The 144,179-nt window shown below is 36.8% G+C and overlaps 2 protein-coding genes across 4 annotated transcripts; one reads left to right on the forward strand and one right to left on the reverse strand.

Moving 5' to 3' along the window:
• Positions 1 to 293: 293 nt before the first annotated feature.
• On the reverse strand, positions 294 to 62,538 carry RABL3 (RAB, member of RAS oncogene family like 3). 3 transcript variants are annotated; one of them, XM_074214604.1, is made up of 9 exons: positions 61,852 to 62,534; positions 60,682 to 60,801; positions 35,542 to 35,633; positions 25,458 to 25,587; positions 20,114 to 20,228; positions 10,953 to 11,103; positions 5,169 to 5,240; positions 1,183 to 1,221; positions 294 to 530 (listed from the first exon to the last, which is right to left on the reverse strand). In XM_074214604.1, exons 2-9 carry the CDS (start codon positions 60,746 to 60,748, stop codon positions 465 to 467), a joined length of 732 nt encoding a protein of 243 aa, XP_074070705.1. In that variant the 5' UTR covers positions 60,749 to 60,801; positions 61,852 to 62,534; the 3' UTR covers positions 294 to 464. The 3 variants fall into 3 exon arrangements, with proteins under 3 accessions (XP_074070705.1, XP_074070706.1, XP_074070707.1); XM_074214605.1 differs by lacking the exon at positions 60,682 to 60,801 and having other exon boundaries at positions 61,852 to 62,531; XM_074214606.1 differs by lacking the exons at positions 294 to 530; positions 1,183 to 1,221 and adding an exon at positions 10,360 to 10,427 and having other exon boundaries at positions 61,852 to 62,538.
• On the forward strand, positions 62,203 to 91,918 carry GTF2E1 (general transcription factor IIE subunit 1). Its single transcript, XM_074214603.1, has 5 exons — positions 62,203 to 62,292; positions 66,328 to 66,807; positions 80,857 to 81,058; positions 86,071 to 86,312; positions 88,584 to 91,918. The coding sequence occupies exons 2-5, from the start codon at positions 66,333 to 66,335 to the stop codon at positions 89,006 to 89,008; spliced, it is 1,344 nt and encodes a 447-aa protein (XP_074070704.1). The 5' UTR covers positions 62,203 to 62,292; positions 66,328 to 66,332; the 3' UTR covers positions 89,009 to 91,918.
• The last annotated feature ends 52,261 nt before the right edge of the window (positions 91,919 to 144,179 follow it).

Raw genomic sequence — 144,179 nt, forward strand, 5'->3', positions numbered from 1 at the left:
TTTTTAGGTTTTTTTGGGGTTTTTTTGCAAGGCATTGGGGTTAAGTGGCTCGCCCAAGGACACACAGCTAGGTAATTATTAAGTGTCTGAGGCCGAATTGGAATTCAGGTACTCCTGACTCCAGGGCTGGCGCTCTATCCACTGCACCACCTAGCCGCCCCCAAGAGTAAATTTTTAATGCCTTCCTAAATTGCTGTTTGGTGCTTAAACTTGATAGCATATTCCATTTCCATTATATTAACCACAGAAGCCAAGCACAGAGAAGGAAGAAAGGACTCCATACTCACAAATGGTCCATATTATCATATGCATTTATTTTTCCATTAGTTGGGGGGAGTATGAAGAACAGAATTTTTAAGAGATGCAGAAAAGGCTAGACATTCCAGCCAATACATTGCCCCTGGAGTCCATCAAGAAGAGATAATCTATTTTTTCCGGTTCATCCTTTACAAGGATGAATATATTTAGTCATAATGAAGATTCTTTAGAAGTCCTCCACCAAATCTTTTTCGGTCAGGAAAACCAGGCATCTATAGGGTAGGAAGAGGAAAAAGTTATGTTTAAAGCAGATGTAGCACATCCCTATCCCTAATAACATGTCTGTCTTTCTCTCTTATTTCTCATTTTCTCTAGTGAAACAACCCAGTGAGATCACACATTTATATTGTGGAATTAGTTTTTAGGAAAGAGTTTTCTAAGAAATTCAAACTGTAAGAATAAGGTAGGGTAAAAACGCTGCCCAAGTATAGGTACCAAACAGGTAAAGGTAAACTCCTTAAACAGTAGTATAACCTAAATTAAAAAAGGAGAAATTCAATGCGAAGATTGAACATCAGATACTTAATATATGAGTTTAAAATGTATTGTTTCCATTACAATAATCTGTTATTTAATGACAGGAATAGAAGAAAACAGGACATGTGGTTCCTTTTGGTCAAGAGGAATCTCTGTCACTTCATATTTTTTTAATTTCCCTAAAGAGTTTTAGAAATCAAACTATTCCAAATGTAAGGGTTAGGTGTAATGATACCAATCTACTGAGAATCATTATGGTCTTTATCATTTAATACCTAAGATCAGGAAAACATTTCTAGAGCCAATGTACCTCATAAAAGGCAAAACTTGGCACCTAAACTCTAGCTATAGGCTTTGTTTTTCTGAAAGAAAAAGATGGTCACTGACCTGGTTACCATCTCGAATAAAGTATCTTTTCTCTATAACCTATTAGAAATAGAAAGAAGAATTTAGCAAATGCAAAAAAACACATATCTGGAAAATGTGGTTAACAGTGATAGCTACCCAGGGGACTGAAAAGCTTATCCACAATTAATAGACCTTAATTAATCTATAATTAAGAGGCTTCATACAATTTACAACAAAATCTGTTTCCTGTTCATTTAGAGCACAGAGCTAATCAGGTCAAGGTTGTGAATTTGATCTCCATTTGTATAGTTAGCTATGCTCTTTTTCATTACCATAGATTGAACCCTTAATTCAAATATTTCATTAACAACTGCATGTCCTTATTCTTAGTCACAAAGAAGGTCTTTAAGAGAATGAATGGAGTTATGTAAAGCAATTAGTGAAAACACAACTGAAAATAGCAGTTAAAATGTTAGTATTATCTTATTATATGATGGAGAACATCTGAAAAATAATTAATATCAATCTTTGCTGTTGCAGGGGCTGGAGCTAGGATAAATTTCACTGTAACAAGAGGGCACAGGTAGGGAGCAAATGTGTCTCCATGGGAATAACAACTTAATAAAAATCCTTCTGGGAAAATTTACGTTCAAAATCTAAGGGCAGAAATTCTATACTTTTCCTTACATGGAACTGTGTGGGTACTGTCTACATGGTGGTAAGGAGCACACGCCACTCTCTTCCCTTTTGATTATGTGTATGTTTCCCCATAAGTCCTACTTGTTCCTTCAGTGACTCAAGGATGTCAATGTATCTACCACCTGGACTTCGTCTTTGCTTTATGATCAGCCCACTTCTTTTCCAGGGCTAAAAGTAACACCCTTATGCAACTTCTCAAGCAAACACTGCTGGTAATATGTCTGTCATGCATCTTTCTATTTCCAGCTCTCTTTTTAATTCTTCTGAGATGATAATTCATCAGTGAACAGCATTACTCTGAGAATAATGTTATTCACTGGTTTCATTCATTCAATGGTAATTCAATAGTTTCTCAGTAGAGATCAATTTGAGACCTCTATGCAATTTCCCAAATACAATCCATCCCGAGAGCCCCTTCCAACTCCATCCTTGGCCCAAAGCCTTATCCACTGGCAGCATTTATCCAAGCATATTTAAGGGCTAAGTCAATAGGCTACCTGTCCAACTACATGAGTTTTTCATCCATTTTTTGTCTCTCTAGAGAGGAATATGGGAGTGATTAATCGTACATTGTTATGGATTTCTCTAAGGCAGTTTTATAGTGCTCTATCAAGACAAAAAAGGGACATGTGGAAACTTCACTAACGAAAGTAAAACTTTCTTTCATTTGGACTTTATGAAGAACATTTGCCATGACACCAGATGACATCTCTGTTGAACATACATTGATCAGCTTGTTTGAATACCTTCTTTGATTTAAGTGCTCATCAGACTGCTGAGCAAAGCTACCTTTGTGGTCCCATCAGTCATGGATTTTTCTATGATTCTGAGGTGTGTGTGTGTGTGTGTGTGTGTGTGTGTGTGAGAGAGAGAGAGAGGGACCGTAACTGAGGAGAACTGTCAAAGTTATTCAAAGTCAAGTGCTTTTTTCAAATTAGCAAACAAAATGAGAACTTAACACAACTTACAGTTGTATGGTTATATTGATATGAAAATCTACAGAAAAGCATCTTCTAAATCCTGCCTGTTCCTTTCTCATGGCACTCATCAAGAATTCCTTTAATATGGGAATATTTTGCTCTCAAAGATTTTATAGAGATGAGAAAGCAAGCAATATGAGTTCATATTCCATAGTTACAATTATCTTCTTGGCTGTCTTTATGTGTAAAACTAATATTTGTGATTTTTCTCATTCTTTTGCAATCACTCTTTTTTAAAGACACCTTGAGAATTCTTCTTTTAATAACTTGAGGGTTAAAGTATACCCTAGAACACAAATATTTTCTGGGTATACTTGGTCAAGTCTAGCCATTCTTTCCTATATCTTTTAAGCATAATTACCAGTTTTCTCCAGGCATACTGGGTACTATGTACTACATGTGTGGTACCTCATTAGTGGTGCTACATTAGTAATCTATGAAAGATGTCAATGAAAATAAATAGGAATTCTAGCAGATCTACTCTATTTTGTACCTCTTGTTTTCCTACTTTTAGTTCTGTTTCCAAATGCTCTGGGAATAAGTCATTTCTTCCTGAACTGTATTTTGCTATCACATGACAATATTACTTAAAATATATCTAGTTCTTTTGTTCATAATGTTTTACTAATAAGTACTAGGTGAGATCACCCAAGGATCTGATCCATATGACAATTCTTAAGTACAAAAGCAAAGATATTTGCTAATCTAATACCAAACCCTAAATTTTCTGGGGTAAAGAAAGCCTTGAAGCTCAGGCTTTTTCAGTCTTATTTTTCTTATGTGCTAGAGAGCACAGAATCTAGAATTATATCCGTTAGGACACAGGTAATTCCTTCTGATCATGCGGGGGGGGGGGGCGAGAAGACAATAGAATACTCCTTTTCCAGAAATCTCTCTGCAGAAAACATGTTTGTGTATGTGTGTGTATGTCTATGTGTGCTTGTGTATGTATTTCTATGTGCATTTGTGTCTGTGTCTGCCTCACTCAAATATATGATGATTTTCACTGATCATCTGGTTGTTATTCTAATCCTATAAATGTCAATTCTTGCTCACCTTCTTTTCCTAGAAACTTCCAAACCAAGCCAAAAACCAATCCGATCTAATCCAAAAGCTACAGATAAAATGTTGGATATGTGCAAGACATATAAGGTACTGGAGATACAAGGGCAAAAGGGCATCCCAAGAAAAGAAACTTATAGGGAAGGAGAGATTACTAGTCTTGACTCTCCTACCCAGTATTCCACTTCTTTTTCTCTCCCCCACTTCTCCCATGAATTGCTACCAAATAAAAGACAACCCAGGCTCTGCTGGGCCTGCCAGCAGAACAGTTTGAACAGGTTGGGGTAGAGAAGTGGGTACTATGGTGAGAAAAGGTAAAAAATAATTTAAGGAACATTTAATAAGTACAGTCTGAGAGCTAGGAACTGAAGACATGAATATGAAAAAAGGCAGTCCCTGCACTCCAGCAGTTTATAATCTGATACAGAGATAAGACATGAACACAAATAAGCAGGAGACCATGACCAAAGAAGAGATCCAAATAAAATGTCCCATTAAAGTTTGATGAAGGAAAACCTCTTTCACTTGTGAGGACAAGAGAAGTCTTGGTAAAAGAAAGGTCCCAAGGCTGAAAGGAAGATGTCAGTTCTGGGAAGTAAAGAATTCTTTCTGCTTTCCAGTTTTGTTTTGTTTTTTTTACTATGCAATATGAACACAGAGTTTACAGTACTGATTTGAGCAGGACTACAGATACGTGACTTTGCCAAGGCAAAGACAAACAGTGCCCTCATTTGTGAGCATGCTGAGTCATCCTACATTTTAATCCCATTTCAGCACTCCAAGAATAGGTCAATAGCTGGAATTCAAAAGGCTTTGAAAGGGAATTATCAGGAGGTCAACTTCAAGTGGAGCAACAACTTTAGAAATTACATGTATGTCTGGGATTAATAAGTATTTAGAATTAGCCTAGCAAATCAAACAATTCTTTGGACTTGTATTAGCATCAGGTAAGTAGCTTTTTTTTAGAAATGTGTATACAAAGTTGGAAAAATAAACCCTATTTAAAGTCAGACGTGTGATCCATTGCCTTAAAATGACAAAAATGAAAAATTTAAACTCTGGTAGTCATTAGTTATCCTTTGTGGATAAAGTGATGTTGCTGATGGTACAAATCCTTCAGCAAGCAGTAAGGAATTAACCCAACAGATAAGGACACATTAGATGTTCCCTAGGTGGCTAAGTTCAGCCTGAAGGAAGAAAGGGACACTGAGAACTAGGTCCTTAACTATCATAATACACAGGATCCTAGTTATATTAGAAAAGAAAGCACAAGTGAGCATTTACCTTATCAAAAAATCTGCTCAGCTTGACAGCATTGGAAGATCCTGCAGCAAAGTAGCGGGGATTTGTGCAGTCCTTGAAAAGGAAAGAAAAATCTATGATGAGCAGGAATATATATTTTTCAACAAAGCACTTTATTAGTTATATTATTATTAATCTATAGAGAACTAAATAGTTTCTATAGGTGGTTTTCAAATTGCAACTGATAACTGAGAAAGCAATGAATTATAAAAAGTCTAAGAGAAAGGTAGAGTTGCCTATTTTTTGGTGAACAATCAATCATTTCTATGGTCTACTTTGAATCAGTTGATTCAGAAAATAACACAGAGAGATAGGTTTATAATGTTAACACTTTATGAATGAAGAATCAATCAGTCCACAAGCATTCATTAAAATACCTACCATTTGATAGAGACACAGAGAATGTTGAAGGCACTAAGAACCTAATTAATTTAAGGCCACATTGGGAATTAGAAATAGAATCATCACTAAAAAAGAAGTCTTCAATTCTAATGTGCTAATCTTCCCAGAACATTCACTCATAACCAAATGTGACATGAAAAATCATTTCAAACTCTTGGGTCAAATGTAATATTAGACACAAACATAATTACTACCTCCAGAGACTCAAAATGCCATGCTTAGGACTCATGGTATAGCGGATACAGGGTCCCAGAGAAGATGTACTTGTTAAAAAAGAAAGAAAAAGAAAAGGCTGAAGGCAGTTGGTTAAGAAATTCCCTCTTGGTGTATTAAATATTTTTATCTATTTTATCAATTTATCTATTTTCTGAGATACCTAATAAGTACTCTATAAATAAAACTATAGAATACTGTTTATAGAAATTAAGATAGATCTAAATAATTAGAGAAATATCAATTTCTCAAAAGTAGTTCGAACCTATGTGACTTTTTATTTGACAAAAAAAAAAACTGAGAAAACTGGACATTATTTCAGGAATTAGGTTCAGCTAAACCACTACTAAGTTTATGCTCCAGAGAAAACAAACAAAGAAAAAAATACCTAAATGTACAAAAACTTTTATAGCAGCTTTGTTTGCAGTGGCAAAGAACTAGAAATTAAGGGGGTCTCGTTTAATTGGGAAATGACTGACTAAATTATGGTATGTAATTGTGATAGAATACTATTGTGCTGTAAGAAATTATAGCGATGGTTTCAAGAAAACCTGGGAAGACTTGTATGAACTGATGAAGAGCAAAGTGAATAGAATTAAAAGTCCAATTTATTTACCAACAGCAGTGTAAAAAGGAACAACTATGAATGATTTAAAGAACATAACCATTGCAATGATTGATTATGATACCAGAGATACTAGAGTAAATATGCAGAATGAGGCCAAAAGCCTGCTTGAGTATGCATACTTTTTATAATAGTTTTGTTTTTCTTTTGTCTTTTCAGTAGAGTGGGGAGAGAAAAGGGAAAAATGCTTGATAATTGAAAAAAATAAAATTACTATTTTTTTTGTTTTTTAAAAAATATTTACCTGTTGGATATAAGCAGCATGAACATATATAGAAGTTAAGTCTCTATAGAATCATCACCTATCTGGAAGTGGGGTACATGGGCAGAATTTTTAGTCATTCAGTACTATGTAAATCAAATGAGCCTGCCCCAATCTACCTTTCTAATCTCATTTCCCTCTACACTCATTCATGTACCTTATGGTTCCACCAAACCGGGCCACATCATAGTTCCTTTGCTTGTACTATTCCCCCTACCTAGAATAAAACTTCTTCCTCTCTATGACTCTATGACCCTGCCCATCCTTCAAGATCTAGCTCTCATGACATTTCCTCCATGAAATCTTTCCACAAATGGGAGTAATCACTTTCTCTTCTGAAAAAAAAAACACTTTAGATTTCATTTATTGTTCTTTCACATTACACTGTGTATTTTAATTATCTGTATAAATCTCTTTTCTTCCCTACTATAGGAGAAAAAAAAGCCTGAAACAAGGAGGATGGTTTAAGAGAACTATTATTGACAGGTGGCAAAAATGAAGAGGGTCCTGTGGAAAGGGATCAAACAGGAGGTCCTGACAGTGACATGAAAAGATAAAGGTTATGTCTACTCTTCTTGGATGTACATATCAAAGTGTTTAAATTCCCATTTCCCACACCTTGCAAGAGAGAGAGATGCTAACAATTGTAGTGGCTTCAAGAATAAGCCCCATTTTTATGAGCACACAAAATATGTGAAGTGAGAAAGGGAGAGGTGTGGGACAAGAGGAAGTTTTTCATTGTTTTCTTTAAATTTTATTGATTTATTTTGAACATTTATTTGAAATTTTTTTTGAGTTCTGAATTATCTCCCTCCTTTTGACCCTTTCCCCAACACACTGAGAAGGTAAAAAATGTGATACCAATTATACATGTTAAATCTTGTAAACACATTTCCATATCAGTCATATTGCAAAAAAAAAAGGCAAGAGAAAGAAAGTGAAAAAATTATGCTTCAATATGCATTCAGACTCTATCAGTTCTTTCTCTGGAGGCCGGATTTTTTTTTTTAATCCTAGGTCCTTTGGAATTATTCTAGATTATTTCAGTATTCTTGAGAGTCATATCATGAGAATATAAATTCTATCAGATACTTTAATTGAATGAGTTTTACAAGTTTGAACCTTAAAATATGCTATGTTTGTTGCCCCAAGAATAGGTGAGATCAATGGATAATGTGGTTAAGTTTGAGAAAGTTCATCCGGGGATTTGTTACCATGTAATTATTTTTTTTAGCTACAATAATTCATTAAGCTATGCCTTGAGGCAGGGAGACATTGAATGCTCACAGAGGAAATTATAAATCTTTGATTACCGAAGGAAGTATTTCACATACTTTGATTAGATATTCATGTACAAACTGTACTCTGATCTCTTCCATTGTTCATTATATAAACAATGCTTTGAATGATGTACTATAATACATTTTTGTTTAAACTATATAATTGTATTGCCAGACTTTTTTTTTTGGCTAGATTTAAGAAGAATCATCACTCAATAAATTTGTGATCAACAAAAATATAATGGCATTCAAATGGCTAGACTGTCCTCTTTTTGGTGAATAAACTTGCTCATTGCACTCCAATTTCTGTGACTATTATTTCTAATTAGGGTGGGGTTTTTTTGGTGTTAACTTCTCTCAATTTCATTTCCCTGGTCCTCAGTGCTCTTTCCTATTTTTAATTATTATTAGTCAGCTTCATAGGCTGGTCACTGTCAAAAATCCAAAGTTATTTATCAAAAGAGTGAACTCTTTGGAGGTACTCAAACTCTATCAGATGTTTTCCAGATCCTAAAAATATGTTAAACTAGTCCCATTCTTGTTAGAGGATGATGAATGACATACTCTAGACTAATCAGGGAAACCTATAGACACTGTTAACACAAAAAAATTTTTGATTGAAATCAAAATGGAATAAAATAAATTCTGATTTCAATTTAGTCCATTTTTCTTCTGGGCACTGTAAAAATTGAGTAATCTCAGAACTGCTAGTACCAGGACATGGTGTACTCTTCATTGGAGCTGCCCTTCAATATTTCAAAGTCCAGTGCTGATTCTCCAGGCATTTCTACTAAATTCTCTCTGGTAACAAATGAAGGAGATATGGAGACTAAGAAGTCAGCTTTGCCTTAAGGTACTGTTATTATTAAAGTGAAGAGCCCACATTCCACTGCAAAACAGAATGTAAACAATTCAAGAGAATGGACTAAGGGGAAGGTGATCTGGTGTTAGGATCCTGATAAAGGGTAGAAACTATTCGCCCACTTGTAGAGGGGCATGAACTGGAGGTAAATGATTTGCAAAGAGCTGCCATTATCATTTATATCTATAACCCTTACAATGCATCTGCAACAGAAATGTTGACCAAGGTTACGGAGTAGCCTATGTGCATTCTTCCCCATTTGACACAGCTTGACCTACAAGGGAATACTATCATATGGTATTGTTAGCAATAAGCCCTAACTGTGCTAACTGGCTCAGAATGGGGTTTAGTAATCTGCAGTATATTGCAGTATGGAAAGAACTAATAACTTTCAGCTTATCTAGTAATCCCACTGTGTGATATTCAGTCCTCAAAGCCTATGTAAGCATTCCAATGTTTATAGAGGAATTTAAGTGATTAGGATAGATTCAATTCCTTCATATGCCTGACTGCCCTTCACTGTAGATTTTGAAGCAGACATAATTAATTGACTCACTTAAGAAAGGAGCAACTGAGGCACAGAAATAATGATATTGTCCATTTCATCATCCCCCATTCAAACTTAGCTTTTGTTTTTCCTCTTCATAACAGTATAAACCAATCATGTTCATCATGTACAAGTAAATTATCAAAATGCACAGTGTCAGAATCTGTGAAAGATAACTTTATATCAGGTATATTTGAGAGAATAAGTGCTTCTTAAGTGCTTACTACCAGACTAGGTGCCAAAAATAGGCAGTGTCTAATAAATTGTCACAGAGAGAACTTGTTCAGATAAATGACATATACTTTTAAGTGATCAAAAGGTCAAAACATATAGGTTATTGAGAAAAGAACAATAGCCACGAAACTCTCAACTAAACCTAGAATATAGCCATGTCTCTACCAATAACTGGGTCTCAGTTTCCTCATTTGTAAAGTGAGAGAGGTAGATCAGACACTAATTTAAGCTTCATGTAATATTCTGCATCAAACAGAAAGGAAAAGTTAGAAAGAAACTTCAAGGGATAGAATATGCTATTAGGGAAATTATAATAGAAGAAAATATGGACTGGACATGAAACAAAGGGAAGGGAAGAGAGGCAGACAGAATACTCGAGAAAATATGGACTGGACATGAAACAAAGGGAAGGGAAGAGAGGCAGACAATCAGAATACTCTCCTGGTATACTGCCAAGGTTAGGAGAAATCAAGGAAGTCCTCCAGTATTTGGGCAGACCCTCTGTGATGGACTTAGGAGAGGTCATGGAAAAGAATTGGACTGAATGATTAGGAAGGAACACACTGTGATCTGTATCACTGAAGACAGAATCTAAACTGACAAAGTCACTGATCTGTCTGAGAATTTTTAAAGTTAAAATGACATTTATCCTTCATTTTCGAAGAAGACCATGACATCAGGGAGGTGATGCCATGACAAGCACATGAATGTGGATTTGAGTGAGGGGCTGCTATGCTAAGTCACCAACCTCACTTTCTCTTCCAGAACCATCTGGGTCCAGTGGCCAGACAGGAATCAGGATGACTGGAGATGGCCCTAGATGTGAGACAATCAGGATTAAATGACTTGTCCAAGGTCACATAGCTAGTAAGTGGCAAGTGTCTCAGGTTGGAATCGAACTCCCATCTTTCTGAATCCAAGACCAGTGCTGTATCCATTGTGCCACCTAGCTGCTAGAGCACATTTAAGTATCCATTATATGAAATGACCTATAATATCTCAGGGTCCCTTAACTCAATGAAGATAGGCTTTTCTAATAATACAAGCATCTGCTGATGAAATACCCAGGCTGTTTGTGGTCAGGAGGCACAGTGGGTAGTGGGTTAGGCCTCGGGTCAGTTCCAATCCTGATTCGAACACTTACTAGCTGTGTTTGAAGCTGAGCAAGTCAATTAAACTCTGTTGGCCTCAGCTTTCTCATTTATAAGATGGTTATAATAATAGTACCTACCTCCCAGGGATGTTGCCATTTGGGAGGAATTATAAAACCTATAGCACAGTGTCTGACTATACTTAGTAAACACTATATAAATGTTTGCTATAACTATTATTATTACCCACCAAATTAATCTCTTCTGCATTGAAATCTTCAGCCAAGAAAGCAATTCTAGTTAGAACTTCATTGCGTTTAGCTTCATGAATTTGGTCCAGTTTGGTTCCTATTACCAACAGGGGGATTTGGTTATCAGCAAATTGTTCTCGGTCATAATCCCTGTTAAAAATAATAACAAAAAAGTGAAAATTTTAGATTTTTAATAGAAAAAATCTGTATTTATTTTACTGATAACACACATCCCATAATTGTTTACCATTTACACATTCATTTAAAAATAATAAGTACATCAATAAGTACAAATATTCAAAAGCATAACAAGAATGAAACCTTTCATTTCAAATAAAACAGGAAGAATTGCCACAACAAACTCTTTTTAGAATGTCTTTTAAACCTTATTACAAAAAGCACCAAATAACATAGGGATGATTAAAATACACATTTTCAAATATATTTAAATCTCAATCTAAACAAATCAAATAATATCATGATATCACAATGAATCACAATTCAATGCCATTCAATTCAATAAGAACTTTTTTTTAGGTTTTGTTGTTGTTGTTGTTTTGCAAGGCAATGGGGTTAAGTGGCTTGTCCAAAGCCACACAGCTAGGTAATTATTAAGTGTCTGAGGCTGGATTTGAACTCAGATCCTCCTGACTCCAGGGCCAGTGCTCTATCCACTGTGCCACCTAGCTGCCCCAAGAACTTTTTTGAGTACCTACTTTATAGCAAGCTGGGGCAACTAGATGGCGCAGTGAATACAGCATTGGCCTTGGAATCAGGAGGGTAGGAGTTTGAATCCAGCCTCTGACACTTACTAGCTATGTGACCTTGTGCAAGTTATTTAACACTGATTGGTCCACACCCAGGGTCATCTCAAGTCATCCTGATTCATATCTGATCACTGGATCCAGATAGTTCTGAAGGAGAGTGAGGCTGGTGACTTAGCACAGCCCCCTTCACTCAAATCCAATTCATATGTTTGTCATGGCATCACCTTCTTGATGTCATGGTCTTCTTCAAGAAGGAAGAACAAAACATTATATAGCAGGCACTGTTAGGCACTGGATTATAAGGACCAGGAATGAAACAGTGCCTAACCTCAGTTTACTGATTACTAAGAAAAAACAAGATGACTACAAAAAAGAAAATGCAAAATACATACAAAGACAATGAAATGTAATAGGGGAGAGAACTCACAACTTGTAGGATCAAGAAAGGTTTCTGTCTTAAAAAAAATTCAGAATTCTAAGAGATGATGGTGGGGTCAGGAACAAGTCCTCATCACTGATCAATGTGGTTCCCTCAACACGAAGTAGTTGAGATGCACCATATTTCTTTGGTCTATAAATAGCTTTCTGGGCAACATAAAAATGATACCTTCTTAGAGGTTGGAAGAACTATCCTGCTGGTAAACCCTATGGGGTATATGGGAAGCTCAAAAGGAAAGCATGGGAGAAAAGAGGTTTTAGGTTGCTTTCCAAACTGAAGATTTTCAGAACAGCTGTGTTAACATCATTCTTGTATGCCTGTGAAACCTAGTCTATCAGCTACATGTCAGAAAACTAAATAGCTTCCATTTGAAATGTCTTAGGAAGATTCTGAAGATCATCTGGCAGGAGAAGGTACCAGACACTGAGGTCTTTTCTTAAGCTAAACTGCCAAGCATACAACATTACTACAGAGAGTGCAACTACAATGGCCTGGTCATGTAGTTTGAATGTCAAATATACACTTACTAAAACACTATTTTATAGAGAACTTATTCAAAGAAGATGCTCATAAGGTGGTCAGAAGAAGCAATGCAAGGTCACTCGCAAGGTCTCTCTGAAGAGCTTTGGAACTGATTACATTATATGGTAGATGCTGGCAAAGCAACACTGAGCATGATATGCCTTTATCAAAGAAGATGCTGTTTTCTATGAGCAAAGTAAAACTGCAGTAGCTCAAAAGAAATGTGATATGTTCAAATTTAGAGACATCTCCATTCAAATGTTCACATTGGACTATTTGAGCCCAACCTGTGGTAGAGCAGTCCAAGCTTATATTGGTCTAATCAGTCACAATCAGTCAAATAAACTGTAACTTGACCCCAACATAGTGACGTCATTTTTGGTTCTCTTCAAGAATGAAGGAAACACCCAACTGCCAAGTGTTCTTTTTAGCACTGGAAATAATTTTTGTGCTAGACAGCTTGGCTCCAATAGATTGTTCACAATTGTAGTACCATTATAGTACCATTTCAAGAATTTAAATTTTAAATTTTAAATTTTCATACATTTCATACATTTTCAAGAGTCATGAAATTATTTTAAGATATTAGTATCATAAAACACAGTGCAAACTAGGATCTCATAAAGAAAATACACAGGAGATCACTATTATTATCTAAGTTGCATTTCTTCTAGAATTTAATATTTGAACTAGGTTCATATTTTATTTCATCAGCAGCATCTTGATTATGAACACTTGTCTCTTTATAATCTACTGATTTTATCTATTTGTCTAGAATCAAAGTTGGAAAAATCAAAGTTCAAAAAAAAACCCTTTAATATTTTGCCCACCCTCTCCCTCAACATGATTTTGCTGGGCTGCCCATAAATATTCAAGTCATTATGTAGCACATTCAATGATATAAATTAGTTCAATAAGTAACCAACATTTTGGCACTATGATTTAAACCAAACACATCTAAAGAAGCTAGAATAAAATTTGAGAAATGCAGACCTACTAGACTTCTGTGGGTCCAAGAGCTTGAGCCAAAGAAAAGAGGATTACTGACAAGCATCCTAATATTTTCCTATTGTTGGGCTGCTAGGTGGTGCAGAAGATAAAGTGCCCTGGACTTGGAGTCAGGAAGACTTGAGTTCAAATCCAATCATGGATAGTTACTAGGTTGTATGACCCTGGGCGAGTAACTTAATCTCTATTTGCCTCTGTTTCATCATGTGTAAAATGAGTCTAAAAATAGTACCTATCTCCTAGGACTGTTGTGAGGATCAAATGAGAGCTTAACTTAGTTCCTGAGACATGATTAGTATTATATAAGTGTTAATAATTACTATTACTACTACTACTACTACTACTCCCGAATGTTGACTCAGAAGAAGATTCATCCAGTAATTATGCCCAGAATTTTGGCTATGGAGTATTTTCACAGCTTCTTGGAGATATCCTAGTATTTGAGAATGTAAGCTAAGGGATTCTGCAGCAGAGCTGCAAGATGGGCAATTCATATTATGCTGCTGAGAACATCCAGGAGCCTCTATGGTCACCCTATGTGGAATGTGACAAGCTCCCAGGTATCCCTTTGGGAATGCACAATGGACAGATCACAAAGAGAAGATGTGTCTCCATGTCATTATGTATGTGTACCTATTAAAATGGAAATTATATTAATAAAACAGAGATGACAAAGAATAGAAAATCAAATATAGATGACCTATGTTTACTTATACAGCTGAGTAAGGAGAAAAAAATAGATCTAGTATGAGGAAAATAGGGGTGCAAAGGAACTGAATTTGGAATAAAAGAACCAGTATTCAAATTATGGTCATTTCTGTCATTTGTTTTGTGGCCCAGGAAAAGCCACTAAGTGTATTTGAGTCTTAGTCTCAGTTTCTTCATTTAGAAAATGAAAGGAGAAGGATTAGATTATTTTTAAGGTAACTTCTAGCTCAAAAGCTATGATCCTATAAAACTTAGACATAAATTGAATAGAAAAACGGGGTAATTTGCAACTAAAAAGCAAACTTATTATTGACATTCAAATCCCAAGAAAACGATCAGAAAATATCAGCGTTCTTTAAGTCTGCAAAAGGGTTATTTACTGAACTCATTCCAGGGCAAAGGAATGATATAAAGGTTGCTTCTTTGTACTGGAAAGGAAGATGGAGCACCATATTATCTTAGTTCTTTCTATATATGAAAGATAAACCAAGGTGTAGAAATTTTAAAAATATATTACAAGAGGGGTGACTAGGTGGCGCAGTGGATAAAGCACCGGCCCTGGAGTCAGGAGTACCTGGGTTCAAATCCAGTCTCAGACACTTAATAATTACCTAGCTGTGTGGCCTTGGGCAAGCCACTTAACCCCATTTGCCTTGCAAAAACCTAAAATATATATATATATATATATATATATATATATATATATATATATATATATAACTAAGTCAGCAGAAATGGAGTTTCAAGACAAAACAGATTGGCTTGTGTCAGTAAATCAATAAATCAGTCAATACAGAAAAATTTGGTAGTTTCCCCTTTTCTTCAGTTCTTTCTTTTTTTCTCATTTTTCTCTTCTTTCCTTCTTTTTGAAATATTTAAACTAAGGATAGCCAAACTTATTGAAACATTATGCCAAATAATAATTTCAGAAATGTGAAAGCCTAATGAGTGGCCAATCTTTTATACATAAACGAGTTCACTGTCTGTAATTTAACTTCTAAAAACATTTATATCCTTCTTATCACTTCATAGGTAATTACTGCTACAGACCTTTGACTCTCACTTTCAACATCAGCACTGATTTGAAAAACAAGGTGTGAAACTGTGATAGGCCTTATTAATCACTGAAGTGTTGCATTTGTCCTCAATTTCCCCCTTTTCCTTTTTTTAGTCCATGACACATATTCCCCCAATATGACATACACATTCTCCTTACATATGCCCTACCAAAAATTCCATCCATGAAAGTCATCTTAGCCCATCTCCTTGTTATACATTCTCTGGACACTGACAATTAATTGTAGGAATGGACTCAAAGAGACTAGGTTCTATTCGTTGACATCTGAAAAATTCCTACTAGTCCTTTGCTCATTTGATAGAATTCTGCTGTGACTCCACCAGGATCAGGAAATGTTTTCTTCTGCAGCTCCTTTACAGTCAGCTCTTATTTTTCTTTCCTCAGAGTAGATTTTTTTTCTCTTTTCAGTCTTATCTTAGGTTGTATATTTTACTTTTTGAAGAAATTTCTCAATTTGTATTGTGCAATTTCAGTTTTTTTAGCATTTCATTGTGCATACTAGTTGTGTTATGCTTTTCATTTTTTTCCTGCTTTTACTATTCTGTTCATTTACTATTCTGTTGATTTAATTTTCTCATCTTTAATCAAATTGGCTTAAGTTTTATCAATTTTATTAGGGTTTTCAAAAAACTAGCTTTCAGTTTTATCATTTCTGAAGGGTTTTTTGTTTCCAATTCTATTTTTCTTCTAATTTTTAAAATAGCCACTTATGCTTATTTTAATTTTGTTAGCTAATTTTTATATGTATTTTCAGTTCATTAAACTTCTCTTTTTCTATTTTGTTAATATATTTTGGAGGGTTATGATTTTATTCCCCTGAGGATTGTTTAAGCTATATCTCAGAAATTTTGGTATGTTTAATCATTCTCATTTTTTTTCATATGTTTGTATGATTTGTTCTCTGATCTATTCTTTAGGATTTCATTGCTAAGTCTCCATTTGAGTGTCTGACTTTTGTGTGTGGTCTGTAAAAGGATACTTTTCCCATTTTACATTTCATTAGTATTATCTTTGTTGCCTTAACACACAGTTAATTTTTGTGAAAGCTCCCTGCAGTATTGAGGATATGTATATTCTCCAGCAGACCTATTTAGAAGACACTTTTGGTCTTTTAGCTCTTATTTCTCCAGAAATTTATTCAATTTTATGTTTTCTCTTTATTTTACTTTTTTTAAATCCACCCAAAACTGAGAGCAAAACTCTCTAGTGTATCATAAACTATGCCTTCTTGTGGTTCAAGTAATTTCCTTTTGTGAATTTAGTTAATTGGAGCTGATACATTTAATAGCAATACTGATTTGTTGACTGTAGTTCCTTCCAGGATAAAATTGTTTCTTTCTTTATCCCTTTTAAAGTTCTGAATATTTGCTTTTGCCAAGGATGGTACAATAAGTACAATTTATGCTTTTTTGGATTCAACTTTCATTTTTATTGTTATGTCTGTTTTTAAATGTTTGCTATGGTGTTTTCTTATCCAAACTGTCACTTTTTCATTTTATTGAATTTTTAAAATCTATCATTTGAGGTTATAAGATGCATTTTCCTCTTTTTGCCTCTACTATTTAGATGTTCCCTCCTCAAATTAGGATTTTTTTCCCTCCACTTCCTCTGTAAATAAAATAGCATCCAGCAACTCTATTCTACCCTTACTACTCCTTGTTTCCTTTTGTAACCTTCCCCCATTTCTGGAGTTTCACTTGATTTATTGGTTCCTTTTTTTCTTTCTTCTCTTATTTAGCTATTTTATTCTTCACCTTTTTTCTTTTTTCAGAAATGTAGTAGCCAAGTAAAATTCCCTTTCCTTTCCTTCCCATCAACTTATTTTCTTATTTAGGTTTTTGTTAATTAATCTTTAAAAAAAAAGCATGAAAAAAAGCAGATCTTTCCTTATTTTCTTTATTAGTAATCTTCCCTTTTGTCTCTTTTAATCTTTGACTCATGGCTCTTATACTTATTTAGTCATTCTTTAATCTTTGTACTCTTCAGGGAGTTAAATTTTCTACAGTACATATTTTTGATTCCCTCTTTTAAAGAATTTCCATGCACATTTTTCCCCAGTGTACTTTTAGAAAAACCAATACCTACAAGTAATAGAGCTGCTATTGCCCAATGGTAGAAATAGTTCAGATCATGCAGTTAATTATTAACCTTTGATCTCCATGGCAATTTATCATGAACTCTCCCCTAGGTACACTCGTGAGGGCTGCTGCCTCTAGGAGCTCTGAATCCCCTTGTCCTGAGGCAGGCTGAGTAATCTCTCTAAGCATCATATTCCTAGATATTATATCCATGTACCCAAATTATTGCCAAAGGTCCCCCTCTTCCTTTATAGAATATCTATCTTTCTCCATGAGAATATTCTTCAGTGAGATCACCTTTCACCACTGAAACAAGATCTCCCCCTTTACAATCCCTTTTATTGCTTCCTCACTTATTTTCTTTTAGGTTCTCTCCTTCCTTTTCTCTTGACTATTAATGTTTATGTAGATTAAGCCTCATCATATTTTCTTCAGTCTTTTTCCTCTCTTCTTCTCTTTTATATATCCTCTCATTCTATAATTCAAAAAAATTGCTGATTAGTGGCTGGGGTGGTGATTAATCCATGACATTTCAGTTCTATGTCTCTATCATCACTTCTGTTTGCTTTCACTGTTATCTCCTTGTGCACTTTTAAAAAGAAATCTCTTAATGGTTTTTTTGTTGTTTTGCCACTGTGCTTCATTATGGTATTTGTTTGCCTTTCTTGCATATCTGTCATCTGGGGTATTTGCAAAGCAAATAATCTGATCAGTTTTGGCTAATTTCTAGGAAGGCTCTGATGCTTCCTTTTTTTTTCTAAGTTTTTTTTTTTTTTTTGCAAGGCAATGGGGTTAAATAGCTTGCCCAAGGTCACACAGCTAGGTAATCATTAAGTGTCTGAGGCCGGATCTGAACTTAGGTACTCCTGACTCCAGGCCTGGTGCTCTATTCACTGCACCACCTAGCCGCCCCTTGATGCTTCCTTTTAATTGAATATCCATTTCTTTTCATTACTGGTTAAGTTTCAGTTGGCAGAGTACATCATGTACAGTATCTCGAGCTCTTTTGCTTTGTGGAACAAAGTTAACTGCTTCCTAAAGTTTGTGATGTGTGCAAAATAGTCATATTATTCAAATTTCCTTTCTTTTCTCTTTGAAGGCATTTGTTCTGTTGCTTGCAGAATTTGTTATTGGAATTGTTAAATTTCAATACCATTTGTCTTGGAGTTTGCAGCATAGGACTTTTTTAGTTATCTGTGGATTCTTTTGATTAGCACTCTCCCTCTCTGTTTAGAAGTTCTAGGAAGTTTTCTCATAATATTTCTTGCATTATAGTATTGAATTTTTTGACTTAGTCATGATAATCTATAATCCTTAAGTTATATATTTCCTGTTCTGCTTGTGAGGAGGTCATGTTTTCTTTTAACTCTTGCTTTTTGCTTTTCTCTTCCAGGTTGTTCATTTCTATGCATTTGTTTTCCCATTCAGTTATTCCCTCTTTTGTGACTTTGGTGAGACTTGCCACCTTAGATTCAAAATTTTGCCAATTATTTTGCCAATTCTGCCAATTATTTCTGCTGCAAGTCTTAAATTCTCCTTTTACTATTCAAATTTCTCTTTTAAATAATTCAAGAACCTTCTGCTATGGTTCTATACTCTCTGAGAATCTACAGTTTCTCCTGTTATTATCAGGAATTGATTCATTTTCCTTTTCCTAGCAACATTCATTCAAAGATTTCTGGACTTTCCTCAAGGGCTTTAAACTGAGGTTTTCTTCCTCCTGAGATTGCTGTTAACTTCAGGGGTTTCCCCCCCTTATTTTCCTCTATTGCTCATTTTCTGACTATTTCCCCTTTGATAGACTCTAGAGGTTGGATTTCAAAGCCATCCCAATTTCTTCCCACGTTGCAAAATTCATGTTTTAGCAGCCTCCATGACTGCCTTCTGGAGTGACAGAACACACTTCAGTTGGATGTTGGGCTTTTTCCCTTATTAAAATGTGACACAGTCACACACACACACATACACATGTCCTCTATTTCTCAGTTCTCCAGTTGTATTAATTGTAGCACAGTGTGCTGTCACAATGTAGTCCCAAGGACAAGCTCCTACCTTTGGGTTTTCTGTGGCACTGGGAGGAGAGGACAGAAAAGAGTTCTGTTGCAAGCTGGTGGGTTAGCTTCTGTAACTCTACTAGAGCATGAGCAGTGGGGCAGAAAGTGACAAGTGAGTATTTTAGTTCTGTGCTATTATTTTATCGGATTGCTACCTTGTTATGGTTCCTGGTATCCTAGACCATGGAGACATAAAATTGATTTATTATTTCTTGTACCTAATTCCTATTTTAGAAAAGTTTGATCGATTGTGAAGATCTAGTCCTCCTCATTGGCGACATGACCAATCAATGTCTATGCCCATCTTGCTGGTCATGTGACAATTCTTATTTTCATACAAAACTTCATATATTAAAAAAACAAGGCCTGAAAAATTAGCCTTGTTCTCCAAACAAATATATAAGTGTTTTTGCAGAGGATAAGCTAGAGTAACTTTAATATACAAATGCAATAAAAGATAACAATTTGAAGTTCAAATAATACCTTGCTAAAAACTACAAACTTACCCATTGGTAACTAAGACTCCAGTTGGGACCAAATCCCTGTTGACAACTTCCAATGACCAACGATACAAATTCTGAGATGACTTCTTATTTGTTAAGTCATGGACTAGAATAATGCCTAAAATGCAATAGGAAAAAATGCCAGTAATGTCATGGTTCCTTTTGTTCTTAAATTTCACTAATTCCAATATGAAGTTGCCTCTTGTATTAAGAATTCTAGTCTATGATTCGACATGTTAAACTAAGAAAAGTTTCCTTCATAAAATAGTGCTTTAAACTCATTTAAACACTCTTCCTTAAGTAACTGGATTAGATCATTTTTATAATTTCATTGATCTGCGAGGGCTGAGGCAATGCCATTCTGTAGGTGTAGTGGTCACCTCATCATTAAAGAGAACCAGAAAAGGCTGAAACCAGAATTTATACACTAAGGATATTTACTGAGTACCTACCATGTACTTAAAGCATTATGTTATACCTAAGTCCTATTAATAATACAATGATTTTTTTAAAAAGTGAGATCATAAAACAAAACCTTATTAATCTGATACTGGTTTCTAAGAACAATAATAGTTCACATTTACATGGTTTTCAGGGCATGTTCCTCACAACAGCCCTGTGTAGGGGCTTAGAATAAGTATTATTATTATGCTCACTTATCAGATAGGGAAACTAAAGCTCAGGGAGCCTAAGTGATTTGGCCATGGTCAGAGTTAGTGAAGCAGTGGGGCAGAGAATAGAGCCAAAGTCTTCTGACACTAACTGCTAAGCTCTTTGCTAGCTGCCAAGAGGAAAAGAGGCAGAAGGGATAGAAATGGAAAAGAGATTGTTATTCTTTAGTAAACAGGATATTGTACATTTAATTTGAATCGAGTTAGTTTAAAAATTCCATTCGTTTCCATTTAGAACTGATTTTCTATAGTAATACTATATTTCAGAGTTGATATAATGAGCAAATGGTATATATAAAGGTGAAAGAAAAAATTTATGAGAAAAAATCTGAAAAACCTGGAATGTAAGATCAATGAAGTTAGGAAATAAGCAAAAGTAGAATTAGTCAAAAAGTAGAACCAGTCAAGGTCCTTAAAAACTATCAAAGACTTCTTGTTTTTTTATTCTTTTCCCAGTAAGACAGGAAAGGAAAAAAAAAGATCACTGATAACTTGTGGTTATAGGTGAGATGATAATTTATTGTAAAGTACCATTGTGTTCATTATAAATTTGACAATCTGACCCAACTTTTTTTGAGGAGTTGAAAAATCATCTTGGAGATATAAGAAGATACAGTAAGTTGGTGGCTGCCAAAAGTCACATTTCAAATCTCAGTTTAACCCAACTATGTCCATAATCCAGAAATGGACAAGAAACTGAAAAATCTCTTAACCCTCTGGACACAATGACATCAACTCCAAATGGACAAAGCACAGAGGGCAGAATTATCTGTCCCTTTCTGATCTTCAGCATCATCTGTTTACGTATTGTTTGCCTAAGGCAGGTTTGCAGATCATGGCTGAAATGTAATTACAGCAAACTCGAAATAAATGCTACTGCTTTTTTATGAATCTGGAGCTAAAAAAACAGATTGAATGAAAAGAACAAATGTATGTATTTGGGGAAATATGCCAAAAGCACAAGGAAAGAATAAGAAAAAGGTATTAAAGCACTTTCCTGATGACTAAGATTAAAGATTCAAATGAACAGAAATAACTCAATTTAATTAACTTTAAAAGCTTCATGATCAAAGACAAAAAAAAATCAAACTACTTGAACTTAGGAAACTTGCTTTGTAGTAGGGAATAAAAAGCATACAAAAATAAAAAATAAAAACAAATTCAGAAATCACTCTTTCATATGCAAAATTATAGCAAAAAATAGTCAGTTTTACACTTCCAGATCAGTTTTTTTTGTGTGTGAAATCAGACCATATTTTTGCTAATTAGAATTTTGTAAAGTTTTTTTTTAGGATTTGAAAGTGAATCTTAGCATTCAATTTAATACAAACATTTATTAAGCTCTTACTATGAGTAAGGAAAGGCAGCAACAAGGAGTAGTGTACAGAGAGTCAAGAGTCAGGAAGACCTGTGTTTGAATCTCCCCTTTGACATATACTTGTGTGGCTCTCTCAGTGCCTCAGATAACTATCTCATCTGAATGTTGAAAAAAAGGTTCTGGCATTCCTACAAGAGCTGTATCATAAATGACTGATGACAAGATAGATATCCAAGTGTCTCTATTATCAGGTCAGACTAATGGTACAGATGATGACACATTACAGCCATCTTTTCTACACTGAGACTTTCCCAACTGTAATTTCAATATATCGCAGGTCAGCAAAAGAAATTAAATGGGAATTTGGGGGAGAGTTTTGCTGAAGCTGCAGACATAAGCAAAGGCCAGCAGATAACACAGAAAATGTACAGAAATGCATAAAGTATTGTATTATTGTATAATATGATTGTATAATATAATAGCATATCATATAATTGTATATATATACATATGTGTGCGTGTGTGTGTGTGTGTGTGTGTGTGTGTGTGTGTATGTATCAACCCAAATTTTACAATAAAGTACTGTAAATATCCCATGAAAGAGAAGGAAAAAATTCAGACCTCATTTTTGGGGTGAAGAGAAGGCCAAACAATTTTACACAGAATTTCCAGATTGCAGGAGTGATACACTCCTAACCTCTGTGATGTAGAAGGGATGACTATATAACAATCTGACAAAATCCAAGTGAAGCCTGGAGTAAGATTCACTTCTTGTAAGAAAGTCATCCTTTGGTTATTACTTTACTTTTATCTTTTCTCAATAATCTATATGTCTCTATACCTTGATCACTTGCTTATATACTGCCTTATTATTTTATTGTGGATAAACCCAAGTTTAATGCTTCCAATAGACTGTGCCACTTGTCAGAGAATGGTCAAGGGGTACCCAATGTGATAATTCCTATATTTTTATGTAAGTTCCTAAAAGAACAGGGACTGTGCTTTACTCTTTTTTTTTGTACCTCATACTGTATTTTTCTCAAAGTCTATGCATGCAGTAGATGTTTAATATAATAACACCTGAATATGGGCATAGTTATAAATCTTCTGAAAAACACTTGGGTAACTACAGGTCAGTGAAGGACTCTGTGATCAGTGAACCTGTTTCAATAACTGCAATTTAGTTTCAGGGTACCCTTGACTCCTATTAGATTAAAAAGCAACAACAAAATACCTAATAACAAGTGCAGAGTACCATGCTAAGTGCTGGAGAAGGTACCAATTTTAGATAAGACAAAGTCACTGTCCTTATAGAACTGACAATATATGCAAGGAAGACATACATAAATAATTGTATTACAAAATAAACAGAGAGTAAAGTTAAGTAAAGTATGCAGAACTATGTGAAACTTCGGAAGAGATCACTAATGCCTGAATGACTCAGGGAAAGATACATGAAGTCCAGTCTCTGAGGTGGACTTTAAAGGATAGAGAGGAACTTGTTTGCCTCAGTTTCCTCATCTATGAAAAGAGCTCTCACATGAAGGCAAAGTGTGGTTGTTTAGAGAAGAAGAAGAAAAGATATTCCAAGTATGGAGAATATCATTAATCAAGGTAAGAAGTGTAGGGTATGTTCAGGTGACAGCAAGCGGTGCAATATGCCTATGGATGAAGTATGAAGTACATGAAGGGGAATGGATAAAAGTTGGAAAAGTAGAACAGGACCCATGGTGTAAAGTCTTGCATGCTAGGTTTAAACTGGACTTTATTCAGAAGATAACAGAGATCCACACAGATCCATGAAGAAGGAAAATTAATGAGACAGTGGTATTAAGGGTGAATTCAAGATTAGAAGAAAGATCACAACAATGGGAATGGAGAAGAGAGGAGAGATTCAAAGGATTCTGTAGAGTTAGAATCAATAGGACTATTGGTGAAGTCTCTCACTAAAGGAGAACCACCAAAGTAAGGTCTTTCTAAAGCTCTAGAGGGAAAAAAAATCCAGTAGGTAGGTCAACAGTGGTTAAAGTGTCAAATGCTACAGATAAGTAAAGGAAAAATAAAGCCCTTGGGGGAGAGGGGTGGGGGGTAGGGAGAAAAGCCTTCAGATCTGGCAATCAGGTATTCACTACTGACTTTTGAGAGGTCTGTGGAATTTTGAGAGTTGTGGAAACAGAAACCAAACTGAAATAGGAGGGAAACTGAAGAGGGAAAGAGTGGTGAGGATTTAGGGACATCAGATGTAAAAACAAACAAACAAAAAAAACAGTTGACAAAAAATTTTTCACATAATTTGGCAGTAAAAGGGAAGAGTGATACGAAATGGAACCTAGAAGGTTCGCAGAAAAGTTTGGTTTCTTTTTTAAGAATTAAATATTATAAAAAAATTTAAAAAAAGAATTAAATATTATGACATCTCCACCTCAATTCTCTGAGAATACAGTAGGTCTAACAGGTTTGGTACACTGTATGTGTGTTTCAAATTATTTTTGCTGATATTCCTCCCCTCTTGTTTTTTCTTTAAAAAAATTATCTCTTATATGGTAGAAGTCTCTTAGAGGAGGTAGAATTTTCTTCATGCAAAATATTAACAATAAAAATTTATTTAAAAAAAGAATTAAACCTCATTTTAATTTCAGTTAAAAGAATGAGAATGATACATATAGAAGTAGGGGTAACTAGGTGGTCCAGTGTTTACGCACTGAGCCTAGAATCAGGAGGACCTGAGTTTAAATCTGACCTCAGATACTTAACTAGTTGTATGACTCTGGATAAGTCACACAACCTTGTTTGCCTCAGTTTCCTCATCTATAAAATGAGCTGGAGAAGGAAATGGCAAACCACTCCAGTATCTTTGCCAAGAAAACTCCAAATAGGGTCCCAAAGAGTCAAACATGACTGAAACGGCTCAATAACCCCAACAAAAGATGGAAGTAGGGGTGGCTAGGTGGTATAGTGGATAAAGCACTGGCCTTGAAGTCAGGAGCACCTGGGTTCAAATCCAGTCTCAGACACTTAATAATTACCTAGCTGTGTGGCCTTGGGAAAGCCACTTAACCCCATTTGCCTTTCAAAAACCTAAAAAAAATAAAATAAAATAAAAATAAAAGATGGAAGTGCTAAGGCAAAGTAAATTGTTTTATATTATAACATATGTAGAGAAATTCAGGATCCATAAATCTGTGCTGGTCCTTGAGTTGCAAGTTCAAACCAAGTACACTAGGTATTCAGAAGTAAATATTCTTTACTGAGCAGCTATGACCCTCTAAAGTCACCATGTCTGGGGATCTCTAGTCCCAGTGTACAATGAGAGGATGTCTCATTCATACTGAGGGAGCAAGAAAAACAAATACCTTACCATTTACAGAGTTGAAGAATACTGCTCGTGTGCTTTTCACGCTGTTGGCACCGCCCACTGATCCTCCAACATCCCACAGTTCTATATAGAAGGTTTTTTCTTCTGGTGTTCCTTCTTTATAATCATGAACCTGAAAAGTCAAATAAGGAATTACAGTGACTATTAAATAATGAGCTCCATGTATAGTAATACTCTAGGGTTGACAGAACATTTTCGCATTCATTATCTCATAACAATCCTATGAGGTAGGCAGAGCAGGTGTCATCTCCCTTTTACAATTTATAAAAACTAGATAAAGACAAGATTAAGTGACTTGTCCAAGCTCCTACTACTAATAAATGGTAGAACTAAGATGGCAACCCAGATCTTATGGTTCTGCCATACCTTGCTGCCTCTCTACATAGTTCTTTGATTTATGCACCCTCCTAAGGTACTCTATAGAATCACTTAATTTTGTGAAAGTTTCCTTTTACGAAAATAAATAAATAAAAATCAGGTTTCAAACATGTATTTGAATTCAGTTCTCCCAACATGTATCTAAGAGCCAGAGATAAAGAATCAAAGAGGTGAGAGTTAAAGATATGCAAGTGAATAAAATTGCTAAGATACAGAATTTAAAGAAAGAATGGTGAAGACAGAACTTTGGAGAACACCATGGTTTATGATTTAAAACACTAAAAAGTTTTATATTCTATACTATCCTTTAGCTTTTGCTGAGATAGTCAAATTCTTCTTTCCAGAACTCAGCAACCTGGCAACTTCTATCTCTACCTCAACCTGGTACTCTTTGGGAAACTCAAACCATCAAACCTTAGAAGGGCTCAGACTTCACTGAGTCGAGGCCCTGAGCAGGAATCTCCCTTACAACATCCCTGATAAAACAGACATCCAGCCTCCAGTGACTGAGAGTCCACTGCCTCCTGAGGTAGATCACAGGCAGATAAACTATGTGACCTTTAACAAGTCATTTAACTCCTTTAATCCTCAGTTTCCTCATCTGTAAAATAGGGATTATAATAGCACCAAACTCAGAGTTGTTGTGAGAATCAAATAAATTTAAGATTTATAAATTAAATCTCTTATTAAAATGCTAGCTATCATTATTAGTGATTATTTTGTTGCAGAAGGCATTCCATTCAAATATGATTTAGATAGGGGCAGCTAGATGGCACAGTGGATAGAGCACCTGCCCTAGAGTTGGGAGAACCTGAATTTAAATCCAGCTTCAGACACTTAATAATTTACCTAGCTGTGTGATTTTGGGCAAATCACTTAGCCCCATTGCCTTGCAAAAACAAAAACAAAAAGGGATTAGATGACTGGAATGCAGCATATGACCTCCAAATCTAAAAGTCAATGATTCTATGAAATTAAATAATAAACCTAAATGAAAATCTTTTGTAAATTTATCAAAATATTACTCAAATCTAATGGATTATTATTATTACTACATTATGACAATTGATGTTCACTGTGATAACTCTGTGCTATCAATGAAATGGTAAAGCAGACATTACCCTCTGTTTAGGAAGATAGGAAAATATGCATATGAGCAGTTTACATCTCAAATGGTTACAACTTTGGAAAAGTATTGGCACGTGTTATCACTTAGTTGCCTAGATGATATTTGACCATTCAAAACTACTACTTGACTATGAGTTCTAGACAACTAATATCTTATAATATTCAAGTCAGTACTTCATTGAGCAGCACCTTATATAAGCTCTCCAAATGTTTCAAGGATTCTTCCCCTCCAAATACATGCATTCAGTAGAGGTATAAATCCTTGGAAGATAGGACCATGTCATATGCTTCCACTGAAAACCTCCACAGCATATTCTAGGTCCATAGTAGTTAGCTGCTCCACAAATACTTTCTCTCTTGAACAGACTTTAAATGGCATGACTAAGTAGTGCCTTGCAGAGCTAACTCTGAGTTGTGAGTTTACATCTGATTTCACAAGTGTGAGTAATTTCTAAGAGAAAGCCTGCTATTGGCAATAAGTGGCACCTTCTTCAAAGTCACTGCTATCTGAAAAATAAAATGTGGGACAAAGCAATGTAAAATGAAAAGAAATGTTCTTTTTATGGAGACAGATTTCAGAGGACTTGAAATTTATGGTCATTAAAGATCCTACAGAAATTTCTGGAACAACACAGTTCTTCTTCACAAGCAGCTCATCAAGGGAGAAGCAGCTCCCCAATATCTTTTTTTTTTTTAGTTTTTTGCAAGGCAAATGGGGTTAAGTGGCTTGCCCAAGGCCACACAGCTAGGTAATTCTTAAGTGTCTGAGGCCAGATTTGAACTCAGGTACTCCTGACTTCAGGGCCGGTGCTCTAATCCACTGCAACACCTAGCCACCCCAGCTCCCCAATATCTTCAGTATAAAGTTCTGCTATTATTAAGGACCTGTTCACTTGCCAAGACCCCTATATTTTTATTAAACAATAATTAGTAGTAAATGGGTGACATCCTTGTCCCATTTTTAAAAATTTAATTTTTTTTGTTATAAGTTCCAAATTGTCTCTCCCTTCCTCCTCATCTCTGCACTAGAAAAGCTCACAATTTGACAAAGACATATAGATATACATATGCAAAACCATACTGTGCATTCTTCTATTTATTAGTTCTTTCTCTGGAGGTAGATAGTATCTTTCTAGGTCTTTCATCATTTATTTTAATCTTTATAATACTCAGGATAACTTAATGGTTCAGTTATTCTTTGAATGACAGTTTTATAACTCTTTGGACATAATTCTATTATGCTCTCTATTATGTTCACAGAGTTCAAAATTCCACCAATAGTGTATTAATATCCCAAATTTTGCACTCCAACATTTGTCATCTCCCCTTTCTATTATTTCAACCAATTTAGATAGTTGTGAGATAATATTTCAAAGTTGTTTTAATTTTGCATTTCTCTAATCAATAATGATTTAGAGCATTTTTTCACATGACTAAAGATTTGATTTCTTCATCAAAAAAAAAACTGTCTAAATTTGACCATTTACCAATTGGGTAAAGACTCCTATTCTTTTTCTTTTGCATTGTTTTGCTTTGTCAGGGGTTAAGTGGTTTGCCCAAGGTCACACAGCTAAGTAATCCTTGAGTGTCTGAGTTCATATTCTGAACTCAGGTCCTCATGAATCCAGGGCCAATGCTCTGTCCACTGCCTCACCGAGTTGCCCCTATGAGTCATATTCTTACAAATTCAACAAAGTTATTTATATATATTTAGGATACAAAACTTTTTTCTGAGAAACTGCTATAAATTTTTTTCCTCAATTTTCCACTTTACTTCTTTTTTTTCCTTAGGTTTTTTTTTTTTGCAAGGCAAATGGGGTTAAGTGGCTTGCCCAAGGCCACACAGCTAGGTAATTATTAAAAGTGTCTGAGGCCGAATTTGAACTCAGATACTCCTGACTCCAGGATCTGAACTCAGATACTCCTGACTCCAGGGCCAGTGCTCTATCCACTGTGCCACCTAGCCACCCCTTCCACTTTCCTTCTAATCTTGCATACATTAGGTTCATTTGTACAAAATCTTTTTAATGTAATGTAATCAAATTTATTCAACATACAGATCTCACAATGCTATCTTTTGCTAATTCATAAATTCTTCTATCCATAAGTCTAAAGGGCAATATGCCCCACATTCTTTGAATTTCCTTGTAATATTTCTCTTTATATCTGGGTCATGTATCCATTTTAATCTCTTCTTGGTAATGGGGTAAGACATTGGTCTATGCCCAAACTCTGCTGGACTGTTTTCCAGTTTTCTCAATAATTTTTACACATGAATTCTTATCTCCAAAACTTAAATCTTTACAATTGTCAAACATATGATTACTGTAATCGTTTATCACTGTGTCTACTCTGTTCCACTGATTCACCTTTCTATTTTTTTAGCCAGTACCAGACAGTTTTGATAATTACTACTTTCTAATACAGTTTAGAATCTGGTACTGGCAAATCTCCTTCCTTTACTTTTCCTCCCCAGTAATTCCTTTGATATTCTTGACCTTTTGTTCTTCCAATTGAATTTTATTATTGTTTTTATGGCATTGAATGAGGTGATTAATTTAGGCAGAATTGTCATTTTTATTATATTGGTTCTTCCCACTGATGAACAATTTCAATTTCTCCAATTTTTTAATCTTGGATGTGTCTTGGCAAGTATACTCACAGGTATTTTATGCTCTCTATGGCTATTTTAAATGGAATATCTATTCTTCTAGAGTTCATTGGTGATATTTAGAAATATTGATGATTTATGTGGGTTCATTTTATATCCTGCTATTTTGCTAAAATTATTATGTCAACTAGTTTTTTAGTTGAATCTCTAGGATTTTCTAGGTGTATATGAAAGAAAAATCTCATTGCTCATTTTGATTCAATTTTTCTCTTTATTGCTAGCATTTCTAATAAAATATTGAATAATACTGGTAATCATGGACATCAATGTTTCACTCCTGATCTTATTGGGGAAAGCTTCTAGTTTATCTCCTTTATAAATAATGCTTGTTGATGGTTTTAGAAAGATGCTTATTATTTAAGGAAATTCTATTTATACCTATGCTTTCAAGTGTTTTAATAGGAATGAGTATTATTTTTTGTCAAGTGTTTTCTGTATCTATTGATATAATATACTTTGTTCCATTCTTTTTTTTTGTAATTTTGAAAAACTTAATTTATTAAAAGAAATTAGATACTCTACTAAAGAATACAGGATGTTGCAAGTGTTCTCCAAATACATTCAGTCTAGTAACTATGTCTGCCTGAGTCACAATGTATGTGCCCTCTTCAGGGACAGGCAATGTCAAAATCCTTCTGGGGAAGAGATGGAGAAAGGAAGCACTCTATCAATAGTGGAAGCGGATGGCTGCCATCACTACTGATGAATGTTTCCATCTTTCTCTACTACTTTCCTTACTGTGTTGTTAGGCTTTCCTGACAGTATTTCAGGACCCACTGGGGTGCACAATTCTTCTCAACTTACTCTAGTCTATTAACCCTCAGCTGGATACACTTGACTTTGTGCCCAGATTGTTTCCCTTTTTCCTTTCCACCTCTAAATTTCTCTGGTGCAAATCTTATCTTTCCTCAAAGTCTCAGGGGATGGCCTTTCCAAAGCTAATCTCTTCATGGATGTAATTATAATTATTTTTTCCAACTCTCATCCACTGACCTTTTTCCTACTCTATCTTGAATCACTGATTAAATTATTCTTATGAAAGCAGAAAAAAAAGTCACACACTTTTAATTAAACTGTTATCCTTCTAAACCAAGGGTTCTGTGTCATGGATGCCTTTGGCAAATTGATAGAACCTCTGTATCCTTCTAAGCGTGATTTTAAATGCAGAAAATAAACACATAAATTTACAAAGGAAACCAATGGTAGTAAAATAAAGATATACTTTTTTCCCATCCAAGTTCATGGTCCCTTAAAAATCTAGGAATCCCTGCTAGAAACTATCCCACATTTTCAAATCTTTTTTGGTTTTTATTTTCATTTTCTTAGTTAAGAAGCATTTTAAAAAATTAATCTGTCCCTTTTGTCCTCCTCCCTCCCACAAAGGAAAAAAGGGAAGGAAGGAAGGAAGAAAAATCTGGCCAAACAAATCCCCCAGACTAGTCATATCCATTTCAATACTTCTTATGGCCCAATACTATTGCATTACATTCATATTTTATAATTTGCTTAGCCATTCTCCAACAAGAAGATACCCCCTGAGTTTCCAGTTTTGGGTCATCAAGAAAATAACTGCTCTAAATATTTTAGTACATGAAGATACTGTTTCTTTTTCATTGATTCATTGGAGTATAGGCTTAATGGTGGTTTAATAGCTGGGTCAAGGGATATGTGCAGAGTTAGGCAACTTTCTGGGGATAGTGTTAATTTGCTTTCCTAAATGGCAAAACTAATTCACAGTTTCATTAAAAAGGCATGACTGGGGGCAGCTAGGCAGATCAGTGGATAGAGCACCAGCCTAGAGTCAGGAGGACCTGAGTTCAAAACTTACCTCAGACACTTAACCTTTACTAAGCTGTGTGACCTTGGGTAAGTTACTTATCCCCATTGACTTGCAAACAAAATAAAACAAAAAAGGGGGGCTCACTCTACCTGTTTCCCTTAAGTCTCTAACATTTGTCATTTTTTTTTTGTCATCAATGCCAATCTTACAGATATGAGATAGAACTTCAGAGTTGCTTTAATTTTCTTATCTTTAATTACTGGTGATTTATAGCATTTTACCCATACTTGATAGTTTGCTTTTCCTCCTTTGAAAACTATTTATATTTTTTGATTATTGGATAATTGAGGAATATTATGTATTGGGGAAGAGTTCTTAGTCATATATTTGAATTAGTTCCTTAAATATATATCTTAGAAATGAGAGCTTTACAAGAGAAATTTGTTATAAAGATTGTCCCCCATTCTGAGGACATTTGGATCCTTGCTCTGGTAATTAAATTATATGTTTGTTTATTTTTGGATTTTTGCAAGGCAGTGGGATTAAATGACTGAGGGTCTGAGGACTAATTTCTTGTTAATTAAATGATACTGGTTAAAGTTTTATTATAGTCAGGTTAATGTAATTTCTCTTATTTGGAATGAATAAAGTAGGATTTCAAATTTCCACTAATAAAAATTTAAATTATATGCCACATATGTTCCCAGATTATAAATTCAGTAATAAAATTCTGTATGTTTAGTTGTCATATAATTAAGGAGGCTATACTTGTATCACTTCCAAAATGAAAAAGTTCTAGAAAAGAAAATTCATATTTTCCTTTCTTTCTCTCTGAGATAAATTTGAATAATCTTATAGTCAACAGTAATATAAAGATGTCAGTAATTTTATCTTAAAAATATATATTCAACTCTTTAATCACGATACCTCTTGAAATGAACTAAGCCCCCCCCCCCCCCACCTCCCCACTTCATCATGCTGTTTTTGGGATCTCAGTAGAGCAGAATTAAACTATTTCCAAGGGAGTTTTGAAAAGTGCATTTTAATGGCTCAACCTACAGTCTAGGGGGTCCCACTCTAGAAAAGTTATTTCAAGCCATCTATAGTCAAATTCTTTTTGAATAAAGTGTTTATTTAGTTATATAATAACTCATAATTATTTAAATTTCTATAGATTTTTTTTTTCCTTGAAGAGTCCTTAAAAAAAAATCCTATTCATCCTATTCCATTTTTGTGTCCCTGGAGAATTGCAGTCTTTTTAAAGATGTAGGGAAGAAATGATCTAATCTAGATTGTGATACACAGGAATGAAGAGAGCTCAGTCCAGGTTACTAGAAGAGCTATTTTTAGCCCAATCTTCTAATCTGATAGATACAAATTGAGGCTAGAAGTGGTTAGGCAGTTAAGAGGCAGTTGAGGCAAGAACCCAGGTTTCCTGATTATTCCTAGGTGCTCTTTTCTCTGCTCCCCCTCACCCTCCCTTTTTTTTTCTTTTGGTAAATGTATTTTATTTTTTCTACTTACATGTAAAGATAGTTTCTTAAATTAATTTAAATAAGATTTTGAGTTAAAATTTTTTCTCCCTTCCTCTTTTTTCTTTCCCCTCACCAAGATAGCAAACATCTAATTTAGGTTATACATACACAATCATGTCTAATATATGTCCACATTAGTCATAGTGTGAAAGAAGAATCAAAACAAAAAGGGAAAAAAATCACAAGAAAGAATAAAACAAAAAGCAAAAAAAAAAAAAAGGAGAAAATGCTTTGGTCTGCATTCAGACTCCACATTTCTTTCTCTGGATGTGAATAGCATTTTCTTTTGGAATTGCTTGGATCATTGCACTGCAGAACAGCTCGGTCTATCATATGTTGCTGTAACTATGTAGAGTGTTCTCCTGATGGGTACCATTTTCAGTATACCAAATAATCCAAAAAACTGATATGACTTGATTTTTCAAAAAGGAACTGGTGAGCACTAAACAGACCAAAATAAAAAGTCAAACGGGTTTATTGTGGCTTTTCATTCTAGTATATGTTTTGGGATCTATAATGAAGAGAACACCTAGTTCTATGTACTTTGATACCTATTTTGGGGATTCTAGTAGAGGAGTCAAACCCTGTTTTTCAGTGCAGTGTGCTTTTTGAGCAACAGGGAGAAAGGATAGGGCAATTAGAAAGCACTAACATCCTTGGTATCTAGCTCTGAGAAGACTAAATTCTTCTTTCCATATAACATGAATTCTTAATAATTAATGGAGAATTTTCAGAACAAGAAATCAAAGCTATCTATAATCATATGAAAAAATGCTCTAAATCATTATTGGATAAGTGCAAATTAAAACAATTTTGAGGTACCTACCAGACTGATAACAGAAAAGGAAAATGTCAAATGGTGGAGAGATTGTGGAAAAATAAGAGACACTAAAACACTACTGTAAACTGATCTAACCATTCTGGAGAACCAAAAGGGCTATAAAACTGCATACCATCTGACCCAGAAATACCAGGTATCAAAGAAAAAGGAAAAGAAGCTATGTGTACAAAAAATATTTATAGCAACTCCACTTATGGTATAAAGAATTGGAAATTGTTGGTAAGTTCATCAATTGGAGTATGGTTAAACAAGTTGTTTAGGTTATACATATACATATACAATACAAGGACTATACGAGCAAGATGGTTTCAGAAAAACCCAGGACAACTTAAAAAATACTGAAACAAAGTGAAGTAAATAGAATTAGGAAAATATTGATCAACTGTAAATGAATTAGCTACTTACAACAACACAATGATCCAAGACAATTATGAACAACTTATAATGAAAAATGTTATCCACCTCCAGAGAATGAACTGTTGGAGTTAGAATGCAGATTGAAACTTTTAAAAATTTTCTTTATTATTCTTGGATTTTACAAAACAGTAACATGAAAATGTTTTATATGACTGTACATATATCATCTATGTAAAATTGTTTGCCTTCTCAAGGAGTGGAGAGAATTTAGAACTCAAAATTTAAAAAAAAGTTAAGAAATTTTTGTTTACATGTAATTGAGAAAAAAATTAAATGCAAAAAAAGTCAATTAATTCTGATGAACTAATTCCTTATAATTTAATCTTCCTTGGACCCTTCACCAGGAGGATTGTACTCCACCAACAGAATTCAAAACTTAATCAGTGAGATCTACAACTTTAATTGAATATGTCATGTCTTAACCCTCCCCAGAAGTTATTAAATTAAGACCAGTAGTGTTATCCCCCAATAAAAACTTGTCATCATCCCAGCAGGCTGCTAATTAACTTCACAATTATTTTACTCTATTAATCACCCCCTTTCTTTTTCTCAGGGAAAAAAAGACTAAGTACCTCTCTTATAAAGATTATGGGGTTGGTTGCCTATTTACCCTATAAGGCTAAAGGAAACATACGGGTCTTCTTCATCTTTCCAAAATTTTAGAGCGACTGGGATCATTCACACTGTTCTGTTCTGCTCCCTCTGGGAACTGAGTTTCAGGAACAAGCATCTGTATTCCATATTCCCTCTAATTCGTTTAAGGTTTTGGTATTGCAAACACATGAAACTTTCATTAAAACTAGTCTCAGGTATGTTTGCTAATACATAGAATTATATTCCATAATTAAGACAAAAATAGTAAGATATTAAACCACCATCCCTTCTAACTCTCTAGTCCCCTATTCCCAATCCATCCCTCAGTTCAAGGCAGGAAAGAATCAAATCAAGACAAGTGACTAATTATAAGATGATATCTTTGCTGAGGTGATCCCAGAACTATTTGTGTGGAACAAACCAAAGTTATGCTCTATCATATGAGCAACTGCATATCTCAATCTTATCAGAAACTCCAGGCATGGACCTAATGACCACAACTCCAAATCACACAACCTGGTAGGTTTGGTATTATATACTAACAGATGTGCACTGTATAGCACTATAAGTCAAACCCTTATTAAAAAGTTCTACACTTAACCTATTTGACAGTTTAATTTGATCCTATAATTTAAGAACATATAATGAATTCTAAAAGAATTCATTTTCTTAGCTTATATAAACAGAGTTTTTGGAAAAACTACAATCTAAAGACTACATACTCGGATATCCACTGAGCAGCCCACGGTCCAGGATGGATTTCCCAACACCTGATTTTGACACAAAAGATGAACAAGTGAAGATTTCCCAACACCTGAAAAAGATATAAATACTTCAATTTGTTTGTATATTGGAATTAAAGGCATCTATTTTTAACTCTTCCCCTAATAGATACCTCAAACTCTGCCTATAAATCTGTACATCCATTCTCTTCTTTCCATCATAGCTAACTTCTCCATTTGAGCCTGTTATCCTATCACAACACAACTTCTTCAAAAGCTTCCTCCAGTAAACATTCCCTCTTTGTTCAGTTTCCCCCACTCCATCTTCCTTCCTTTTGTCTCTCCTTCAATTTCTCCGTATTTCCACACTGCCTAAAAACAAAACTCAATGCTCTAACTTAAAAAATAAAATAAAATAACTGTCTTTGACATTACAGTTGCTTCAAGCTGTCTTCTTCTTTCTTTCTTTCTTTACTCTGCTTAGCCTCCAGAAAGAAGCATCAAATCACTGCCTCCACTTGCTACTCACTCACTCCTCAAGCTCGTATGATCTGTTATGTGAACCTATCATATGTTTGGAGCTGTTTTCTTAAGGTCTCCAATGTGTCTTAGTTTAGTTTTGTTGCTGTTGTTGTTGTTTTTTGCAAGGCAATGGGGTTAAGTGGCTTGCCCAAGGCCACACAGCTAGGTAATTGTGTCTGAGGCCAGATTTGAACTCAGGTACTCCTGACTCCGGGGCCGGTTCTCTATCCACTGCACCACCCAGCCACCCCTCCAATGTTGTCTTAATTGATAAATCCAAATGCTCATTTTCCTTCTTGACCTGTTTATATTCTTCAGTACTGCAGAGCACTGTACCTCCTGCACTCTCTGTCATTTCCTGGTTTCTATGACAATCACCTCTCCTAGTATTCTCCTACTTATATGATTATACTTTGTAAACTTCCTTTGATGGCCCAGCATCTTCCTGCCCCTATAAGAATGAATTCCCCAGGTTCTGTCTTAAGTTCACTTTTCTTCCCTTTCTACTCTCTCCCATATGATTGCACCTGATGGCTTGGGTTCAATTATCACAGTATGCAAATAACTGCAGAAATCTACACATCCAGTGCTAATCTCTCTGGGTCACCCCGGCCAAAAATCTCATTACCTATTAGAAAATTTACTGGTGAGAAATCTCTTTGTTATCAACTAGACTGATGCTAAGATACCAGATAATCTCTCATATTTCAAGTCTTTCAGCTTTGTAAAACCTGACAGAGCTTACATTTCTTTGGGAAACCAAGGTCATCGCTCAGCCATGAGACACCAGGATAAGACTGTTGTGGTGGAAAAGAAGAGGGTTGATCAAATCAAAGGGGTGAAGATAAATTATGGATTATTAATCATGAACTACTAGAAAAAATAGCGAAAAGCTTTCAGTAGGACTGGGTGGATTCTCTAATAGGATGGTGAAGCAGAAAGGTCACTGAATTGGAAGTCTTAAGACAGGTCTAAATTCTGGCTCTGCAGCATCCTAACTTCTGTGACTTCCAGCAAGATATTTCACTTTTTTTAATGGCCCTCAGTTTCCTCATCCAAGGGCCTCTTTAAGGTACCTTTCAGTTCTAAATTCTGTGAGGCTGTCTGAATGAATGAAAGCACTTATATGCTCCTAGTTATGTCTGAGCTGAAAGACTCAAAACAAGAATCATATATGATGAGAAGGGCAATAGGGCAGAGAGAATTTTCACTCAGACCAAAGAAACTTCAGATTCACTGACATGTTTAAGAGCACTTAGCCTGCCAACTCTATCCTATGTTCAAATCAGCCTTATTACTAGAGAAGAACTTCATCCATGAAAACATTTCCTGATTTAAATGAAATCAGAAGAAATGAAAAGTGTAGCAAAATATAGGAAATGGATTTGCCCCTGTATCTACAATCATTTTATGGGCAACTTGGTTACTTGGTTTTCTAATGCTCGTGATGACTGTAAGCTAATGGATGACTGTCTGTTAGCAGGGGATGTAGCTGAGAAATTATATGAAAACCTTGATAAGATCATCTCATTTATTTATATCCTTTTTTTAAAAAAAGTATTTGCTATTTATTTTTCCAACTACAGGCAAAGATAGTTTTCAACATTCATTTTTTTAGTAAAAATTTGAGTTCCACATTTTTCTCCCTTCCTCCCTTTCCTCCCTTCTCCCTTTGACAGTGAACAATTTCACAATGATTTCATATCTATAGCTATGTTAAACATAAAGGATCTTATATACTAATACCCAATGACTTCAATATGAAAGAGAATCTTAGCAGCAAGAGTTATTAAAAGATTAAGAGCCTCTCATCTGTATGTTGAATTTAGGGCTGAGAAATTTACTATCTCAATCCTCTTGTTTCCTAGCTGAGGAAACTGAAATTCCAAGAGGTTAAGTGGTTTGCTCAAAGTCACTTGTATAAAGAGTAGGATGAATACTAAAAGACAGGTGCAAAATATGGGCAACCACTATGTGAAATGAAACTGCATTTGATAGGAAATATCTGGTAAACAGTCACTTCATAATCAGCAATCAGTGTTCAGTCAAATCATTGCCTGGTTAGAACAAAAGGGACAAGTATTTAATAAGACTTATAGCAGAGTTTCCATCTAATTTAAACAAGCTATGAAATCTGAAAAAAATGGAAACTAGATAAAAGACAGTTCAATTCAACAGGCATTTATTGAATAGCTACCATTATAAAATACCCACTGTGTTAGATGCTGGAGAAAATAAAGATAAAAATGAAATGGACCCTGCCCTAAAGTTGCTTATAGTATATGGGGGGTGGGGAACAAGATGTACAGAGATAAAGATATACAAAATATATACAAGTAAATATAGAGTAACTGGTGGGAGCAACAACATAACCCATTTCTCCTGAAGCTACAGAAGAAAATATCACATACAATAAGATCCATGAAGACAATATAGGGATTAGATAACAAAGTAGGTTGCTTATGTTGGTTGTTTATCGGGGAAAGGGGGATAGACTGTGCAAACACACATATGATGCTGAGAGATGTTACATAATAAAATGATGATAAAGATAATAGCTGATGGATGATCATGGTGCCAGGAACTGTGCTGAAAACTTTACAAAATTGCTACCTTGAAGATGGCGGAGAGAAGACAGGCACAATTCTAAAGTCTCCTGATCTCTTCCCCATCTATCACATGAAACAAACCTCTTAAAAGAAATCTGGGGGTGGCTAGGTGGCCAGTGGATAAAGCACCAGCCTGGAGTCAGGAGTACCTGGATTCAAATCTGATCTCAGACACTTAATAATTACCTAGCTGTGTGGTCTTGGGCAAGCCACTTAACCCCATTTGCCTTGCAAAAACTTAAAAAAAATCCGACCCACAAAACCCAGAAAGAAAAGCTAGAAGAAAGAACATCTACCTTGGGATTTGTCTCTGGCAGCAGCTTTGGCCGAATTCGGGCAGGTGAGTCTGGGCTCAGAGGGAGGATCAGCCCCAGATAGCAAGATTAACAGCTGAATTGGAACCAGGAGTCTGAGGGCCCCAGAGCCAGGAGTTTGCAGACAGGGCTGTGGGAGAGTTCTGGTGCAGGAGAGCTGCAAAAGCTATCCCTGGGCTCCTCTAGTCTGAGGAACTCTGAGGCCTATTACAGCTCAGACTTCCCAGAGCAAAAAAATGCAAACTACTTCTGCCTCAGGCCCAGGTGTATGAGCAGAAGAACCAGCCCAGCTGAGGAATGACCTCAGGCCAGGGTAAAGCCCACCATTGATTGAAGGCAAAAGAACTCAATAGCTCCAACCCCTCCCTTCAAGCAAAGGGAGAAGGCCTCAATCAAGGTCACAGACACTCCAGAGAAAGCAACCAGCACCTCCTACTGCCCAGCCAGAGAAACTGCATGCAGTGAATAAAGCCTTTAGTGATCCCAAGCCCCTGTGAACCAGCCCCTCCACAACTCAGGTCTTAGCAAAATGAAGAAGGGTCAGCGGAAAGGTGGATCCATAGAAAAATTATTGGAAGGGAAAGACCCCAACTCAGAGAGACCTGGAACCTCTGAGGAGAATACAATCTGGTCTTCAGCACAGAAAGACTTCCTTGAGGAAATAAGGAAGGAGATTAAAAATTTGGGAGAGACAATTAATACCTTGCAACAAGAAAACAAAACCTTAGAAAGTACAATTGGACAAATACAAAAGGAGAATAAATCTCTCAGATCCTCAAATGAGCAAATGCAAAAAGAAATTAATACTCTCAAAACCTCAATTGGTCAAAAGAAAAGCTCTTTCAAAATTACAACTGACCAATTGGAAAAGGAGTTGCAAAAGGTTAATGAAGAAAACTCCTCCCCCAAAAAAAGAATGGAGTCTACAGAAACTAATGACTCCATGAGACAGCAAGAGTCACTTAAACAAAACCAAAAAATAGAAAAAATAGAAGCAAATGTAAAATACCTCATCAACAAAACCACTGACCTCGATAAATCCAGGAGGGGCAACCTGAAAATTATAGGACTTCCTGAAAACATTGAAGAGAAAAAAAAGCCTGGACTTAATATTACAGGATCTAGTGATGGAAAACTGCCCTGATATCATGGAATTGAAGGGCAAAGTAGTTACTGAAAGAGTACATCGATCCCCACCAGAAAAAGATCCTAAAATGAAAACACCAAGGCCAAACTCCAGAACTATCAGATAAAAGAGAAAATCCTGCAAGCAGCCAGAAAGAAACAATTTAAATTATCAAAGAGTCACAGTAAGGATCATGCAGGACCTGGTTGCATCATTAAGGGATCCAAGGGCCTGGAATGAGATATTTGGAAGAGCAAGGGAGCTTGGAATGCAGCCAAGAATCTACTTTTCTGCAAAGCTGAGCCTTCTCTTCCAGGGAAAAAGATGGACATTTAACAAAATGGAAGAATTCCAAAAATTTCTGATGAAAAGACCAGAGCTAAACAGAAAATCTGGACATCAAACAGGAGGTTCAAGAGACACATGAAAAGGTTAAAAAAAAAGGGGGGGGCTGGTAAAAGGAAAAAAAATGCAGTCCAGTAAGTTGAAAATGGCTATATCCCAGCATGGGGGGGAAAAGGATTCTCCTAAATCTTGAGAATCATAACTCTAACAGAGAGAATACACCTAGCCAGAAATGATGGACATTCATGACCTATCCATGAGACTGCTATCTAATGAGACGTAACTGGCTTTAACCCCACGTGGGAGAAAGACTCTAATAACTCTAAGGAATTTTGACTCTATTCGACAGAATATACTGAACTAGAAGGGACAGACACTCAGAATTTTCTATGACTTAGATAAAATGATCTAAAAAACACTACCTCCTTAAAAAGGGGGACAGGAAAGAGACTGGAGGAGGGAGGGGAGTGAATGGGGTAAATCTCATTACACTAAGAGGTACAAAAATCCAATGGCAATAAAGGGTAAGAAGGGAGCAGATGAGAAACACCTGAATCTTCTTCTCATCAGACTTGGCTTAAAGTCAACCTACACATACTCAGTTAACTTATAAAACATCTAACCTTTCAAGTATTCAAAGGGGAAAAGGGGAGGGGGGTATGGAGAAAGGGAAGGGGAGTGGGGGAAAAGAGGGAAATAACAAAAGGAAGGGAAGGGAAAAGGGAAAAAGGGAAAGAAAGGGTAGGGTGTGATATAGGAAGGCAAACACACTGAAGGGGGTGGTATTCAGAAACAAAATACTGGGGAATATGGATAAAGGGGGGGAAGGGGGAAATACAAACAGAGGGAAGATAGTGCAGAAGGCAATAAAGAATTAGTAATCATAAGCATGAATGTGAATAGGATGAAATATCCCTTAAAATGTAAGCAAATAGCAGCTTGGATTAAAAACCACAATCCTACAATATGCTGCTTACAAGAAACTCATTTGAAGTAGAGAGATACATATAGAGTAAAGGTAAAAGGTTGGAGCAAAATATATTTCGCTTCAGCTGAACTAAAAAAAGCAGGGGTAGCAATACTTATCTCAGACAAAGCAGCAGCAAAAATAGATAATGTTAAAAGAGATAAGGAAACTTTATCCTCCTAAAAGGTACCATAGACAATAAAGTCATTTCAATAATTGAATATATATGCACCCAGTGGGACAGCACCCAAATTCTTAGAGGAGAAGCTGAAAGAACTACAGGAAAACATAGACAGCAAAACTCTACTAGTGGGAGATCTCAACCTCCCTCTATCAGATCTAGATAAATCGAATCATAAAATAAACAAGAAAGAAGTTAAGGAGGTAAATAGATTGTTAGAAAAATTAGGTATGGTAGAATTATAGAGGAAACTGAACGGGAATAGAAAGGAATATACCTTTTTCTCTGCAGTACATGGAACTTATACAAAAATTGACCATGTACTAGGACATAAAAATCTAATGATCAGCTGCAAAAAGGCAGAAATAGTGAATACATCTTTCTCAGATCACAATGCAATAAAAGTCATATGCAATACTGGGCGAAGGAGATATAGACCCAGAACAAATTGGAAACTGAATAACCTCATTTTAAAAAATGAGTGGACAAAAAACAAATTATAGAAAGAATTAACCATTTTATCCTAGATAATGATAATAATGAAAGAACATACCAAAACCTATGGGATTCATTCAAAGTGACTCTCACAGGATATATTATAGCTCTAAATGCTTACATGAATAAATTGGAGAAAGAGGAAATCAATGAACTAAACATGCAACTAAAAAAACTAGAGAAAGAACAAATCAAAAATCCTCAATTAAACACCAAATTAGAAATTCAAAAGAATTAAAGGAGAAATAATAAAATCGAAAGCAAAAAAACTATTAAATTAATAAATAAAACCAAAAATTGGTATTATGAAAAAAACAATAAAATTGATTAAACCTCTGGTCAATTTGATTAAAAAAAAGAAAGAAGAAAACCAAATTTCTAGTATCATAAATGAAAAAGGTAAACTCACCACCAATAAGGAGGAAATTAAAGTAATAATTAGAAATTATTTTGCCCAACTCTATGCCAATAAATTTGATAATCCACTAAGTGAAATGGATGAATATTTACAAAAATATAAGTTGCCCAGGTTAAATGAAGATGAGATTAAATACCTAAACAACCCTATCTTAGAAAAATAAATTCATCAAGCCATTTTTGAACTCCCTAAAAAAAGTTCTCCAGGGCCTGATGGATTCACAAGTGAATTCCACCAAACATTTAAGGAACAATTGGTTCCAATTCTACATAAACTCTTTGGAAAAATGGGGAAAGATGGAACTCTGCCTAACTCTTTCTATGGAACCAATATGATGCTGTTACCTAAACCAGGAAGAGTTAAAATAGAGAAAGAAAATTATTGACATATTTCTCTGATGAATATAGATGCAAAAATCCTAAATAAAATCTTAGCAAAATGACTACAACAAGTTATCACTTGGAGAATACATTATGATCAAGTAGGATTTATTCCAGGAATGCAGGGTTGGTTCAATATTAGGAAAACTGTTAGTATACACAATTATATCAACAAACCACCTATCAGAAATCATATGATCATATCAATAGATGCTGAAGAAGCTTTTGACAAAATACAGCATCCATCCCTATTAAAAACACTAGAGAGTGTAGGAATAAATGGATTGTTCCTTAGAATAATTAGCAGTATCTATCTGAAACCACAAACAAGCATTATATTCAATGGGGAGAGGCTAGAGGCATTCCCAATAAGATCAGGGGTGAAACAAGGTTGCCCATTATCACCACTGCTATTCAATGTTGTATTAGAAATGTTAGCTTCAGCAATTAGAGAAGAAAAAGAAATTGAAGGATTTAGAATAGGGAAGGAAGAGACAAAACTCAATCTTTGCAGATAACATGATGGTCTACCTAGAGAATCCCAAGAAATCATCCAAAAAACTACGGGAAACAATTAGAAATTTTAGCAAAGTTGCAGGTTATAAAATAAACCCTCATAAATCCTCAACTTTTCTATATATGTCTAGCAAGATACAGCAGGAAGAGCTAGAAAGAGAAATCCCATTCAAAGTAACCTCAGACAATATAAAATACTTGGGAGTCTACTTGCCAAGACAGACTCAGAATCTTTTTGAAAACAATTATAAAACACTTTTCACAAAAATTAAATCATATTTAAATAACTGGGCAAATATCAACTGCTCATGGATAGGTAGAGCTAATATAATAAAAATGACAATTCTACCAAAACTAAACTATCCAATCAAAATTCCAAAAAATTACTTTAATGAGTTAGAAAAAATTGTAAGTAAATTCATATGGAGAAATAAAGTCAAGAATTTCCAGGAGCTTAATTAAAAAAGTACAAAAGAAGGGGGCTTAGCCCTATCTGATCTAAAATTATATTATAAAGCATCAGTCATCAAAACTGTTTGGTATTGGCTAAGAAACAGAGTGGTGGACCAGTGGAATAGACTAGGTGTAAAAGCAGGAGATGATTATAGTAATCTGCTGTTTGATAAACCCAAAGAGTCTGGCCATTGGGATAAAAATTCCCTCTTTGATAAAAATTGCTGGGATAATTGGAAGTTAGTATGGAAGAAACTTAGATTAGACCAACACCTCACACCCTTTACCAAGATAAGATCCAAATGGTTACAGGACATAGACATAAAAAACAATACTATAAGCAAATTAGAAGATCAAGGACTAGTCTACCTGTCAGATCTATGGAAAGGGGAGCAGTTTATGACTAAGGAAGAGTGGGAGAACATCACCAAAATCCAACTAGATGATTTTGATTACATTAAATTAAAAAGCTTTTGCACAGATAAAACCAATGTAATCAAGATCAAAAGAAATGTAGTAAATTGGGAAACAATCTTTACAACTAATGATTCTGACAAAGGACTCATTTCTAAAATATACAGAGAACTGAGTCATATTTTTAAAACAAAAAGCCATTCCCCAATTGACAAATGGTCAAATGACATCCAAAGGAAATTTACAGATGAGGAGATCAAAGCAACCTATAGCCATATGAAAAATGCTCTAAATCATTAATTATTAGAGAAATGCAAATTAAAGCTTCTCTGAGGTACCACCTCACACCTCTCAGATTGGCCAATATAACCAGGAAGGATAATGATCATTGTTGGAAGGGTTGTGGGAAATCTGGGACACTATTACACTGTTGGTGGAGCTATGAGCTCATCCAACCCTTCTGGAGAGCTATTTGGAACTATGCCCAAAGGGCAACAAAAATGCACATACCCTTTGACCCTTTAATACAACTACTGGGTCTATACCCTGAAGAGATGATGAAAAAGGGTAAAAACATTACTTGTACAAAAATATTTATAGCAGCCCTGTTTGTGGTGCCAAAGAATTGGAAATCAAGTAAATGTCCTTCAATTGGAGAATGGCTTAGCAAACTGTGGTATATGTATGTCATGGAACACTATTGTTCTATTAGAAACCAGGAGGGATGGGATTTCAGGGAAGCCTGGAGGGATTTGCATGAACTGATGCTGAGTGAGATGAGCAGAACCAGAAAAACACTGTACATCCTAACAGCAACATGGGAGTGATGTTCAAACTTGAGGGACTAGCTCATTCCATCTGTGGAACAATCGGGAACAATTTTGGGCTGTCTGCAAAGCAGAGTGCCATCTGTATCCAGATAAGGAGCTGTGGAGTTTGAACAAAGTGCAAAGAGTATTCCCTTTCATTGAGAAAAAAAAACATCTTATTGTCTGATCTTGTTACCTCTTAGACTTCTCTTCTTTAAGGATATGATTTCTCTCTCATGACACCCAATTTGGATCAAGGTACAACATGGAAACAAAGTAAAGACTGACAGAGTGCTTTCCGTGGGGGTGGGGGGAGGGAAGAAAGATGGGGGGGGGAATTGTAAAACTCAAATAAACATCTTTAATAAAAATAAATTAAAAAAAAGAAAAAATAAAATACCAGGAAAAACTCAAAAAAAAAATTGCTACCTCATTTGATCCTCATAATAACCCTGAGAGGTAGGTGCTATTAGTTTCCCCATTTAGCAGATGAGCAAACTGAGGCAAAGGGAAGGGAAGTTAAGTGATGTGGCCAGGGCCACACAGGAAGTATTTGTGACTGGATTTGAAGGCAAACTTCTGTGATTACAAGTCTAATAGTTGATCTGTTCTATTACCTAGCTTGACCTTGTTATTTCCAAGTTTAGTCTTTTTTTTTTTTAGGTTTTTTGCAAGACAATGGGGTTAAGTGGCTTGCCCAAGGCCATGCAGCTAGGTAATTATTAAATGTCAGAGGCCTGATTTGAACTCAGGTACTCCTGACTCCAAAGCCAGTGCTCTATCCACTGCCACCTAGTTGCCCCAAGTAGTTTTTCTACCCATGACCTTCAAACCCTCCACTGCCTCACCCAGGTCATTATTCCCACTCTGCTACATTCTGCTCCATTTACAAACTGAACCCTTGAGTTGGAACCAATCCAACTTGCCACTATACTCTAGCCTTCAATCTATGGATCCTCTGTACCATGCTTACACCCTGTAAAACCTCAACCCTGGATTCTTCCCTGCAAACATAATCTTTATTCCTCATCAAATATTCTTTTTTTATTCTTATTTTGCAGAAATAAAGTTTGGAGGTAGAGAAATTCATCACCCATGCACCCCCCCCCCCCCACTTACCTTAAAACTATATTACTTAATCTCAGTTGAACCCTTATTAGAGTAAGGCAATTTTTTTATTCTTTATTTTATTTTTATTATTCTTTATTTTATTTTTCCCCAAGTTACAAGAAAAAACAACATTCAGTTTTAAAACCTTGAGTTACAAATTCTCTCCCTTCCTCCCACCCTACTCTCCTTCATTGAGAAAGCAAATTGCTTGATATAGGTTAAAAGTATAGTGATGAAAAATGTTACTACAATAGTCATGTTGTAAAAACAAACAAAAACCCCTACCCCCCCAAAAAACCTCAACTAAAATAAAGTTTAAAAAAATATGTATGCTTCAATCTGTTTCCAGACATCATCAGTTCTGTCTTTGGGATGGGTAACATTCTTTATCCTAAGTCCTTCAGAGTTCTCTTGGGTCACAGTATTGCTGAGAGAAGGGAAGAATCACAGTTGATCATCCTGCAATATTGCTGTTACTTTGTATATAGTTTTTTGTTGAGAGTATCCTGTTCATGATTTCTTAAAACAAAATATCATTCCATTATAATCACATACCACAATTTGTTCAACCGTTTCCTGAACTGACAAGCAACCCCTCCTTCTCCAATTCCTTGTCACCAGAAAAGAACTGCTAAAAATTTCCTCATACATAGAGGTCCTTTTCCTTCCTGTTTTTCATCTCTTCTGGAATATAGACCTGGGAGTGACACTGATAGGTCAAGGGGCAGGCATGGTATTATAGCTCTTTGGGCATAGTTCTAAATTTCTTTTCAAAGTTGTTGAATCATTTCACACCTCCTCCAACAATGCATTAATATCTCATTTCCCCTACATCCCTTACAACATTTGTCATTTTCTCTTTCTGACCTCTTAATCCAATATAAGGTAGTTCCTCAGAATTGTTCAAACCCCTATTTCTTCCATCAACAGTGAGTTAGGACATTTTAAAAAAAATGACTTAAATGGATAGTATTGATAATTTTATCTGAAAACTGTTCATATCTTTTGACTATCAATTGAGGAATGGCTCATTTTTTATAAATTTGATTCAGTTCTCTATGTTTGAGAAATGAAGTTTTAAAGAGAAACTTGTTTCAATATTTTCTTCCAGTTACTATTTCTAGTTGTATTTCCCCATTCTCATTTATCCTATTCTGTCTGTCCTTTTACCCTGTCCCTCCACAAAAGTATTTTGCATTTGACTAATCCTCCCCCAGTCTTCCTTCCTTTCTATCACCTACCCCACTACCACCACTACCACCACAGCTCCCCTCCCCTTTCTTCCATCCCTGTCATCTCCTACTTTCCTCTAGAATAAGAGAGATTTCTATAACCAGTTGAGTAGGTATGTTATTCCCTGAGTCAATTCTGATGAAAGTCATGTTCACTTACACTCTCACTTTCTCCCTCTTCCCCTCCACTGCAAAAGTTTTTTCCTTGCCTCTTTTATGTGAACTTAGCCCATTCTATCTTCCCCTTTCCCTTTGTCCTAGTATATTCTTCTCTTGCCCATTAATTCCATCTTTTAAATATATTATCCCTTCAAATTCAACTCCCACCCTGTATCTTGTATATTAGAGCAGTTAAAAGGAGCATAAGGTGGGGCTCTGCATCCATGGTGAAAGACACACTATCCCAAGCTTTTGAGGGCTTTTGCAGTTGTTTTCAGAGATACTTTAAGGGATCTGCAAGTTTTCAGTTCTTTCAAGGTCTTATGAGAGGTTTATACCACTCACTTGCTCCAGTCTACAGGTGATCACTAGCACTCCCCTCTGCCTTGGAGCTGTGAGGAGGGTCCCTGCTATGGTAAGCTAAGCTAGTAAGCTCTGTAGTGCTCCTGCTCCTCCTCTGGGGCTCCAAACTGTGATCCAGATCTGAGTATGGGCAAATCTACAGAGTTCTGCCCCAGGGATAATAAGGAGTAAGCTCCTTCTGACCTACTAAGCATTCAGGGGCTGAGAGCTCCAGAATCAGCTGCCACTGTTGCTGCTCAATGGCTCCAGAGACCTGCTCCTGGTCTGCCAGGGTCTCATCTGGGTGGCTCCACTGGTGCTCCACTATCAGCAATGCTTTCCTGCTGACCCTCCATATTGTCCTTGGCAATCTCTGGGCTGGGAGGTCTGAAAACAGACCCAATGCCACTGACCCAGTTGCCCCGATGCTGGTTCCTGGATGATTGGGGCTGGTCCACTCCAGCACACCAGAGCTGCTCTGAATTCCTCTCCCTAGGCAGCAGACCCTTCCCCTGGATTGTTAAAGTTATCTTTGGCTGGAAAATTGTTTCAGTCAGTCTTTTTGTGGGTTCTGGCACTCCAGAATTTGTTTAGAGAGACATTATTTAAAGCTTTTTGGAGTGGTTGGGGGTGGTGGTGTTAGATCAGCTCTTCATAATCTCTCCTCAAGTCTTCCACAACACCTCTCCTCCTAACTTCTGGATGAGGTCCTTGCCTCAAACATTACAAATTAAAAAGGTAAAGAAAAAAGAAATTGAGGTAATTCATCAAGAACTCTCTCTTCCCCTCTCATCAGACCAGACATCATTTTTGACCATTTCATCCTTAATTAAATAAAGTGATAGCTCACTCCATCAAGGCTGACTGTTCTATGCACTCTTGATCTCAACCCCTCATCTTTCCCCCAAATTGGTCCTATTTTCATCTCTTTCTCTCCTTATCTTCAATCTTTGGTTCTTTCCCTATTGTCTACTTATACTCCCAAATCTCTCCCATGTTTACAAAACTCCAACTGGCTCTCACAATCCCTTTTAACTACCATCCACAGCATCCTTCCTCTCTATCTCAGACAAACTAGAATAAAGAATCCACACATAATATCTTCACTTCCTGTCCTCTTAATTTTCTGCAATCAAGCTTCCAGCTTTATTGCCTAATTGAAATTGCTTTCTTCAGAGTTACAAATGATTTTTTTCCTTTTTCTTTTCATGAGGCAATGGGTTTATGTGACTTGCCCAGGGTCACGCAGCTAGTAAGTATCGAGTGTCTGAGGCCACATTTGAACTCAGATTCTCCTGACTCCAGGCTGCCCCATACAAATGATTTCTTAACTGACAAAACTACAGTCATTTTTCAATTCTCATTCTTCTTCATCTCTGCAACATCTGACACTGTTAACTACCTTCTTCTCCTAGATAAGCTCTAGGTTTTTCAAACACTGTTCCCCCCCCCTTAATTCTGCTCCTACATTTCTGATTTATTTCTTCCTCTTTTGATAATCCATATCACATCCATTCACTGAGGATTTTTTCTTTTCTTACTACACTCTGATTTGGTGACTTCATATTCCCATAGGTTCTACTACCAATTCTATGCTTATGATTCAGACCTATCTGTCCAGTACTAAGCTCCAATCCTGCCTCACCAACTTTTTAATAGATATTTCAAACTGAATGTCTGAGAGATACCTTGAGCTTAACAAGTCCAAAACAGAACTCATTATCTTTCCCTCAAACCTCTTCCCCCTTCCAAACTTCCCTACAACTGTCAAGAGCACCACCATACTTTCCATCATCTAGGTTCACAACTTCAGTGTCATTTTTCACTTCATTCTCATCCCACACACCCAATCAAATCTCTAGGCATTACTAACTACAACAGCTTTTGCCTATGTCACTCATTCTCAAATCCAACCATCACTACCCAAGTTCAAGCCTTCATCACCACTCACTTGGACAATGGTCTCCCCACCTCAAGTCTCTGAATCTCTTTTAAATGTGCTTAATTTGAAATGTCTATTAAACATTCAGGAGATATCAAGCAGGCAGCTGGTGACAGAGGATGAAAGGTAAAGTGAGGGAAAAGGGCTAGGTTTGGAAGTCATCTGCAGAGAAATAACTGACTACATGTGAATTAAAAAGATCCTTAAATGTAGAAAGGGAAAAATTTTTAAAAATAGATAGCATTTCATGACTGTACATGTATAATAAATATCAGATTACTTGCTGTCATAGGGAGGGGGAGGGAAAGGAGGGTGGTAGAAAAATATGGAACTCAAATGCTTACAAAAAGACGAATGTTTGAAAACCATCTTTACATATAATTGCATAAATAAAATAAAACATTATAAAATAGCTAGCATTTATTTAGCCCTTTAGGATTTTTAAAGCACTTGACATATTTACTTCTTTTGATCCTGAAAAACAACTCTATAGATTTTGTTTTGTTTTGAAGGCAACTAGGGTTCAATGACTTGCCCAGGGTCACACAGCTACTAATTTGAATTCAGGTCCTCCTGACTCCAGGACTGATTTTCTAGCCACAGAACCACCTAGTTGCACCCCCCCCCCCACTGGGGGATTAAGTTTTACAGATGAGGAATGTGAGGCTAAGGGGGGTTTAGTGACTTGACTCGGGTTACACAACTTTTTTTGCTTGTCTTGGTTGTGTTTTCTCAAAGAGGACTAAAGACATCAAGAGAGTAATTTCTTGCAAGTGAAAGAGGGCTGTGCAAAATCACCAGTCTTACTCTCTCCTCCAAAGTCATCTGGGTCCAATGGCAAGATAGAGCTCAGGACCCAGATATAGCCTGGGTGCAGTGAGAGACCTTGGTCTTTTTAAGCTAAGATCTTTCCCAGATCAGTTGGCAACCCTATTCAGTGATTAAGGCTAGGTAAGAAATGAGGCAAAGAAATGCCCTCTTTTGCCTAGTCCAAAAAAACCCATCAATCTGGGAGGGAAAGATCCTCAGAGTGTCTGACTAGAATAGAAACAATTGCTATTTACAATCACTCTGAGCCAAGAAAAGATAATAATTAAGAAGCACAGAACTATCACCACACGCTGAAAATTTTTTACCTATTTGAAAAAAGTAGCCAGGGCAGCTAGGTGGCCCAGTGGATAGAGCACTGGCCCTGGAGTTCAAATCCGGCCTCAGACACTTAATAATTACCTAGCTGTGTGGCCTTGGGTGAGCCACTTAATCCCATTTGCCTTGCAAAAACCTTTAAAAAAAATACCCGAAATAAGTCAGGAAAATCTAGAAACTGGATGGAAACAATTTTGCCAACCAGAGAAATATGGCAGCCAAAGGCAATACAAGTTTAGATAGAAAACAAGCTCATATCCAAAATATTATGGAGAAAAAAGATGCATAGATTTTGTTGTAAAAAAAATGATTCATGATAAAATGCAAAATGACAAAGGCAACAACAATGGGGATACTTTTCAACTTTCTGCTTGGTGTGAACATTATGTTTAACAAGGTAATGTCAGATGTTTTGTACAAAGTCCAAACTAAAAGAGCCTGAATTGATAGGGAGGCTGTCCAAATGTTGCCAAAAGACAAAGTTCTATAGGCACAGAGCCTCAGAATCCCCCAACATCTCTTCAGTAAAATCCGTAACAAATCTACACAGGAAAGCCAGATAAAAAGACACATTGTCCACTGACATGTAGCTGACCAGGCAGATTATCGAGTTAAATGTACTGATAGACCACTTTGATCTAGTACTACAAATATGATAGTGGATTCAGCCCAGAATAAATAGAAAGATACTGGGCTAGATTGCATTTGGGTAACTAAACAAAAATTTGATTGACTTCAGACCATCAGCTGACACAAAAGTAAGCACCACTCAGTACCATCCAAATTCAAGCTCTCCCTACCCTGGCTCTATCAATGCAACCCATACAGATTATTGACCCTACCTACTCATCTGTGATGCCATTGGCTCCATGTGTAGATGTCCCAGGCAAACTATTCAACCAATGAGTCCCTTATTGTTAAGATCAAGCTAGAGACTTATTCTCTTTTTACTCTGAAACCAATACTTCTACCCATCCTGTATACCCTTAAACTAGGAAGGAGACCTAAGCAGCACTCTGTTCTTGTTTTCTATCCCCTGGCCATAAAGAAGACTTATGAGCCATGCCGCTGGGAGCTTTACAGCTTTCCACACTACCCCCAAATTGGAGTCATTACCCATCAGATAACAAAAGCAACTTTCCTGACTTTCCACTAAATTTAGTAACGTATTCCTTTTACTAAATGCAATAGGTTGATTTGGGGGAATTAAAAAAAAGGTTCAAAATTATATATATTTAATTACGTTTTGATATTATTTTATAATTCAATATATCTGCTGCAACAGATGTCCAAAATACAGCCGTCGGACTGACAATCTTAACTGGGGCTTATTTAGGGGGCAGGGTTTATGTTATGAGCATCCTAAAAAAATTCATGCTAGGTCTTATTTTCAGGGATATATGGTTCTAAAGCCCCAGAAAACAAAGTCCTTGGCACTGTCAAATGATTTACCATTAAATACATAATGGTCTTATATTTTTAAGAAAAGATTTTATTTTGAATTTTATGAATTTCCCCCCCATTCTTGCTCCCCGCCCCCCCCAGAAGGCATTCTGTTAGACTTTACATTGTTTCTTTGGTATACATTGATCTCAGTTGAATGTGATGACAGAGAAATCATATCGTTAAGGAAGAAAAATAAAGTATGAGATAGTAAAATTATATAATAAGATAACGGTCCCCCCCCCCCCCCCAATTTGAAGGTAATAGTCTTTGGTCTTTGTTCCAATACCATAATTCATTCTCTGGATACAGATGGTATTCTCCATTGCAGATAGACCAAAATTGTCCCTGGTTGTTCCACCGGTGGAATGAGCAAATCCATCAAGATTGATCATGTTGCTGTTGGGGTATACAATGTTTTTCTGGTTCTGCTCATCTCACTCACCATCAGTTCATGCAAATCCTTCCAGGCTTCCCTGAATTCCCATCCCTCCTGGTTTCTAATAGAACAATAGTATTCCATGACATACATGTACCACAGTTTGTTAAGCCATTCCTCAACTGAAGGACATTCACTTAATTTCCAATTCTTTGCCAACAGGAACAGGGCTGCTATAAATATTTTTATACAAGTGATGCTTTTACCCTTTTTCATAATCTTTTCATGGTATAGACCCAGTAGTGGTATTGCTGGATCAAAAGGTATGCATTTTTGTTGCCCTTTAGGCATAATTCCAGATTGCTCTCCACAAAGGTTGGATGAGTACACAGCTCCACCAACAATGTTTCAGTGTCCCAGATTTCCTGTATCCCTTCCAACATTGATTATTGTCCTTTCTGGTCATATTGGCCAGTCTAAGAGGCGTGAGGTGGTATCTCAGAGATGCTTTAATTTGCATTTCTCTAATAAGTAATGATTTGGAGCAATTTTTCATATAACTATGGATCACTTTGACTTCCTCATCTGATATTTGCCTTTGCATAGCCTTTGACCATTTTTCAATTGGGGAATGGGTTTTATTTTTTTATAAATTTGATTCAGTTCTCTATATATTTTAGAAATGAGTCTTTTGTCAGAAATACTGATTGTAAAAACTGTTTCCCAATTTACTACATTTCTTTTGATCTTGGTTACAGTGGTTTTGTCTTTTGCAAAAGCTTTTTAATGTAATCAAAATTATCTAGTTTGTTTTTAATGATGTTCTGTATCTCTTCCTTGTTCATAAACTGATTCTCTTTCCATAGAACTGACAGGTAAACTACTTCTTGATCTTCTAGTTTGCTTATAATATTGTTTTTTATGTCTAAATCCTGTATCCATTTTGAACTTATTTTGGTATAGGGTAAGTTTCTTCCATTACTAACTCCCAATTTTGCCAACAATTTTTGTAAAAAAGAGAATTTTTTTATCCCAATAACTGGACTCTTTGGATTTATCAAACAGCAGATTACTATAACCATTTCCTGCCATTGGACCTAGTCTATTCCACTAGTCCACCACTCTGTTTCTTAGCCAATACCACACAGCTTTGATGACTGATGCTTTATAATATAATTTTAGATCTGGTAAGGATAAGCCACCTTCTTTTGCAATTTTTTTCATTGAATACCGGGAAATTCTTGACTTTTTATTTCTCCATATATATTTTTACCTACAATTTTTTCTAACTCATTAAAATAATGTTTTGGAATTTTGATTGGTATGGCACTAAACAGGTAGTTTAGTTTTGGTAGAATTGTCATTTTTATTATATTAGCTCAACCTATCTATTACCAGTTTATGTTTGCCCAGGTATTTTAATCTGATTTTATTCTTGACTTTTTATTTCTCCACATATATATATTTACCTACAATTTTTTCTAACTCATTAAAGTAATGTTTTGGAATTTTGATTGGTAGGGCACTAAACAGGTAGTTTAGTTTTGGTAGAATTGTTATTTTTATTATATTAGCTTGACCTATCTATTACCAGTTGATGTTTGCCCAGGTATTTTAATCTGATTTTATTTGTATGAGAAGTGTTTTTTGCAGTTGTTTTCAAAAAGTTTTTGAGTCTGCCTTGGCAGGTAGACTCCCAGGTATTTTATATTGTTTGAGGTTACTTTGAATGGGATTTCTCTAGCTCTTTCTGCTATATCTTGCTAGTCATATATAGAAATGTTGAGGATTTATGAGGGTTTATTTTATATCCTGCTACTTTGCTAAAGTTGCTAATTATTTCTAGTTTTTTAAGATGATTTTTTGGGATTCTCTATGTATACCATCATGTCATCTGCAAAGAGTGAGAGTTTTATCTCCTCCTTCCCTATTCTAATTCATTCAATTTCTTTTTAATCTCTTATTGCAGAGGCTAACATTTCTAATACAATATTGAATAGTAGTGGTGACAATGGGCATCCTTGTTTCCCACTGATCTTATTGGGAATGCCTCAAGCCTATCCCCATTGCATATAATGCTTGTTGATGGTTTCAGATAGATACTGCTTATTATTCTGAGGAACAATTCATTTATTTCTACACTCTTGTTTTTAGTAGGAATGGGTGCTGTATTTTATCAAAAGCTTTTTCAGCATCTATTGATATGATCATATGATTTCTCATAGGTATGTTATTGATATAATTAATTATGCTGACAGTTTTCCTAATATTGAACCAACCCTGCATTCCTAGGATAAATCCTACTTGAACATAATGTATTATCCTAGTGATAACTTGTTGTAATCGTTTTGCTAAGGTTTTATTTAAGGTTTTTGCATCTATATTCATCAAGGAGATAGGTCTATAATTTTATTTCTGTTTTAATTTTTCCTGGTTTACATATCAGCACCATGTTGGTGTCATAAAAACAGTTAGGCTGAGTTCCATCTTCACCTATTTTGCCAAAGACTTTTATATAGAATTGGAATTGTTTATATAGAATTGTTCTTTAAATGTTTGATAGAATTCACTTGTGAATCCATTTGGCCCTGGAGATTTTTTTCTTAGAGAGCTCAATAATGGCTTGTTGAATTTCTTTTTCTGAGATAGGGTTATTTAGGTTTTTAATTTCCTCTTCATTTAATCTGGGCAACCTATATTTTTTATTAATATTCATCCATTTCACTTAGAATGCCAAATTTATTGGCATAGAGTTGAGCAAAATAATTCTGAATTATTACTTTAATTTCCTCCTCCATGGTGGTGAGTTCATGTTTTTCATTTATGACATTAGCAATTTAGTTTTCTATCTTTTTTTAATCAAATTAAAAAAAGAAGTTTCTCAATTTTATTGGTTTTTTCATAAAACTAGCTCTTGGTTTTATTTATTCAATAATTTTCTTGCTTTCAATTTTATTAATTTTTCCTTTAATTTTTAGAATTTCTAATTTTGGATTAAATTGAGGGTTTTTAATATGTTCTTTCTCTAAATTTTTAATTGTATATTTAGTTCATTGATGTTTTCTTTCTTGAATTAATTCCTGTAAGCATTTAAAGATATAAAATCTCCCCTGACAGTCACCTTGAGTGTATCCCATAGGATTTGATATGATGTTTCATTATTGTCATTATCTAGGATGAAATAATTAATTCTTTCTATAGTTTGTTGCTCAATCCACTCATTCTTTAAAATGAGATTACTTGACTTCCCATTAGTTATGGGTTTATATCTCCCTGGCCCAATATTGCATATGATCTTTACTGCATTATGATCAGAGAAAGATGTATTCACTATTTTTGCCTTTCTATAATTGATCATTACATTTTTATATCCTAGTACATAGTCAATTTTATAAGTGCCAGGAACTGCAGGAAAAAAGTGTATGCCTTTTCATCTCCATTCAATTTCCTCTATAAGCTTATCATATCTAGGTTTTCTAACAATCTATTTACCTCCTTAACTTCCTTCATGTTTATTTTATGATTAGATTTGAAAGCTGGAGGTTGAGGTCTCTCATGAGTAAAGTTTTGCTGTCCATGTCTTCCTGTAGTTCTTTCAACTTCTCCTCTAAGAATTTGGATGCTGCACCAATGGGTACAAACATATTTAGTATTGAAATTACTTTACTATCTATGGTAACTCTTAGGAGGATATAGTTTTCCTTCCTTATGTCTTTTAACACTATTTTTGAAGGTGCTTTGAGCTAAGGATTGCTATCCCTGCTTTTTTCACTTCAGCTGAAGCTCCAACCTTTTATTTTTACTCTACATGAATCTCTCTGCTTCAAATGAGTTTCTTGTAAGCAGGATTCTGTAGGATTCTGGTTTTTAATCGACTCTGCTATTTGCTTATGTTTTAAGGGAGAGTTCATCCCATTCACATTCAAAATTATAATTACTAACTCTTTATTGCCCTCCATGCTATCTTCCTTCTGTTTGCATTTTCCCCCTTTTTATCCCTTTATCCATATTCCCCAGTGTTTTGTTTCTGAATACTGCCACTTTCAGTGCCCCCTTATGTCAACCCCCCCTCCTCCCCTTTCCCTTTTCCCCTTTTTCCCTCCCTCCCTTTTCTTCCACTCCCTGTCCCCCCTCCCCTTTTCCCCTTTTAATGATTGAAATTTAAGATAAGTTTCTTAACTTAACTAAGTGTGTCTAAGTTAACTTTAAGCCAAGTCTGATGAGATGAATATTCAGGTGGTTATCACCTCCTGCCTTCTTCCCCTCAATCAAAATGTCTTTTGTATCTCTTGATGTAATGAGATTTACCCCATTCAGCCTCCCTCCATCCTCCCTTCTCCTTACTGTCCCCCCTTTTTAAGGAGGTGTTGTTTTTAAATCATTCTATCTGAATCACAGAAAAGTTATGAGTGTCCAACATTTCTGGATAAGTATATAGTCTCTCTAATAGAGTTACAATTCTCAAGATTTATGAGGCTCTTTCTCCCAAGTGGGTATATAGTCAATTTCATCTTATTGGATAGCAGTTTTTTTTTTCATAACTTCTCATGTGTCTCTTGAGCCTCCTGTTTCATGTCCAAATTTTCTATTTAGCTCTGGTCTTTTCATCATGAAATCTTGGAAGTCTCCCATTTCATTAAATGCCCATCTTTTCTCTTTGAAGAGAAGGCTCAGCTTTGCCAGACAGTAGATTCTTGGCTGCATTCCAAGCTTCCTTGCTCTTCAGAATATCTCATTCCAGGCCATTCAATCCCTTAATGTTGATGCAGCCAGGTCCTGCATAATCCTTACTGTGACTCCTTGGTATCTAAATTCCTTCTTTCTGACTGCTTGAAGGATTTTCCTCTTTTATCTGATAGTTCTGGAATTTGGCCACAACATTCCTTGGTCTTTTCATTTTAGGATCTCTTTCCAGAGGGGATCGATGTAGTGTTTTAAGAACTATTTTGCTTTTTGGTTCCATGATATCAGGGCAATTTTCCATCACTAAATCCTGTAATATTAAGCCCAGGCTTCCCCCCCACCCAATGTTTTCAGGAAGGTCTATATTCTTAGATTTTCCCTTCCTGATCTGTTCTTGAGGTCAGTAGTTTTGCTGATGAGGTATTTTACATTTTCTTCTAATTTTTTTGATCTCTTGGTTTTGTTTAGCACAATCTTGTTGTCTCATTAAATCATTAGTTTTCTCCAATTTCATTCTTTTTTTGAGATTTTTCTTCATTTATCTTTTGCAACTTCTTTTCCAGTTAGTCAACTCTATTTTTGAAGGAGTTTTCCACTTGCCCAAGTGTAGTTTTTGCATTTGCCCAAATGAAGATTTTAAAGAATCATTTTCTTTTTGCATTTACCCAATTGAAGATCTGAATTATTCTCATTTTTTATTTGTCCAATTGTATTTTCCAAGGATTTGTTTTCTTGTTGCGAGATGTTAATTTTTTCTTTCAAGGTGTTAATTTTCTCTTGAGTTTCTTTTCCCAATTTTTCCAACTGACTTTTAAACTCCTTCCTGATTTCTTCAAAGAAGTCTTTCTGGGCTGGAGACCAAGTCATATTCTCCTCAGCAGTGCTACATCTCTCTGGGTTAGAATCTTTTTCCTTCTAAGTATTTCTCCATGTGCCCTCCTTTACTCTAGCCTTTCTTCATCTTTCTAGGATCTTGTGTTGGGGGGGGGTGCAGCTGGCTCTCAGAGGTTTGCTTTTGAAGATCCTAGCTTTGTTCACTTGGTTTAGTAATTCCAAGGGTCTGCCAGTGGGGGGAGGGGGGCTGGTTTCTTTCTCTGGAGGGCTTGGGGCCCTCAGCAGCAGGGTCTGTGTTGACCTTGAACAATGTGCTGGGCCCTGGGGGAGGGAGTTAATCTCTTTCTCTTGAGTGAACTCTGTTGACCCAGCCTTAGTCTGAGGGGGTAGGGGATTGTTGGTTGTTTCTTCTGGGCAAAGGTCTCCACTGTAAGTACAGAGCTCAGGTTCCCAATCCAGCTGGTTGTTCTCCAGGGGTGCTCTGAAACTCTTTGCTGGAACTCAACCCCCTGCAGCTCCTCCCCACCCACCTAAAACTCCACAGCTAAAGTGGGATCTCACACCTGCTACTCAACAAAGTTGCTATGGCTGAAGCTGGCCCTCTGGCTTCCCCCAGCTGCTGTCCCTGCACTGACCCTCTACTCTCAGCTCCCGGTTCACCCACAGTCCCCTGAGACAGACCTTCTTGGTAGGTGTTTTTTCTCCTAGCTTCTCTTTCTGGGTTTTGTTAATCAAATTTCTGTTAAGAGGTTTCTCTTATGTTGTTTAGGGGAAAGAGGAGCACTTATCTCAGTGCCTGTCTTCTCTCCACCACCTTGGCCGGAAGTCCCATTTCAGTCTTATTAATGGAAATAGCATTGAAAAAGATCTATTGCCATGTCCTCAAAACCACTGGGCCATTTCATGTAACTTTGTTGACTTGCAAATGAAACCCTATCTGTGGGTGTGTTTGTAGGTGTATATAGACATATACATATGTATATGTAGGTAGGTATGTGTGGTGAGCTCCTTGACAATAAGGGCTGTCTTTTCTATCTGAATCCCCAGATTAACAGAGTGCTTTACCCATTGTAAAGCATTTAATGAATGCTTATTCATACATTCATTATAGCAAGCAGTATGAAATTTACTTACATTTACTCTTGTACTTAGAAAAATACAAAATAGTAAATACATCCTATATATCTTATAGGAGGATACTGAATTACAGACACTAGGAATCACTTTAGGAAAAGGAGTTCTGTGGACTCTTAACACAACACCCTTTCACCATTATACCCTGTATCCAGATGGAAAGACCAGCTTTTAGGTCAGTTTTCTTACTTTCCTCAACAATGAGTCAAATTTCAAAAGGGTTGCCTTTAATCCAGTTTCTCCTCCTCCCTCCTTCTCTCTCCAGGGTTAGCCCCACTTGGAAGTTATGCTGAAGAAAAGAAGAAGACATTGTAAGCCTACCACAGCTACGAACACCCCCAAACCAATTTCAACCTTCTTTTTCTGAGGGAACGTGCAGTCCATCTGACTAACCCAGCTCCTCTTGCTGACCTTTATGGGCAAAATACTTTCATCCTTAGAAAAATCCATACTCTTCTCTGACCAATATCTAGTCTCTTTCTTCCCCCTTTTCCTTTCATAATTCTCAAAAAAGGAGTGATGCTAAAAAGCCAGAACTTGATCATTGCAAGTTAAAGTGATAAAATTGTGATCAATTTAAGGAGCCAATTAAAATGGCAAGTAAAATTTATACGACTAAACCTGTCCAACTAGTAGAATTTACTTTTCACAGACCAAGTAAGAGTCAATGAACTGGGGCAATAAATAGAGCACCGGCCCTGGAGTCAGGAGTACCTGAATTCAAATCTGGGCTCAGACACTTAATAATTACCTAGCTGTGTGGCCTTGGGCAAGTCACGTAACCCCATTGCCTTACCAAAAAAAAAAAAGAGTCAATGAACTACAGGGAAGGCTTTCAAACTAGACAATCAATTTGCCCACTGGGTGGAGACCATCTCTATACATTTTCTCAATCTGCTCATTTACAATCATGAGCAAACAGGAAGAAATAGAGTTTTAAAAAACTGAGGAACTCCAAACTTCAGATTGATTTGACAATTCTCAGGAAAAGACGGCCTATAATTTTCAGATCCTTATAGTTTTTATGACTTCCAGCCTAGCCTGCAGAGATGATGCCTAAAGATCTTTGCCGCTCTAAATCTGTAGTGCATTTGGTTTCATAAAGTTACAAATTTTATTTTTGTACTTCTAAAAAGATTTCTACTAACAAACAAAAGACAAACACAAGGTAAACTAATTTTACTTGCCTCTTTCACTGCCTAGCCTGCAGAGATGACTCCTGAAGGTCTTTGCAGCTCTAAATCTGGGATGCATTTGGTTTTATAAATTTACAAATTCTGTTTTTTTTACTTCCAAAAAGCTTTCTACTAAAAAACAAAAAAGAAACACAAGGTAAACTAATTTTACTTGCCTCTCTCCCTACAATAGTAATAGGGTGTAAGAGAGGTAAGCTACATTTGTTTTTGTTGCTATAAGGTGGTTAAATTCCTTCCTCCTCCTCTCCAACTACTGAGCTCCCTGGCTTCCTGTAAGTACCTATTAAAATCCCCCACCCCTTTTATGATTAGGAAGGCTGGCCTTGAAAAGCAAGCTCCACTGCTATCCTCCCTCCCCGAGAAGCCCCCCTAACCTTAAGTGCATTTATGCCACACACAGCAAAATACCAATGAACACTGTTCAGAAAAAGAAATAAAAAATCCCTGTGCCTGCCTTCTCCCTCTTAGTTACTCACTCACATATTATATATAGTCTTATATATAATATATAAATTATGTAATATATAATTGTATATGATATATGTGTATATATGTATATTACATACATATTATATATAACATACAATATGTAATATATAATAGAACTTGCTATATGTGTGCCTATCTCTAGATGATGTAAACATGTCTGTATGCATGTGCCTGTCTACACATGTATGTTTGCATGCGGCTTCTCTCATTAGATGGTCAGCTCCCTGAGGACAGGGCACGCATAGTAGTGGGTGAATAAGTGTTGACTGGTTAAGCCTGGAGCTAAGCTCATCTGTGGCCACAGACTAGTATTTTGGTGGTTTTGCACTGTCCTGGTGTGGCTGCCGTCTCCCAGGACGCAGACCCTTCCCCCAGTAACTCCCCCAAAGTTGTTTACGCAGTTTGAGAAAAAAGGAACCAAAAACCCTGGAGAAGAAAGACACAACTGGGGGGAGGGGTCGTTCAAAAGCATGGGAGCACCGGAAGAGGAAACCCCGCCACCCAAGCAGCTTCCCAGCTAGGCCCGCTGGGAAATGTAGTTTTTCTCTCTGTACAGAGCCTGCGACTCCGGATGAAAAGCTTAAAGGCGACAAGAGGAGCCACGAGGAAGGGAGCGAGCTTCGGGAACTACGGCGTGATCGCGAGCAGAGAACAAAAACCAGGGTCACTCACCCGAGTCCCCCAGTACTAGCACCTTCACTCGATCCAGCGACGCCATTTTGAAGCTTCTAGCTACCAGCGGGCCCTTCCTGGTCTAGGGCCGGTTGAGAGAGATCTGGCTAATCAGAGCGCTTGTTCGGATGAGGCACCGCCCTCCACTCTATTTCATTGGGTAAGAGGAATGGGACGTCTTTTTTCTTACAGCATCCATTGGTTAGGTGTATCCTTCTTAGTTGTCTTTCCCGCGAGGAGACTGCTGGTCCCGCGTAGTGGGCGGGCTGGACTGGGCGCAGGGGGCGGCACTAGAGCCGGGGGGCGGGGCTAGAGGCGGAAGAAGGGCTGCGCGGCCGTGCCTGGGCGGCGCCGGCGTCGCGCCGGTGACGTGTTTTGTTGTGGACGGCGCCCGGTTGGCGCGCTGAGCGTGGTGCTCCCGGCTTCTGCCGCCTGTTTCTGGTGAGTGGGGCTCCCCGAGCCCCGGGCCCGCCTCCACCCCTGCCCTCTTCTGCGCCTCGGTTCTTTCCCCGCCGCCGGGTTTCTCCCCGGCTCCTCCTCAGCGCGCCCGGGGCCTCCGGGCCCGAGCCTGGGGAGCCGGGGGGGAAGCTCGGGGCTCCACTGGGCGAGTCCATGGCTACGTACTCCGGGCCTCCTGGGGGCCGGGAAGCTGAGGCTCGCAGAGCAGAGGGTCCCCTTGCCCAGCCCCCCCCCCGAGTTCTGGGGGCTTTCAGCCCTGACTTGGCCGCGAGGCCCTGCCTGGAGGGGTCCCTATTATGATGTGGAAAGGGAGGAGGGTCCAGGAGCCCACCTGGGGCAGGAGGCCTGGTCTGTTCCCGTAGCTCGGGAAGTTGGACCAGGTAAGGTTTCCGTGCTTCCCCCACCACACAGCGTTAAGTACGACTTCTCTCAAGAGCAGCGACTGTTGGGGTCTTTTTTTTTTAAAGTATTCAGGCACAGTTCCTGGCTCCTAATAAATACTCGTTAAGCTAACAAACACTGGAAAGAGCAGATCGATATTTTATTTATCAAACACTTGTTAATGTGCCTTTAGGGGAGAGAAAGGTAAAAGAAGGTCCTCGCCCTCGAGGAGCTCCCCATCTAATGGGGGCAGCATGCAAACAGCCATGAGCCAACGACATAGAGACAGGACAGATTTGGTGGGGGGATTGATTTTAGGGAAGGAGGAACCTGTCTTAAGGAGGCCTGGGAGGAAAGGCTGCTTTCTTGCAAAAGGTGGATCTTGAGCTGAGACCTGAAGGAAACCAGGGATAGGGAGGGGGGGTTACAGTGAAAGTGGAGTTTCCCTGGGAGGAAGAGCCGGGAGACCAGTGTCCCTTGGTAGCACAGAATGATTGAGTTCTGAGTGAACACTAGAGTTCAGTTCAAGGCTTACCACCTACACTTCTAGGCTCTGGAGATGTAATTAAAATTCTGTTTTAAAGGAGGATCCTTGGTGAGAAAGAGGGAGATTGTGGGATGAGAAATAGAGATTAGAAAGACCTTGCTTAGCTTAGGTAAAGCTTTTTTATTTTTTAAATTTATTTGATGTAGTTGGGTTTATGTGATTTGTCCAGAGTCACACAGTAAGTGTCAGCTGCCAGACCTCCTTCACTTCAGAACTGTTGCTTTCTCCTTTGTGCCATCTAGCTGCTTCTTAAGAGCTTTTTTTTAGGGTTTTTTTTCCTGCAAGGCAGTGGGGTTAAGTGGCTTGCCCAAGGCCACACAGCTAGGTAATTATTAAGTGTCTGAGGTCGGATTTGAACTCAGGTACTCCTGACTCCAGGGCCAGTGCTCTATCTGCTGTGCCACCTCGCTACCCCAGGAGCCTTTTTTTAAGTACTTACAGACCTTAGAGGATATCTAGTCCTTTATTTTACAGATGAAAAAAATTAAGGTACAAAAAAGTTAAATGACTTGCCCAGGGATGCACAACTATGAATATCTGAGGTCAGATTGAAGTCTACTCCTTCTGAACTCCAAGTCAGTGTAATGATCTATAATATACTACTTCATAGGAGTGCACTAATTCCTCCTGAATTGTCACAGAGACTAATGAAAGTAGACAAGTTTTTAATAACCCATTGGCATGAAAATCATATGCTTGAGAATCAGTTGACCTTTTTTGTAGTTTTTTTTTTGCAAGGGAAATGGGGTGAAGTGGCTTGCCCAAGGCCACACAGGTAATTATTAAGTGTCTGGGGCTGGATTTGAACTCAGGTACTCCTGACTCCAGGGCCAGTGCTGTATGCACTGCACCACCTAGCTGCCCCTCAGTTGACTTTTTAAAAAATTCTCTTACGTATCTTTGTTGCCACCTGTCTCCTGTGGGGAAAAACAGACACGAGAGCTTTCTTTTGAACTGGGCCTTGAAAAACTCTTCAGAGTTGAAGAGATAATCTAGATGAAAAGAATTTATAAGCCAAAGTAAAGTGCTCTTGCAGTTGACATAACCCAGTGTAGTTATCTACTCACACCGTTCCCCCCCCCCCCCCCCAATGATCCTTTCTCACACTGCTGAACCACATTCCTAGAAAAGACTTGACTATGAACTTCTTCCCTCAGGATTGTATGAGAAGAGTTAGGGGTGGATTTCCTAACTCCCTCCAGATGTATTCCCCAATACCATTCAAGGTTCAGCTCAAGTTGTAGCTTTTTTATAATGTTTTCCTTGAGAGTTCTAGAACTCAGTGAGCCTCCTTTGCTATACACTCCCAAATTACATATAGTTTATGCCATATGACTTAGTTCTTATCTTTTATTGTCTTGTTTTATTTTGCTATTTTTTGCTCATGGGCCCTTATTTTCATATGCTATGTTGAAATGAGTACCATAAACTTAATCAAGTTTTATTAGTGGAAAGTATCATTTGTTTGCAATGCAAAAAGAAAAACTATATTCCTTGCTGCTTGTGTAAATTGTGCTCTCAAGATTTTTGTAGATATGGAAAAGTAGATCTGAGTTGATAACATGTTCCAGTTGCCTTTTTTAATATAAGTTCCAATTTTTTCACCCCAAGACTTTGGTTTTCTCCCCTTTCCATGCTTTAAGAGTCTATTCATTATTGACTCAGAATTGTTGTTGCCTCCAACCACAAATTCCTTTGGGTATCTTCTGTTCTTCCCGTTTGTTTTTTTTTTCAGTGCCATTTCTGTTTCTTCATGAAGCACTTCAGGGACTGGGATGTTGAGTTCAAATATAAAGGTTCCATTCCCATTTGTGATGAAAAGTGTTTGTTTATGAAAATTTTTGTTTTTTTTTTCACTTTTCCTTAGTCTAATTTCATCCTTAAGTATTCTGAATAATTTTGTTTATTTGGGTCTCTCACCAATCTTTCTATAAACTTATGTTTCTGTCTACTATGCCTCACTTTTTAAAAAGTCAATATTACTTTTGTCAGGTCACCATATAAAATATTCTAAAGTGGTTTTGCTTTTGACCAGCATCTCTTACTACTTGGGAAGAAAATCAAATATTTGATAATGGCAGTTTCTAGGCTTTTTTGGTTTCTGTAATCATAGCAGTTGGTTTACATCAGTTAAACTTTCATTTAAATGCTGATAATGTGGATTGATGTTTCCAAACTTTCATCCATTTTTCATTTTTCAGTGTCAATAGCTTCTTCAAATAGGGCAGGTCATGTTGGAATTATGTTAAGTGAATAGTCTCTTATTTTTATTCTAGTTTGGTATTGATTTTTATCTTTAGGTTCTAACAAGTTAGTGTGAATGCATTGATAGTAATAGCAATCTTCTGTATAGTGCTTTTAGGTTTGTGAAATACTTTACTTATATTATCTTACTTGATTCTCAAGCAACCCCTTGAGGTAAGTACTGCTGTCCTCATTTTACAGATTCAGAAATTATTTACTCAGAGTCCCACATTTAGTCTGAAACAGGATTTGAACTCAGTTCTTTCAGACTATAAATCCAGTGCTCTATTTCATTCTGCAGCTAGACAGAAGATTCAGAAATGATCCAACATTAATAGCAAGTCATTTTCTTTCTCTTAAAACATCATGCAATTTCTTTGAGGGAAGGGTGGGAATGTAACCCCCTCCTACTTTCTTCTGTATAATTTAAAAACCTTTGGCTTCTCATTTCTCTTTTTGACTTCTACAATCCAGATTGCATTGAAGTATCTGGTTTAAAATGTAACGCTTAGTTTTATAATTGTGTACGAAAGCATATATTTTATTTAGAGACTCTTGTCAAGACCTTCATGGAATTTCTCTTGTCCTATGCAGCATGAATCACAATTATTTTAGTGGTGATCTTTTCACAAATTCTATTTATTAGTAATAAAGTTTGAGATGAGTAAAAGATTTTTTATTTAATGCCTTATTTTTAATCACCACCTTCCCTCCTTTTTATATACCAGTAGATCAGTAATAGATTATTCCTAAATTGAACCAATTAAATTTTCCTAATGTCTTGTCTTGAACCAATTAAATTCTCCTTATGCCTGGATTAATTTTTTTTTTCCTTCTTAATATAGGTTATATGAAAAGTGCTGGTTTTCTGCATAAAATGACTGACCCAGATGTCCTTACAGAAGTTCCAGCATCTTTGAAAAGACTTGCAAAATATGTGGTACGAGGCTTTTATGGCATTGAACATGCTCTTGCCTTGGATATCCTGATCCGAAACCCATGTGTAAAGGAGGAAGACATGTTGGAACTCCTGAAGTTTGATCGGAAACAGCTTCGATCAGTTCTGAATAACTTGAAGGGCGATAAGTTCATCAAATGTAGGATGAGAGTAGAGACAGCTGCAGATGGCAAGACTACTCGCCATAATTATTACTTTATTAATTATCGTCTTTTGGTTAATGTAGTAAAATATAAATTAGACCACATGAGGAGGAGGATTGAAACTGATGAAAGAGATTCCACTAATCGGGCTTCTTTTAAGTGTCCCACTTGCTATAGTACTTTTACAGACTTGGAAGCCAATCAACTCTTTGATCTTGGGACAGGTAAGGATATACTAATTACATAAATTTTCTTTTCAAGTGTTCATATTTTGTAATGGAAAAACAATGTCGTTTTTAGAAAATATACTAGATTTCCCTTTATTTTGCTCCTTTACCACCATCACCACCTCAATATGCTTTCATTTAAATTGCTGTCTCTTAACCATTCCCCAGTTTGAGCCTTTTTCACATGTACTTGAAATATAACTCAGTGTGTAATTGTATTTGAGTTGGTATGATTTAACTTTATTTCTTCACCCACTTGTTGGTCTGGTCATTTTTTTGAAACAAATATTATAGTTCATCTGAAAACTATAGAAGCTGAGTCTTCTTTTTCTCGATATATGTGCCTTCTGTTGTTTTCTAGGACACCAGGAACCCAGATAGAGGGTTTATCTGAGTTAATCTGTGCCCCTTATTGCCCTCACATTAGCAACTGAAGCCCCATTTGAGGAAGACTTTGCTAAACAATATTACAGAGGATGAGACAACTGAAGGGGGCTCTATGCTATACACCCGATCACAAGATGGGGGGAAATAATCTATGAATTGAAAAATATTTTTCTCTCATCCTAAGATAATGGAGATTCACAGTTCTTTTTCCATGTGGGGGGGGGGGGATGCCAAAATTCAGTAGGCTTCAACTTCATACTTTTTATATTATTTATAATTCTGGCAAATGAAGCTTATGATCTTTTTTTTTGATAAAAGTATTGCTTATTCATAAGTTTCTGAGTATTAACTGGTAGAATTAGATATAGAAATAAGAGTTGGGAAACTAGAGAAGATAATAAAAACTTTCTAAAACCCTTTGGATTTCAGGAACATTGTCATTCAATAAACTTCAGTAGGCCTTTACTATGGTCTCTCAGGTCCTTGTCTTGGGTCTTTTGTTTTGTTTTTTTTTTTGTCTTCAGTATAGAGCATTTCTGGTGCAGAAACTCCTTCCACTTATCAGAAATTTATAATCTTAGAAAATTGAGAAATTCAGTGACTTATCCACTATCACCCAGCTAGTAAGTCAGAGACAAGACTTCAACCAAAGTCTTTCTAACTTCAGGTCTCCCCTCACCTCCTTCCACCTACTGTGCTGCCTCTCCTTGGATCCTTAGTAAAGGTCAGTTGAACAAGTTTTGTTTTTTAGGATCTGAAAATGGAACTTCTGATCTAGAATATATATAAAAAAAAAATCTTTGAGAGAATTTATCTTTCCACAGTGAAGTTATGCAAAAATTATACTTAAAACAAATAAATTAAGGGAACTAGGATTATTTGTTTCCTTCAGAACTCCCCTAATACATTTAAAATTGATTTATTTAAAACTTGCTCAGTATCACAGCTATTGCATAAATTGAGATATGTCTGTATTTGGCATACATTTCATATAGTGATATCCAGTTGTAGTCTTAATCTCTACTTTTAAAATATACAAACTGGAAAACAGAAAAGAGCAATAAAAATATAATATATAAAATGGGTTTTGGGGATGAGAAATGAAAGGAGTTAGAATTGCTTAATCAGATAAAACTAAAGTAATTTAATGTTTTCAACTTCATATATGCATTTATTTTCATTTGTGTATATATGATTTCATATACATATATATATATACATATATATATATACTCATACACGTGAATGAAGGATTGTAATTGAGAATATTGATCAGTGTTTGTAGGGGAACCAAATAAAAGGAAATACAAATAAAAGGAAATATAATAGTGGACTGGTAGGTTTGATTGAAATTGTAGTCAGGTTTGATTTTAATTATTTTTAATTAGTTATAATTTAATCACTTTCCATTGTTTGAAATAACATGACTAGTGGATAAAGCATTGGCCTTGGACTCAGGAGTACCTGGGTTCAAATCCGATCTCATACAATAATTACCAAGCTGTGTGGCTTTGGGCAAGCCACTTAACCCCATTTGCCTTGCAAAAAAAAAAAAACAAACCCCGAAATAACATGACTATAGTGTTTAAGAAAAGAGATGTAGATTTCATTTTTAGAAAGTAATCATTTTAAAACATTGATGGGAGGCCCTTCAGATGAATTTTGCTTCTGTGCCTGAAAACAGTTATTAGTTGAAGCAGGTACTTATTAAATCATTTAGAATGAGCATATTAGAGCTTATACAGTGAGCATTTAGAGTGTCCATATTAATAAGTAAGTCAGGGATATTTGGGATTTAAACTTTTAGACAAAATTAGAAACCACGAGACTAGGGACTATATCATTTCTAGATATTTTAAATCTACAGTGCTCTCTGTACATAGTAGAAGCATAAATAAAACAATACATTATTGTTTTTTTCTTTTAATAAAGATACGTGATTTAATAGCATTACACTCTTAAACTTTTAATTGTTTTTTATCATAAATGTGAATTTCTGTTGATTTTTAAAAATTAACTAGACTTTCAACCAGGTCTATCTGAGAAATTAACTAATAGGATATGTAATACTTTGTTAATAGACAGGACAAGTGCTGTCCTCTTTCATTAGTTCTGAAATTTTTAGTCCAAATTCAGAATAATTTTGTCAGAAGGAAGGGAGGAAAAAAGCATTTCTATTTATGAAGACTTGACCACTGTTAGAAGCAGAATTGCCACCTTGTTTGGGTCTGAATCAAATTTATTTAAATGACTCAATTATTGGTATATTTGTTAAGTTAGCAAGTATTTAAAATGCCTTCTTTTGTCACAAAGAAGTGTCTGACAATGTGCCAAGCACTGGAAATACAATGAAGGGCAAAAAAGTTGTCATTCTCAAGTAGCTCACAGTCTAACTGGGGAGATAACATTCAAACAACCGTACAAGTAAATATATGCAGAGTAAATTGGAAGTAATCTCAGAGGGAAGACATTAAGGTCCAGGACTAGGAAACACTTTTTTGTAGAAAGTGAGACTTCAGCGGAGACTTGCAGGAACCTGGGGAGTAGAGATGAGAACAGAGGAAATTCTAGTCATGTGGGACAGCTAGTGAAAATGCCCAGAGTCCAAAGATGGGCAATGGAACACTGGATACAAGGGCACGTATAAGAGACATAAGAAGAGGGGTGGCTAGGTGGCGCAGTGGATAAAGCACCGGCCCTGGAGTCAGGGGTACCTGGGTTCAAATCCAGTCTCAGACACTTAATAATTACCTAGCTGTGTGGCCTTGGGCAAGCCACTTAACCCCATTTGCCTTGCAAAAACCTAAAAAAGAGAGACATAAGAAGACTAGAAAGATGGAAAGGGGCTAGATTTGAAGGGAGTTGAAAGCCAAACAGAAGCTTTTCAATTTAAAGGCGGGAGCCATAAGAAGTCTCTGAAGTTGATAGAATTTGGAAGGACAGGAAAGGGGTGGAATTGGTCAGACTTTCAATCAAGGAAGATTACTTTGACAACAGAGTAAAAAATGTACTTCAATGAGGAAAGACTGAGTAGGGGTAGGCTATTGTAGTGGCCTGGACTTGAAGTGAAGAGAACCTACCCCAGGGTAGTGGCGGCAACATGTGTGTTTATAAAACCCTATAATTGTCCTTAGAATTGTGAGGAGGATTTGAGATATTGCTATTATTGATTAGCATCCTGAGATTGGTGTACTTATTAATATTGCTCAGAGTCTTTTCAAGCTTTTTTTTGTTTTGTTTTTGGAGGATAAGAGGGGAAGTGAAGCACAGAGATGAGAGGAAAACAAAAAAAAATGTGGTTAGTATTTTGTCTTGGGGACAGCTAGATAGTACAAGTAGATACAGTGCTGAGCCTGAAGTCAGAACCGACCTCAGACATTAGCATTGTGACCCTGGGCAAGTCATTTAATCCTGTGTGTCACAGTTTTCCCCATCTATAAAACTAGCTGGAGGCCAGGTGGCACAGTGGATAATGCACCAGCCCTGGAGTCAGGACTACCTGAGTTCACATCTGGCCTCAGACAATAATTACCTAGCTGTGTGGCCTTGGGCAAGCCACTTAACTCCCTTTGCCTTGCAAAAACCTAAAAGAAAAAAGCTAGAGAAGGAAATTCCCAATAGGATCATGAGGAGTCAGATACAACTGAAATGACTCAACTGTAATTCTTTTTGAAGTTTTCATTCTTTCCAAGTTTAGTTTCTGGGATGTGAATTCAAAATCCCAGCTTAATCAGCCAGCCAACAAACATTCCTTAAATACTTTTTTATGTGCTGGACAATTTGCTAACTCCTGGTCCCCTCAAAGAACTTACACTCCATCCAAGGGTAGTTAAATCAGCAAATAAACAAAATTAAGTGTGTTTGTGTATACACAGAAATTATCTGCTTATGTCTTTGCAGTGGTAGGTCCAAAATACTTCACATACTTCTCTTTTATTGACAGTCCATCTTGTTTCATTGATGATTAGACTCAGATTTATAGGGGGGGATGTCCTTGGATTACATCTTAAACTCTTTTGCTCTTCATTACACATTATTATTCCATTCCCATGTTACTCCATTCCTGCATACAGAAGCAGCTTATGCTATTTTAAAGTCTTTTATTTGGTTATTTGTATCTTGCATTGTTTGTCATTGAAATTTTTAAATTTTACCACTATATATTTTGAAGTTTTTAGCATAGGTTATTAATTACCTTAATATTTTTCCTCTTGCTTCATTTTTCCACTTGTTCATGTATTCCTTGTAGAAAAGTCCATTTTTTTTCATTTGAGTATCTGCTTGCTACTTTTATAAAATTACTCCCTTTTGGGAGTCTAGATACAAAATAATTTTTGATATCTAGTTTCCAGTTTTAGTCTGTGCTTTTGGTTGGGGTGATTAGTCTCATTCATGGCCACCTGGTTTCCTCTCCAGTTCATTCCCTTTCAGTGTTCCCCTGGATCTTGAAGGTTAAAACCTCTCAATCTTTAGTGCCTTTTATGGTATCTCAGCATAAATGCTAGGGACTTTACCATCCCTGCATGCCAGGACTTTCCTATTCTGGGTCCTGCCACCTGCCATTAGTTATTGTCTTCCTCCCCCAGGTTTTTGCAACCTTGGCCATTGACCTGTTCTATGGCCCGGCCCAGCCCAGTGAGTGGGATATCAGGTACAGGCTTGACTTGTGTTTTTTCTTTCCTGTTGTTTATGGGCTTTTGGCTCACATTCTATGCAATTCTGGAGTAGAAGTCACTTTAGTAATGTCTTGCTGGACTTCTTAATAATTCTTTGGGCTTGTGCCATTTTTAGGCTTTTGCTGCAGTAGGTATATAGGAGCTGTATGGTCCTCTCTTTAAGTAGCTATCTTGGCTAGAACTTGTAGCACAATGTTAAGGGGCGGCTAGGTGGCGCAGTGGATAAAGCACCAGCCCAGGAGTCAGGAGTACCTGGGTTCAAATCCGGTCTCACACTTAATAATTACCTAGCTGTGTGGCCTTGGGCAAGCCACTTAACCCCATTTGCCTTGAAAAAATCTAAAATAAATTTTTTTTTAAATTGAACAAAATGTTAATTTAAGAACAGATTTACACTCTTATATACCATATCTTTTCATTTTTATTCTAATTTTTGCTAATCCTGCTCTTCTAACAAGTCAGGTATATGTAGTTATACACTAATGATTGAAAAATGATTCTAACAATAATTAGTTCTTGTTTAAAGTGTTTTTATTTTCTTTTAAAAAGATATTAAAAATGCAGTTCATGAAGTAGTTTATGGTATATTAGCCAGGACTTTGAGGTTTATTATAAACCAAAGTTTTAGCTCTTCAGTTTCTTGATCCTGAGCCATATCTTCCATCATATTTTTAACTATCCTTCCCAGTGTCCACCTTAGCATCAGATCCACCATTATCAAAGTGTACATTGATTTAATTTAGAGGATCTTATCAATTTTTTTCATAGAATTACCTCCTTGGCCTCTCCAGCAGATGTTGGCTTATGAGCCACAATTATCTTATTTACCTTTGCTCATTATGAGCACTCTAAGAGGAGATGACCAGGTGCCCCAATAATAATTGTTACCATGTGACACATGATACAAACAAGCTTTGTTAACTCCCTTGCGTCTCTTGAGAAGAATGTATAAAGCCATCCTTTGATTTCTCTGTATCTTCCTTGTGTCTTAGATTTTTACTTGGAGTGACATATATATATATATGTATGTGTGTGTGTGTATGTGTGTGTGTGTGTATATACACACACACACACACACACATACACACAAACTTAGCTAGACTGATCTTCAGAAAGTAAATCTGGTGTGTTGTCAAACCTAGAAATCCTTTCCAGTGTGATCAAATTTAAATACTTTGTGTTCCAATAGCATGGTGTTTGAGAACTCAGGTCAACTCCACTTCATGATGAGGCATTAGTATAGACTTTTGTGGAGAAATGGAGGAAGAGTATAATCAGTATTGTCTCATAAAACAAGAGAGAGGTATTGAAGGGAAAATCAGATCTATGGAAAACTTAATTGACTTTCGCAATCAGCTAGTTCACTCAGAACATTTAAGAATGAAACCTAAGGAATTTGTGGAAGACAACAAACAGGTTGTTAAAAGCAAAAAAAAAATTAGGATTTCTTACAGCAAACTATTTTCTCCATTAGTGATAATGCATCTGTCCCATTTCAGTGATCTTCAGGATCACAGGATGTTTGAATCATGGGGAACCAAAAGTTTCTTAAGCAATCAAAATTCTAGATCCCCCCAAAAGGCAGTGCAGAGATGAATATATGAGTATAAATAGATCCTAGTTTTTCACACCAATTGCAAGTTATTTGCAAAATCTATTGTAGACAATACCACCAGAAAGCTATAAGACTGAAAGGAAATAGGCTGGTTGGTCATGTAGCAAGAATGTGGGATGACTTAAATAGCAGCCCATTTGTTTTTATGATACATTGAAATCATTGAGACCATAGATACATGAAAAAGCATTAACACTCAAGTCATAGTTCTATTAAGTATTCAATTTTAAGCCTTTTGCATTTTTAATATTAGTTTTGAAAAAAGTCGTGTGCTAAAACTAAATTTTTTGGCATCTTATCTAATTTAATTTTAGACCTATAGTAGATTTGTGCTTACACACACACACACACAAACACACACACAGAGACATTTTTTTTCCAGAGTATATATGTCCATAGAATTTTTTTAATAGGATAATTTCTTCTCCCTGTTTCCATATCACTGCCCCTTCCTAGTTGTGCATGACAAATGCTCAGTCTTTGCTGGTTCTATCCCCTGCCCCCCCCCAAAAAAAAAAGCATTGTCTTTTTTCTGCATATATATTCTCCTCCTTAGCAGTCTCATCTTTTTCCTGTTAGAGCTTCAACTCCTTCTAATCTGTCCTCAAGATACTTCTGTATCTTCTATCTTAGATAGATCCATCAGAACTACAAACCATAAATATGTTCAAAATTAAACTTAGTTCCCAAACTCCCCAAAACTTAATCAGTTACCTTACTTCTTTTGATGGTATCATCTTCTGCCAGCTAGATGGATAGAGCACTGGCCTTGGAATCAGGAGGATGGGAATTCAAATCCTGCCTCAGACATTTGACTCCTAATCTTGGGCAAGTCATTTAATTCTGATTGCCTCACATCCAGGACCATCTCCAGTTATCCTGATTCATATCTGGCCACTAGACCCAGATGGCTCTGGAGAAGAAGGTGAGGATGATGATGTAGCACAGCACCCCTCACTCATCCAATTCATATGTTGTCATGGCATCACCTCCTTGATGCCATGTTCTTCGAGAATGAAGGACAAACATTAATGTTGGGGTCATCTTTAATGGATTGCTACTTATTGGGAATGTTGAATAAGGAATTCAGGCTTGTGACTATTTGAAGCTTCTTCCATCCCTAGAATTCTGCAAAATTTTGGAAGGGGGGATTTATAGAGATAGATGATCAGTGAACCTTGAAGCTTATTTAGACCACAGAAAAAAGCAGGGACAACAGAGAGCAGAGTAGGATGGTAATAATGTCACAATTCAGGTCAGTTTCAGGAAGGATCATGAGGTTTAGTGTTAGAATAGCTCTTTAGCTATAATTTTGTTCAAACACTTCATTTTATAGATGAAGAAACAGAGACACAAAGTAGTTAAATGATTTAGAGATCCAGGATTTAAACTCAGATTCATGGAATAGTCAACATTCAATCATTACTAAGTGTCTCCTGGTTGTTATGAGGTCATTGTTTTAATAATTTGGATTTGGAGTAAGGAGTGGGGAAGGGAAGAGATCTGAAACCAAAAAATTGTCTTGCATACTAAAACACAAAAATTCATTGTGGATTATAAATGAAAATCAATATATTGGTCAATATATGCTATAGAATTTAAGTAGTCCTTCTAAAATTTCTAAATATATTCTGTGCCAGTTGAGAACATTAACATGCTAGTGGAGAAAGAGATGCACTCTCTCAGTGCTGACTGAGTAAAGATCAAAAAGATTGGAGACCTCAGTGAATTATTTTTTCTGCAAAGGATCATAAATTTGACACTTGAACAAGTAACAAGTTCAGAAACTGTGGAATAGGAGTGAGCCAAAATTCCTTCCTCCCTTTCTCTTCCCACAATGCTCCCCAGCATAATAGGGCCTTAGCAATGTTGCTGTTATGCTTAACTGCAGAAAAAGATCATACATGGCCCCTCCAGAAACATAAAGTACTCAGCTCCAACACAAAGTCCCAAATAGAGGAGATAAAGAAACAAAAAATTATTATGATGGCAGGGATATCAACCCAGAAGGGACTCCAGAATTACTAGCAGTGCCTCAAAGAAAATCACAGCTAATCCAAAAGAGTGATTTTGATATTACAAGGAAGTGAAAAGCCTAGAGGAAAGAATTGGAGGATGGGGGGGGGGGGGGAGAATAGGATGAGATTAATGGAGAAGAGAATTAGCAATACAAAACAATACCCAAATTATAGAATCCCTGAAAATTAGAATGGACCAAACAGAAATTTTTGACTTAAGACAACAAGAAATATTAAAAGAAAGTCAAACCATTGGAAAAAAAAAGAAAATCTCACATATCTCCTATAAAAAAAACAACTGATGTAGGGAGCAGATCAATGAGTGGTAACTTAAGAATCATTAATTATTGGGGCAGCTAGGTGGCGAAGTAGATAGAGCGCTGGCCCTGGAGTCAGGAGTACCTGAGTTCAAATTTGACCTCAAACACTTAATGATTACCTAGCTGTGTGGCCTTGGGAAATCCACTTAACCCCATTGCCTTGCAAAAAACTTTTTAAAAAAGGGAATCATTAATTACCTATTAATTGTAAGCCCCCCCCCAAAAAAAAGTCTTGGTAACATTTTTCAGTAAATCATGAAAAAATGCTTCCCAGGCATGTGTTAGAATCAGAGGACAAAGTGAAAGGTAAAAGGAATCCACTAATCATGAAAATTTCCAGGAACATAATAACCAAAATACCAACATTTAAGGTCAAAAAGAAAAATACTGCAGTCAAAAGTCCAGTACCAGTGAAGTGTAGTAATTATACTAGATTTAGTAGTTTCCACTCTAGGGGAGCAGAAAATATGGAATATATTCCAAAAGACTAAAGATAGACCTATAACCAGTAATAAGTTTCATCTCACATCCATTAGAACAGCATATCTGACAAAAAAGCAAAATGATGATTGTTGGGGAGGCTGCCAGAAAATGTTTCATCGAAATTGTATTATCATTGGTATTCTTTGAATTGGTATGGCCATTCTGGAGAGTAATTGGAACCTACCCCAAAAGTACCTATACCCTTTGATCCACCACTGCCATTACTAGAACTGTACCTTCAAAGAGATGAAAGAAAAATGAAAAGGTCTTATATAAGTTTATTTTATATTATTTTATTTTATTTATTTTTAGGTTTTTGCAAGGCAAATGGAGTTAAGTGGCTTGCCCAAAGCCACACAGCTAGGTAATTATTAAGTATCTGAGGCTGTATTTGCACTCAGGTACTCCTGACTCCAGGGCTGGTGCTCTATCCACTGTACCACCTAGCTACCCTACCCCCCCCATATATGTTTAAAAATATTTTTGTATTATAGGAAATGATGAAAAAAGTTTCAAAAAAAAAACCATGCATATAGAAGACTTGTTTGAATTGTAGAAGTGTGAGAAGAAACAAGAAAATTTATGGAACAATAATATTCATTATAATGCTTTAAGATTTGCAAAGTACTTTACAGATACTTCATTTAACTTTATAACAACCTTGGGTTGCTATTATTTCCATTTTACAGTTGAGGAAGCTGAGACAGAATGAGATTGTGAGACAGCTAGTTTAGTAAGTGTTTGAGGCCAGATTTTTAACTTAAGTCTTCCTGGTCCTGAGTACAACTCTTGTCTATCCTGCCATCTAGTTCCCTTGCCACGTTATAAATACCTCAACGTTGTGAAAACAACTTATGAAAAGCCTAAGAAAACTGGTCAAAGCAGTACTGAGTGAGCCAGTGATAAATACTGTCTACCTCTTGATAGAGAGGTGTTGGGGAATGATAAGCAGAATGAAACACATTTTTGGACATGAACAACATTGGGAAAAAAAAAAATACATATATATATATATATACTTATTTTGTTATAAATGTTTTGTTTTCCATTTTCAAGTGGAGTTGGGGATGGGAGGGAAGAATACTTAATTAAAAAGGATATCATTTATTTTAGAAAAGAGACTATTTTGGTCATAGGTAGATATATATATATACACACACATATGTGTGTGTGTGTGTAACATATATATATATGTGTGTTATATATATGAACATGTTTTTTGAAACAGGCAAATTAAAATTTTATCTTCATTTTACAAATGGGAAAATAAAGTTCAAAGAAATTCCATGATATGTTCAGTCACAGAGCCAGATTTGAACTTAGCCTTTCTTATATTCTTATTCCATTATGTCATATGCTACTCAGTTGAATATTGATGTTCAAATGTATCATGCAGATGATATTGGTTCAGAGTAATAAAGTCATTATTGAAGGTGTTAATTGGGAAACTTGTATTTGAAGTGGACCTTAAAAGGATGAATTTGAATAGGAAGAGAAAAGGCAGTGAGTCATTACTGGAAACTTCGAGGTGGGAATGAACAAGAGAATGAGGCAACTATCCTTTTTGTAGAGAATGGGTATTTGGCATTCAGAACCACCAATTTAGCTACGTAGAATGGAGCATCTTATAGAGATCCTTGAATACTAGGGTGAAGAGTTTGGATTTGAGCTTAATCTTATTTACAAGCTATCAAGAGGGCTCTTAAGTGGAGGAGTGATATTGGAAAGCAATATTTGAGGAGAATTAGTCTTATGACTGTGTGTAGGATGGATGGGAGTGGGAAGAGACTGGAGCTAGGCTGGAATTAGCCAACACCTAATAATGTGGGCCAGGACAAGTGATGGTTGTGGTACTGGAAATTGACTACAAGAGAACAGGAGTTGATGGTAGATTATATATAAGGAATTGGAAATTGGGATGACCTGAAGTGGGAGACTGAGTGTGAAAGTTGTTTAAGATGGGTTTTATAGTGGTCTTAATGTTTTTCTCAAATTATGGAGGATAATTTAACCATTTCATGCTACAAAAATTCTATCAAATTGATATTTAATGTATTATATTTGTATGTATTCTACTGTGGTCTGTTGTCTTAGTTCTTTTCATTTATTCGTGTCAAGTAACAAGGATCAAATGTATTTCACTGAAAAACTTAGACTAAAACTTGACAATTTCTCCCACAGATCTCTCCACCCTGCATGTAAATGGTTTTTTTTTTTTATATTGTTAAAAGGAAAAGGTAGATTGCAGAGCTAATTTATTCTCTTCTGTTGTCACTTAAAGTACTGGGATCCCAAAGTAACTTGTCTTAGGTTTATAGTGAATAGAATTATTGAGCTAGAAGAGATCAAGATCTAGTCCAATCCCTTCATTTTATAATGAAGAAACTAAGGGGCAGATATTTGGAGTGAGGTGCCATAGTTATACAAAATTTAGGGTCAGAGCCTAGGCTTAAACCTGAATTTTAGTCAATTCCCAGTCTAGCCCTTCCTTCATTGTACTATGAACTCTCCTTTTACTCAGACCTAAACCTGGGACAGTAATTAAGCACTATTTCTGAGGCACTTGGGCAGTGATCCCCAGTCAGTCTTGAGTTAATGATTTTTTTTTTACTACTTGTTTCATGTGTGGTCACCACCAGCCTCTAAACACTCTCAAACTGTTGTAGCTTATGACCTTCTGGTTTCCTCTGCAGGTAGTATAAAAATAAATGTGTGGTGGTGTGGTGGTGGTGGTCCTTTGAAAGAGTCAGATGTTTGACACATTTAGATAAAATTTTATTGAATTCATTCATTAGAACTTCCTTATTGTTAAAATGAGCAGAATATATGTAGCACTGAACTCTTATTAAACCACACAAGTAGGAGATCCATTTATCTCTGTGTGTGTGTGTGTGTGTAAATTTTTTTCTTTTTTTTTGCAAGGCAAACAGGGTTAAGTGACTTGCCCAGGGCCACACAGCTAAGTAATTATTAAGTGTCTGAGAGGCCGGATTTGAGCTCAGGTACTCCTGACTCCAGGGCCAGTGCTCTATCCACTGCACCTAGTCGCCTCATAAAATTATTTTTTAATTAGTGTTAGGGAATTAGGTTTGAAGAATTTATTGGAATAAGGTAGTTTCTTAAGATATGTGATAGGTTTCAATAAAATACTGCAAGAAGAAAGGGAGGGAATTATGCTCATTCTTTAAAGAGTATAAGAAATTATGTGTGCTTAGCTTTAATATTCTGTGAGTCAACAGAGTAGTGCTTCTTTTTTTTGCAATTAAATTAATTTTTCCCCCAATTATATGTAAAAATAGTTTTCAGCATTCATTTTCATAAGATGGAGTTTCAAATTTTTTTCCCCTTCTTCTCTTCCCTCCCCCTCCTCAAGATAGCAAGCAATTTGATAGATTATATATGTACAACACATACAACATATACAACATTTCCATATTGGTCATGTTATGAAAGAAGAATCAGAACAAAAGGGGATAACCACGACAAAGAAAAAGCAAAAAAACCACAAAAAATTAAAATAATAAGACTTGATCTACATTCAGACTGCATAGTTCTTTATCTGGAAGTTTGATTATAAGTCTTTTGGCATTATCTTGGGTCACTATATTGCAGAGTTGGTCATTGAACAATGTTGTTACTGTAGTGTGTACAATGTTCTCTTGGTTCTGTTCACTTCACTTAGTATTAGTTCATGTAAGTCTTTCCAGGTTTTTCTGAAATCTACCTGCTCATCATTTCTTATAACACAATAGTATTCCATCATATTCATATACCACAACTTGTTCATCCTTTCTCCAAATGATGAGTATTGCCTCATTTTCCAATTCTTTGCTACACAAAAAGAGCCAGCAGACTACTTCTTAAAAACAACTACCATATTCTGTTCTGCTGTTTTGATTTCTGGTTCTCTGCATGTATGGTATTTACCCTATTCGGTTAAAGGTTCCAAGAGGGCAAAGTCTTGGTCTGATGCATCTTTGTAGCTCATCTAGAAACTCCCTAGCATAATATTTTACAGTGCTTAATAGTAATGAAGTTAACTTCCAACAACACAAGAACCTTGTATTGACATCCATATTAAAAATAAGCAACAATGAGTGGCTAGGTGGCACAGTGGGTAGAGCACCGGCCCTGGAGTCAGGGGTACCTGGGTTCAAATGCGGCCTCAGATACTTAATAATTACCTAGCTGTGTAACCTTGGGCAAGCCACTTAACTCCATTTGCCTTGCAAAAACCTAAAAAAAAAAAAAAAAATAACCAACAAAAGTGAAAAGGACTTGAAGAAAAGAAAGAAAAATCTAGTTGTGTCCTTATAAATATTTTACCCATTCTGATGAGACCTATATCCAGTAGCATAACTGATCTTTCTTTGTGTGGTTAAATACCTGTGGAACAAATGTCTGGAAAAGAAGGTGCGCTTGGGGTGGAATTTGGTTTTGAGTTTAAAATGAACCCCAAATATTTGCTTTTATTTGAAAATGCTACCACAGAGAGATTGATTGGGTGTCTCTGGTTCACTAATCACAAGCTTTTGTTGTCTGTGTAGGAATTTTCCGTTGTACCTTTTGTGAAGCAGAAGTGGAGGAGGATGAGTCAGCAATGCCCAAAAAAGATGCTCGAACAGTTGTGGCAAGGTTTAATGAACAGATCGAGCCCATTTATGCACTGCTACGAGAGACTGAGGATGTTAACTTGGCCTATGAAATCCTTGAGCCAGAACCCACGGAAATCCCAGCCCTAAAACAAAGGTGGGTTATGAGAACTTATGCCCTTATCAAAGATACTTTCAAATTGAATCTGTCTTCAATGTTTGGGTTTCTGCAGGATTTCTTAAGAGGCTATCCATTAGCAACTAGTAGTGTATTGCTAATCGATTTCCCTAACCCAGAAAGTTGAAGCTTTGATTAGATTCTGGCAGAGTCTTCAAGTGCTAATTTTCCCAAGTACACCACAAAAAGAAATAAAATCTTGTGATTGTAATCGTTTCAAAGTGTAGACAAAGTTATCTGAAGCTCAGCAGAAGTAAAGTAAAAGAGTTCCATAATTACTGACTCTAGGTTAAAGGATGGATAGGAAGGTCCAGCAGAGAGCTAATCCAACTTGGAGACAATGCAGAACCAGGTCTCCAGTTGTCTCTTAATCTCCAAATTCTAGGGTTTTTTTCCCCAGCTTTCATCTGCCAACTTCTCTGCTGTTTTTGATAATGTTAGTCTTTCTTTGTTGACATTATTTTGCAAAAACAGACTTTATTGGAGTTAGAAGTGGAAAACTAGCAGAGTGTGGTCATAGAGTAGAATTCCTTTTCTTGGAGGTATTGCTAATCCCAGTGGTGACAAAATCCAAGTCGTGACCATGTTTGTGGGTAGGTAAATTCTAGAAAAGAATGAAGGGCATTGTAGTTAGGGAGTTTGAGGACCAGGATCATTGTGGATGATAGCCATAGAGAATAAACATGGAGAGATAGCCTGGAATCCAGGTGCTAAATGTCATCAGAAACTGGGTAATTTTCACCAGAAGAATATATATCTCCTTCTGAGAAGAGGTTGTTAAACAGTTTTATCAGAATGTGGTCTAGTAGCTGCAGTGGGGGAGGTAGACATTTGCCTACTGATACCTCTTCCTGGCCCTGTGGATCATGGAAAAGTTGGAATAAGCAATTTCCACAGAAGAAATCTGCAAAAGAATATCAATTAAAATCTAGAAGGATGGTAATGAGTTATGTTTTAGACATTGAGTTAATTCCTTTGTTGAAAAGATCCAAGATAATGGGAGGAAAGAGGAAAAGGGGGGTATGAAAAGAGGGGAGCTTCTTCATTATAGATTGGAATTTCTGAGTGAAGGGGATAATAGTAGAACCATCCCCTTCATCACAAATTCTTACTGCTCCACCCTTGGATAGTTGTTCAGGGTATTACTTGTGCTCTGATTTCACTTTCTTCCCTTCTTGTCTTGGCCTTGTAGTTAACCAATTCTCTCCATTTTGTCCTCTATTCTTGGACCTTTTCCCTCTTTAATCCCTTTTCAAATCACAGGCCTGAATTATTCCTACTACCTATGTGCTATTGAATAATGTTGGGAGAGATCACACCCATTCTGATAGGATAGTTCTAAATTTGTTAGCTGTTTTCACTACAAAGAGGAAATCTTTTTAATTCCTCCCCAGGTTATATCCTCTTTCTTACCTCAAAGAAGTTATTCCAAATCTCTTCTTTCCTAAAAACTTTCTGCTCTTTTTAGCTGGCCTTCACCTCTTCATTTACTGAGAAAATTGAACCTTTTTACTAAGAATTCCCTCTTCTCCACTTTTCTCTACCTCATCAATCATTCTCTCTTTTTACCCAGCCTCAGATAATGAGATGGCTCGTTTTGTCAAGGCCAACCTCTTCACATATGCTAAGAATCCCCTCTCCCATCTTTTCTAGTAGATTTCCCCCCTTAGTCATTCCCTCTGATCCTCTAATCTTCAACTTCTTCCTCACTGATTTCTTATTACTTACTCCTCATAGGACAGGACAGTTCCTACCCTTGAGAAGCTTTCATTCTAATGGTAGAAATGACCTATAAAAAATAGTCTTGGGGGGGTGGCTAGGTGGCATAGTGGGGTGGCTAGGTGGTGTAGTGGATAAAGCACCGGCCTTGGAGTCAGGAGTACCTGGGTTCAAATCCAGTCCTACACACTTAATAATTACCTAGCTGTGTGGCCTTGGGCAAGCCACTTAACCCCATTTGCCTTGCAAAAACCTAAAAAAAAAAAAAGTACTCTTGGAGAAGATGACACTAGTAACTGACAGGGGAAGCCCCCTGAGGAAGGTGATGACATGTAGATTGAGTTTCCGTAGAGAAGACTATTCCAGGTTTGCGAGAGACCCAGGATAAAGGAACAAAGGCAGCAGACAAAGTCTTGGGAGAAGGGAGAAGAACTACAAGTTGGTCACTGTGGTTACACTATTGAATATATGGAGAGAAATAATACATAGCTAGGAAGGACCAAATTGTAAAGCACTTTAAATGCCTTTACTTTTAATCCAAAAGGTGATTGGGAGGGTGGCTAAGTGGCACAGTGGATAGAGCACTGGCCCTGGAGTCAGGAGTACCTGAGTTCAAATCCGGCCTCAGACACTTAATAATTACCTAGCTGTGTGGCCTGGGCCAAGCCACTTAACCCCATTGCCTTGGAAAAAAAAAAAAACCAAAACAAAACAGAAGGTGATTAGGTCCACTAGAAAAGAACAGACTTGAGGCAGAGAGATCAGTAGTGTAGTCAAGAGCTGTTGAAGATCTGAGTTCGGGTGGTGGCTTTGTGAGTGGAGAAAAGAGAACATTTAGGAGAGACATTGTTAAGGCATAAATGGCAAGATTTGGCAATGAATTGGACATGTGGGGATAAGAATGAAGAGTTGAGAAAGACTCTTAAGGGATGTATCCTTGGGTGACTGGAAGGATAACAATAATAGGGAAGTTAAGGGGCAGCTAGGTAGCACAATGGATAGAGCAACAGCCCTGGAGTCAGGAGGACCTGAGTTCAAATGCAGCCTTGGACACTTAATTACCTAGCTGTGTGACCTTCGGCAAGTCACTTAACCCCATTGCCTCGCAAAAAAAACCTTAAAAAAATAATAGGGAAGTTCAGTAGAGGGTTTTTAATTGTGGGAGAAATGTTTTGGGACATTTGATTTGAAATATCCATTAACCAGTTATTGATGCTTGACTATAATTCAGTAGAAAGACTAGGACAAGAAATATAGATCTAGGAATCATTTATTTAAAGATGATTATTAAAACTCAAAAGAAATAAAATCTTTAATTTAAAAAAAAAGATGATTATTGAATCCATAGGAGCTGATGAACTCGCCAAATGAAGGTGATTAGAGCAGAAAGAAGAGGAGCCAGGATAGAACTTTTTGGGACATTTTTAGGTGTGATATGAGAAAGGGGACTGAGAAGGAACAGTCAGTCAAGTAGGAGGAGAGCAAAGAGAGAGGAATGTCATCAAGATTTAGAGGGGAAAGAGCAAACACCAGCTTCAGAGGGGTTGAAAAGAATGAGAACTGAGACAAGGCTCCTGATTTTGTAGTTTGTTTTGAATGCTGAGATAGGATGCTAGATTACAGAAGATTTAAAGGAGGAAAAAGTGAAGGCACCAAATGTAGAGTTTTTATTAAAGGACTTTTAATTGAGAAAGAGGGGAGATAGGACAAAGGTTAGGGATTAATCTAATCTCGATGTAACAACAAAGTCATCAACTACTGAACCCCTTTCCTCTCACATATACATAAAATTCAAAGATGATAATTTATGTATCTCTTTCTCTAGCACTTTAAGTGCTTTACCACTGTCATCTCAATATAAAGAACACCAAGGTTACCTTCCCTCCCCTCTAGTCTGCCCTTCCAAATTCTTGAATGTTTACTTAATCACTTGCTGGCTGCTCTCTAGCTTAGTTCAATTCAATAAGAATACTTTCAAAAGTTACTACTTTAAGGGACTGCTGGAGTAGGTACTCAAGGAATCTAAACAGATAGAGGTGAAAATAAATATACAGATAATTGGTACATGAGAAAGTGAGACCAATGCAAAATGAGGTCCAAGCAGAGTGCCATAAGAATTTGAAGATTCTTCACAGACTATTTGGGGATATGTGTTAAAGAGCACTTCATAGAAGAAGAACCATCTGAGTTTGGACTCAAAGAAAGAGAGGGTCTAAGAGATAGAAAAGAGGAGGGCCCACTCATATAGCAAACTGAGCAAGGAAGGGTATGGAAATGAGAATAGAATAAAAATTCGAGAGTAGAAATTAATCTTCTTCGATTGGAACATAGATTACATTGAAGAAATTTATATCGTAACAGTATTGTAAAGATAAAATAATATTTCATTTAAAAATTGCTTGGGAGGACATCAGTATGAGATGAAGCCAGGTAGGTGGGTTAGAGCTACTTTCAGGGGAGAATTTCCAGTGATGGGATTAGGAGATTATATTTTATTACTGAGGCATTGGAAACTCCTGGCACTGGATTAGAAATATTACTCAGAAAGTAATCTGGACAATGAATTAAACCAGGATATAGAAAGATGGAAAGTAAAAAGACCATTTACACTGTTCCAATCATCTGAGCAAGAAAAATTGTGGACCTGCCCTAATATGGTAGGAGTGGAGATATATAGAGGTCCATATTAGGGACAGAATGCAGAGTTAGAGACATTAGGATTTGGTAACTGATTGGATTTGGGGCATGAGAAGGGAAAGAGTGAAAGATAACTCCCAAGGTAATGAACCAGGATATATAGTTAGAATCTCTTTGGGCAATCACTTGGGCAGTTCATGAATCACTTTGGTCAGCTTTCATTAAATGAACAAAGACTCTTGTTTCCTCATGAATATATGGCCCCCAACAAGACACTGAATTAATACTGTTTTCCTCTTTATCTACTTTTTTGGGGGGGCATTAGTGGAGATTCACTGGACTTCTAATAGTTGTCTTTTTGGGTACTGAAAGTAATGGAAAATTAGTAGACTGTCTGACTGCAGAATCCAAAACTCTGAATAGAGCTTCTGAACCCTGTCTCTGATTTTTCTTACAAGCATAATCTAGTAGAAAGGTACTTCAGGGTTCTCTTCAGGTTGGTGGATTGTCAGCTGACCTCTAATGATACAGTGGATACTTAGCACTCTCATTCCTGTCCCTCATCCTCCTTCCTTTCAGTGTTTATGCAGTGACTTCTGATTTTTAAATTTTTTTTCCTTTTTGGTTTTCCATAGCAAGGAACGTGCTGCTGCTGCTGCTGGAGCTGCTGGCCTTGCAGGTGGACATCACCGGGAAGCATGGACTACCAAGGGTCCTTCCTATGAAGACTTATACACTCAGAATGTTGTCATCAGCATGGAGGACCAAGATGATCTTCATCGGGTAGCAGCTGAAGGAAAACCCAACAAAGAGAGACCAATCTGGTTGAGAGAGAGCACAGTCCAGGGAGCCTATGACTCTGAAGAGATGAAAGAAGGTAAGAGGCCAACATGTTCTGAGGATGGTCTACCAAGATGCTTGTATGGCCTCATCATTGCTGTCTCTTGCTGTATACTTTTCCAATCAATCCTCTTTGTAATAGAAGGGAGAAATGCAATAAGAGAACAAGAAACATATCAGAAAATGTTTAGAACTCCCCAGAAGCAAACTGATAGAAGAGCAAGTAGGCCTATTTACTTCTGTTTATAAAATATCATTTCCAGTTTTAAGGAGGAGACCTTATAGCCCTGTGTTTGATTTACGATTTTTTCTTTTAGGTGTGGTTAATTGTACTAGAAACATTTCTTCCTTGTCCTGAGTCTGCTGGTGTTATTTACCCACCCAATTACTTCTTCTGGAATCACTTATTTATTTACTTAACACCAATTTATTTTCATAGCAATAGCTAGCATTTATATAGTGCTTTAAAGTTTGCAAAGTACATATGTTATCTTATTTGGTCCTCATAACTATCCCTTTTATAGCTGAAGAAACTGAAGCAGACAGAAGTTAAATGACTTGCCAAGGGTCACATAGCTTGTCAGTGTCTAAGGTTGAATTTAAACTCAGGTCTTGCTGACTTGGGGTCCAGCACTATATCTACTGTACCAACAAGTGCCTCGTGAGTCACACTTAGGTACATGACAGTACAAAGGACAATTTAAAAAAGACATTATGGGAATGGAGGCCCATAATGGGTCACAGTTGAGAATTTCAATCGTTTCCAAATAGAGAATTCTGGATTTGAATCTAGAGTCCTGAGTTCAAATTCTGCCTAACTGTGTGATCCTCAGCCAGTCTCTTAACTGCTCTCAGCCTCAGTTTCCTTCCCTGTAAAAGGAATAAAGTAGGTGACATTTAAATGAGATAACATTAAAGTGCTAAATAATTGCTGACTGTTGGCATTGGCTTTGCTTAACCATTCTGTGAGCTATACAACAGATTTTGAGAACCATTTATATAATTGAATCTAAAGTTATATCACTCTTGAGGTTTTAGAGTTTGATATTTCCTTGAGTATGGGAATGGGGCTAACCCAAGTCTATACAGTACCCACCCCCCCCAAAAAAAAAATTGGTGCTAGGACTAGATCGTGCTATACTCTTGCCAGTGTTCCATTGACTTCCTGGGCTCAGTTACCACTATTATGCTACTACTTGATTTTCTTTTAATGAAAAATCTTAGAAGCAATTAAAAAATCACCTTCCTCTTCATTTTTCTGATCCTCTTCCCATTATGACCTATTCTTCAATTGTAGTATAGACAGGGGTGGAGGGGGATGTGCCTGGGCAATAGGTAATGGTTCTCCACAGTATGTCTCTATACAACATTCTCATTTAAGTCTGAAAAGAGTTCCCTTGACAACCATAATTCTGCTTCACTCCAGCTTACTTTGTCATTCCTACTGATCAGGTGAACCTTTAACATTAAGGAGTCTGGTGGACAGGGCCAAATTTTAAATAGGTGAAGTCTGCAATGCCACACCCCTTTGGGGAGCCCCATAATCTAGTACCTTCTAAGACTGTTTTCCAAAATGTCTGTGTGATTTGTTAATCTGATAAATTAATTTTTGTTGATAATATAATGAGGAGAGGCAGCTCTTTATCCAAATATTGAATGTTAGCTAATCCAAAAAAGAAAATTTTGCACCAAATTGATGAGGACTGTGCCTGTATGGCTTTATAGCATCCCTCAAATCATGCTGTCTAGATGGATGCCTATTTCTAGCAATATGTACAGCTGGCCGTGCTGGGGAATATTCAAAAACTGGCACATCCTAGCAATGACCACATTTTGAAAGAAAAGTCATTATGTGTGAGTCACTAGGCACACTAGTGGTGTTAGAAGAATGACCTATTTTTAAAGCTACAAAAGATAAATCCGGTTCTATTGATATACATTTCAAATTTTCAACATCAGAGATATAATACAAGTATCTTTCTACTCAAACTTCATTTAATTGTTAAAAGTTTTCATTATTAATGAAGTATTTACACACAAAAAAAATTCACAAAGTGATAAGATGGTGAGGATAGCTATACTGAGGAAGCTTTAGCATTTGGAAGTACCTTCTATTGTAGGGAAAGCTCTGGGTGCTTTGCTAACAGTCATTGTTTAGTCCCAGACTAATTTGAAACCTCTTCTCCATTTATTGAAGAGCTACTCTCTCCTCTTGGAAGGCAATTTACAAGTTCTAGATTCATCCCATTGGGAGTGGGCAGGCCTTGAAATTTTCTGATGGTTATTTTTTTATATTCTCTTTTCCAAGGTGGATTAGACATAGATGCTTTTCAGGAGCGTGAAGAAGGCAGAATGGCACTGGATGATAATGAGGAGGTCATGAGGGCCCTCCTCATTCATGAGAAGAAGACTCCTTCAGCAGCAGTTGGCTCAGTTGGGGCAGCTGCTCCTATAACTACTGCAAATGGCAGTGACTCAGAGAGTGAGACAAGTGAATCAGACGAAGACTCTCCACCTCGTCCATCTGCAGCTGTTTCGATGTACCAAGAGGATGAGGAAGATGAAGAGGAGTTTGAGGAGGTAGCAGATGATCCAGTTGTCATGGTGGCTGGACGTTCATTCTCGTACAGTGAAGTGAGCCAGCGACCTGAGTTAGTGGCACAAATGACTCCAGAAGAGAAAGATGTATATATTGCAATGGGACAGCGAATGTTTGAGGATCTATTTGCATGAAATGCCTCCTATGTCTTCCATGTTGGCCAGATTAGAGAATGTATTTTTCAAAATATTTCCCAATATTTAGTCTAAAGAAAATATTCATGTCACATGAATCAGGATAAGGGTAGGAATTTGACTTTAGTGCACCAAAACAGAAAAGAGGAGAAAGGAAGGAAAGCTGTTAGAGTGAATTTTATACAAACTGGGAAAATTCATTCATGCCCTTATCTGTCACCACAATAGCAGTATTTCTGCTCAGTTTTGGGTTTTGGTTTTTTTTTTTGCCTAATTTCTTAACTTGCTCTTTCTTTTAAGTAAGGAACATCTCTGGCACCAGTATGAATTTTGGTTTTCTGACCTGTTTGTTTGTCAAAAAGATATTATGCAGCAGTTAGTGCTGACATGTAGCATGATATTGTTTCTTAATGCAGAGTTTTAAACTTACAAAAATATGTAAAATATATATATGCATATGTATATATAAATATAAACTTTCCTATAGGTGCCTATAAGAGTAGTAACTTTTGTAACACTTTCTCTAACAGTTTTTTAAAAATATCATTTTACAGGACATTTATTGGACAGTAGAGATTGTGTTTCAGAATTTGACCCTATTAAAAATGATGTTTCATTTACATAAGTGAATGTTAGAATTGAAAAATATTTTCAAACTATTTTATACCAATTAAAATTTGTTATTGCTAGTAATGTAACACCCAGGGCAAGGGTTCAAACTGATATTTTATCTTCTTTAAAAATAAAGTTTCTTTAAAAAATTGTATTCTTCAGAGGTGACATCTCTGTTTTCCATTACATAAACTAATATCTACATTTGCCTGGGTGCCTTTCTTGTTTTACATGTAAAGTGCTTTTCTGTTTTGGGCTGTTCCTGCAGTGAAATTACTGTTACAGAAATAATGTTGCTTTTTACTGTGATGCACATGAATTACTTGGCCTTTAAACCTTGATGCTTATTAAAATTTTCATTTTAATAGTAATGTTAAGCCATTGATAGAGCCTGAAACTTCCTAAAACTTTCTAGTTCCCTACTTCCTTGAATTATTTTCCCATGTTGAACCCTCCTTTTATTGTCAAACTTTTCAGAATGCAATACTGAGCATTTCCTAAGTCTTAGTGCAATGTTAAGCTTTCATTTAACAGTTTAAAATAAGTTTTTATGTTCTGTTAAAGCTTTAAAAACTTAAAACTATCCTAAGTCTTGAAATACCTGTGTATAGATCCAGGCTTTCATTGTCACACATTTAAATGTTAACTGCCCTCTAACCTCTTCTAATTCATCCAACATGTTACTAAAACATTACATTTAATGACGCATCTTGGTCCCAGAGAACAGGTGATGAAACCAATTACCCTCTTTGAAAAGAAATGGGGGAGATGTATGAGCTAAAAATTCAATTAGGGGAAGAGGATTGTATTGGGAAAAGACTGGTACAAAAGACCCCCAATAGATGTTCAAAGCAAAAAGAAATGTTTCCACTCAAAAAACTTAGAAAGCTGGAGAAGCTTCTTGGTGCACTGGGAAGAATGCTGGATTTGAGGCTAAGACCATGAGTTCAAATCTGGATTCTTCTAATTACCATCTGTGAAACCTTAGTTAAGTCATTTTAATGCTCTGGACCCCAAGTTTCCTTCTTAAATGAGTGGATTGGGGAGGGAACCTCTGAGTTGACTTCCAGTTTTAAAGTCTAAGGATTCTTTAAAAAAAAAAGATGTGCTTATTTTTCCAACATCATGCAATGTAGTTTTTGTCAATTTTCTTTTGCAAGGTTTTGAGTTTTACATTTTTGTCTCTCCTTTTTCCCCCAGACAGAAAGCAGTCTGATATGAAGCCCATTATTTAGTCCTATCTATCTTTCCATCTTTAGTTGAAGCTTCTGTCTCTATTCAATTGGTCTGTCTCCATATCTTTCAGAACCCAAATATCTCTATGTATTTCCTTAATCTCAAAATATCCTCCCCATCCAAATCCTTTATTTTTTAGAAAGGTTTAGATATTATGGATTAGATAATGTTATATGAAATAGGGTTAGATAACAAGCTTTTCTAACTTATTCAACTCCAGTAATTCTTTACTCCCTTAATTCCTTTAGCCCTAATTGTCCAGATCAGAGATCTCCATACTACATTATAGGATCATGTATTCCACATACATATTATTACATTAATATTGTATACTATGAGAAATACACTAAAATAAGAAATCAATTATTTTAAAAAATTTTAAAGCTTTTAGCTTTAAGGCAAATGACATTAAGTGGCCACACAGCTAGGTAATTAAGTGTCTAAGACCGGATTTGAACCCAGGTACTCCTGACTCCAGGACCAGTGCTTTATCCACTGTGACACCTAGCCACCCCAAGCTTTTAGCTTTCACTAAAAATTTAACACTTTTTAGTTAAAAACATTGAGCTTGAGGGGCACCTAGTGGAGCAGTGGATAGAGCACCAGCCCTGGAGTCAGGAGTAGCTGAGTTCAAATCCGGTCTCAGACACTTAGTAATTGCTTAGCTGTGTGGCCTTGGGCAAGCTTGAGTATTATTAAGGGTTCCTCTGAATTTATCCTTTTGAGTTGCCATATTTTCCAGAGACATTGGACCCAGAGTATTCAAGAGGCCTTGAACAAGTCAAGGACAAAACCCCTCTAAGCTGACAATTTGTTTTTTGTACCCCAAGCAGGACTCCCTGTGTGTCCTTAGGATGCAGGACAGATGCAAATCCACACTAGACTGGGGGAAAGAATGTGGCTTTTTCCATCTTAATTATTCATTATTTCTCCTGCTCTGCCACTCCCATTTGAATGGAGATTTCTGTTTCTCCTCCTTCCTATTGCATTTTCATAAATATTCAAGCTTATGGTTCCACATGCATGTTCATTTGTCTTGTAATAAATCTAGTTTTTCATTTATGTTTTGGGGAGTTGTGATGGCCTGTTTGTTTCATTTCATTTTTTAAATCCTTTTAATCCTTATGTGTGCTCCAAGAACACTGTCAGTCAACAAGCATATTAAGGACTGGAGGGACAAAAGCAGGTCCCTACACACTTGGGGCTCACATTCTAATGAACACAGCAGGCAAACACCAATGTTTATCTAGGGTGCATACAGTGTAATTGAGAGGTGTTCTCATAAGTATGGCGCTCTACAAGTTGGGGGATAGAAGATAAAGAATTCTTGTGAGAGTAGTGTTTGAGCTGAACCTTGAGTAAAGCCAGGAGATGGAGGCGAGGAAGGAAAGAATTCCAAGAAGGGACAGCTAGTAAAAAAGGCACAGACAAAGAAGGAAGATGTAATGTTATGTGCCAGGAAAACCAGAAAGACCAGTGTCTTTGCATTCAATCAGGTGTAAGAATGCAGCAAATGTAGGAAGTGGCTAGTTGTAGACTTTAAATGCCCAAACAGTATTTTTGCATCTGATCCTGAAAGAAACAGAGCCACCAGAGTTTAAGGGGAGTAGCAAAAGGGAAGAGTGACATGGTCTGAACTGGACTTTAGGAAGATCACTGGCAACAGAATAGGGGGAATAAAGTAGATTGCAGAAATTTGAGACAGGGAACCAATCAATAGGTCTATTTCAGTGGTTCAAGCAAGAGGTGATGAAAGGTTGCATTAGAGTATATAGTGTTAGTAGAAAGAAGGTATATAGGAGAAGTGTTTTAAAGGTAAACATGATAAAACTTTTCAACAGATTAGATATTCAGAGTTAGTGAGAATGAAGAGTTAATGGCTCTGGTGTTATGAGAAAGTGTGACTGGAAAAATAGTGCCCTTGATAGCAAGAGGGAAGAGGGGAACATTTTGAGGAAAAGTAATTTCTGTTTTGGACATAAAAGAGTTTGAAATGTCAATAGACAGATGATGATGTTGAGATGGGAGGTAAGCAGTTAGAGGTGGATAACTGATGTGCGAATCAACTTCAACAGGATCCTGGAAAACTAATGAGATCACCAAACAAAACAGTGTAGAGTAAGTCCAAGCTTTGGGAGACGTCCACAGTTAAATGGGTGGGCTGTCCAAGAGAGAACCAAGAGGGTGCAGTATCACCTAGAAAGTAGAGGGTTATCCAGGAGAAGAGGGTAATCAACAATGACAAAGCAAAGCTGCCAAGGGGTGAAAAAGCATGAAATTTGAAAAAAAGATCATTTATAACTTTGCAAAGAAAAATTTCATTGAATCAGGGTAGAAGTCAAATTGTAAAGGGTTTAGAATCCATTGGGAGAAAATGGAAGCTTCTCAAGTAGTTTAACCATGAGAGGGAAGAAAGAAAAAGGAGTGTCGTTATCAAGGTCAGTGAGATCAAGTGAGGGTTTCTTAAGGATGGGGAGACATAGGTGTTTGTAGGATGAGATTAAAGATGAGTGAGAATGTGTAGAGTGGGAGCAATCTGCTAGGGAAGTCCAGATAAAATTGGAATGAAGGGCTCTTGTAGAAGAGTTTGCCTTGTTAAGGAGGAACACCTCTTCAGGCAAGGTAGATGGACATAACATAGGAAGATATGTGAGATGGGCAAAGGGGAAAAGAGGGTGCTCTGTATGACATCAATTTTTTCATTGAAGGATGAGGCAAACTTGGGGACGATGTATTGAGTATGGAGAGGCTTCATGGAAGAAAAGGCTACTGTGGTGAGAGGTGGTGAATTGATTAGGGCCATATAAAAGGATTGCCTGGCCTTAGTGAAGACCCTGTTGAAAATTGTAATATAAATTATTAGGGAATTCAATTAACTTAGTTTTGTGACTTTTTCCATATCTGCTACGGGGAGGATAGAAGTAATCCAAGTTTGGGATTTGACAAGTCATAGGGTTAGTGAACAGCTAGAAGGTGCAATTAATAGAGTGCCAGGCCTAGAGTCAGGAAGAGTCTGGCCTCTGAGTCTTACTAGCTGTGGGACCCTGAGTAAGCCATTTAAACCTATTTGCCTTCGCTTCTGCATTTGTAAAATGTACTGGAGAATGAAAGAGTAAACCATTCCAGTATCTCTGCCAAGAAAACCCCAAATGGGGGTCACAGAGTCAGATATGATTGAAAGGACTTAATGACGAACGATAATGCCTGGAATATATTATGTGCTTCAATAATTTTTTCATTCATTCATTTATTCACTCTTCTATTGGAAAATTAATCTGTCTCCTTTGGGCCTTATATAGCGCTCCAGATCTCTGGTATTGACAAATGTAAACTGAAGCTCCTGCACCTAGCACATGGGCAATAAAACAAGGAATGGAAATGTTCTGTGCTTGGGGGTCCACTGGAGGACAGTTATACTGATGTACGGTAGAACTGCAGAATGATCCAGTGGTTCTGGAATTGCATGGGAAAAGCCTTTGGACTATTCATTCCCTGTGATCAGGGAATCTCTGACCTTCTGAGCTTGTACCCTATACCTACTAATGTGCTGGCCCCTTTTTATAAATCTAATTTGATCTTCACAACAATCCTATTATTAACCTCATTTACAGTTGAAGAAACTGAGGCAAATGGTGTTTAAAATGTCTTGCCTGGAGACACAGACTGAATTTGAACTTGTCTTCATAATTTCATGCCCAGCTTTCTAGTCATTGTAGTGCAGAGTGATTGAGGTGGAAAGAGGGGTTCTATGTTTGCCAGAATTTGTGGGGGCACTTTTTATAGTGTCAGGGAATTAGGGGCAGGGTGGAAGTCCATTGATTGAGAAATGACTGAACTTTTAACATGAAAGTAAATGAGAATTGTTGAGACATAAGAAACAACTGAAGAATTGGAGAAGCCTAGGAAGACTTCTATTAATGGATGTTGGGGGAGATAAGCAGAAGCAGGAGGGCAAAGTACACAACATGTCTAATATAAAATGAAAGAATACTAAAATGAAACCCTAAAGTTGTGTAATTGTAATGAATAATTTTGGTTATGAGAGATCAGGAAATGTACCACCCTCCTTTTCTTGGCAAAACAGGAACAAGTGACTATGGGAATAAATATTACTTAAATTCTTTGACATGACTCTTACTAGGTTATTGTGTTTAATTTTTTCTTGTTCATAAGAAGGCTCAACATTAATTGTTTTATAAATTACATGAAAAAAAATGTTTGCAAGAAATGACTTTGCAGATGGATGGAGTTTGGATGGTTGGAAAAAGACATTCCAGAAAGAAGAAATAATATAAACAAATGACAAATACTGAAATGAATATTTGGGGTGGACAGTAAGTAAACCAAGTCATAGTGGAAGGCTGGAGTTTAGGCTTAGTGGAAAATAAGATGAAAAGTTAGACAGATCAATATTATTTCACCCTAAGAAACAAGGTGAAACCTTGGAAAGTTTCATAAAACTTGGAAAGGCCCAAAAGAATTGTTAGAGAGTGGAATGAGTGGAATGAGTAGAACCAGAAAAATTATTTGCACGATGACCACAGTAATATAAAGGAAAACAGCTTTGAAAGATTTACAGTGATGAGTTCAGTTCCAATCATGACTTCTGAAGACTGATAAGACAACATGCAAAGCACCATGCTATAGAGATACAGAATGAGGCAACACCTTCATATATAACATTTCCAGAATTCATTCTTTTTGCAAAATGAACAAACTGAAAATGCTACCTATGTCTGAATATGTATTGATTGTTATAGGTGGATGAGTATAACTATATATGTATGTGTCTGTAGTTTATATGTAGATATAGCTACATATTTACACATCTTTACACATATTTTCCTTACCAGGAAGAGTTTTAGTACCATTCTGCCTAACACAAACCATAGGTGCTTAATAATTGTTGATTTGACAATGGGAGTGGTGATGGCATGGTGCCAGTGCCTGAGAAGTGTTAAAGGTAAGCAGGGAAAAAAGAAAAGAGCATCAGTAAAACAAAAAAAAAAAAAATAGAAGAAAAATAGTTCAGAAGGGGGACATTAACAAATGACAATCTTGTCATAATCTCATTAAATCAAATATTTCTTTAAAATTACTTAACCAGTTCACAGGTTCATATTCAGCCCTCATTTTTGTTGTTTATATATTAGAATGTTTGTGTAGATTATTACATTCATAATTTAAAAGATAATTCAATTGTAAAAAGATTAATTTGGAGTCTTGACATAGGAAAAAATGGAGGTGGGAGTGCTGGTGCCTTTTCCCTTCCCTCTCAACAGTTCTGCCTTGGTGACCTCATCAGTTCCCATGAATTGAATTATCATTTCTATGCAGATGATTCCTTTATCTTTTCAGCAGCCCTGCTCTCTCCTAAGTACCAGTGCTGCATCACTCCTTAGCTAGGGCTTATTTCCAACAGGATATCCTGAAGACCTCTCCATCTCAGCAGGTCTGGAACAGACCTCATCTCTTTCCCCACACACACACTACAACTCTTCCTAATTTTCCCTTTTTCTATCTATCAACCTTGTACTACTATCCCACCTAGTCTGGTACACATTCTTCACCTGAACTCATCCTCCCTGATCCCCATTGATCTCTTCATTTCACTCCATTAACAGTCACCCCCCCCCCCAGTCATCACCACTAGTCTGGACCATCAATCAATAATAATGTATTTACAGTACCAAACATTGTCCTGGGCCCTGGGGTACAAAACCCAAAATAAAAGAATTCCTTCCCCTAAGGAACTTAAACCCTTTGGGGGGGGGGGGGGCGGGGACAGCAAAGAAGTGGTGCAACAGATAGAGCACCACAGTCAAGAAAACTGATCTTCCTGAGTTCAAATCCAGCCTCAGACACTTATGATCAGTATGAACCTGGACAGGTCATTTTACCCTGTTTGCCTCAGCTTCCTCATCTTCCTCATCTTTCAAATGAACAAGAGAAGAAAATGGCAAACAGCTCTTGGTACCCTTGCCAAGGAAACTCCAAATGGGGTCATAGAGTCAGTCACAATTGAAAATGACTGAACATCATGCAGAACCAGATATATATATAATATATATATATATATATATATATATATATATATATATATGTAGACACAAAATAAATTATGTGGTATAAATGTAAAATAACGTGAGGTAGTTAGTGGGAGAGAACCCTGGGGGAGAAAAAATCAGAAAATGCATTGTGTAAATGAATTGTGGTCACATTTCATACATAAAGATCCCTGCAGGCCCCATATTAGCTTAGTTTAGTAATGAAATGTTATCTGTTTCATTGTATTTTTATTTGGCTAAATGTTTCTCAATTGCATTTTAATCTAATTTAATTTAATTCGGGCTGAACTGGAAGGAACTGTGTACTTGACACCTGTGTTGGAGGTGGAGCTTGAGCTGTATCCTGAGGGAAGTCAGGGATTTTGTGAGGCAGGGTGGAGGTGGGAACAAGCTTGACTTGGGTGTTGGATGAAGGGGGCAAAGGCAACAAAATAGGAGATGAGTGTGGTGTGAGAACCACAGAGAGAAAGCAGGGTAATGTATCAAGAAGTTGAAAAGGAAACTATTGAGAGCTTGATAACCAGAATTCAAATTCTGGTTCTAGAGCACCAGGAGCCTGGACTAACTCTTTCAACTCCAAATCTTTGATTCCATGATACGGGATTTAACATCTCACTTCAATATGTTTTTCAATACTTGTATGCATAGCAAAGTGGGAGAGATACAGCAGTTAGATAAGACAATTTTCTCTAGATGACAGAGATAAAAGCTTTGTGTGTAGTTAAAATGACCAAGGCTGTTCCCCAAAAAGAGATGAGAAAATACACCTCCCTTCCTTCATTACAGAGATGAGGAAAATCCTTTGAGACTAACAATATGACAGTTAATTTTGCTGAACTGTTGCTTCCCTCCTCCCCCTTTCCTTTTAATTGTTACAAGGGATGCATCTCTAGATTGGAAGGGAGGCTTTTTTATATTTATAAACAAAGATGGGAGAAATAAGAATTTATTAAGATCCACCAGACACTGTGCTTAGCCTCTTACAAATGTTATCTCATTTGATTCTTTTAGCAACCCTTTGAGATAGGTGCTATTGTTAATCCTGTTTTACAGGTGAGGGAATTGTAAAGATGATATAAAACAAAAGTGATCAAATTTGATGGGAGAGTATAATTATTCCTTTTCTCATATTTTGAAGATGAAACATGATATTCCATTGATCTCTTAGCAGGTGCATTGTCTATCATGAGGATATGGTGATGTTTATGTACATATGTATATGTGACATAAACACACAAACTCTTTGTGGACCTACAAAGGAGAGACAAAACATTTGTAGGTTATTTGAGGAATAGTGAAAAACAGGATTCTGAGACCATCAGAATTGAATCACCAGGCTAGACCACAAAGACACCCCCCTAAAGCAGCGCAAGATTGATGACTTGAGAAATCAGGAAAGGAACTCTTAATCTCACTGCTATAGAAAATTGATTCAGTGTGATCTAAATTCTTTGTGACTGAAAATCATTACCGGTAGTGTCCTGGGGTTTGAATTGGTAATATAGAAACCTGCTGGGAACCTATTCACTTAGCAGGCTTGCACATTTAATCAATTAAGAGCAGTAATTTGCTTCTATTTATCTGCATACTTCATATCTATACTTTTTGTTGTTATTGTTGAAGCCCAAATAGAATTTAAAAGCTACTTCAGAAGCTTATTTTTACTACTTACATAGTTTCTTGACTCAATTATATTTAATTTCTAATAGTCTAATAAGTGGACAGTTAGATGGTGCCATGGATAAAGCTAGAATAAAGAAAATCTGAGTTCAAATCCAGCATGAGACACTAGCTATGTGACCCTGGGCAAGTCAATGAATCCTCTTTGCCTCAGTTTCCTCATCTATTAAATTAGCTGGAGAAGGAAATGGAAAACCACTTCAGTACCTTTGGCAAAAGATGCCAAAGGGATCATGAATACTAGAAGTGACAAAAAAAAAATACTTCAACAGAGGTAGCTAGGTGGCCCTGGAGTCAGGAGTACCAGAGTTCAAATTTGACCTCAAACACATAATAATTGCCTAGCTGTGTGACCTTGAGAAAGTCACTTAACCCCATTTCCTTAGATAAAAAATATATAAATAAAAATAAAATAAAAATACTTCAATAGCAAGCAACTTTGACTTCAGGCCCAGCTCTCTATCCAATGAGACACTTATTAGCAGTGTGACCCAAAGTCACTCAAATGATGTCATAAAGAGTGAGACATGACTGAATAACAACAAAAATTCAAATGAGAATTAATGATTCTTCTTAAAGAGGTTGGTAGGATTATTTTTTCTTTAAAAAGATGATAACTCTAGGCAGAACACTGGGTTTGAAAAATGCAGTGAATTTGGAACTATATATTATTTGATGTCATAAGGATGCTTGAGATTTAATAGAGATCCAGATTATCTGTCTTTCTAGCATTCCTTTTAACTACCAATATATTAATCCTCTCTGAAAAAGAAATAAAAGTAGGCAGGAATTTGTTAATGGATTCATGCTAGCTTCTAGATGTCACTGCTCCTCAAACTTAGTGTTCTAAGGTCATTTTTGGCTCTGATACTCAATGATTTCTATAACAATAATAACAGTAATAACTAGCTTTCATAAAGCACTTAAGATTTGCAAAGGATTTTACAATTATCTGGAAAGTGGGCACTATTATTGTCCCCGTATTACAGATGAGGAAACTGAGGCAGGAGTGAGGTGACAGGCTCAAGGTCACAAAGTTTCTAAATATCTGAAACTGGATTTAAATTCAGGTTTTCCTGACTCCAGACTGGGTGCTCTGACTTGTGATGCCTAGGTGCCTATGATTAGCAGAAGTCAAGGACATCTAAGCTGGATTTTTCAAAATTTGCTATTGCAATTAGTAATAGTCAAAATTTATATAGTACTTTTAAGATTTAGTTTATAATGTATTTTAATACATGCTATTTTCTTCAATCATTACAATAACCCTAGGAATTAGATATTACTCTTACAGCTATTTTGTTATTGTTGTTGTTCAGTCATTTCAGTCATATCCAACTGCTATCTGGGGTTTTCCTGGCAGAGATATTGGAATGGTTTGCATTTCCTTCTCCAGCTTGTTTTACAGATGAGGAAACTGAGGCAAAGGAGGGAACGTGACTTGAGCAGGGTCACAAAGCTAATATGTATTTAAGGTCAGTTTTGAACTTGAGTCTTCATGACTTGAGACCCACTACTCTATCCATTATGCTATTTACCTGCCCATCACTATTTTATATTTGAGAAAATTGAGACTGGCACAAGTTAAGAGACTTGCTTAAGGTCACACAGCTATTTAGCATCAGAAGATTTTAACTTGGGTCCTCCTGACCTGTTTGTTTCACTGTCCACAGCAGCCCCTTGCTGACACCGCTCTATGAAGAGCTTGCCTCATAGACTGGGAAAATTCCTGCCCTGAGAGGCAGAGATTCTGAGACACAAAACTGGGTTTGAATACAGGCTCTGTTAGATGGGCAACTTTGGGCACATTACCTCCTGTCACTGGGAGATCAGTGTCTTCAGCTACAAAAGGAGTTAGGTTAGATGCCTCTAGGATCCTTCCCTTCTCTAACATCTAGTTCTTTCTACCTGGGTCCAAGATCCAGCTTTAATACTTAATATAATGGAAAGGGTGCTAGCTTTAAGACTTGACATAATGGAAAGGGTACTGGCTTGGAGCTCATAGATCCTCCTTTGGTACTGACCACTTGAATGACCTGGGTTAAACTCATCTACATAATGACTGGACTCTTTATTATATTATTATGGCCTCTGAGATCCCTTCAAGTTGTAGGCTCTCTGAACCTTGTTTTTCCCCATTTGTGAAATGGGATATAACATTTGCATTACCGACCTTATACTGAAGGAAGCATTTTATAAACTGTAAAATGTGAGCTATTGAATTATTATTCCTTGTATTATTGTGGGGCAGTTCCATGGATAGAGTGCCAGATCTGGAGTAAAGAAGACTTAGCCTTCTGAGTTCAGATATCACCTCAGATAATCACTAACTGGTTGATCCTGGGTAAGTCATTTAACCTGTTCTAGAAGGAAACTGCCCCAGTATCTTTACTAGGAAAACCCTAAATGGAGTCCTGAAGAATTGGTCAGGACTATAACAACTGAACACACACACACACACACACACACACACACACACACACACACACACAAACATCCACCATATGTTTGAGAAATAACAGTATTGGCAGCTAGATAGTATAATACCCTTGGGGTCAGAATCCTGCCTCTGATATTTACTGGCTGTGTGACCCTGGGCAAGTCATTTTCCTTATCTGTAAAATGAAGATCATAATAGCACTCACCTCTGAAGGTCGTTGTGAGAATCAAAGGAGATATTTGCAAAGCCCTTTGCAAATTGCAAAGCATTATATAAATGTTAGCAATAATAATAATAATTATTATTATTGTTAGACTGGTTGATGAGTTCTATCTCAAAAAGCATCTTCATATGACTCCTCCAAGCAGAAAATTCTGCTGAATTACACAAAGGACAATTGCAAAACCAAAATGATTCTTTTTTTCATGTGACAGAACCATTTAGAATTTCCAGTGAAATGGGAATGGGGAAAGAATGTTGCATACAATTTTATTTACTTTTTCCAATCATAGCCAAAAAAGTTTCACCATGAAGTACAGAATATGATTTGAAATAGTGATTAGTTCTGAAATGCAAGTCAATAGTCAAAATTCCTGTTATTGGAGGTAATTTCCCTTCTTCTAAATGGATATGTCATTTAATTTTGAGCCAGAAACTTTAAAAAAGAATCCCAAAGAGATTTTATAACAACATATGACCAAAAATTCCCTATTAGGAGTACCTATGCAGACACAGTCATTATTAGACAAATGAATAGAAAGGATTATTGGCATGCAAATGCATATTTCTAAAACCCTAGTCAAGAAATATTTGAAAAGTATCTATTCCTTGCAAAACAGATTTCTTTACATTCCTGCCCTAATGAGGGGTGGAGGGAAGGAAACATCTTTCTACAAAAGACAGTCCCAAAAGTTCAGTGTTGATTTTTTACTAGTTTTTTAAGTGAGAAAAAACACTAAACTATGCCTCCTTGATTTACTTAATTCCAAAAAAAGATGAGGATTAGCACAGTGTCCTCAAATTTAATGTTTTGCTTCAAGAATTTCTTTCCAAGATAAACAGCACTTTGTACCTGATGTAATATTAAAAGTTGACTAACATACCACTTGACCACTGACAACTACTTTAATTTAGAAAAAAGAGACCAGTAAAGGCAAATCACCTACAGAAAATTAATCCTAAACAAAGTTTTAGTAACAGAATTGAATGAGATTCTTTTCCCTTTTCCCTTTCAAGGACATTGTCTTCATTAGCATTGTTCCACCAGCACAATTCGACCATCATCCTGTCAACTACATTCCTCATTGTTGAAAAGTCACACAATAAGAACAAAACAATTGTCACCATATAGGCAATAAAACTGCTGCTTAGCAATTCACAGAAAGAATAGGTAATTATAGCACCAATTCAAAAGAATGAATGGAAAGGTTTATTGATTTTTTAAGCAATCTTTTTCAATGAAAAATTTAGTATCTGATAGATAACATGGCAACTTTGAACTAAACAAAATGATTGGGTGTGTGCTTTTGAAGTAGAATTAATTCAGAATCATAGATTTAGAGTTGTAAGGGTTTTTAGAGGCCATTTCATCCAATACCTTCATTATACAGATGTGGAAATGAATCTAAATGACTTTCTTAGTATCATATCATATCATAGTAGCACAGAAAGATTTGAACCTCAAACCTTTGACTCCAAATCTAACATGCCACCTTCATGTAATTTTTTTTTGGTAATAGTAGCTCATGAAGAATATTCTTCTAGGCCAAGAGGGATTAAAATTCAGTCTTTCAAAGTACACATCAACTTTATGTGAATTGATGACTGTCCATTTTATTGTTACCATTGTTCAGTGTGCCCAGTTCTTTGTGACCCCATTTGGGGTTTACTTGGCAAAGATTCTGGAGTGGTTTGCCATTTCCTTCTTCACCTCATTTTACAGATGAGGAAACTGAGGAAATCAGGATTAAGTGACTAGCCTCAGTCACAGAACTAGTAAGTGTCTGAGACCAGACTTGGACTGAGGAAGATGAAGCTTCCTGACTCCAGGCTCAGCACTATACGCACAACATATTTAGCTTCCCCATTATCCATTTAATAAACATATAATTCAGTGAGTAGAAATGACTTTATGAAGCATCTAGCTCAACCTGTTTATTTAACAGATGATGAAACTGAGGTGCAGAAGAGGTTGTCAGTTAGTTCCAAAATGTGAATCTAGTTAATTGTAAAAATGGGGCCATCATACCTATCAGATTGGTTAAGAAGATAAAAAAGGGAACATGATCAATGTTGGTGAGGTTGTGGGAGGATTGGGACATTAATTCATTGCTAGTGGAGTTGTAAACTGATCCAATCATTCTGGAGAGCAATATGGAACTGTGCCCAAAGAGCAATAAAACTGTTTATACCCTTTATACCCTTTGACTCAGCAATTCTAATTCCAGGTCTATAACCAGAACAAATTACAAAAAGGTCCCACATGTTCCAAAATATTCATAGCAGCTCTTTTTGTAGTGGCAAAGAATTGGAAATTGAGAGGATGCCCATCAACTGGGGAATGACTGAACAAGTTATGATACATGAAAATTATGGAATGCTATTGTTTTATAAGAAAGCATAAATGGTTGGACTCTAGAGAAGCATGGAATGAATCACAGCTTCTGATGCTGAACAAAGGGAGCAGAACCAAGAGAACAATGTACACATGAACAACATTGTGAGATGATCAACCTTGATGGATGCAGCTGCTCTCATCAGTTCAGAGAACCAGACATCTGTATAAAACTAACTATGGACAATGTTATCCCCACCCAAAGGAAGACAAACAAAACAAAACATAACAAAAAACCCTTTAGAATCTGATGAACACTACATTCACTTAAAAAAAAAATCTCCTGTATTTCTTTCCCTAAATCCTAATTCCTCATATTGAAAATGACTAATCTGTAAACATGTTTAACATAAATGTGTATGTACAATATTAACTTGTTAGCCACTTTGGGGAGGGGAGTGGAAGGAAATTTTGTAACTTAGAAATATGCGTAGACATTTGGATGATTGTTGGAAAATTTTTCATAATATGTATTTGGAAAAATAAAATGTCGATAAAACAACTGAGACTAGAATCCACCCCCTCACGGGATCATAGATTGATAGCTAGAAAGGAACTCAATAGTTCTCTAGCCCATCTTGCAGAAGGGGAACCTGAAGCCCATGTAAATTAAAGTAAACAATTGTTAAAGGTCAACACTGCTGGTAAGCAGTACGGTCTGGATTTGTTTTGTTTTGTTGGTTTTTACAATGGGGTCACACAGCTAGGTAATGATTAAGTGTCTGAAGCTGGATTTGAACTCTGGTTCCTCTGACTCCAGGGCTGGTGCTCTTTCCACTGCACCACCTAGAAGCCCTAATAGATTTCTTTTTTTCCTTTCCTTCCCTTCCCTTCCCTTCCCTTCCCTTCCCTTCCCTTCCCTTCCCTTCCCTTCCCTCCCCTCCCCTCCCCTCCCCTCCCCTCCCCTCCCCTCTCCTCCCCTTTCCCCTTTCCCCTTTCCCCTTTTCCCTTTCCCCTTTTCCCTTTTCCCTTTTCCCTTTTCCCTTTTCCCTTTTCCCTTCCCTTCCCTTTCCTTTTCTGACTTGCCCAGGGTCACAGAGCTAGGCAATTATTAAGTGTCTGAGACTGGATTTGAACTCAGGTTCTCTTGACTCCAGGGCTGGTGCTCTGTCCACTATGCCGTCTAGCTGCCCCCACAGTCTGGATTTGAACCTCAGACCTCTATCAAACTCCAAATGTAATGCTTTTCCCATCTGCCTCAGTTTCCTCACTGTCAGGTCTTTCTCTTTAGAGGAACTGAGAGATTTAAATTTAAAAAGATAGCACAATGACAACGGCAAAATGGACCTTGTAGCGAAGGCTAGGATTCTTAAATGATTTCTGTTTCATCCTGGTGCCAATTCTTCTTCCCTTGAGCAAACATTCTTGACATTGCAATAGAAGTCAGTAAGGAAATGTTTTGATATGTAAATTTACATTTCATATTAATGTATTAAAAGCCTTCCCGAAACACTTGGTGAGGTCAAACTATGCTGAGTTTTAGAGGACAAGTATTTGCCTCCTGCCAAACAGAGAGAAAGCCAATCAACACCAAAGCTTGATGCAAAGTAAAACACCAGAACTCTGGCAAGCATAGACCTCAGAGGGCACAAATTGTGCCCTCCTTTTATGCTCTTATCCTGGCACCCATGACCTATTTCCTTTAACACAATGTACTACCATGGGATGCTCTGAGGTCTGAGGGACCTTAATCTTGCCCTGACATGGACACAAGAATGACTGGTCCTAGCACTGGGCCAGTCCTTAGCCCCAAATTTGATAGAAAATTAATTTCCCAAACCCTATTGATTCCAAATGAGCCTCCTGGAATTTTAAGATCATTTTATTCAGTTTATAAAGCTCTTTTCTGAATAGGAATAATTTTTTTTAGGTAATTTCAACAGAGTAAATTTGGGAAAATGAGGAGAGTATATACTACCTTCAGCTTTTATGGAAGAAGGTATTGGAAATGGGAATGGGAAAAGAAGGAAGAACCAGAGCTGAAGAATAAGGAAAAAGAAATTGTGAAGGTGATTTGGAAAGATTCAAACTTGTGAGGAAGGTAAAAGAGTCGAGGAGAAACCTGTATAAATTTGGAAGAAAGTTTTAAAAATGGAGGAAAATTTCAAGGTCTAGATTTCACTTCCAGTTTCTATGAGACTAGGATGAAAGATCAAGGAATAAAGATCTGAAGAGAGAATCTCAAGAGGAAAGTAGCAGACAAGGCAGGGAAAGTAAGAAAAGATAAGTAAACAATTAGTAAATTAAACAAATTAGTAAAATCAGTTAGTCTTTTAGCAAGCTTTTATAGTATTTCCTAGTTGTTAGACATTGTATTAAACATAATCCCTGCCCTCAAGGAGCTCACATGCTAATGAAGGAACTAAATAAATAAATAAAAGATAAATTTGGTATAAATGTTAGATAATCTGAGACTGTGAATCAACTAATATTTGGGGTGGGAGAAAGGAGGCCTAATCTGAGACCTGAAGGCATCCAGAAAAGCCTGGGGTGCAGGGGGATAGGCAGGCAAGTGGGTAGACAGGTAGGCAGGCAGGCGGGTAGAGTATTTTAAGCTAAACAGACAATCAGTGAAAAGGTACAAAGTAAGGAGAATGTCTTGTTTGAGGAACAGCATGTGTGTGTGTGTGAGTCAAAGTAACTAGATTACAGAGTGGGTGGCTAGGGGTCAGGGATGGAAGTCAAGGTAGGAAAGATCCATGTTGTGAAGGACTTTAAATACCAAACAACAAATTTCAATATTTTATCCTGGAGGAAATGAAAATCTAATGCAGTTTATTGAGTGAGGGAAGGAGGGATCAGACTTGCTCTTTAAGGAAAATTACTTTGATTAGTTAAAAAAAGTAAATAAAATAATCTAAAAAGGAAAAGAAATGATATCTGCCCATCAAGTGATTAAAATTATTAAAAGCTTATACTAACAACTAATAACTAACATTTTTATACTGCATACTATATGCCAGCCCTGTGCTAATCACTTTACAAATATTGGCTCAAGAAAGTCTTATCAACTCTGGGAGATAGGTGCTATGATTAACTCCATTTTACAAAGAATAAAACAGAAGGAAAGAGATGACAAGTTGGTTTGATTATAAAGTTGTGAAGGTTTTAAAGAGTCACTCACTATTTAAGGGGTACAAATTTATTTGGGACCTAAACTCCTAGAAGGTGGTATCTGAGAATAAAATTTGAATTTTAGGAACTAGCCTTAAATTATAGGAATGATCGACTGATGACAAAGAATGGGGGACATCTAAAAAAATTTGTTCAGAATGTTATTGACTAGAGGTATCAGAAAACTAATCAAATGAACTTTAGAATAAAAAGGATGGAACTGGTGCAGCTAGGTGACGCAGTGGATAGAGCACCGGCCCAGGAGTTGGGAGGATCTGAGTTCAAATCAGACCTCAGAGACTTAACACTTAACTGTATGACCTAGGACAAGTCACTTACCATATGGCCTTGCAAAAACCAGAGAGAGAGAGAGAGAGAGAGAGAGAGAGAGAGAGAGAGAGAGAGAGAGAGAGAGAGAGAGAGATTACTTATGAATAAGAAACAAATTTGATGCCGCTGAGTATTAGCCATGAAGGAAGAATAGCAGTTAAGACACCCTGTTGCCACAGGAGACAAAATCTAACCTCAAAACCAATGACTGTACGTATCTCTAGGTATTTGCACAGTTTAAACTACAAGCAAAATGAATGAGAACCTAATGCTAGTAGGAAAGTTTGACCTCATCCCACAAGGTGGGATGAAATTTGTGAATCAGCTCAATCAACAAACTTTTAAGTGTGTATTGTGTATACATAATGTATATTGTGTATGAGGCATTGTAGGTTCTGGGATGACAAAAGCAAAGAATGAAATAATCCCTATTTTTGAGAAACTTTCATTCTATTAGGAATAAAATGTGTACATATGTAAATGTATATAAAGAATAAATCCAAAATAAATATATGGTAGAAAGGGACAGGAAGTGCTAGCAGTTGGAAGGAATTGCAAAAAGCTCAGTTCAGAATATGATATTTGAGCTGTCTTGGATGCAGTTGAGATAAGGAGAGAGTTTAAACCAGACATAGGGCTTGAAAACAGGAGATAAAATGTCATGAAGGTCAATTTAAGTGGACCAAAAATGTGGGAAAAGGATAATTTAGAATGAGACTGGAAAGAAAGGACTGGATGAGCTTTAAAAGCCAAATAGAAGCATTTATATTTTATTCTAGAGGCAATAGTGAACCACCGAGTGACATAGATCTGACCTTAAAAAAATCACTTTGACAGGTGTTTGGAGGATATTGCAACGGGGAAATACTTAGGAGCAGAGATAGATCTTAAGAGACTACAGTAATGGTATAGATAAAAGACAAGTAAAGACTGAAAAGAATGTATCAAACGTGAAATATTGTAAAAACATAAATGGCAAATTTTCATCATTGATTGGAAATGTGGGGTGATGGATAGCAAGTTTCCCATCATTACTATATCATATTTGGAGTTGAGGATGTTAAGAATGACACTTACCAACCTAGGAACTGGGAATAAGGATGGTATCCTTGACACAAAAAAGCAAGTTGGAGAGGGGATTGTGTTGGGAGAAAGGTCACGATTTCTGATTTAGACATGGTGAGTTGGAGATGTGCCATGGAAAATCAATTCAATATGTTCATTGGGTATTTAATCAGTACAAAAATCAGATGAGAATTTGGGTCTTGATATAAAAATTTGTGAGTCATCTGCAATAGTTGTGATGTTCAAAGACTTGGGGGAGAGAGAGAGAGAGAGAGAGAGAGAGAGAGAGAGAGAGAGAGAGAGAGAGAGAGAGAAGTGAGGAGAGAAAGAGGAGGAGGAGGAGGAAGAAGAAGAGGAGAAGACTAGGACAAAAACCTTTGGCTCCTTAGGCTCATTCCAGGATTGGGGACATAATTGGACTCTGACTGGATGAATGAACCTTATTCAAAACAACCAAGGCAGGTAAATGAAGAGGGTGGGCAGCATTGTATATCCTGTTATGTTTTGCTCATGCTAGTAAAGCTAGGAGACAAGGAAGTGGAGAAGTATGATAGCGACATTTGCATAAAGATCACTGAAGGGAGAAATGAGTTTTGTCCTTGGGATTAAAAACAACCTTATCAGAAAGAAGAAATAGTTGAAGGGTTTGGAAAATAATTAAATTATTTTAAAAAAAGAACATTAATTAAGCACTTGCTATATGTGAGGCACTATGCTAAGCCCTAGGGTTACAAATACTAATATAAAAAAAGAGTCTGAGTCCTTAAGGAATTTACATTAATTACAAGATAATGGGGGTGGCTAGGTGGTGCAGTGCCCTGGAGTCAGGAGTACCTGAGTTCAAATGGGACCTCAGACACTTAATAATTACCTAGCTGTGTGGCCTTGGGCAAGCCACTTAACCCCACTGCCTTGCAAAAAAACCTAAAAAAAATAAAAATACAAGATAATACATATAGAGGAATTTTTTTTAGGTTTTTGCAAGGAAAATGGGGGTTAAGTGGCTTGTCCAAGGCCACACAGCTAGGTAATTATTATTAAGTGTATGAGGCCAGATTTGAACTTAGGTACTCCTGACTCCAAGGCCAGGGCTCTATCCACTTCACCACCTAGCCACCCCATATAGAGGAATTTTTCTGGGCTTGGACTTTCCCCTGATATTTTAGGGCAGATATTGAAACAAAATAGATTTACTTAGCTACAGCAGGAGAAAGATGTTCAACAGGCATAGGCATTGAGCATCCTTCAAACTGATTTTGTTGAATGATTCTCCTTTGAATAGGAAATTGAATATTTGAGCTTGGACACCAGGAGAGAAATTTAAGCTAGATAAATAGATATGACAGTCATCTATTAGAAATAATAATTGAGCAGATATAACATCACCAAAAGAAATGAAATAGAAAGAGAAGAGAAAAGGACCTTGGACAGAGCTCTGGGAACTACTTATTGTTAGTAACTAAAACCTGGATTGAAATCCAGCAAAGAAACCTGAGTAGGACATCAAACAGGTGGGAGAACAGGAGAGAGCAAAGTCGTGATAACATAAATATGAGAGGGTATAAAGGGAAAGCATCACACAGTGAGGAGTAGTCAAGATGATGAAGAATGGTAAAAGAACGTTTAGGTTTGTCATTTAGATCACTGGTAACTTTAGAGAGAGCAGTTTCAGTTGAATGATGAGGTCAGAAATCAAACTGTGGAGAGTTAAGACCTTAGAGAATGAGAGAAAAGGAAGTCTGACATTGATGATAGATGGTATTTTCAATGAGTTTTGCTACAAAAAGAAGAAATATGAGACAACAACTTGTAGAATAGATGGATCAAGTCAGGGTTTTTGAGGATAGAGGGGACATGGACATATTTCTAGGCAGGGATGTACCACTAGACAGAGAAAGAGTTGAAGATTAAAGAAATCAGGGATGGGAGAGGAGATAATCCATCAGAGAAGTCAGGATGGAATAGGACCACTTGTGTTTGTAGAGGGGCTGACCTTTCCTCATGTCTGCATTTCCCAAATTCCTAACTAAAAAACAAACAAACCAAAAAACCCTTACAAAAAGGCTAACCATCAGAGTTCAGAAATTGAGATAATTCAGAACCTGCTTCCATTTGTAACAAAGGAATAACCCAATTTTTCCCCTAGCACTTTGAGGTTTACAGCTTGTTTTCTTCCCCACAGCCCTGTGAGATAAAGCACTTACCACTTTTTTTTTTCCTCCAAAGCTCTTGAACACATTAAATACTATTAAAGTTTGACTCTGTCCTTGGAGCCTGAAATCCCAGAGGGAGAAACAAAAAAGATTTTTCAGAAAAGACTTGCTCTCAAGTACTCTTATAACCCTGTTCTGTTGGGGCCCAAGTGTCATAAAGAACCACGATGAAATGATAAACGAGGTAAAGGTTGATAATGGAATAAAGTGCACATTGAAAGGGGGGAAGAGATGCATTAAGCTATCTGTTATAACCCTGATGATCTGTAAGAACCATCTTCCATCATGCTGAGGTACAAATGTGAGCCTCATGTTTCAAAAAAAGCTTCGTTTCCATCTCATAACAACTTTCCTTTATTTCCCATTTGCAAAGCACAAGAGAGACACCAAACTTCCCAGTCCATGAATTAGTTCAAAACAGCAATGATAATAATAATAATAACGGATACTGATATAAACCTTTACAGTTTGCAAAGTGCTTTGAATATATGACATTGTGAGCCTCATTACATAGATACTACAGGTAGTATTATCCTCTTTTTATTACTTGAAACATAAAAACTTAGAGAGGAAATGACTTGTCCTGATCACATAACTGAGTCAGAGGTGGGATTTGAACTCATTTTCTCAGATCTAAATCTTACACTCCTCAGTCTACTACTCTACCTCTTTAAGAAAAGTTATGCGCCCTATATATAATATGAGCTAATAATAATAATAATAGTATTTATAATGTATATGTTATTTGTAATGTTATATGAAACAATATATAATATAATTTCTCAAGGTTGTCACAAGGATAAAGTATGATAATATTTGTAAAGCAGTTTGCAAGCCTTAATATGTTGTATTGAATATACATATATTTACATAAGTGATTTATTATCCCCATTTTATGGTTGAGGAAACTGAGGTAGGGAGAGATTAAGTAACTTAAAATTATAAATATATATTCTATACATAATTATATGGAGAGGTTTCATATATGTAATTATATATAATTATATATTTTAAAGATCTATAATTAGATAGGTTAAGTTACTTAAAATTATATGTTTCACATAACTAGAGTCACAAAGTACTTAAATATGCACATATATAAAATATATATAGATTTAATTTTAAAGTTTGCATATTGCTTTACAAATACCTCATTTTATCCTTGTAACAAGCTTGTGAGGTAGATGCTAGTTATCATATACATTTTATACTTAGGGAAACTGAGGTAGGGTGAGATTAAGTGACTTTCCTGAGATCACACATCTAGTAAGTGTTTGAAACCAGATTTTAACTGAAGCCCTTTTGACTCCAGGAAAGGAGTTCATTCTATTCACTCTTGTTTATTCTTGTTGCAAGAGATGGAGGGAGTCTCTGGGAAATTAAAGAAATGTTTAAAAAATAAGAAAAAAAGCATCAATAAGTATTTTTTTCAAAAAGGAAGCAGTATAAAGTTGAGTATATGCTATCAACTAAGAAAAGATTCATAGAATCTAACACAGAGGATGGGAAGGATGTGGGAATTCATCTAGCATAACCTTTTCTTTACTTTTTTGTAAGGCAATGGGGTTAAGTGACTCGCCCAAGGCCACACAGCTAGGTAATTATTAAGTGTCTGAGGCTGGATTTGGACTCAGGTACTCCTGACTCCAGGATTGGTGCTCTATCCACTGCGCCACTAAATATAACCTTTTCATTTAATTGATGGAGAAAGTGAGGTTCAAATAGATTGAGTGGCTTGTCTAAAGAAACATTGTCAATCAGTGCAGAGATGAATCTATGATCAGGTTCCCTGACTTTCAGTGCTCTTTCCATAAGGTAACCATGCCTTCTTATTTCTTTCCGGTCTTTCTCCTCACCCTCATTTAACCTGAAAGGTCCCTAGATCAAAGATTTCTGACCTATAAGAAAACTAGCACATCATCTCATCCAACACCATGCACACTAGCTTCCTCTAAAGCTGTCTCATCACAGATGTGGAAGCTATTTCTTCAATGTTGATCCTCACTAGATGTCTTCAATAGACTGTCTTATGACTTCCTGAGAGAGAGATTTTGCTATTCCACTGGTCAGCAGCAGACTCTGTCCACTCAGTGCCAATCCTATTGATCCTCTCCTCAGAAGATGAAGTCTTTGGAACTTTCACTAGTGCTTTTGCACCTAGACAAGGGAAAAAATCACATAGAGTGATAGATCTTCCCACCCCGAGCCTCTTGGGCTAGATGCCAGAGGTTTACCTCCTTTTGGGAAAGAATTTGCCTTCTCTCTATTAACCCGGAAACTATGACATTTGCAGGCAAACAAACAAAGCCACCTGCCATTTTTCAATCTAATCCTGTTGCTTAAGCCCAAGCACCCCTCTTTAAAGAAAATAAAAAGCACCCATTTCACCAGCTGTTATTTCCTGAGTAACACCCATGTGTTTCTTCACCAGTAGACTAGGAGGGTCTTTCCTCTTGTGGTTTCTCCTATCCCCACTGCCAATGTCTGGGAGTTGAAATAAGAGGGATGCAAACTCACTTCTTTTCTCCTTGTCCTTTGTAACTGCAGAACATTGCACCTCTCCCTCCATTCTCATTTGTGGGACAATGGGGCTGGTCAGTGTCAAAGTCCAAACCTTCAACATAGTAAGTATAGAGGGGAGTGTGAAGGTAAAATTTAACAACCATTTTTTCTGGAGATAAAAAGAGGATTTTTTTACTATTAAAATTGTTTTATTCAGTTTAAACTAATATACAAAAAGAAAAAAGAAACATTTTAATGTACATAGTGCAGCATAAAAATGAATTTAATATAAAACCATGAATCTCCATTTCAGACTATTTACATTAAAAAAAAAACTATGTAAGAAATACTTCATGTTGCTTTCAAAGCTACCCTACTTTAATGTGGTTCCTTTTAAGTTTTCTTTCATTATCTAGTATGTATTTTTTCTCCTTCTCTCTTCACCTTGCCCTAGAGAAGATTACAATTAAACAAAAAAGTGTGTGTGTGTGTCTAAAATCCATACTATATACTTCTCTTTATCAGTTCTTTCCTGGAGGTGGATAGTATCTTGCTTCATAGGTCTTTTGTATTTTGGTTTGAGTTTTTATGATACCCAAGATGAATTAGTCATTTGCAATGTTCTTAGGACAATATTTCTGTTACTATACACAGCGTTCTCATGGTATTGCACATTTCTTTTCAATATTTCATGCAAATCTTTCCATCTTTTTCTAAAATTAGCCAACTTATCATTTCTTATCTCACAGTAGTATTTCACAAGACAAAAGGATTCTTGATACTCTCAAGTTTAATCTTCATTATCAATATTTTCTCCATCACTTTCTTAAGTTCTGGATAATCAAAAACACAATAAATCAAGTCCTGATTTCTCTATTTCAGAGGTCTAAATAATCACACTGAAAATTTAACTATCACTTCTGCAGGTTTGAGCTGGATGCAGCACATGTTTGGCAGATGATATGGGATGTCCCTCTCCCCATTCAACTATGGACAAGGCTATAATGGAAAGAGCACCTTGGGTTTGAAGACCTTGGGTGTGAAGGCAGGCTTTGCCACTTACTGCCAATTTGACCTCAGAAATATTAGTGGATCTCTCTCTGGACCTCAATTTCTTCACTTCAATAAGAGATTTGGATAAGATACAACCTAAAATATTTTTAGTTTGGAATCTTATGATCCTGGAACTCTTTATGAGAGTAGGGAGGAAAGGAGAGAAAAGAATAAGATGATAGGGTCACCTAATGGAAATAGCCCTGGTCCTGGTCAGGAGCCCAGTTCTACCACTAATTGATAATGTGACTTTGGACAAATCACTCCCTCTGTTTGAGCTTCAGTTTTCTCATCAATTAAATGAAGAGGCTTCCCTAGATGAGATTCAAAATCTCTTTTATCTTCTATATTAGAGTCTATGAAACTTTTGTTGGTTGGTAGCATGCATTCAACTTTATATATTTTAAAATGATTCATTGATGCTTTAAAATTTTTTTTAATTATACTGTCATTTCTCAGTGACTTCCCCAACCTCCTGCAATAAGAATCTGGCTTTGTAACAATGAAATATTTTGTTAAATTAACATTTTGTCAATTTAAAAAGATTCAACTCTTTTGCCTTTCTTTTCCCTTTTTTTTTTTTTGCCTTTTGCTATCCCCTTTCCTCTACCTTGCTGTAAAAGTCTTGGGGGGCTCAGATAGTATACCTAAACCTGTTCCAATGGTGGTAGTGGGGGGTAGAGGAGGCCAGCAGGTCAAGATCTTCATATCTTGAACACTGCGAAAGAGAAGAGTCATAGTATATCTTTTTTTTGTAGTTGTCACTGTCCCTTCTCATCTCTCATCAAACTCTGGCTCTCCTTCTCCACTTTGCTGTTTACCCCTGTTTTTCCCCTTCAGACACACTAATAGTGGAACATGCAAACAAGGTATGAATATATATCCCTTCTCTCCCAGCAGGCTCCAGATGGCAAGAATGCCCTGGCTCAGATTCCCTGGCAGAACAAAGTGGACATGTGTCCTTTCCAGTTCTGTCAATGAACTTATGAAAGCCCCCACCAGTCATCCTTCTGGTGGGCACTTTTATTCTCTTTGTAGATTCACATGTTTTAAAAGATTTTGTGTGTTGGAGGGAGAGATCCTTAGAAATTATGCAGTCTAACAGCAACTATTTGTTTCATAGAAAAGGAAACTTAGACAAGGTAGGTAAAGTGATTTTATTTTTCCAAATCATTATTAGTTGGTGGCAAACTCACCTTAGGAACCAGATTTCTTAAAATGATTTAATCTAGGATGAATTTTCACTGCACCATGCTGCCTGCCCATCTACTTTTAAAGTAATCTTGAAATACTGTGTGAATATGAATTATAATTGCTATTAGTAGATAAATTACACATCTTTTTCTGTATTCAAGGTTTTCTCTGCCAATGGGATAACAAAAGAATACACTAAAAAAAAGAATAGTATTAGGTTAAAGAACTTTTTTTTCCTCCTGCTTCTTCTGTTGACTCTGTCAAAGTGCAATGCTAGAGCAAAAGAAAAGACTTTCCAGTCTTTTATTGTTGCTAACAAGTCATTCAGAGCTTGATATCAAAGTTCACCGTGAATATCTAGACATTTAAAACTTACTCAGAGAACCTGAGGAACAGAGGCCATGCAGAATTATTCAATACCCACTGGCTAGCATATATGCTGTATTGAAAAGAGTGTGGGGCCTGAAGTCAGGAATAATTGTTCAGTCATGTCCAACTTTCCATACCTCTCTCTCTGTGGGTTTTCTTGCCAAAAATACCGGAGTGGTTTGTCATTTCCTTCTCCAGTGGCAAACAAGTTAAGTGACTTGCCCAAGGTCAAACAGATAGGCTTGATTTTTTTTGAGATTGAATTTGAACTCAGGTCTTCCTGATCAAAAGCCCATACCCCATACTCTCTATGCACTGTGGCACCTAGCTGCCCCAGAAATACCAAGATTTAAATGTTGCCTCTAGTCACTACCTATGTGAAAGCAGGCAAGTCATTTTATCTATAGATGTTTTTAAAAACTATCTGTGATTTAGCTATTGAATCAGGTTGCCATCCCTATTGGTCTCTTCTTCTTTTTTTGTGAATTTAAAAATTTTATTTTGTACTTGAATACAAAATGAGAAAAGAAAGAATGTCACATACACAACAAAACATGAGAGAGGATTCCAAAATAAAGCAATAAATTTCCATTGCAAGGAAACCTATATAATAAATATTACACCTTGTTTTCAAAGTTGGCCAACTTTTCTTTGCTTCCTTGTAGGTTTTGTTCTCTTCTATGCACTTTTTACTTTATTTTTCCCTCCATCCCCACCCTAAAGAAGGCTTCAATTAAGCTCAGATATATATAGCATGTGAGATCATATTTATTTCCACTTGTCATCTGTTTCTCTGAAACTGGATAGCATCGTTTTCCATAAGACCAAGTCTTTCCATATTTTTCTAAGTCAAAATTCATCATTTCCTATGCCACAGCAATATTTCAACCCAATCACATCCTGTTTGAGAGATTGTTTATGAAAAATTTCCCCCATTTTCTGCATTCCTTCTATTCTTGCATAAATGGGAAGTAAATTTTTACAAGAAAATTTTAATTTAAAATAATCAAAATTATCTAGCTTGCATATTTCAACAATGATCTCATAATATAGTTATATGATATAGTTTAAAGTCTAATACTAATGAATCTGCTTCCTTTTCCTTTTCATCTGTTTCCTTTGGTTTCTTCCAAATAAACTTCCTTTGTTCTTCCAAATAAACTTTGTTATTATTTTTTTCAGACTCATTGAGATAATTTTTAGTAATTTATTTGTGATGACATTATATAACTGGATTAGTTAGGTGAAATTGTCATTTTAGTATTATATTAATTTTACCTACCCATGAACAATAAATATTACTTCTGTTATTTAGATCTGACTTTATTTGTATAAAAATGTTTTATGCTTATGTTCATATAGTTCCTATGTCTGTATTGGCAGACATAGGAATATTCTCAAATATTTTACACTATCCAGTTTTTTAAATTGTGTAAAACAATATTGAATAATATCATTGATAAAATAGTTTCCCTATTTTTCTCTTTTGATTAAATCTATTTTAATTCTTTGTATGAGATCATGATTACTATTCCTGCTTTTTTTTACATAATAAATTTTATTCCTGACCTTTATTTTATCTTTGTATCTCTTACTTTTATAAATTTCCTTAGAGCAACATACTGTAGAATTCAAATTTTAAATCTGCTTTCAGGTTCCATTTTATGGATAAATTTATTCCATTCACACAAAATTCTAAGCTATAATTATTGTTATTTCCCTCCATCCGATTTTTTCTTACTATTCTCATACTATGTACTCTATCCTTCCTTACTTTTTGGCTTTACTTCTTCTTACTATCTTGACCTATCACTTAACCTATCCACCCCTCTAAGAGTCATTTGGCATTTCCCAGTGAAAAAGGAGTAGCTTTTTTCTGAATATGAAGCCAGATCTTCTGTAACCTCATAGTGGCTATTTAAGGTTGGGTCCTTTCTCCTTTGCCTATTCATTTATTATTATTTCCATTACTATTGTTGTTATTGTTATTGTTTTATTCTGATTTAGCTGCTATTAGTGTAATCAAGTTCTAATCACAAAGAATGGGTGTTTGCTAGCTTCTTCTCCCTACAGTCACAGCTAGAGACTTGTCTAGTTAGTACAGCTGTGCCCAATGTCCCTCAATAATAGCTGATAGTCTTTCAATCTTCTATTCAGTTGCCAAAACTAAACACTATGCAAGAGATGACAATTTCTAAGGCTAAGGTTCCCACCTAACCCCAGCTACCCCCAGGGCTTATTATTTGTTGATTCTGAAAAGTTGGCCCGAAGCTACTTGCACTTCACTCAAAGAGAACAATTGCCTTACTCTGACTTTTGTTTATTTCTTCAGTTCTACATTCCCTCTGAGGTGAAGTTCTGTCTTTTTTTTTTTTTTTGAGGGGGAAATCTGGAGAGCTGAAAGTTTTCTGATCTACTCCACCTTCTTCCCCTAACCCTTTCCAATCCCTCAGTTGTTGAAAAGTCCTATTTTAAGAATTCCTCATGATCCTTTGGATTTCTATCGAAGTTTAGTGTAGTGAAAAGAACATCGGTCTTTGGATGCAGGAGACCTGGCCTCTGAAACATGTCAGTGTGTCCACAGGGAAAATACTTCACTTCCCCAACCCCTATTTTCCTCAACTGTAAAATAAAGGATTTGGGTACAAACTCTTCCATCTCTATAGCCTGTGACTATTATTTTGGCCCAGCTAACCTGGAAGATAATATCCATTCCTAGGTCCCAGGCAATTCAATTTAGCAAATACTATACCTGCCAGCAATCAATTCACCTGGGTTCCCCTTATCATAGTTCTCTTGATCACCATATTCCCAGCTAATTGAATCTTCATGGGCACACTTTGTATTATATTCATATGAATAAAGTTGAAAGTTTATTTCAAAGCTCTAATTGTCTGCCATTTGCTGTTCAAAGATTTTTTTTATAGATGACTCAGATTTGTTATAATAAATATTTATTATTTTAGATCAGAGAATCTAAAATAATTCAAGAGATCTGAGTCAGAGCCCAATCTCTGATATTAATTTCCTATGTGTTGGGTAGATCGCTTCATTTCTCAGAGCCTTGGCCAGTTTCCTGGTCTTTAAAATAGGAATAAATATTTTGTGCTAGGCACCTCAAAAGATTTTTGTGAAGAAAACACTTTGTAATCCATGGGATGTTATATAAATGTGAATTAATATTTGTAAACCAGTGCTAGAAAAGAAAAGTATTGCTTACTAAATTTAACTACTACACCAACAACAAAATAATATTCTATTTGAAACAAGATATGAGAAAATAACACCTAGGTATTTAGATAATTTGCTCAACTTTTATCACAGAAGCATATATAATTTGAGGGGGGTCAGCAATGTGATGTAGTGGGTAGAGTGCTAGGCTCAGATTTAAGAAGTTTAAATCTTTGTGAATTCAAATCTAGCCTCATTCACATTAGCTGTGTGACCTTGGGCAAATCATTTCACCCTGTTTGCCCCAGTTCCCTCATCTACAAAATGAGACAAAGAAGGAAATGGCAAACCACTCTAGTATCTTTGCCAAGAAAATCCCAAATAGGGTCACAAAGAATTGGACATGACTGAAATGACTCAACAAAAATAAAACAACAACAACAAAGGGACCTTAACTGTCATATAGTCCATTGCGAATGTTTGCCATTTGACAAGAAGACAATGACATCAGGAAGCTGAAATCATGCCTTGCAAGTGATTTGGATTTGAGTGAGGAGGTTCTGTGCCTCAGTTTCTCCTCCAGAGCCATCTGAGTCCAGTAGCCAGATATGGATTAGGACACCTGGAGAAGACCCTGGATGCAGTGGGAGACTTTGATCTTTTAAAGCTAAGTCTTTTCCATATCAAAGTTTGGCTGAGACAATGCCCATCTAGTGAATGAGGTTAGGTAAGAGAGAGCTGAAGCAAAAAGGCCAAGAGTAACCACTACCAAAAAAGAAAAAAAAAATTGTTGGGAGGATGAGACAGGGTTTCTGACAAAAAAAAAAAACCCAAACAATTAATGTTTGCATTTACTCCTGTCTATATCATACTGTACATATTATATATGATACAAAGTTGTTGTCCAGTCTCTGTTTGAAAACCTTCAAGGAAGGTTGCCTGTTGAAGCAGCCTATTGCACTTTTGGATATCTAATTACAAGGAAGATTTTCTTGAAAGTGAACCATAATTCACTTCTTTTCTACTTCCACTCATTATTTATTCATTCATTCATTCATTCACTCATTCATTCATTCATTTATTCATTCGTTCATTTGTTCATCTGTTTATTTATTTGTTTATTCATTCATTCATTCATTTCAAGGCAATCAGGGTTAAATAACTTGCCCAGGGTCACACATCTATTAAGTGCCTGAGGCCAGATTTGAATTCACATTGGACATTAGTCCAAGATCACATTAGCTTTTTTGACTTTTTTGACTACCACTCTTTTTGATCTTGCAGTCCACCAAAACCCCCAGATCTTTTTCAGAACTGCTGTTCCTCCATTTTACACTTGAGAAGGTGATTTATTTTTGTGCCCAAATGAAATATTTTCTACTAACCTTATTGAATATTATTTTATTAGAGTCAGCCCAGTATCTAGTTTGTCAAAAACCTTCTGGATCCAAGCTTTTATTCTGAGTTAGTTATCCCTATAAACTTTGTATCATCCATATCTTTGATAAGCATACCATTTATGCCTTCCCAAATGACCAGAGTCACAGGAATGTTGGAACAACTGTTAACTCTGAAAATACCAAAATGCTCACAGAGATTATATACCAGCTGTTAAACTCTGAAAAATAAAATAAAACAAAACAAAATCAAAGAGTGGTTATAAGCAAAAAGCATTCTTAATTCTGTTAGAGGAGGGAAACTAAACATTTGCATTGGAGTCTGTTCTAGAACTGAATAGACCCACTACAACAAGCCTAAGCCTTGATACATATAGAGTGACTAGACAAAGAAATATGTAGTGAGCTTTAGCTATGGCAATGAGGGGGTAACAGCCTCAATGAAGCAAGTCTGGTTCATAGCAGGGCTTCATGACTGGTATCTGATACTTGCACGTGCTTGGCAGAGCTCCGGGACCACCTGGGAATGGTGTGAAGCAATTCTGAAACAGACTTCTTCCGGAAAGTAAGCACAAAGGATGTTGTGCCAAGCTCAGGGTACAGCTTGTTTGCTGGGCCTTAGCTCTGGAAAATAGGGTGTCTCCTATTGGTAAAAAGAAAGGAGTGAAAGAGAGGGGTGATCTTGCCTTGGGGATCCTGACAGGACTCTAAATAAAGAGTCACTTAGTGTGATGTAGTGGTGGGAGAAATATACCAACAAGGATTGAGAAGGGCTGCCACGAGAAAGCCATATGATTTTGGGGAAATCTCTTCATCATTCTAAGCCTCAGTTTCTTCATTTGTAAAATAAGGACGTTGAACTAGTTGATCGCTAATCAAAGGTCTTTTCCAACTCTTTACATTTGAGATGGAGCTATCTTGTAAGACCACTCCTGGGATACAGAACACCAGATTGGGCCATTTGGCGAAAAAGCAGCAGATGCAAATAGAAGGAAGACAAGAACCAGTTTCTGAGGTTTCATAAACCAGAGATTCTCCAACTTCTCAAAAATCAGAGGACCCTTGGGGAATTCTCAAGATCCTTTTAGGGAGTCAAAGAAGTCAAAACTATTTCTATAATAATAGTGATATTTCCATTTCTACTTATATTTCAATAAATATAACCCACATAAACAAAAGTTCTTTCAGGGTTCCTCAACAATTTTTAAGAGTATAAAGGAGTCCTAGGACAGCTTGGTGATCCAGGGAAAAGAGCACTGGATGTGAAGTTAGGAAGACTCCCCTCTGTGAGTTTAAACCTAGCCTTAGACACTTCCTAACTGTGTGATCCTGGGCACACCTTATTTGCCTCAGTTCCTCATCTGTCAAATGAACTGGAGAAGGAAATGGCAATCCACTCCACTATCTTTGCCAAGAAAATTCCAAATGGGCTCATAAAAAGTGGGACACAACTGAAATAACTGGATAACAACAACAGCAGCAAAAGAGATCCTGAGATGAAAAAGTTTATAAATCACTGCTGTATACTGCCGCTATTGCTCTTTTTTAAAAATTATTATTAACTGATCAGATCTCTAGAATCATATATTTCCCCTTTCTTCCTTTTTTCCCAGGGTTTTCCAAGGGTTTACCCAGCAGGTAATGGCTCACTATTCTTTAGAACTTCATAATTAAGGATTCCATGCTCTGGGACTAGACCCAGATCATCTTTCCCAAAATACCACCTGATCTAAAATCAGTGATTAGCTTAGGGATCTTAAAAATGTTGAGAGTGAGGTGTAGTTGACACTAAATTTGAGTTACTGGGAGGAAGATGGTATAGAACAAGTTTTTTTTAAATCGAGGCCAGAAAGATCCATAGGTTTATTTACAGAAGATATGGTCTTTTAAAACTGTCTTACTAGTGATTTTCCCCCCTATTTTTTAATGTATAAACAAAGTGAGATCATAGGGTTTAGAACTGGAAAGGATCTTAGACATCATTTAAGCAACCGAGATATAAAAAGGTGAAATAATTTTCCCAAGGTCATTCAAGTAGTAGTAGCAGAGTCATGATTTGAACACATGTCCGAAAATCCAATTCCATGTTGTGTCTACAATACATATGACATATTAAATGAATAATATTGATTGGTCTGTCAATAAATCACCTGCCTATTAAGGAGGATTAAGGCAGGTTCCATCTTCATATCTTTTTCTATATTCGGGGCATGATGCCTATCTTTTTTGGGACCTGGAGCATGCACTCTATCATGCTAGAGATACAGATGATTATTTGGGAGGTAGGAAGCAATTCAGAATAAAGGAGCTCAAGAGCTTCCAGTGTATATTCTCTCTAGGAAAGAATATAGCTTATAAATTTAAGGAAAACTTTGTATCATAGATCAAAATCACAGTGATAATACATTCAATTTCTATCCTACTTTACAATTGTCAAAGCTGTATATATATATATATATATATATATATATATATATTACCTCCTCACAGTAATAATAATAATAATAATAACTAGCATTTCTATAGTGCTTTAAAATTTATAAAACTCTTTACACATTATCTCATTTGATCATATTCTGTTCTTTAAAATAGAATTCTCTATTAAACCCCTCATTTTTAATGATGAGGTACCGAGCCCACCTAGACACTAGGTGAGGTAACTGGGGTTAGAACCTGCTCCTTCTGCTGCCAAGTCCCAGGGTACTTTCCAATATTCCATACTGATCCCTGTATACAATAGATTTCTCAATAGAATGGATCAAAAATAGTGGCTATAGCATGAGATTCACTATTTTTGATCCATTCTTTTGAGAAGTCTATTGTATGTTATCTACATTAAGTAACCCTTATGTGGTTATACCTGTCATCAGCAATAATTCAAACCTTCCCATGATTCTAAACCATAGGGACCGGTTATCAATTATCTACTGTTTACTCACTAAATCCTTCCTCTTGCGGTGATCCCTTGTGGTGCCTGGTGGCCCAGATTCTCAAAGACAATGATAACAGAAGTTTTAACAAATCCTGATACATAGAAAAGGAATTGTGTATAGACCCAGTTCTATAGTTTGTGTCTATTGTTCAAAGACCAGCCTAAATAAGTTCAGAGAGCTTCCCCAACCCAAGGGATGAATTATTTTGGTCACAAAGGTAATTAATAATCACCATAACAAATAGCTAAGGTTTATGAACTACTTCCCCCAAATTTCTTCTGATTCTCACAAGAACACTTATAAAGGACTATTATTATCCACGCTTTACAGATGAAGAAACTGAGACCGAGGTAAGTGAATTTCCCTACTTAGCCACAACTAATGGGTGTCCAAGGCCATTGTTGAACTCAAGTTTTTGGGACTCATGGTCTAGTGCTCTCGACTCTAGATTGTCCATTGGAGCATTTGGAATCTTCACTGGGCAAAGGAGAATAGACACTGGGTAGAATCAAACCATAGTTTCTTGAGGAATTAAAAAAGATACTTTGTTCAAAGTCAAAAGAGGGAATGTCATCTCTAGAGCAAGGAGTTCTTTACCTGGGAGTGACAAATGTGGTAAATGTGGTATTTAATATATATATATAGTATATATATATACTATATATATATATATAGTATATAGTATATATATAGTATATAGTATAGTATATATGTAAAATATATATATAGTATATATATATATATGTATTTTTATATACTTCATTTCCTTTGCAATCTCAAGATTTTATTTTATGCATTTAAAAGCCTCTAGCCCACACACTTCAGCAGGCTGCCAGAGGGGGACCTTGACTCACCAAAAGGTTAAGAGCCCCTGGACTAGTGAATTGTCCTGCCTTGAGGGTCACTTGTGAAATAAGCCTGGACATCTCAGAGCCCTAGCCTAACACTGCTCCCTAGACTTCTTACTGTCGCAACATGGGAGAGAGATGCCAAACTGTCAAAAAGAAAAGCAACAAACACTCACATTCTGTCCAAACATGTTATGATGGCAAAAACAGGGGCCATTTCTCTCTGTTCTGCACCTTGCTGGAAGCTTTCCCAGCATCAGGAGTGGGATGACAGGCATCCTGACTGACGTGCCCTTCAGGAGGACTAAACTGCTCCGCACCAACAATTTGCACAGTGAGGAATCAACCTTTAATCAGCCTTTTCCCACAAGCTTAAAGGTTGGAGGCTGGCTGCCTTTTATGTTGGAGCAGTGAACCTCCTGGGAGGGCCAAAGAATGATCCTGACAGTCATCTAAAGGAATAATACCCTTTCTGCTCTCATACTTCCCCGTCTAGGTGTGTAGGTGACCGTTGAGGAAAGAGCAGGGGATCACAGTCCTGTTAATTAGGTGGGTGGGAGCAGATAAATATATCACTCTGTATAGCCATTTCATTTCATAGTTCCTTAGACAGGATAGTTTCTGGTAACTTTGTAGAGTACTTCTGAGGCTGTGCTAATGGATAAAATAATAAAATTTGGGGAATTCTTGCACCTACTGCAAATATTACAGAGGCAACTTAGAGGATGTTGGTCCTGGAGTTAGGAAGATCTACAACTAAGCCTGCTTCAGGTGCTTGGATGTGGGGGGAAACTCATTTTATCTCTTTCAACCTCATTTTCCTTCTTTGTAAAGATATAATAATAAAATGTAAAATAAAAAGATAAAATGTAAAATGGACAAAATAATAAGAGGTACTTCTCAGGGCTGTTGTGAGAATCAAATTAGAAAATATATAAAGTACTTTGCTAATCTTAAAGTACTATATAAATGCTAGTTTTGATGATTATTATTATCCTTAAAGACTTGTTCCTGTCCATCCTAACCATCTCTAATGAAAAGAATTGAAGACTTTCACAAAAGAGGTCAGTATTGCTAAAAGCACTAAACCTTTATTAATATCTGAATTTTAACTGACACAAGGAAGAGTTTTAGGACAATATTGAGCTTTTGGGGAACAGGAACAAGGAAAGAGAAGAGGGGAGGTCCAAAACAACATACCATTGGCTCCTAATCACGTATAGGTTGGGAGATGGGAGAGAGCTATTATTGGGCCTTTTTTATACAGTGGTCTTTAAACTATGGTAGAAGAAAGAATAAGGTTCACTGATGATCCTTCAAATGGGACTTGGCAAAGGCAGATAATGCAATGTTTTTACTCCTCTTCATAGTAGATTAATGTGTTACCTGATTTATTCTTTCCTTCTGTACAAGCATTGCTCAGATTTTCTAGTAAAACTTCGTGGATTTGAATGAATGAATAAATGAATTTATTAAGCATTTATTAGTTTAGAGTTCTGTTCCAAGTTCTGGAATTACAAATAGACTGGAAGCAGGACCAGAGTCTGGGAGATCCTGATATTCTCAAGGCTCTTGGGCAGAGAGTCCTGGGAAATTTCTACAGAGTCTGAGGGGAGCTAGTGGTTTGCCTTGCCTTTCTGTTTCTCTCTCAGGATGCCCTATAATTTAAGTCAGAGATGGGCAGAGTCAATCAATACCACATTTAGGAAAGACAGCAGGTACAGAGTAGATTTAAATCCTGAATATGTGCCAGCACAGTGCCAGGTGCTGGAATATAAGTACCTAAATCAAGTAGACCCCAATTTTAAGAAAGTTATTTTCTCTATAACCATCCTCCCAGTCACCCAAACCTAGTGTCATCCTTGACACATGAAATCTGTGATTAAGTCCATCAATCGTACCTTTGCAAATTCTCTTCTATACATCCCATTGTGTCTTCTCACCTGTTCAGTTGTCCTGACCTTACACCTTTACTATTGCTGTAGTCTTCTGATTGGTCTCCCTGCCTCAAATCTCTGTACTCCAACACTCCCTCCATTCAGGTTTCAAAATATCTTCCTAAAGCACAAATGTTAGGTACCTAGTCAGAAAATAGTGGCTCCAGATACCTCCAATATCAAATACAGCTCTGTTTAACTTTCAAATTCCCTCATTGGTTGCCTCTTTTCTATCTTTTCAGGTTTTTTTTTTTTTACAACTTGATCTACTCTACTCATGTACTCTGTGATTCAGTGATATTGACTTCCTTGATATGCCTCACACAAAATAGTTCTTTCATCTCTTTGCCTTTTCACTGGCCATCTTTTATGTTTGGAATTCTCTCCTTTACCTTGAGTTCTTGGTTTTCCTGCATTTCTCTGGTCAGCTAAAAATTCCACTTCTGAAAGAAGCATCTCCTAATCTGTATTAATCTTATTCTCTTCCTTCTGAGATTATTGTCAATATATCCTGGATATAGCTTATTTATACACAGTTATTTGCATGTTGTTCCCCCCACTAGATTATGAATTTCTTGACAGGGCCTGAGTTTTTTTCTCCTTTCTATTTACATCATTTAGTACAATACCTGACTATTAGCAAGTTAAAGCTTTAAATAAATGTTTTTTGACTTGACAAAATATATTCAAAATAAATAGAAAACTTTTTTATTTGGCAAAAGGTCCTATCTGTTTTAGGGATATGGAAAGGTTTCCTGTAGAAGGCAGCACTTGATTTATGTTTTGAAAATAAGGGATTCCAAGAGGTGAAGATGAAAAGAAGTAGAATATTGGGCATGGGAAACAGACAGGAGATAGAATTTGATATTGGGAGGAATAGCAACAAGGAAAGTTTGTCTGAAAAGTAGATCATAGAGAAGGAGAAAGAGAAGGGGGAAGGGGAGGAGCAGGAGGAGGGGAGGAAAAAGAAGAGAAAGAAGAAGATGGAGAAGAAAAGGGAGGAGAAAGTAGAGGAGGAGGAGGAAGAAGAGGAGGATTGGAAGAAGAGGAGAAGAGGGTGAAGGAGAAGAAAAAGAAGGAGGAAGAGAAGGAAGAAGAGGAAGAGGAGGAGGAGAAGGAAAAGAGAAGGAGAAGGTAAAGGAGAAGAATAAGAAGGAGGAGGAAGGGGGAGGAAGAGGAATGAAAGGGGGTAGTGGGTGAGAAGAAAACAATGCTGACTACCAGCTATCTTTGAGACTTACACAGGATCACACCTCAAATCTGGCTCTCTCTGGGCTACATGGTCCTTCCTTCTAGCACTTCACCAAGACCCAAATAAAAATAAAATTATCAGTATTGCTTTCATTTCTAAACTGCTGTTCTATTTTTATTCATTTTATTTTTATCATCTACTCAAAGTTTTGTTGTTGAGCTCCAATCAGTGCCAAGTTCTGATATCTTTTAGTGTGATTATCAAAAAAATGTTATTCTATTCATTGTGTATTTTATCTTATAGTCATTACATAGTTTCATTGTATATATTGTTCTGTTGGTTTTACTTCCTTTGCTCTTTTAAGCCTTTCTATGTTTTTTTTTGCTTGTCTCATATTCATTGAATTTTGTGCCACAGTAATTTTCTGTTATATTTTCAAATCATAATTTATTCAGCCATTTCTAATTATTGGCACCTACTTTATTTCCAGGGCTTTGCCTGTTTGTTTTGACCATGACAGAAAGTATTGCTATGAATATTATTTGTGGGACTTTTCTGTCATTGACATCCTTGGGGTATGTTCCCAGTAGTGAATTGACTTCAAAAGGTATGATGGGTTTAATAACTTTTCTCCCATGACTCTAAAATGATTTCCACAACAGTTGGATTAATTCATAGTACCACCAATGATGTATTGATGTGCCCACATTCCCCCACTTCTTCTAACACAATATTTTCATCTTTTATCATTTTTTCCTGCATTTATTGAAGATGAGATGCTGATAATCAGAGTAAATGAAATTTTCATTTCTTTGATCATTTGTGATTTTGAACACATTTTCACATGAGTGTTGATTTCATTGCCTTTTAAAAATATACTATTTGTTCTTATCATTTGATGACTTATCTAAAGAAGAATGGCTCATTGTAGTAAATTTTTGTCAATTCCCTATATATTTTGGACATACATTTTTTTTTCTTGATTGACCTCTTTTTTTAACCTAGCCACATTGAGCTATTCATGTGAAAACTTCTTAATTTTATATATTTGTCTATTTTGTTTTTTGAAATCACTTCACTCCCTCGTATTAATTCCCAATCATAGTTGTCAAAGATACTTCCTTTAATTTCCTCTAATTTTATGATGTGATTTTTTAAAATATTTAGATTGCTTATTCATTTGCATCTTACTGTAATTTCAGTATTCTTTCTTTTATAAGATGCCAAAGTTACCCTTCTCTTTGCTTCCCAGGGATAATTCCAGACCATTGATTCATTACCCTGTCTCTACTTTTCATCATTTAGAGTTCATGCCATCAATCTCTATCACCCACTTCCAATCATTACCACTGTTGCATGTTGCCTCCCACAGACCCACTTCTGCCTTTTAATTTGACTTTGCCTCCAGCTCACACTCCCAAGTCCACCTCATTACTCTTTTTTTCCAACACTTTTGATTTTCTTATTTTTCTAACCTTTTGTTGAGCCACTGTAACACATTAAATTCACTGCCCATCTGTGCCATACCTACTGCCTGACCTCTCTGCTCCTACCTCTGGGCTCCAAAGTGGAAGGCAAGTGTCTATTACACATGCATGCTGCTACTTCACCCTAGGCCTTGCCAGGCACAGACTTTTGCTACTAGAATTTTAGAACTTGAGGAAAGGAGGCCTTTAAAAAGTGTGCTTATGTTGTGGCGGGAGGGGGTTCATGACAAGCAACCAAGCAAACTTGATGGAAACTCTTTACTCAGGTGAGAGCTAGCAAGGTAAATATTGAAATTTCTATCAGGAGACTCAGGTTTTGGAGCTAGACCACTTAATCTCACTTCTTTATGTATTAGAAGGTGCAGTGGACAAAGTGGTGGGGTTGGAGTCAGAAGACCTGAGCTCATGGCAGACACTGAGTCGCCATGAATGAAACCTGGTCTGCATCAGTTTAATCAAAGGTAAAATAGGGATAACAGCACCTGCCCCACCCAGGTTGTTGTGAGGATAAAATAAGATAATATTTGTAATGAAATCTGGCATCCTTCTCCACTTTCTTCTTCTTCTTCTTCTTCTTCTTCTTCTTCTTCTTCTTCTTCTTCTTCTTCTTTTCTCTCCCTCCTCTTCCTCCTCCTTCTCCTCTTCCTCCTCCTTTTTCTCCTCCTATCTTCCCCCTACAACTCCTCCTCTTCCTCCTATTTCAGGTAATCAATTTTATGTATCATGGCCCAAAAATCTAAAATGCAGTATTCTATTCACAGAATGAATTGTAAATTATTTCATTAAACCTTAAAAATATTAAAGCAAGAGAAAAATCAAATAGTAGAATCATTTCCTGCCCCTTTATGCAAATTTACATAATATCTTTATAAGTACCAGGGGAGTTAAAATCAATTTCCCCCTAATTCCTACAGTCTAAGGGGAGACAATATCTTCAGCACTCATGATACAATAGTAAAAGTTTTGTGAAGGTCTCTGGAGGCAGGTGAGGATATGTGGAAGCCTTCTAGGTCTGTTATGGGGTGAGCAGGCTACTTCTGGGGTTGCTGTGTACAAAGAGTATCTGCAGCTTCTTCTTTCCACTCTGATTAATCAATTGGCAAGCATTTATTAAGTGCCTACTATCTGCCGAATGCTATGCTAGCTGCTAAGAATAAAAATACAAAGAATGAAATAGTCTCGTCCAGTAGTATGCTGGTAAATATTTAACAATTCTCTCTGAAAAAAAAGAATGTATTCATGACAGACTTTTAAGTTTAATCTGTATTTTTAACATTTTCTTCATCACTGTATTGAGTATTAATCAACAAAATAATAATTTAAACATTGATATGTAGATTCCCCATGTATAAAAGCTTATCCTGAAAATGTACTCAGGCTCTCAAACTAGTGCAAGCTAGCTCCAGCACAATAAAGATATTGTTGCAAGGTATTACATTCCAATAGTTGAAACAAGTTTATAAAGTATTTAAAACAAAAGAAAAATAAAGAGAATAAATACAAATAAATGCTAAATTGTTAAATACAAGATAGTTGGGAGGGAATGTACAAAGCAGTTGTGAAACTAAGAAAAAGTTTCATGTAGAAAATTCTATATAAACTAAAGCTTAAAAAAGAGAAGGATTCTTTGTGGTTAGAGAAGAGAAGAAAGTATATTCTAGGTAAGGTGAGTGGTCACTGCAAAGGCCCAGAGATAGGAAATGGAGTTGAGTAAGGAACAGTGAAAAGACCAGTTTGGTTAAATCAAAGTCTTAGATGGGGAATATTATTCAGGGTAGCTGAAAAGATCAGTTGGGACAAGGTTGTAAAAGCTCGTAAGCAAAAAAACTTTGTATTTTATCCTAAGGGAAATAGGAAGTCACTGGTGCTGATAGAGTAGGGGAGTGACATAAATTAGATTTGTCCATGAGGAAAATCATTTTGGCAGCAGTGTACAGGATAGTTTATACTGTAGAATACTTGAGGTTAGAGAGTCCAATAGAAGATTTCACAATAATCTAGGTGAGGGGTGATGAGGACTTCAGATAAGGTCATATAGAGAGTCAAATACAAAAGATAACATAGAGGTAGAACCAGGAGGGTTGGCACTGGATTGGATTTTAGGAATGAAAGAAATTCGGGAGTTGAGGTCAATGTTGAGGCTATAAACCCAGGAGACTATTAAGATGGTTTGTGCCTTTGACAGAAAATAGGGAGACTTTTAAAAAGGGAGGGAATAAAGTTAAGGAGTTCAAAAAATTGGATATATTGAGTTTTATATGGCTCTGGGATATCAGTTTTAAATGTCATCTATATTTATGAAATAGGTAAAGTGGTACTGAAACTTAGGCAAAAAGACTGAGGCTGGATGTTATGATCTGTGATTTATCTGAATAGAGATGATAATGAAACTCATGTGACCTGATGCTTCCCTCACCTTTTTAAAACAGATGATACTTCCCTCCCCCTCCAAACCTGTGGCCAGACACATAGCCTGTTGGGGAATGCAATCCTGGGAATTCTTTTTAAACATTATAGGAAATGAAATCTCAAGGACATTTTCCCTAAGTCAGGTTAAGTATGATTCAAAATATTATTCCTTCCTCACAAAAGTTTTTGTGAGACAGGTACTTTATAACCTTTAAATCACTATATAGGTGTGAGCTATTATTACAGTAAGACAACCCTATTTCTTACCTGTTTCCATAGTTCCAGACAGAAATGACTAACAGAACTCCCACAGCCCATTCTCCCAAGGGAACAAAAATACAGGACATGGTCTCTGAGTGCTTGATGGAGCTGACTAAATCCTAAGAGAAATAGAAATTCATGTATGAGTTTCACGTATACCCAGAGAAACCTCCATGGACCACATAGGTATGCAAAGGAAGAGAGATGGCTCCTTACTCTCTCCCACAAACTGATATGTGCCTCAGCAAAATGTCAGCTGGCTAGCCTCAAAATTAGCAGCAGTTTCCTACTTCTGGAGCCTAAATTGAATTTTCAGGGGGAGGGAGGGACAAAATTCTCATCTCTCTTCTTTTATGTTGAGATCATTCTGCATTCTTGCAAAAACAAATGCTGACAAACTCCCTAATCTCAGAAGGATGCCTTCCCTCTAACCTTACTGTTTATCTTTTATGAGCTACTGCTTCATACATCCTCCTGTTTGCTCAATATATAGGGTATCTCAAAAGCCCAAGTAATAGTCTTAATAGCCTTAAGCTTTAATTGCTTACCACTGCACTATGATTTTGGGGATACCTCATACCTGATAAAATTCATCTATTTTATAATCCAGAGATGGGGTACCTTTTTTTTCTTCCTAGGGTCATTTGGATATTTATTAAGATCATTCGTGGGCTATATTTGGTTAGATATTTAATTAATTCATTCCTAAAAAGCTCCTAGATTTATTGAATTTCAAGTTCTACCTTCAGTTGCCTTGACAGTGGCAGACCACCTGATTTCAAGGGCTTTATTTGGCTTTTGGTCAAATGTTCTTGCCCCTGCTCTAATCCTATTTCCAGATGAAGAGAGTTAATTTCATCTCAACATAATAAACATTTATTGAGTGCTTTGTATGTGCACAACCTGCATGGGAATAAAAAAGATATCATCTTTGCCCTCAGCATTTGTAATCTCATTGAAGAGACAAAACTTTTAGCTAGAGAATAACATGATGGTGCATATTATATATTTTGAATTGATTATAATTTTTGAAATTTTGATTCAGATTAATAATGCTATGAAATGAAGTTCTACAATAAGGAAGTATGATATAGTTGTTCCCTATGGTAAATCAGGAAAATAGCTTACAAGAGAGGATCCCTACCCAAGATCTTTAATTCCAGTGCCTTCAGTTTATTTATTTTCTATTTATCCTGTCTCCTTCATTAGATTTTAAACTCCTGGAGAACATGGCTTGTCTTTTGCTTCTTTTTTATCTCCAGAGCTCAGCACATAGTAGACACTTAAATGTTTATGGATTGATTAATTTTTCCCCCAGTTGTCCTTCTCCTATCATTACCAACTAAGGATGTAGAACACACTGATATAGTGGAAAGAATGCTATATTGTGGTCAGAGGACCTTGGTTTCAAATTATGTCTCTGAAACTTTTTTACTTGGTGACTTTGAGCAACAGACTTACTCTTTCTTGACCTCAGTTTCCTCATCTGTAAAATTAGAGGGTTGGAATGATCTCTGAGTTTCCTTCCAGTTTTTCACCTTGATCCCTTTTCCTTTGGTTTCTTCAAAGAACTTAATCCCTTAACCCCTCTCTTTCTCTCTAAGATTCTCTTTAAATTTTTTATGGATATTATTGTTTTATATTACTTGCATTTCTGAATATATCTCTCCTCTAACCCCACTTGGAAGAAATTTTTGAAAAGACACTATAAGAAATGCTAAAAGAAATTATTGTAGATAATCCTGGGAGATATATTTTGATGCAGAATGAAATGAGAACTAGAATAAGGTCAACATTATAAAGGAAAAACAATTGTAAAAGACTTAAGAACTCTGATCAAAACAATGATGTGCATGTTAACCAATTGTTGACAGAAAGGTCAGGGGCTCAAGGTACAGAAAGTGACATGGATTTTTGGACATTGCCTCTATGTGAATTTACTTTGCTTGATTATATTAATTTTTATACAGATATTTTTCTTTCTTAAATTTTAATTGGGGGAAGAAGGAAATGGAAGATAGTTACATTGATGAAGAGAAGGGGAGAGAGAAAGAGGGGGATGGATAGAAGGAGAGAGAGAGGGGAGGGGAGGGGAGGAGAGAGAGAGAGAGAGAAGAAGAAGAAGAAGAAGAATAATATACAAGCAGAGAAGCTTTGAGGGCTCATATATAAAGTTATTATCTATTTTTGTACATGGTATAAAATGGAGATTTATGACTTCTTATGAAAACGGGTACTGCATTGTGAATGAAGATGTTGTTTTTTGAGTTATAGTTCAAAATAAAAAATTATTGAGTTATTATAAAATCATAGAATGTTAGAAATGAAACGAAACTTAAAGAATATTTAGAGTTGGACCATCCTCTTCATTTTACAGAATAAGAAAAGTAAATCAACTGTCCAAGGCCATATAGTCAGAGAGTGGCAGTCAGAATGCAAACCCAAATCTTTTGACTTTTTTCAAAGACTACACTGCTCAAAATACATGAATTGGTACTAATATAGCATATAATATTCATCATAATAAGGATTTCTACAGCACTTTCCATTTAAAAAAACACTTTCCTGGCATTATCTCATGTAAGTTTCTCCACAACCCATTGAGGCAAGGTGCAAATCCTACCTCTGAAGCCTATTAGCTGTGTGACCATGGAAGAGTTTCTTACCCTCTCTGATCTCAGTTTTTTTTTCATCTGTAAAACCATGCCACAAAATTGTTGTGAGACCTAAGTGACATTATGCATGAAAAATTCTAAGAAATCTTCAAAGCATCATATAGGTACCAGTTCTCTCCTGTTAACATGATTATTATTATTATTATTATTATTATTATTATTATTATTATTATTCTGTTCTTTTTTGATGAGGTTCCAATAGAAATGACAAGTTGCTATTATAACATGATTCTCTTAGGTTTAGTGTTTAATGGACTATTGTGCTAAGCAGATAAAATGTTTGATTTTTGTAATTGAATGAAAATATCAAGATGCAGATTCGCCTTCTGGAGACTCACTAAAAGCATCTTTGAGATTATTAGCAATAGTGAAAATATGATTAATCTCATTTTACCATTAAAGAAACTGACATCCTTTCAGAGGTTAGGTCACCTGTTCAAGGTCATGCAAGTAAAGTGGCAAGAGGCAAAGCTTTCACCCAGGTCTCGGCTTCCCATCAGTACTCTTCCCTTCACACCTGATAGAAAAGATGCTTTCTTTCTACTCCCTACAACAAGCCCATACAATAAAGAATCATTGATTTAAATTAAATTAAATGAATTGGAGGTGAAACTGACCACACAGTGAGCCAGGTTTCTCAGTCAATCAATGCTTCATCAAAATTCTGTCACATCCAAGGATCCCAACTGAGTGTTTTCAATATGTGTTTTTAAAATACATTCTGACTGAAATATAACTTCCATCTGTTTGCATAGACTGAGCCTGATGAATCAGCCTGAGGGGAAAGAAGCTAATCCAGCTGCCAGACAATGATTGAGCCCCGCCCCCCAGGACACAATGTAGGAGAACCTTCTTTTGGACACTCTGGAGTGCTCTCACCCTAAGGCCCAAGACTAAAAGAAGAAAGGGGGAATAAGAGCTAGATAAAGCTGTGGGATACAGAGCAAATTTCAAGGCAGGGTCCAACTGAGCAGCCAGCTAAGGGACCCTTGAATCCTTCAGCAGCACTGCCCACCCCTTGCCCCAACCCTGCTGTTAGGCAGCTTTAAAGCAGGAACCCAAGGCCTCAGGGCTTAGCTCCTTATTGGCTTGCTGCCCCTAGAATTTGTTTTCATGGAGTTAGGAGGTTTATTTTTATTGTTTTGAACTGCATTTATTTTGGGAGCCATCAGTAGCAAGCATGACAAGGACTTAGCAAGAAGTAAAATGAAACCCAGAAATGAAATACCAAGAGGGCCGTGTCCATTGAGGAAACAAGAATGGTATTTTATTCATACATCTGCTGCCATTAGCACTTACTCCATCCTACATTTTCAAACTCTGTCTTTGCTGTCAACATTCAGCCTGTCCCCTTTGTTCTTCTTCCTTGAAACTCCTCAGTTTTTTCTTGCACACCTCATTGACTTGGTTGTCATTTCTCAGTCGATCAATGCTTCATCAAAATTCTTGCATTAAAGTATAACAAGTTTTACCAAAGGCTGCAGGGACCCAGGTCAGTCCACCTTGCAGAGATTTATTTAGAAAGATAACATCTAGAATATCCTATTTCACAACTTCTAGGGAGGTTGTGACTTGCTTCTTTAGAGAAGCAGCCAGGGGGTTGAACTAGCTGCTTACTCCTCCACTCTCCTATCTTCAAGAGATAGGATCAAGAGATTGAACTAGAATTATATCTGTCTACTACATACTAAATATTTGCAGTGCAGGAATATAATTTTTTGGGGGATATCAGAAAATAAGCCACTTTCTTGATCCCTCTAAGGAGGACAATTAACTTATTCTCTCTTAGTTTAGCTCTTTCTCACCAAGCACTTGTTACACAAGACAATCACAAAGAGCAGACAATTTTATTTATCCAGGGCAACTAGGTGGTATAATGAATAGAGTATTGGCCTGGAGTCAGGAAGACTTGAGTTCAAATGTGACCTCAGATAATTTATTAGCTATCTGAGGTCAGTTTTGAACTCAACCCACCTGAAGCTTAAATGTGTTATTAAAAGCATCACAATTTTCCTAGGAGATTCTCGAGTGTATCTTTTTTAAAAAAAATTATTTCACGGTGGCTAGGTGGCGCAGTGGATAAAGCACTGGCCCTGGAGTCAGGAGTACCTGGGTTCAAATCCGGTTTCAGACACTTAATAATTACCTAGCTTGTGGCCTTGGGCAAGCCATTTAACCCCATTTGCCTTGCAAAAACCTAAAAAAATTTTTTTATTTATTTAAGGCTTAAGAGACTTGCCCAAAGTCACACAAGTGTCTGAGGCCTGATTAGAACTTAGTTTCTCCTGACTCCAGGGCTAGTACTCTACCCACTGTGCCACCTAGTTGCTCCCAAGTATATCTTTTAAAGGACTGCAAAAAGAAAGGTCTTTTCTCTGGTTTACCTCTCTCCCCATCCTTCACTCCCCAGACAGCGAGTGAAGTGTACTTGACTGTGGGCTCAAGTTTGCTTCCTTTTGGTGTGCCCTTTGTTTTGTTATAAACAGTGGAAGTTGGAATAAAACAGTTACTTTCCTTCTGAGCTGGGCATGCATACTTTGTTCCCCTCCAGTGGGGCATATAGTCTTGCTCCTTGTTTAAGAACTAGTAGCTCCTGGATGGTTTCTTGGTCTTCATGCCTGAGATGCACTGCAGATGAGTAGTTAGTTACTAAGCCATGAAGCGTTTCCCCCTTTAGTGAGCTATATAAAAGTGAGGAAAAAATACTTCTCTCTTTTTGAATTATCACCTGGAACTCAAGTAGATTCTTCTTTGAATTTTCAGTCAAGAAAGAAGATTTCTTTCCTTCCCTTTCACCTCCCCACAATGACAGTTACCAATCAAGAAAGTGGCACTATGAAGGATTGATGCAGCTGAAATTAAGTTTGGCCCTCAAAATCTTGCTTACCTCTTCTGTGGTGGTGGTGGTGGAACAGTTTCTCCTGAATTCAGGTGACTATCCTGAGAGATGAATGTTTCCAATGTTGGTGACTAGAGCTATGGGATTCCTGAGTCATAAATAGCTTCCTAGGATGAGGGACTTCTTGCAACCATACCAGTTATCAAGGGAGAATAAACACTATTATTAGGAAAAAACAGTAGAACAATGCTGCAACTAGAAGAACTAAGATAGAACAAACCATGCCTTGGCTTGACAGGAGATCTAGTCTTCTGAAATTGTGCAGGGTAGATAAGATGGGAAATCAAATAACTATTCAGCAGTTCCACAAAGCGCTTTTTCCTTTTAGGAGAGTCATGCCACTTTAACTTGTTACTCTTCTGGGAGCCAAGGACCTTTTTAGTATATAAATGATCCTTGATGTTACTAGGCCGCATCCTCAGTAGAGGAAAAACGCACCACTATCGATTATGATTAAGAGACCTCTGATGATTACCAAGTCCCTGTGAGCTCAGGTTTTGAGTACAAGCAGCTCCAATATTTCAAATGCTAAAGATATAAACCTGAAAATGGTAAAGGTATCAGGAAGGATTTAGCTTAACATTAAAAAAAAATCTCATCAATCATAGTAGTCAATTAGTTTCTTTTTCCATAATGTTTCCAACTGGTTCCTTTTCTTAATCTGCTTTCTCCTGCCTTTTTTTCCCCCTTTGACTTACAACTTCTTGAATTTTTGGAATGGATTTCTTAGCCCAACACTCACCCCAATTTCCCTTTTGAAATCCTACTCTTCTTTCAAGAACCATCTCATGTGTCACCTCCTCTAGAAAGTTGTTCCTCTAGGACATCCTTCTACCCATATGAAAGTGAGGTCCCATCCTCTTCAAATTTTTCATAGCACTTTGGACCTCTTCTTTGTACTTAACATATTATTTATTAAAATTAGATTTTATTTTTAACTAACAGAAATCTGTTTCCCACTATATCTATTCCATTGATAAAGAAAGAAAAAGCATAATTTACAATTAGCTGAATTTTTTATATATTTTTTTTAGGTTTTTGCAAGGCAAATGGGGTTAAGTGGCTTGCCCAAGGCCACACAGCTAGGTAATTATAATTAAGTGTCTGAGGCCAGATTTGAACCCAGGTACTCCTGACTCCAAGGCTGGTGCTCTATCCACTGTGCCACCTAGCCACCCCGATGCCACCTAGCCACTCCTGATTAGCTGAATTAAAAAAAATATTCTGCACATTGAATACACTGGCTCTCTGACAGGAGATAGCTTGCTTCATCATTGATCCTGAAAGATTATTGTATTTATCAGAGTAATTACAGCTCTTAGGTCATTTATTTTTACAGTGTGCCTTCAAAGTTTTCAAAATTATTTGCTATGATAATATTGATGTTATAGTATGATTTCATTTGGTTCTGCTCTTGGTACCCTGCATCAGTTCACACAAGTCTTTGCATGTCCCTTTAAAATCATCCATTTCCTCATTTCTTATACTACAGTATCTTATATAGAACTAATCACATTCTGATCCATATCATAATTATTTGTGTATATTTTAAAATTTTTTTTAATTAATTAATTAATTACTTTATTTTTAAGTTATTTTTTATTCTCATTTTGTACAAATGTTTTTTTTTACATTAATAAAATATTCTTGTTTACAAGTAAACAAAATACTCCTCCCCCCATGAATATAGATAGACTTGCTTGGGGGAAAAAAGTAAAGGGGAGAGAAAAAAAATCAAAATTAAAAAAAATAATAGTAATAATTGTAGGTATGGCCAGGTGGCACAATGGACGAAGCACCAGCCCTGGAGCCACGAGCACCCAAGTCCATATCCAGCCTCATTAACCCAATAATCACCCAGCCATGTGACATGCAAGCCACCCGATCCCCACTGCCCTGAAAAAACCAAAAAGAAGAAAAAAAAGACCCAAAATAAAATAAAATAGTAATAATAGTAGGGGTGGCTGGGTGGTAGACAGAGCATTGGCCCTTGAGCCAGGAGCACCTGGGTCCAAATCCGGCCCCAGATACCCAAAGATCACTTTGCTATGTGGCCCCAGGAAGGCCACCCAGCCCCACTTGCCCTGCACCCTCCCCCAAATAATAATAACAAAAAATGTGCTTCAGTCTTTGTTCCAACACCAACAACTCTGTCATGGGTGGATCACATTATTTATGATAAGTCCATCACAAAAGTTACTTTGGAGATATTTTTCCAATGTTGCCATTGCTGATCACAACTCCCTCCTTTTTTATTTCTCCACTAGCATGTACTATATTTTCTCTCTCCTTTCACTCTGACTCTGCTGTAGAGTCGCTGAGTGGTGCAGCAGACAGATCCCTCATCCTGGGGCCAAGAAGCCCTGAGCCCCGACACCAAACCTTAGGCCCAGAATTCACCTGGCCCTATGGTTCTGTGCAGGCCATCCAATCCCAGCCCCTTGCAAGAAGTAATAAAGAAAATGTGTTATATCTGACCACTCTACCTCCATGGTCCATCCTCTCCTCCTTTATTCACATCCCCACCCCTTCCCCCTGCTCCCCCCCTCCTTCTTACTCCAGATGTCTATACCCCATTGAGTATATTTGCTGTTTCCTCTCCTAGCCATCTCTAATGAGAGCAAAGGTTCCCTCATTCCCCCTTGCCTCCCCCCTTCCATATCATTGCAATAGCTCATTGTAGTAAAAAAAATCTTATTATGTGAAATATCTTGGACTATTCCCCCTCTCCTTTTTCTTTCTCCAATTCCATTTCCCTTTTTTTGTCCTATTGACTCTATTTTTACACCATATTTTATCTTCGAATTCAGCTTTCTCCTGTGCTTCAACTATAAAAGCTCCCTCTACCTGCTCTATTAACTGAGATGGTTCATATGAATATTATCAGTATCATTTTTCTATACATGCAGTTCATCATCATTAAGTCCCTCATATTTCCCCCCTCTCCTCCAATCTCCATGCTTCACCTGAGTCCTGTATCTGAAGATCAAACCTTCTGTTCAGCTCTGGCCATTCCAACAGGAACATTTGAAATTCCCCTGGTTCATTGAAAGTCCATCTTTTTCCCCGGAAGAGGACATTCAGCCTTGCTGGGTAGTTCATTCTTGGCTGCATTCTAAGCTCTTTTGCCTTCTGGTATATTGTATTCCAAGCCCTACGAGCTTCCAATGTAGTTGCTGCTAAGTCCTGTGTGATCCTGACTGCAGCTCCACGATATTTGAACTGTGTCCTTCTGGCTGCTTGTAATATTTTCTCTTTGACTTGGGAGTTCTGGAACTTGGCTATAATATTCCTGGGGGTTGGTTTTTTGGGATCTCTTTCTCGGGGGGGGGGGGGGGGATTGGTGGATTCTCTCCATTTCTATTTTGCCCTCTGCTTCTAGAATATCAGGGCAATTTTCCTGTAGTAATTCTTTGAAAATGATGTCAAGGCTCTTTTCCTGATCATGACTTTCAGGTATTCCAATAATTTTTAAATTATCTTTTCTAAGTCTGTTTTCCATATCGGTTGTTTTTTCAATGAGATATTTCACATTTTCTTCTAATTTTTCATTTTTTTTGTTTTGAAGTATTGATTCCTGATTTCTGGTAAATTCATCAATCTCTCTGAATTCTATTCTTTGTCTGAAGGATTTGTTCTCCTCAGAGAGTTTTCTTATCTCTTTTTCCATCTGGCCAATTTTGCTTTTTAAAGCATTCTTCTCCTCAATAACTTTTTGAAGTGTTTTATCCATTTGACCTAAGCTGGTTTTTAGCATGCTATTTTCTTCAGCATTTTTTTTTGGATTTCCTTGACTAAGCTGTTGACTTCATTTTCATGTTTTTCCTGCATCTTTCTCCTTTCTTTTCCCAGTTTTTCTTCCAACTCCCTCATTTGATTTTCAAAGTCTTTTTTGAGCTCTGTCATAGCCTGAGCCCAATTTCTGTTTTTCTTGGAGTCTTTAGATGCAGGAGCTTGTGCTTCCTCATCTTCAGACTGAGTATTTTGATCCTTCTTGGGCTCATCTGCAAAATATTTCTCAATGGTCTTCCTCTTGTTTCTTTGCTTGTTCATTTTTCCCAGGCTATGCCTGTTTTTTGGGGTGCTTCCTGAGCTTTTGGGACACTCCCACAAGGGTCTCAGTGTGTGAGGTTCTTTCCTCCCTCCTGGTCTGTGAATGACCATAAGCATCCCACTCTGCCACGGGGCTGAGGGCTGAGGTGGGGGGGGCCCTGTTGTTCTATTGGGGGGGGGCTAGACTGGGATCAGGATCTGAATGTGGTCAGAACCCCAGAGTCCTGTTCCAGGGGCAGAGGACAGAGCTCTGCAGTCTCTCTTCACTCCCCTCCCTCAGCTCAATGGGCTCATGCCCTGGAGGCTCCTACTTACAGGCTCTGCCTGCTTCTGTTTCCAGGTCTGGGCTGCTGAAAGACCAAGTTGCTTGCTGTGTGCCCTGAGGGCTGGGCTCCAAGTGCTTGCTCTGGCAGAGGTACCCTGCTGTTCTCCCATTTTGTGCCCGCTGCTCCCCGGGGTGCAGCTCAGGAGACTCCCCCACTGCTGTGAGCCAAGGCTCCCAGTGCCCTGGGGCTGCCTCCGGGAGGCTGAAGTTCTTTTGCCACCCCTCTGGTGGGCCACTCCTCTGGTGGTTTCCCCCCTCCAACCCCGGGGATCAGAGCCTTTCTGCTCTTTTCCAGGTTACCTTGAGTAGGAGAACTGCCTCACTGGGTCCCTTTGTGGGTTCTGTCTCTCGAAATTTTAGTTAGAGTCCTTAGTTTATGAGTTTTTGTCAGAGAGCTCCTAAGACTGGATCCCTTCATGTCGTCATCTTGGCTCCTCCTATCTATTTGTGTATATTTACATTTCATTATATTCTTGAATTTTCAAGGAATAGGGACAATCTGTTATTTATCTCTTTACCTCCAAAGCATTTAATATAATCTTTTTTGGAGTTGAATTAACTTCCTGTTTCATGGGTCTGTCTTTCTCTTTGAGCCACATATCATCCCCAGTTTTCCCTCTGTTATCTATATGTGACATTACCTGATCCAAGATCTCTTTTTTCATTTTCTCTTTTCGTTTTCTTATATGATGGCATGATCTAAGTTCTAGACAGGGATTCAGAGGACCTAGTATCAATTTCATCCCCTCCATAGATGAATGATCTCTGTTTGATAACTTTACATCTTTAAAGCCTCAGTTTCTTCATTTTTAAAACAGGAAAAATTATTCCAGCCTTTGTTAACTTCTCATAGTTGTCATGAATATTCTATGAAATAACGAATGGGAAAGCATTTTGAAAATATCCTACTATTATCATCAAATCAGTGACCTTTCTATTCTACCAATGGATGTGAAGTACATTTCTGTAGTTTCCATGGGAAATAGGGGTCATTCAGTGATTAATTACCACTAAACCCTAAGCTCCAAGGACAGGATGATGTCATAGACATCATGGTGTTCCATGTAGTATCTCCCATAGTGCATGGGCACAGGTAGGTTCTTAATAAATATTTGTTAAATGAGTGAATCAATGGTCAGTTATTTATTGAGCAGTGGTTGCAGATGGAGAATTACTTATTGGAACAATTGACATTGAGGGCAGATTGTGAAAATTGCTTTTAGGTGATAATTGGCATCGTGAAAGTTGTGAGCCTGCCAACTGATCAGCCATGGCCAGTAAAACTGCCCGGAAAAGCAAGGGCCCGACACTGACAAATCTAGGAGTGCCTTTGCAATTGTAATTAACCTTGGTTCTTGGAGAAGGTCCTGCATGAGTGATTACACCATGATAGATGGAGAATGGAAACAACCTGAAGCTCTCAGTGCAGCTTCACCCTGGAAAGGAATTTCCTTGTTCCTCTCAAATACTAAGGACAGCCACCTGTTCTCAAAAGACTTTTCTCTATGCCCAAAGGACAACAAAAATGTGCACACCCTTTGATCCAGCAATACTACTTACTACTGGGTCTATATCCTGAAGAGATGATGAAAAAGGGTAAAACATCGCTTGTACAAAAATATTCATAGCAGCCCTGTTTGTGGTGGCAAAGAATTAGAAATCAAGTAAATGTCCTTCAATTGGGGAATGGCTTAGCAAACTGTGGTATATATATGTCATGGAACACTATTGTTATATTAGAAACCAAGAGGGACGGGAATTCAGGGGAGCCTGAAGGGATTTTCATGAACTGATGCTGAGAGAGATGAGCAGAACCAGAAAAACACTGTACACCCTAACAGCAACATGGGGGCAATGATCAACCTTGATGGACTCGCTCATTCCATCAGAGCAACAATGAGGGACAATTTGGGGCTCTCTGCCATGGAGAATACTATCTGTATCCAGAGAAAGAACTGTGGAGTTTGAACAAAGACGAAGGACTATTAATTTTAATTTAGAAAAAAACTGATATTTTATTGTCTGATCTTGCTATCTCTTATGCTTTATGTTTGTTCCTTAAGGATATGATTCCTCTCTCATCACATTCAATTTCGATCAATGTTTACCATGGAACCAATGTAAAGACCGGCAAATTGTTGGGGGTGGGGCAATGGAGTAAGATTAGGGGAAAATTGTAAAACTCAAAATGAATAAAATCTTTAAAATGAATAAAAAGATTGTTTTCCTCTAACATAGCATAGAAGAATGCACTTGTAACTGGGGGCTCCATGTTCAGAGGGATTTGCTGACAACCAACTGAGAGCAATATTAAACAAAGATTCCTGACAAGGGATTCAGATATAAGGTTCACTGATGCAGGAAGTGTGATGAATGAATGAATGAACATTTTATTAAGCACCTGCTTTTCAACAAACACTATGCTCAGCACTGAAAATACAAACCTAGAGACGCAGTGTGGTTTTCAAGGATCTTCTGTTCTGATAGAGAGAGATGGCATGTTAAAGCAAGTAATAACCAAGGAAGACTATTTTGGTCTGGACAGGTACAGGGATAATAAATGGTACCCCCAGAGGAATTGATTGATACACCCTTGCTAGTAATAATGGCAGAATTGATTTCATTATGATTCAAGAACTGGAAAGTTAGGGTTATGGAAGAGGAGAAGGAGGAGTAAGCAGTATGAAAGTTATGTAGCGTGATAAGGCAGCTGACGAAAACCTAGAAAGTTAAGTGAAAGATGGTCAGCCTAGACTGATACAGTGGGCCACGTGAGGTACAGGGCAAGGAGATCCCAGGCAAAAGTCCTAGAAATGCAAGGTTTAAAACTTTCAAGACATGATTACTGGTTGAAAAATCAAGGTGACTGGTGAGAAGATGATGGGGATGAAATGATCATCTCCTTTTCTCTTTCTCTCTCTTACATTCTACATGTATATATAAATATATGTGTATAAGTAGACATATGTACACATAGACTATATATTACAAGAAGAAATAGTTTACATATACATGCTTACCTAAATACATACATATATGTGTATAACACACATACATATATTATATACACTAGGAGCCGGGATCTATTTTCAAG

This window comes from Macrotis lagotis, chromosome 1 (genome assembly GCF_037893015.1).
Source record: "Macrotis lagotis isolate mMagLag1 chromosome 1, bilby.v1.9.chrom.fasta, whole genome shotgun sequence".
Taxonomy (NCBI): Eukaryota; Metazoa; Chordata; class Mammalia; order Peramelemorphia; family Peramelidae; genus Macrotis; species Macrotis lagotis.

What these genes read in the sequence shown, in the direction of transcription:
- RABL3 (XM_074214604.1), bottom strand. Translation starts at nt 60,748, where the DNA reads ATGCATCCCAGATTTAGAGCTGCAAAGACCTTCAGGAGTCATCTCTGC. An exon ending in ATGCAGAAGAGATTAATTTG is followed by an intron (nt 5,241 to 10,952) that starts GTGGGTAATAAT and finishes TTCCTTTTCAAG; the next exon opens with GACTGCACAAATCCCCGCTA. An exon ending in TGAGCAGATTTTTTGATAAG is followed by an intron (nt 1,222 to 5,168) that starts GTAAATGCTCAC and finishes TATTTCTAATAG; the next exon opens with GTTATAGAGAAAAGATACTT.
- GTF2E1 (XM_074214603.1), top strand. Translation starts at nt 66,333, where the DNA reads ATGAAAAGTGCTGGTTTTCTGCATAAAATGACTGACCCAGATGTCCTT. An exon ending in ATCCCAGCCCTAAAACAAAG is followed by an intron (nt 81,059 to 86,070) that starts GTGGGTTATGAG and finishes GGTTTTCCATAG; the next exon opens with CAAGGAACGTGCTGCTGCTG. An exon ending in CTCTGAAGAGATGAAAGAAG is followed by an intron (nt 86,313 to 88,583) that starts GTAAGAGGCCAA and finishes CTCTTTTCCAAG; the next exon opens with GTGGATTAGACATAGATGCT.